General features: G+C 54.6%; 6 protein-coding genes and 1 non-coding gene across 20 annotated transcripts; 3 read left to right on the top strand and 4 right to left on the bottom strand.

Moving 5' to 3' along the window:
- The first annotated feature begins 30607 nt into the window (after nucleotides 1-30607).
- Nucleotides 30608-45949, top strand: UBE2I (ubiquitin conjugating enzyme E2 I). 3 transcript variants are annotated; one of them, XM_030872220.3, is made up of 7 exons: nucleotides 30608-30697; nucleotides 36559-36634; nucleotides 36806-36889; nucleotides 37830-37902; nucleotides 42521-42630; nucleotides 42755-42834; nucleotides 45320-45949. In XM_030872220.3, the coding sequence occupies exons 2-7, from the start codon at nucleotides 36569-36571 to the stop codon at nucleotides 45381-45383; spliced, it is 477 nt and encodes a 158-aa protein (XP_030728080.1). In that variant the 5' UTR covers nucleotides 30608-30697; nucleotides 36559-36568; the 3' UTR covers nucleotides 45384-45949. The 3 variants fall into 3 exon arrangements, with proteins under 3 accessions (XP_030728080.1, XP_060140436.1, XP_060140437.1); XM_060284453.2 differs by lacking the exon at nucleotides 30608-30697 and adding an exon at nucleotides 30969-31108; XM_060284454.2 differs by lacking the exon at nucleotides 30608-30697 and adding an exon at nucleotides 31491-33228.
- Nucleotides 45950-52119: 6170 nt separating this feature from the next.
- Nucleotides 52120-66318, top strand: BAIAP3 (BAI1 associated protein 3). 4 transcript variants are annotated; one of them, XM_030872203.2, is made up of 34 exons: nucleotides 52120-52251; nucleotides 56336-56476; nucleotides 56731-56818; nucleotides 56971-57051; nucleotides 57373-57480; nucleotides 57970-58029; nucleotides 58161-58227; nucleotides 58336-58531; nucleotides 58780-58824; nucleotides 58953-59030; nucleotides 59142-59244; nucleotides 59556-59663; nucleotides 59756-59851; nucleotides 59983-60086; nucleotides 60326-60446; nucleotides 60900-61024; nucleotides 61117-61207; nucleotides 61349-61405; nucleotides 61513-61610; nucleotides 61714-61765; nucleotides 61854-61984; nucleotides 62140-62263; nucleotides 62342-62485; nucleotides 62578-62670; nucleotides 62771-62962; nucleotides 63042-63110; nucleotides 63208-63287; nucleotides 63356-63464; nucleotides 63881-63952; nucleotides 64097-64177; nucleotides 64262-64382; nucleotides 64466-64589; nucleotides 64672-64877; nucleotides 64970-66318. In XM_030872203.2, the coding sequence occupies exons 2-34, from the start codon at nucleotides 56346-56348 to the stop codon at nucleotides 65071-65073; spliced, it is 3459 nt and encodes a 1152-aa protein (XP_030728063.1). In that variant the 5' UTR covers nucleotides 52120-52251; nucleotides 56336-56345; the 3' UTR covers nucleotides 65074-66318. The 4 variants fall into 4 exon arrangements, 3 of the variants coding, with proteins under 3 accessions (XP_030728063.1, XP_060141376.1, XP_060141375.1); XM_060285393.2 differs by lacking the exon at nucleotides 52120-52251 and adding an exon at nucleotides 52275-52482; XM_060285392.1 differs by lacking the exon at nucleotides 52120-52251 and adding an exon at nucleotides 52494-52626.
- TSR3 (TSR3 ribosome maturation factor) lies at nucleotides 66105-68725 on the bottom strand. 2 transcript variants are annotated; one of them, XM_070043702.1, is made up of 6 exons: nucleotides 68523-68725; nucleotides 68224-68422; nucleotides 67654-67847; nucleotides 66990-67169; nucleotides 66753-66816; nucleotides 66105-66475 (listed from the first exon to the last, which is right to left on the bottom strand). In XM_070043702.1, the coding sequence occupies exons 1-6, from the start codon at nucleotides 68632-68634 to the stop codon at nucleotides 66316-66318; spliced, it is 909 nt and encodes a 302-aa protein (XP_069899803.1). In that variant the 5' UTR covers nucleotides 68635-68725; the 3' UTR covers nucleotides 66105-66315. The 2 variants fall into 2 exon arrangements, with proteins under 2 accessions (XP_069899803.1, XP_030728078.1); XM_030872218.2 differs by having other exon boundaries at nucleotides 68203-68422; nucleotides 68523-68723.
- A 4-nt stretch (nucleotides 68726-68729) lies between these two features.
- Nucleotides 68730-86782, top strand: GNPTG (N-acetylglucosamine-1-phosphate transferase subunit gamma). Its single transcript, XM_030872217.2, has 11 exons — nucleotides 68730-68836; nucleotides 68965-69022; nucleotides 69107-69174; nucleotides 85366-85420; nucleotides 85487-85570; nucleotides 85652-85745; nucleotides 85813-85927; nucleotides 86012-86094; nucleotides 86174-86305; nucleotides 86382-86463; nucleotides 86558-86782. Exons 1-11 carry the CDS (start codon nucleotides 68785-68787, stop codon nucleotides 86653-86655), a joined length of 921 nt encoding a protein of 306 aa, XP_030728077.1. The 5' UTR covers nucleotides 68730-68784; the 3' UTR covers nucleotides 86656-86782.
- Nucleotides 80716-80788, bottom strand: TRNAR-CCU (transfer RNA arginine (anticodon CCU)). The gene has a single exon. It is a non-coding gene; the product is annotated as a tRNA-Arg (tRNA).
- UNKL (unk like zinc finger) lies at nucleotides 86760-131868 on the bottom strand. Of its 8 annotated transcripts, none has more exons than XM_060285400.1 (15): nucleotides 131742-131868; nucleotides 130243-130452; nucleotides 119483-119659; nucleotides 119002-119135; nucleotides 116054-116189; nucleotides 114484-114601; nucleotides 112999-113083; nucleotides 112369-112454; nucleotides 105775-105837; nucleotides 99407-99584; nucleotides 92055-92147; nucleotides 91011-91238; nucleotides 90210-90412; nucleotides 89863-90124; nucleotides 86760-89192 (listed from the first exon to the last, which is right to left on the bottom strand). In XM_060285400.1, the coding sequence occupies exons 1-15, from the start codon at nucleotides 131816-131818 to the stop codon at nucleotides 88909-88911; spliced, it is 2334 nt and encodes a 777-aa protein (XP_060141383.1). In that variant the 5' UTR covers nucleotides 131819-131868; the 3' UTR covers nucleotides 86760-88908. The 8 variants fall into 8 exon arrangements, with proteins under 8 accessions (XP_060141383.1, XP_030728068.1, XP_060141380.1 ...); XM_030872208.2 differs by having other exon boundaries at nucleotides 89867-90124; XM_060285397.1 differs by having other exon boundaries at nucleotides 89867-90124; nucleotides 130243-130349; nucleotides 131742-131818.
- Nucleotides 131869-134995: 3127 nt separating this feature from the next.
- UQCC4 (ubiquinol-cytochrome c reductase complex assembly factor 4) lies at nucleotides 134996-136069 on the bottom strand. Its single transcript, XM_030872201.3, has 2 exons — nucleotides 135919-136069; nucleotides 134996-135842 (listed from the first exon to the last, which is right to left on the bottom strand). Exons 1-2 carry the CDS (start codon nucleotides 135948-135950, stop codon nucleotides 135467-135469), a joined length of 408 nt encoding a protein of 135 aa, XP_030728061.1. The 5' UTR covers nucleotides 135951-136069; the 3' UTR covers nucleotides 134996-135466.
- Between the last annotated feature and the right edge of the window lie 1738 nt (nucleotides 136070-137807).

Genomic DNA, 137807 nt, shown 5'->3' with positions numbered 1-137807 from the left:
CCACAGGGAGGGAACAATACACTGGATACCACAGTGTCCACCAGGAGCTGAGGAAATCTTGTCTTGCTGTGATGGCTCTTTACTTTGTTGTTTTGGGTTTTTTTAAATTTTTTAATTGAAGTAGAGTTGATTTACAATGTTGTGTTAGTTTCAGGTGTACAGCACAGTGATCCAGTTACATATATGTATGTATTCTTTTTCATGTTCTTTCCATTATAGGTTATTAAAAGATATTGAATCTGGTTCCCTGTGCTCTACAGTGGATCCCTGTTGGTTGTCTATTTTATATATGGTAGTGTGTGTCTGTTAATCCCAAACTCCTAATTTATCCCTTCTCCTCCCCTTTCCCCTTTGGTCACCATAAGTTTGTTTTCTAAGTCTGTGAGTCTGTTTCTGTTTTTTAAATAAGTTCATTTGTATCATATTTTAGATTTCACATATAAGTGATATATGAAATTTGTCTTTCTCCCACTGACTTCACTTAGTATGATCATCTTAGTATGATAATCATGTTGCTGCAAATGACATTATTTCATTCTTTTTTATGACTGAGTAGTATTCTGTTGTATATATACCACGTCTTCTTTATCCATTCATCTGTCGATGGACATTTAGGTACAATTCCATGTCTTGGCAATTGTAAGTAGTGCTGCTATGAACACTGGGGTGCATGTATCTTTTCCAATTAGAGTTTTATCTGGATATATGCCCAGGAGTGGGATTGCTGGATCATATGGCAACTCTATTTTTAGGTTTTTAAGGAAACTCCATACTGTTCTCCACAGTGGCTGCACCAGTTTACATTCCCACCAACAGGGTGGCAGGGTTCCCTTTTCTCCACACCCTCTCCTGTGTTTGTCGTTTGTAGACTTTGTGGTGATGGCCATCTGACAGGGCAACTCTGCCTTGAATATGCTGCAGAGGAGCCGGGTGGCGCTCTCACTGTAGGGCGCGCTGCTTCACTCGCTTGGTGTTTTCAGTGGGTGATGCCTCGGCATCCGCGTGCCCAACCCTGTCCCCGTTCACGCACGTCTGCATCTGCAGTGACACCAGCATCGCCTCTTTCCGCGTCTGCCTGCAGTAGCCTGGACGGTAACAGGGCCACCCCCAACTCAGTCATTCATCTCAAACCTCAAGTTTGAGGTTGTGTCCTGATTCTGCTACCACAAACATGCACAGGGTGTTTCTGTTTGAATCAAGTGCTGACAGGGCCGATCTCCCACCTCACACCCCCGAGGGCCGGCGGCCTGGCTCTGGAGCCTCACGGCCTCCAGCACCCGCCCTGCAGAGTGGTGGCACCTGTCATTGGCCTGAGAACGTCTGTATCCCTCGTTCTCCCATCTCTGGGTACCATCCTCTCAATCTTTACCCATCTGGGCTGCAAAATGGTACCTTCTGGATGCTTTAAAGAGCACTTCCTAGGGACGGGGCTGGGGGACCAGTTTTCTAATGCTCACATTCTGTCCCGTATTCTGAGAAGCCCCCTCAGTGTTTGTGGTCTGTCTCTGGGGCTGAGACTTGTGGCCTGTTCATGGCAGCACATGGCACCACGTGGCACCACGTAGCCTGGGCTTGGAGCCCCCATCACTCCCTGTCCTCACCCTGCCCTCAGCCTGAAAGGACCTCAGATCCCTGTTCTCCCGCATAAATCCCATCCAGATGACAGGAACCAGCTCAAAACTCGGCTCTCATCAAACGTGCCTGGTGAGAGCAGGGGCACGTGACCCACCTTCTTCTCCATCGTCAGGATGGAGCCCCATGTCAGCCACGCAGTCTACAGGTGAAGACTCATCCCAGCAAAGACTCTCACACCCTGGCCCTGCTGTCGGTGCAGCTGGCTCACCTTCCAGAACCTGCACAGCAAGACGGGATATCGGGCAGTTCCACCCACTGATGGGCTGGCTCCCTGGTCCCTCGGAAGGAATAACTCGGAGCCATATGTTCTCCTGGCTCCCGAAGAGCCTCGGTTACCCATAGTGGGAACACTCTCCACACACGTGTCACCAGCCATTGTCTCTTCCCCGCCACAGTTCCCTTCCTTTCCACATGGTGCCTCCCCTGAATCTTCCTCTCAGGGCAGAACTGAAAAAAAAGGCAGCGTGCAGCACCCTCCAGGGGCAGGGCTGGGCCGGGTGAGTCAGGCAGTTGGGGGATCCCGACTATGCCTAACATTTTGAGAAGTCATAGATCATTTAAAAGAACACAAACCAGATGTTGTATCAGATCATTTGACAGCAAGTGGTGAAGAAAACAATTTAGAAGCAATTGAATGGCTATTTGAGGATGAGGGCAACATAAGCATATTCTCAGAAACCTTTGAACCAGTTTCAGTAAAGCTCTCATAAAAGGAAAATGTCCCAAGAGATATATTCGGCAAAGGAAATCAAATCTCATCATCAAGCCTACTGTTATCTTTCTAAAATAGATCATGTCAGAGAGAAAGAGAAGAGAGAACCACAGTAACCCAGAATTAACAGTCTAAATGATATCAAGATGTCAGATTCGAGGGGATGTGAGACCAGGAGATGTGAGCAGCTGATAAATGTCTTCTCTTATTGAGATTACATACAGACGTCTGTTCTAGAAGAAAGGGGAGAAGGAGGAAAAGACACAGAAATATTGGAACAGTATAAATGAGTAAATTAAGGTGGGAGAAACCAGTCTGACCATATCAGTGATTATATAAATGCAACAACAGTGAAGTCAACAATTAAAACATCACTGTTGAAGGTGGGTATCAGAAACACATCCGGATGCACACTGTTTACAAGAGAGAAGCAAATGTGGAAAGTAAAAGGATGCAAAAAGATATTACAAGCAAATACTAGCCAAAGGATAGCATGATTCATAAAAAGAAAATTTGGGATAAATTGATTTCACCACAATTTAGAACCTATGTTCCTCAAAAATCACTCCTAAGAAAATGGGAGGAGGAGTCACAGGGAGAAAATAATTGCAAAGCATAAAATACTTGTAACCAGAACATATAAAGAATTCCCCAAATACCATTGTGAGAAAACAAAAACCCAATTAGAGAAATTGTTCAAAAGATGTAAACAGTTTGCAAGAGAAGCTATGAGGATGGCAAATAAGCACATGAAAATGCTCAGTGGCCTTAGTCATTAGGAAAATGCAAATTAAAATAAAAGCAAACCAGTTAAAATGGCATTTTAATGCCATTGACAAAGCCAAGGGCTAGTGAGGATGAAGCAAAACACAGGCTTTCCGTGAACAAGGGAAATGGAAGCACATTCCCATGAAAACCTATAGAAAAGGTTCAGGTTGGCCTTATGCATAATCACCAAAAACCTGAAACAATACCAATGTCCTAAACTGGTAAATTCAGGTGAAAAAAAAAAGAAAGCAAGAAACTTCAAGTAAAAATAAATGAGAGGTCTTCCCTGGTGGCACAGTGGTTGGGAGTCCGCCTGCCGATGCAGGGGACACGGGTTCGTGCCCCAATCCGGGAAGATTCCACATGCCGTAGAGCAGCTGGGCCCGTGAGCCATGGCCGCTGAGCCTGCACGTCCGGAGCCTGTGCTCCGCAACGGGAGAGGCCGCAGCAGTGAGAGGCCCGCGTACCGCAAAGAAAAAAAAAAAAGAGAGGTAAGCAAACAGCAGTGTATGCATGCAGGGGACAATGGATGCAGCCCAGAGGCCAGAGGCTGGGGCTGGGAGCGTGGCCCACGGGGATTTTTTGGAGTGAGGTCATTGTTCTACACCTACAGTACAGTGGTGCATCTGTCAGAGCCCATAGATCTGTATCCTAAAGTTGACAAATTTTACTGGATGTCCCTTACACCTCAATAAACCAGACCCTACAGAGAGATCATGGAAACAACAATTTGTGAAAATAATCATGAAACTGGGTCCATACAAAAAATCTTAAGGGAAAAATAAAAGCTCCAGGCATGGATATTTTAAAAATGAGCTCTACCAAAATTTCAAGCAATTGATCAGCCCAATTTTACACAAAGTCTTCCCCAAAGAGAGGGAAAGAGGGAGCCTTACACATCCTATTCTAAAATATCACCATAAGACTGATGTTGACACCAGATCAAAATCATAATAAGAAAGGAAAATGTAAACATCAACAGGGTTCTAAAAATTAATAAGTTGTACCCACCTGGGAACACAAGATGACATGACCAGGCTGGGTGTGTGCAGGAATTCAAGTTTGGCTTATTAATAATAGTCCATGAATGTAATCCACCACGTGGACAGACTAAAACAGAGAAATCATATGATCATCTCAATAAGCACAAAAAAAAAATCATTCAATTCATTAGGTAGAAGAATAAATCTCTTAGTCACAAGTGTTAGAAGGAAATGCCTTTACCTAGTAAAGCACATCTATAAAAATAAAAACCTAGAGGAAACATTACCCTAAGTGGATAATGATTAGAAGTTTCTTCTATAAAACAAACCAAAAAATAAGCCAAGGAATACTAGCCCCACTTTTATTTACCATATGGTACTGGAAGTCCTAACAAGTGTAATGAAAAGAGGGGAAAAAAGTGTCGCCTTTTTATATACCGTCAGCAAACAGCTAGAAAGTCTAATGAGAGTACACCATTTTCAGAGTCTCTAGGAATAAATCTGTTAAAAGGGGTGCAAGAACTCTAAAAAGAGAAACTGTAATACATTATTAAGATTTTTCCAAGTTTTTATTGTCGTAAAATACACATAACATTTATCATCTTAAACACTTTTAGCGGACAGTTCAGTGGTATTAAATACATTCGTATTGTTGTACAACCATCCCCACCATCCTCTCCAGAACTCTATTCATTTTGTAAAACTGAAACTGTTTCCATTAAACACTAACTCCTTATCCCCCTCCCCCAGACGCTGGTGACCACTATTCTACTTTTTGTCTCTGTGGATTTGACTCCTCTAGGGACCTCATAGAAGTAAGATCATAGAGTGTTTGTCCTTTTATGACTGGCTTATTTCACTCAGCATAATGTCCTCAAGGTTCACCCATGTTGTAGCCTGTGTCCCAATTTCCTTCCTTTTTAACCTGAATAATGTTCCACTGTACATATGGACCACGTTTTGCTTATCCATTCATCTGTCAATGGACACTTGGGTCGCTTCCACCTTTGAGCTATTGTGAATAGTGCTGCTATGAACATGGATGTACTATTCGGATGCGTTTCTGAAGAGACCTAAATTGATGGAGAGATAGATCTTCGTCTTGGATAGGACAACATATCATGGAGATAGATGTTAATCTTTCTCCAAGTGACCTGCAGATTCAATGTGATTCCAGTATAAATCCCAGCTGGATTTTTTCATTGACTTTAATGAGATTTTCTGAAAGTAATACAAAATTCCTTTGGGCCAGCGATAGCACAGACAATTCCAAAGAACAGGGAGGGAGGACTTCCTCTATTAGCATCAGGACCTATTACCGACTGTTCTGGGGTCGTGCTTTCTCCCACTTCAGGTCAGATTGACTCTGGGCAGCCTGCCCCTCCCCCTTCCTCCTGGAGGGTGAGTGCTTGGCTGCCCCGTGTGGCCCCAGGTGGAACTGCAGGTCATTTGGCTCATCTGTCAGGCCTGTCCAGGAAGGTCCTTTGGGGGACAGGGGCAGGGGGGGTGGGGTGCGCCCAGGGGCAGGCAGGCAGCAGGTGACTTCTGCCTCGGTAAATGCAGCGAAGCTCCTGGAGCAGTGCCCAGTGCTGGGATAGTCAAGGGTGGCCCCGCTCAACCTTAGGCCGCCAGTCCCAGCCAGGCCCGCCCCAGGGACCAGACCCCCAGGAGTGCTATATCAGAGGGGGTTCAGCTCCCGGCCTTGGGGGCCCAGCACCCCAGTGCCTTTTCCCTCTGGGAACAGCCTGCTTCCGACGGTGGTGGTCTCCACCCACTGTCCCGCCACGTCCGAGGCTGCCGCCATGGGTACAGGCCCTCCACAGTCTTGTGGGGTCGTTCCCTGTGGTTTGAAGGTGCCCACGGGGGCCCTCCAGGATGGGGAGAGCCTCCTCTGCCCATTTGAGGAAATGTGCTCCCGTTTCATGGAGGGGGCGGCTCGCTACCCCAGGGCTGTCCCCCTCCCCGTCACAGTCCGATTGCAGGTGTGTTCATCTACAGGAGGACAGTCAAGGTCCAAACACCTCCCAGCGGTTGCGGTGAGGACCACGTGAGAACCACGGGAGTGCCTATCGTGGCCTGGCAGAGAATAAAGGCCCCAAATCCCCACGAACCTGCCCATCCGAGACCCCGGCCCTGTGCACATTCAGGTTCAAAGCAGAATTCCCCTCAAAAGATCAAACATAGAATTAGCATATGGCCCAGAAATTCTGTGCCTAGTATAGACCCAGAATAATTGAAAACAGCTGCTCTAACAGGTGCTGGTAGCCTCAGGCTCACAGCAGTGTGATTCTCAGGAGCCAAAAAATGGAAAACACTCAGGTGTCCATCAACGGAATGTGGTCCATCCACACTGTGGAATATTACTCGGCCATAAAAAAGGTCCATCCACACTGTGGAATATTACTCGGCCATAAAAAAGGAATGAAGCACTGACACTCACTACAACGTGGACGAGCCTTGAAAACATGTTCAGTGAGAGAAGTCAGACACAAAAGACCACACAATGTATGATTCCATTTATATGAAGCATCCAGAACAGGAAAATCCACAGAGATAGAAAGTAGACGGCGGTCGCCAGAGGCTGGGGAGGGGGAGTGAGTGCTTAATGGGGACGGAGCTTCTCTTTGGGAGGATGTTCTGGTGACGGATGGTGGTGATGGTCATACAACCATGTGAACGTACTTCATGCCCCTGAATTGTACAGTTAAAAATCATCAGAATGGTAACATTTTGTTGGGTATATTTTACCACAGTAAACAAGGAGAGGATTCGCCCAAATCACAGAGAATAAAGCATTTTCAGCAAAGCCACAAGCACCTGTATTCAGCTAACATGACCCCTGTACCTCCTGGTCAGACTGGAGTAGGTGGCCACTCGATCCAGTGGTCGATGTCCTTGTAAGAAGAGGTGGAGATACTGGGAGATACACAGAGAGGACGGCCATGTGACCACGGAGGCAGAGGTTGGAGTGACGCAGCCGCCAGCCCAGGATGCCGGCATCACTGTAAGCTGGAGGCATCCTCCCCGGAGCCGCCCGGACACCTTGGTTTGGACTCCTGGCCTGCAGACTGTGAGGGTGCCTTCCTGCTGTTTTAAGCACTCCCCCAACTTCCCTAACCTTGATGCCCTCACCAGGAAGATCCCACCCACCAGCTGCCTTGGCCACACCCACAGGTAAGGACACAGCCCAGAGCCTGCTTTTCATGAGCTACAGAGGGAGGCAGGGGTCCTGGATACTCCCCCGACCCAAGCCCCATTTTAGGGCACAGTCTGGCCTCTACTTCTCAGCTGAGGGCAGGGCCAGGTGGGAGAGTCTCAGGGCAGGGGGACGGTGGAGGACGCCAGGTGAGGTGAAGAGCTGGCATCAGGGGCCCCGAACACGCTGGAGGGTCTGCCTTCAGCTCGTGCCGGCAGCCCCCTGCTTCCCGCCCAGGGCTGAGGGGGTGAGCGGCCGCAGCGGTGGCCCCAGCACAGGTAGGTGGTCACTCCAGGAAAGCTGGGGCGACTGCAGCCCTCCGACAGCTCACCACCCCTATCTGGAGCCAGGTTCCCTTCCAGGTACAGCACTGCACCGAGGCGAGGCCAAGTCTCCAGAGACCCTCACTCCCTCTTAGGGCCAGAGTCACTATCATCCTTGCCAAGATCCTGGTTACTCCAGGGGGGCCCAGAATCCCAGGAAATACTCAGGAAACAACCATGATCCAAAATGGCTGGGGGGGCCAGCAGGGAGGGGGAGTCCGCGTGCAGGAGGGTGGGGCCCCGGGGCACAACCTCTGGGTGTGTGAGGGGCTTCCTCCCCTCGTCCTCTGCTCACCGGCTGTGGTAGATGTGAGTTTGGGGCCTGTTCCCAGGGTCCAGCTGACAGGACAAGTCACAGAGGTGACAGCAAGAAGCCACAGGCCCTCGGGCCAAGCCTGATGCTGGAGCCAGACTTCCCGTCCCCCAGGGCCGGTGACCACAGCTTCTGAGAGGAGCCCCTGAGAGGTCCCTGGGGGCAAAGACAGCATCTGAACGTGACCCTCGGATAAGCCAGAACCAGAAATAAGAGGTTTGAGGGTTGTGGGAAAAATGTCTCACGACTATTATTGGCAAGTAATATGATTTTCTTCCCGGAAAACCCAAAAGCCTCAACTGAAGAGGTTTTTAAATTAAGTTTCTTAAAGTGTCGAGAAGGAAGATAAATGTTTTAAACACAAATAAGTAGAGAAAGAAGAAACTCATTCTTGTTTCCCAGTAATAACTGGGAGGGGCCGTAATGGTAAGGACTCGGTTTACAGCAGCACCCGCAGCACTGCACCCCCCATAATAGCTTTACGAGAAACGTTCAGAGTCCGTGATGACTACAAAACTCTCCTGAAAAGGAAAACAAAATGTCATGCAAGGTTACTGTCATCAAATGTCAACTCTTCAAAACTCCAAAGTGACATGAACTGCAGGAGAATCCGGTCGTTTTCATGAATGTTGAAGTGATTACCAAGTTTGTCTTGAGGGAAACACAGGGGAGGACGTCCACGGAGGCCACAAAGCAGAGCACGGGGCAGCCGGTGTCACAACGTTGTCACGGTGAAGACCAGGGCCTTCCAAACACACAGCAGTGGACGCGCTGGCTCTCGAGCTCACCCCCTAAACCCCAGCCACAGAGACGGCAAAGTGGCTGCAGATAAATGGCAGCGAGGGACTTTCCTGGTGGCACAGTGGTTAAGGCTCCACGGTCCCAAAGCAGAGGGCCCGGGTTCGATCCCTGGTCAGGGAACTAGATTCCCACATGCTGTAACTAAGAGTTCACATGCCACAACTAAGGTGCCCACCTGCCACAACTAAGAGCGGCACAACCAAATAAATAAATATTTAAACAGCATCAACTCAGGGGGACGAAGACAGAGGCCACAGCATCGATGTTGGACAGGCAACAAGCGAGTGTCTGGACACCGGATGGAGGAGACAGAGAAGCGGGGCCAGGGGAGCACAGCCCACTTTGCTGGTGGATTGAAGCCCCCTCACTCTGCTAGGAGGACACCCGGTGAAGGAGCCGCCGTGTTCTAAGGGACCCAGGCGAGGGGGCTGGAAAGACAGTGTCCTCACAGGGTCTGTGAACAAGGAGGTTGTTTGAAACTCTGGTCACAGAGCTTCAGAGCCTCCTCGGGCGGGACGATGAGTTGCCCACCCGGGACACGGGCCCAGATTTACTCTTGGCAGAAAGTGAACAAGACTCAAGGCTTAGGACCACCCAGCACGGAGGAGGGTGGCAGAGGGGCATGAGGCTGAACACAGAAGGATTAGGAGGTCAGGGGAATTCCCTGGCCGTCCAGTGGTTAAGACTCCGAGCTTCCACTGCAGGGGGCACAGACGGGTTGTATCCCTGATTGGGGGACTAAGATCCCACATGCCGCATCGATTGGCCAAAAAAAAAAAAAAAAAGGATTAAGAGGTCAGGACCCCAGCCTCCTTCCCCCTCCTGCACCCAGGGTCATGCCCCGAGGAGGAGGCTGAAAGATCCAGCTCTAGGTGACTGTGGGTCCCAGAAAAGACCAACAAACATGGGAATGGCACCTGGGAAGCCCAGTTTCTTGCCCAGTCATCTTAGAATAAAACAAAATAGTCGACAAGCCCAATGAGGGTGACAGATTCAAATCATCACCTGAGAGCCTCACTCTTATTGAACTTTTGATAAACACAGTTGTTCTCGTCCATTAGGAAAATACCCTTGGCTATTCTGGGAGCTTTGGACATAAACCACCCTTAAAACCTAGGGATTTATTCTTTTTATCTTTTTTCTTTTTTTTTGGCTGGGCTGTGCAGCTTGTGGGATCTCAGTTCCCTGACCAGGGACTGAACCCAGGGTCATGGCAGTGAAAGCACCAAGTCCTAACCACTGGACCGCCAGGGAACCCCCTTACTCTTTTTCTTTTGTTTTGAAGTATAGTTGATTTACAAGGTTGTGTTAATTTCTGCTGTACAGCAAAGTGATTCATTTATATATACATACATTCTTTTTCATATTCTTTTCCATTATGGTTTATTACAGGATGTCGAATATAGTTCTCTGTGCTATACGGTAGGATCTTGTTGTTTATCCATTCTAAATATAATAGTTTGCATCTGCTAACCGCAAACTCCCACTCCATCCCTCTCCCACTCCCCCTTCCCCTTGGCAACCACAAGCCTGTTCTCTATATCTGTGAGTCTGTCTCCTAGATGAGTTCATTTGTGTCGTATTTTAGATTCCACATATAAGTGATATCATGTGGTGTTTGTCTTTCTCTTTCTGACTTACTTCACTTAGTATGAGAATCTCTAGGTCCAGCCATGTTGCTGCAAAGGGCATTATGTCATTCCTTTTTGTGGCCGAGTAGTATTCCACTGTATATTTATATACCACATCTTCTTTATTCATTCATTTGTTGATGGACATCCAGGTTGTTTCCATGTCTTGGCTACTGTAAATAGTGCTGGAATGAACATTGGGTTGCATGTATCTTTTCGAATTATAGTTTTGTCTGGGTATATGCCCAGGAGTAGGATTGCTGGATCATATGGTAACTCTATTTTTAGTTTTCTGAGGAACCTCCAAACTGTTTTCCATAGTGGTTGCACCAATTTACATTCCCACCAACAGTGTAGGAGGGTCTAGGGATTTATTCTTAAATAAGAAGGAAACAGTTGGGGGTCCCCGGAAAGTGGTGAATTAGAGAGTTAGAAACCAAAGTATAAAAACAAACCAAAACAAGTTATTCAAAGCTATTCAACTAACAATAGAGAGAATTAGAAGTTTAAGGAAACTCAGGGAGAAGATGCTGCTTTTATGAAACAAGAACTACATACTGTGTGTTTTTTTAATATAAACTTATTTATTTATTTATTTTTGGCTGTGTTGTGTCTTTGTTGCTGTGCACAGGCTTTCTCTAGTTGCGGTGAGCGGGGGCTACTCTTCGTTGCAATGCTCAAGCTCTAGGCATGTGGACTTCAGTAGTTGTGGCACACGGGCTCCGTAGTTGTGGCTCGCAGGCTCTTTAGGGCAGGCCCAGTAGTTGTGGCACACAGATTTAGCTGCTCCGCAGCATGTGGGATCTTCCCGGACCAGGGCTCGAACCCATGTCCCCTGCATTGGTAGGAGGATTCTTAACCACTGCGCCACCAGGGAAGTCCCACTGTGTTCTTTTAATATGAAATAGAGAACAACCAGGTGCCCTTGAAAATTAAAAATATAACAAATTAAACATTCCATAAAAGAGTTGGAAAATCAATTCAAGGAAACTTCTTAGAAAATGGAACAAAAAGACAAAGAAGGGGTCTTTCCTATTCTCTTGACAACCTGAAAAGAGAACTGAGCTCAAGGTGGCCCCGTCCTGGCTGCACCAAGGGCTGTGCCTGCCCCAGCTGCCTGCCCTTCCCCCGGGGCAAGCTCTCGGGAACAGCCAGACAGAAAAGCAAACAGCTGTGACTCAGGCATAAGCCGCCTCAGCTGGGGAGGCAGCTGTTACTGGAACTCCACGGAAGCCCAGCCGCCCGGAGCCCATGGGCTCCCAGGGAGCCATTGCATGAGAAGCCAAGCTCTGGAACAGCCCAGCATTTGGGAGAAGTTGCAAAGTTGCAACCGTGGAGCCATCAGACACGGCTAGCCATTCTGGGTCACTCCAAGAGAGTTCCTGGGGTCACACTCTGAAAAAGTCCTGCTTTCTCCACAAGAGTGATGTCACACATCTCAAGAGACTGGAAACGAGGGAGGGGGCTCAGAATCCTCTACCCCCAGGGTGCAGGCGGAGTGGAGGTGTACTTGGCATGCAGAGACTCAGAGCATGAACCCCAAGGTCCCTGCTGCAGGTAGAGGGCAGTGTGCAGGAGGTTTCTGGGGAGTCAGCCCCGGCGGGAGGCCCTGCTTCTTCCCAGCCAGGCCCTGGCCTTGGCAAGTAGACCCCGCTTTCTCTGCCCTGAGCCCCCGGCGGCCGGGCTGCGCTCATTCTCAGCCTTTAATTGCTCGTTAATCGCTCCCAGCTTCTTCTCTTTCAACGGGCACCTCCACCGGGTTTACAATCACTACTAAGCTCCTGGGACCCAAAGCCCCCATCCTCCCCAATTTCTCACACTGCCTGCTCCCCCGGCACAGCTGGACCCCACACTGCAGTCTCGTGCTACCCAGCGTCAGTGTGCGGGCCCAGCTCCAAGACCCCGCCCGGCTCCAGCTGCCATGGATCAGGCTCAGGAAGCCCACACTCAGGCGGGACTAGCACACAGGGAGTTTTATGAGGGTGGGGAGGAGGGCAGGACCGGGCAGAGGGAGAAGCTGGGCTGCCACGCAGTCAAGGGCTCAGCCGATGCCACATGGGGTTTGGGAGCAGGGCGGCCCCAGGCAGGAGGCTGGAGGGGGCCTATATAACCTCCTGTCGTCCATTCGGGATACGGACGCCCGGGAGGGGGCCTGGCCTTGGTGAGCGGCCCCCCAGCCGTCCCTTAGAGATGAAGCGTGAGGGGCCTGCCCGCAGCCCTCCCAGCAGCGGGGGCAGCCGGGTCTCCCCAAAGGGATGTGTGAAGGGCATTTCTGAAGGAGCCACCGCTGACCACACAGCGCGTTCCAGGGCTGCGGGAAGGTGAGTCGGCCTCTTGCTTCTGTTCCTGGACAGGCTGTGTGGCCAAGCCTGATTCCCACAGGCAGGGATGCATGACCCACTTTGGGGGGACAGTCACTACAGGGGCACAGACTAGGGTGGTCGGCTACACACCTCCCCATGTGCCAGGGAAGGAAGGAGAAATGGAGTTCCAGGAACAAGGGGAGCAGCACAGGGAAGGGCCTTCCATGCACCCTGGGATCCCGTGATGGAGGGAACCCGAGGAGGAGGGGTGCCGGGGCCCACAGGAGGCCGTGACACCCCTGTAGTGACGGTGGCTATGCAGTCAGTCATCCCTGGAGACCTGGGCGGGATGCCATGAACCAGGCCCCGGGTCACTCCCTCAACAGTTGCACCAACGTCCTGGCATGGCCCCACCTCCCCCCAGGCCCTAGAGGAAGTGGGGGCCGTGCAGATGGCCGGCCATTATGTCCTTCCTCCTGCTTCAGAGGGGGAGCCCCTAAATGCCCCAGAAGGAAGGGGAGGGAGCTCAGGACCCTCCGCTGCAGGGTAGTCAGCATCTCCCAGCACCTGTCACCATCCAGGTGTCACTGCTGAAATCTGCCCCCGTTTCCCACCCACCACAGCCCACCTGCAGGCGCGGCTCGGGGCTCAGGCCCCGGCGCCCTGGGAGGGGTCCCCACAGCTCAGCGCTGACCCCGGCCTGGGGAGGAGTCGGGGAACTGCACTTTCCTCCACTCCGACCCCTCTCCAGCCGTTTACTCCAAAGCACCAGCCTTCCCGGGAGCCCTTGAGGGCAAGGCCGGGTCTCCAGTTTGTCTCTGGCCCCCGGGGGCTGGGGGGCTGGGCACGGAGTGGACACGTCTGGCGTTTGCACCACCCAGACGCCAACAGAAAACTGCCCAGGGGAGGGCGTCCGGCAGGCTGCGGCCACCAGGGGGCGGCAAAGAGCAAAGGCAGCTGCTCCTGGGAGTCCTTAACCTCCCCCATCTCCTGCCCCACGTTTTGTCTTTAAATTTGTTCAAATGTTGAATGAAACCTGGAATTTAAAAATCACATTGCTGTCGGAAGTGGAAAGCCAATATCACATTTCATGAGCAGAAAACCGACATTAAAGTGTGGAAAGTGGAAACAAAACATCTCTCGGCTCTGGGAGATGGGGGAACTGCCTGGCTCTCCAGCCCAGGGTGTGTCTGATGTGGGGGAGGGGAGAGAAACTGCCACTGTTCGGGGGGAAACCCCATCCCCTCTGGGCTCCAGCCTCCTGGCTGCAGATGCAGGGCAGGCAGGTCACGGGAGCCTCAGAAACTGGGTGCTGTGGGCCCTCAGCAAGGCTCTTGACCTCTCTGAGCCTGGGCTTTTCTGTCTCAAAATGAGGGGCGTTGTCTGCCCCTGGGGCATGGGAGGTGCAGGAGAGCTCAGGTCCTGCCTGGCCAGGCAGGCAGGAGGAAGACCAGGCTGTCGTGCTCGGAGAGTGAGGGGCCTCCATGTTCAGCAGGGTGATGTCTGCACCCCGCCAAGGCCAACAGGCTTTGGTTTAACTCGGGGTGCTGGGTAATATGGGTCATCTTCGTCGGCTGGCTGTGGTGGTAACATTTCAGCTGCCCAACAGGGACCCCATGTTTTGCAGTTATATAAGAAAGTGGGGGTGGGGAGTTCTGAATGTTGGCTGTGCCCCTTCTGGAGCGTTCTGCAGGGAGTTCATCTGGTCTCTTCTTGGGGAGGGGCTGGACATCCCCCCACAAAACTTTTTAAACAAGATGCTCTTCTGTAATTGTCAGGTTGGAACTTGATGCAGGAAAAGCATCCCCAGGGGCTGACAGGGTCAGAGGAGACCCAGCTTGGTGGGGATCATCCAGGGAAGGTGTCGTGTAGGGAGGATACATACCTTTGTCGGACCGACAGAAGGCATGACATGGAACCAGCCTGGGGTAGACGGGGGTGGTGGTGGGGCTTCAGCCAGCAAGACTGTGTCCATATCAGATCATCAGTCCTAACATGGGCACCTCAGGATGAGGATGGCCACAGAAAACTGTGTGAGACCTGGACTTCCTGACACAGTTTTTCTCTAAATCTAAAAATGCTCTTGGGAATTCCCTGGAGGCCTAGTGGTTAGGATTCTGGGCTTTCACTGCTGAGGGCTCTAATTCAATCCCTGGTCGGGGAACTGATATCCTGCAAGCCACATGGCATGGCCAAAAGAAAAAAATATATATTCTTAAAGAATAAAGCCTAGGGACTTCCCTGGTGGTCCAGTGGGTAAGACTCCATATTCCCAGTGCAGGGGGCCTGGGTTCGATACCTGGTTGGGGAACTAGATCCCACATGCATACCGCAACTAAGAGTCCACATGCCACAACTAAGACCCAGTGCAACCTAATAAAATATATTTTTTAAAAAAGAATAAAGTCTAGTTTGTATATATATATATATATATATCTTTTTTTTTTTTTTGCCTATGTTGGGTCTTCGTTGCTGCGCGCGGTCTTTCTCTAGTTGCGGCAAGCAAGGGCTACTCTTCATTGCGGTGCACAGGCTTCTCATTGCTGTGGCTTCTCTTGTTGCGGAGCATGAGCTCTAGGCGCGTGGGCTTCAGTAGTTGTGGTGCACGGGCTTAGTTGCTCCGTGGCATGTGGGATCTCCCCGGACCTGGGATTGAATCCGTGTCCCCTGCATTGGCAGGCCGATTCTTAACCACGGTGCCAACCGGGAAGTCCCAAAGTCTATTTTAAATTGCTTGTAATTAACTAGGGGGAAGAAAAGAAAGTCTAAGACAGGCTCAAGGCATAGAGGGTGAGCTGGGGGAGGGGGGGCAGGTGTGGAGGTGACCAGTGGGGCCAGGCGGCCACAGAGCAGGATGCAGAGTGAAGGCACCACCAGATGGGCCGGCGTGAGATGTCACAGGAGACGCTGCATGTCCGGTCGCCAGGTAGAGTCCTCGGGGAGAAAGTGGCAGGAGCAACCCTCTCTATCCGCCCACCATGTCCACGGGAGAGAGGAGTGGTCCCTTCACTTGGCTAAGACACAGGACACCAGCGACCCCTGCCACCTGGGCCTGCAGGACCTTCTGTCACCCAGGGGCAGAGGAAGGAAGGTGAGAACATCTGGCATCTGTGAGGACACCCTGCAAGTCCTGGGGACACATCCACGAGTGACAACTGCTGCAGGTGTGGGCAGAGCAGGGTGGAGGGGATGAATTGGGGCGCACGACCCACTGACCATGCACCGGGGCTGCAGCCTTAGGAAGCCGTGTGTAGCTGCATGGCCGTGGGGTAGACGTGCAGGAACGTATGGGTTGGAAGTTACGTATCACCCAGTAAGCCGGGCAGACCTACAGGATCGGGGTGGGGGTCTCTTGCTGGCCCCTGCCTATGTGCCACCCTGCATCACACCGGTGGCGGTCCCCTGACCACACCTCTGGCTGACTCCTTGGTCAGTGACACCTGGGTGCCAGCCTCAGACACCGACTTCGCTGACTCAAGCAGAAGAGGGATTTCAGGAAAGGATGCTGGGAGTGCAGCTTCCACCTGGCGGGAAATAGGGCCCCATAGACTCCTGGCTGCCTTTCCCAGACTCAGTGGATTGGAATAGCATCCGCAAAAAATCCTGTCCACCCGGAACCTCAAAAGAGGACCTTATTCGAAAATACGGTCTTTGCAGGTGTAACAAGTCGAGGTCACACTGGATTAGGGCATCCTTAGGAGAGAAGACAGAGGCAGAGGGTGGAGTGATGTGTCCACAGGAAAGAGGATGACAAGGATGGCCAGGAGCTGGGAGAAGCCGGGGGGGCTAGAGCAGGTGCTCCCTCAGAGCCTCTGCAAAGAACCCACCTGCTGGCACCTCAATTGCAGACTTCTGGCCTCCAGAACCTTGAAAAAATTAATTTCTGTTGTTTTAAGTCATCCAGTTTGTGACACTTTGTTACAGCAGCCCCAGGAGAACAATATACCAGCCGAAACAAAATAATACCCTGGGAGTAGAAGGACGTGTGAGTTGGGGGCTGGGATCCCCGTGACAGAGGGCAGCCAAGGCCTGGCGTTGAGGGGAAATGGTTCAGGGCAGCAAGGACACCAGGACAGAGGGCTGAGCTGCTCACTAATTTCTCTGCCACATCAACCAGGCCGAACGTGAAGTCTTGCGTGATTGTGTACTTCTGTCAAAAACTCATCACATTGTATACTTAACGCTGATGAGTGTTATTAAATTACACCTCATTAAAGCTGCCTTTTTTAAAAGAGACTTTACAGGTACTGAAATAATGCACGCAGGACATTGATGCAGAATTCTAAAGATCAACCGTCAGAAAGGAAAAATTTAAAACCTAGGTAATAACAAAATTTGGGGGAAGGCAGAGAAACGGGCGCTCTCGGTTCCAAGGTGAGTGGACTTGTTTCCTATGGCTGCTGTAACAAGCACCAAACTGATAGCTGAAAACAGCAGAAATGTGTTAATTTTCTCTTTTTTTATTGGCGTGATGGCCACATCACTGCTGTCTCTGCCTCCATATCCACGTTGCCTCCGTGTCCCCTACGTGTGTCTATTATTAAGATGCATTCGGTTGCATTCAGGGCCCACACATGAAATCAAGACAGGCTCCTCCTCTCAGGAGCCGTCATCACATCGTTTGCCATATGATGTAACACCCACTGGTCCCAGAGGTGACGACACGGACAGATCTTTGGGGGTCAACATTCAACCCACTGCAGTGGAGTGGCGACAAGCACGGTCATCGGCCTGGTACTTAGTGAAGTGAGGCGTGCCTGTGCCCTGGCCTGACGTTTGCACCCCGGGCAGAGAGCCCAGAGAAGATTCCCTCACGGAGAATGAGATCACAAATCATCAAGATGCGAGCAGCATATGGAAGAAGAAGCAGCACATGAGAAGTTAACTCAGAGATGTGGCTGGACTCCCCAGGCTTCACGCTGAGTGAGAGGATGAATCCCGGACTTCAGCTCTGCTTGGAGGGAACCTGACCCCAGATGGGCCCAGAGCAAACACCTGGGGGCGGGCTGGCAGGGAGGCCCTCCTGCCCCAGCAAGTGTTGCAGCAGGGTTCCACCAGGGGGCGCAGCAAAGGCGGGTGGGAAGGACTGGGCGATTTCACACCCCAGGAGTATAAATCCCAACCGCTCGAACCCAGCACAAAGAGCAGGGCCCTCGGTCTTTCCCTCTGGGTCCTGATTCACCTTCCCTGAGGCAGGCGGGGCTGAGATACGAGGAGACGCATCCTCTCTGCCCTCAGACCTTCTGTCTGTCCACCAGGCTTCCTCCCCTCCTCTCCACAGCCCCGGGGTCACTCCCACACCTGGCTCCGAGGGCAGGAAGAAAACTGCAATGCTAGAGGTCAAGGGTACAGACGGGGCCAGCAGCACACTTCACACTACAAGTGTCCACAAGAACCATGCGCGCGAAGGTGGAACTTTATAACCAAGATCTTTTTTCCCCTCTCAAGTCCCTGGTCTGTTTGAGTCAGCCAACTCAGTGCAGACGTTTCAGTTAGTGACCAGCGAGGGTTTGGCACGCAAATGTGAGCAGTTTCTGCAGCCCTAAAGCCCGTACCCGGAGCAAGAGTTTAAAAATCGGCGGTGGGTGGAGTTTACGGCGCCCGGCCGGCCGGCCCCCGGGGGGTGGGGGGCTGGGGCGTCCCAGCAGCGCCGCCCCCACCTGCAGAGCCGCCAGGTGTCAAGAGACTGGTCCCACCTGCGGCCCGACCTTGGCCACGCCCCTCCTCCCGGCCCGCGCGCTCCCGTGTGGCCTGGAGGGGTAACTGCAGGCCCCATCTTTTTTTTTTTTTAAGATTTTTTTTTTGCTGTGGACAATTTTTAAAGTCTTTGTTGAATTTGTTACAGTATTGCTTCTGTTTTATGTTTCGGTTTTTTGGCCGCGAGGCATGTGGGATCTCGGCTCCCCCAACGAGGGACTGAACCCGCACCCCTGCATTGGAAGGCGAAGTCCCAACCACTGGACCACCAGGGAAATCCCTGTTTTAAGCATCTTAACAGGCAGCGAGCAGTCAGTGCGCGGGCGGTCAGGGCCCCGCGGTCCTGCGGAAGCTTGTCCCCGTGTCCCACCCACCACAGCCCACTTGCAGGCGCTGCTCTGGGCTCAGGCCCCCGTGCCCTGGGAGGGGCCCCCACAGCTCAGCTCTGAGCCGGGCGGGGCGCACTTCCGTCCACTCCGGCCCATCCCTGGCCGTTTCCCCCAAAGCACCAGCCTTCCCGTGTCTGCGGTTTGTCTCTGGTCCCCGGGGGCGTGGGGGGAGGGTGCCGGGCACGGAGTGGACACTCCGTTTACACCACCCAGAGGCCAACAGAAAACTGCTCAGGGGAGGGCGTCCGGTAGGATGCGGCCACCAGGGGGGCGGCAAAGAGCAAAGGCAGCTGCTCCTGGGAGTCCTTACCCTCCCCTATCTCTGCCCCACGTTTTGTCTTTAAATGTGTTCAAATGTTTAGCTAAGATCTGGATTAAAAACAAAAACTATATAGCACAATCAGAAACGGAAGGCCAGTGTCACTTGTCATAAATAGAACTACAACACAATAGTTAAAACGGTGAAAAATAAACTCAAAATGGATTAGAGACCTAAATGTAAGACTGGACACTTAAAACTCTTAGAGGAAAACATAGGAAGAACACTCTTTGACATAAATCACAGCAAGATCTTTTTTGATCCACCTCCTAGGGTAATGGAAATAAAAACAAAAATAAACAAATGGGACCTAATGAAACTTAAAAGCTTTTGCACAGCAAAGGAAACTACAAACAAGACGAAAAGACAACCCTCAGAATGGGAGAAAATATTTGCAAACAAATCAACGGACAAAGGATTAATCTCCAAAATATATAAACAGCTCATGCAGCTCAATATTAAAAAAACAAACAACCCAATCAAAAAATGAGCAGAAGACCTAAATAGATATTTCTCTAAAGAAGACATACAGATGGCCAAGAAGCACGTGAAACTTCTGCTCAACATCACTAATTATTAGAGAAATGCAAATCAAAACTATAATGAGGGGCTTCCCTGGTGGCACAGTGATTGAGAGTCTGCCTGCCGATGCAGGGGACACGGGTTTGTGCCCCAGTCCGGGGAGATCCCACATGCCGCGGAGCGGCTGGGCCCGTGAGCCATGGCCGCTGAGCCTGCACGTCCGGAGCCTGTGATCTGCAACGGGAGAGGCCACAACAGTTAGAGGTCCGCGTACAGCAAAAAAAAAAAAAATGAGGTATCACCTCACAGCAGTTAGAATGGGCATCATCAGAAAATCTACAAACAACAAATGCTAGAGAGGGTATGGAGAAGAGGGACCCCTCTTGCACTGTTGGTGGGAATGTAAATTGATACAGCCACTATGGAGAACACTATGGAGGTTCCTTAAAAAACTAAAAATAGAACTACCACATGATGCAGCAGTCCCACTACTGGGCATATACCCAGAGAAAACCATAATTCAAAAAGACACATGCACCCCAATGTTCATCGCAGCACTATTTACAATAGCCAGGTCATGGAAGCAAGCTAAGTACCCATCGACAGATGAATGGATAAAGAAGATGTGGTACATATACACAATGGAATATTACTCAGCCATAAAAAGGAACGAAACTGGGTCATTTGTAGAGATGTGGATGATCTAGAGACTGTCATACAGAGTGAAGTAAGTCAGAAAGAGAAAAACAAATATCGTATATTAACGCATATATGTGGAATCTAGAAAAATGGTACAGATGAACCAGTTTGCAGGGCGGAAATACAGACACAGATGTAGAGAACAAACGTAGGGACACCAAGGGGGGAAAGTGGGGGGGGGGTGCGGGGGTTGGTGGTGTGATGAATTGGGGGATTGGGATTGACATATATACACTAATAGGTATAAAATGGATAACTAATAAGAACCTGCTGTATAAAAAAATAAATTAAATAAAATTCAAAAACAAAAACAAACAGTGAAAATGGGGACTTCCCTAGAGGTCCAGTGGTTAAGACTCCAAGTTCTCAATGCAGGCGGCACGGGTTCCATCCCCGGTCGGGGAACTAAGATCCCACATGCCGTGTGGTGTGGCCACAAAAAAAAAAAAGAAAAGAAAAGAAAACGGTGAAAATGAAGCATTGTTGCCAGATTCTGACTCTGTACTGCTGTCCATCAAGAGGTGCCACCTCCTCCATCCCAGGACTCAGGGGAAGGAGGACAGAGAGAAGTGAGCCCCGTTTTCCCAGAGGGAAGTCTCAGATCCGCTGTGGAGCCTTTATGGTGGGAAAGCCTTCTCCTCTCCCAGCCAAGTCTGTAAGTCAGATGCAACAGGACATCCAGCAGGACCAGCCAAGACCGGGCCACACTCAAGACTGCAGTGATGCAGGGTGGTCCTCATCACGTCCCCTGAACACACCACTACAGCCCTGCAAAAACCACACGGATCCTGGTGGATATTTGGTAACTTTGACTGTAGATGCTGGGCTGGAATCTTCACCAGGACAGATCAACAAGCCTATGGCACCTGGAATGTGGCTACGGATCTGGTGGGTGTGTTCTTTCCAATCCTCACCAGCAAGGAGGATGGAAGAGTTTACCTGGGGGGGACACCAGTGCATGCACGTGGTCTTGCCCTGGAGCATCCAGCCATCCCGTTGATGACATCATGATGATGGGACTTGGTAAGACACACACCTGCCAGGGGTGTGGTTCATTGATGAGTTTTTCAGGGTACAGTGCTTTGGGGGCATCCCTTCCAAGAAAAAGGACAACTTCCATGTTGCACCTCCTGCTGTCAACAAAGCAGCACAGCACTCAGCAGCACCTCTGGTTCTGGAGGTGTGTGGACCACACTGGGAATGCTGCACCAACACGTTATCAGGTGAGGACCAATTATCAACTGCCGATTCTGAGTGGAGCCCAGCAAGAAGGGGCCCCACAGCAGACTCAGTCTAGTCCAAGTGGCCCTGCTGCCTGGGCTGTACGACTTGGTGCTGTGAAGGCATGATCTTCCCAGGGTCTCACCGGGTAGAGCTGGCACTGGAATTCTGTGCCCCATGGCTTGTGGTCTATTCAGACCCCCTGAGCATTCAGCACACAGGACTGGGGCTGGGGCAACGGCTGGGCTTTCTCCCACCTCACAACGACCACCCCCACACTCCACACCCCCACTCCAGCCAGGAGATCCATCCCAGGTGTGAAGAGGCCCTCCCGCACGCTCTCTCTGCCTCAGGATCGGGCTGGTGTGAAACAGGCAGAACACTCCTGCCCTGTGCTCCCAGTTCCTCCCCGGATGCAGGAGTGCCATTCCCTCCTGCCGGGCCTTGGTAACACATCCTCCCACCCTCCCGCCTCTAGGACTTCTGAGCCCTCCTTTCTGAGAGCCCCACGCGATTCATTCATTTGTTCATTGATTCAACACGCCTCTCCCCAGGCTCTCTGCCTGCGCTGAGCACCATGAAAGTGGCCTGAATAAGACACTCCCCCGCCTCAGGGCTGCTGCACCGCTGACCTGGAGCTGCTCCAAGGATCCCTCAGGCCCCTCTGCACCCGCCTGCCACTTCTCCCCCTGAGCAGGCACCCCTGCTCAGCTCTCGGCTCTCTGCCCTCTGCAGACCACCAGGGGGCACCACTTAAATAGCAGGCCCCGTAGGTGGGCAGCCAAAGGGCCGGACACATGGAAGGACAGTGGACAGTCACCCAGGCCTCACAGCAGTGGATGGTGCCTCAGTCTGCTCGGCCCCGTAACAAACCACAGACATTTACTTCTCACAGCTCTGGAAGTGGGAGGTGCAGGACCAGTGTGGCTTTAACGTAACAGATTGGCAGGGTCACAATTCAGCCCAGAGCAGACAGTGTGAGCACCCAGTCCTGCCTCGCACCCTGAGTGATCTCGGAATCTGAGCGTCACCCCTCAACCCGGGCAGGAGGCGGTGTCCTGTGGGGTTCCCCCCACTCTTCTTCTCCAGCTTTGCTCCCCAAGCTCTCCTGCTCACACATCCTTCCTTGCAAGGCCGCGGAGAGGCTCAACATCGACCTCCACAAGTTCTCTGTCCCAGTCTGTATATGGTGGTGACCTGCCATCCTGACCTGTCCAGACTGAGGGGGCTCCCAGGAGGTGAGATTTCAGGACATTATTACAGTATTATTACCATTATTATTAGAAAACACACAACATAAAATTTGCCATTGTAGTCATTTACGGTGAAGGATCCAGTGGCATTTAGTGTATTTACAATGTTGTGCAACACCCACCTCTTTCTGGTTCCAGAACATTTCCAAGCCCCAAAAGGAACCCCATCCCCATGAATCCATTGCTCCCCATTCCTCCTCGCCCCCAGCCCCTGGTGACCACCGATCCGCTTCCTGTCTGTCTGTGGATTTCCCTGTTCTGAACACTTTGCCCGGGTGGAGACACACGCTCTGTGGTCTTTAGTGTCTGGCTTCCCTCGCTCAGCACGTTGCCGGGCGCGTCCACATGGTGCGGGGCGTGGGGCCTGACGATGCTCCACTGTCTGGATGGAGCAGTCTGCTGCTCCCTCTTCCGCTGACGAGCCTGTGAGTTGCTCCCGCTTTTTGCCTGTCATGAACAGCAATGCTGTGAACACGTGTGTACACATTTTAGTGTGAGTGACTGGTTTCAATTCTTTTGCATCTACGCCTAAGAGTGGGATTGCTGGGTCCTATGGGAAGGGACTTTCAGTGTTAAAACCAAACTGGGTGGTGGGCCACCCCCCGCCCCCATATTGCCTGACCTCCCAGCTGCCTTCACCCCACTCTTCTGGGCTCCTTGACAAGCTGCCTCCGCCATCCTGCTCCACATCCACTCCTCCGCAGGCTCCTCTGCCCGAGCCCTGTAAGTGGCATCACAGCCTGCCAGGTGGGGAGTGGTGGGCAAGGCCAGGGAGGTGGCAAAAGTGGCTGTCAGCCCCTGGGAGAGGCCCTGTCGGACAGGGGCCCTGGTGACAGGGAAGGTGGCAGGGGAGCCCATGACAAGGCTGGGCTGCCCTCCCTGGCTCAGGGCTCTGGGCCATGCATCTGCCGCCTGAGACTGTCCCCCTCCTCAAGGTCAGACTACCAGGGACAGAGACCCCGGTCAGCTTCAGGGACACACACGCTTGGTCCTGAGCATCACTGAGACCTGGAGACCAGGGTGTGGAGTCTGAGCACCAGGCAACTGGGAAGGGATGCATCAAAATGGCCTTGGAGCATGTTGGCTTTGACTCTACGCAAATCGTTCAGAGTGGGGACAAGGAGAACATGTGTCCACAGATGGTTCTGGGGGCTCAAGGAGCCTGTGTTTAAAAAAAACATTGAATTATAGAATGAAGGAGACATAACAGTTTCTTGTAGAATCCCTCAGATTAAAACAAAGAGAAAGGTTTCCCTTTGGGCCACTGTGGTTACTTTTTTTTTTTGGCCATGCAGCATGTGGGATCTTGGTTCCCCCACCAGGAGTTGAACCCGTACCCCCTGTGGTGGAAGCGAGAAGTCCTAACCACTGGACAGCCAGGGAAGTCCCTAGCCACTGTGGTTGCTCTAACACATCTCCAAGTCCTGGCGTCCTCGACCCCTCCCACCCCCCACCCCCACTTTAACAAGGACAGGTGCAGCCAAAATCTTGTCAGGTAACCTTATCAGGCTTCAAACTCAAAGTATGGTCAGGTTTGCACTGTATTTCTTTGGGTGCAAGGCATAGGGACCCAGCCCCTATTCAGCTGTGATGGGAAGCCTCCTTTCATCACGCTTACTTGCCAGCTGAGTGAGCAAACAAATGGCTAGCCTGCCGCCGCAGCACCTGGCACACAATGGGGCGGGCGGGGGTCGAACCTGCGTTACCTGCCGCTGCCTCCGTGGGGCGGGGGCGGAGAAGCGGCGCTTTGCTGCCACTTGGCGGCCGAGCGCAGGGCAGGGAGGCGCCGCTGCCGCATCGGAACAAGCCGAGCCAGGTAAGCGCTGTTTCCTGATTCTTCCGCCTGACACATTATAAACTCCTCCCACCACCTGGGCGCAGGTTGGGAGGGAGCCCCCCAAACCGAGGGTTGTAGCTCCAGCGAGCAAGGCCTTCCAGCGCTGGGAGAAGGCAGGGAGGGGCTGGGGTTTAGAGCAGGTAGGAGGGGAGGGGTGGAGGGAGCCACCTGGCTGCAGTGTTGGGGGAGAGGAAGGGAGGCCGGCGGAGGGGACAGCGAGCAGAGGCCTGGAGGCGGGAGCGATTTGGTGTCTCAGCCTCATCCTTTGAGGCAGAGTTGCTGCGGGGGGTGGGGGCGGAGGGGCGAGATTGGGGGATTTGACCTGCCCAGATGGGCGAGGAAGAATGCTGGCAGCGGCTCTGGGGTCCCCAGAATGCCTATTTAGATGTGGAGGACTGAGTCTGATAGGGGGAGATGCTGAAGCAAGGCTCAGGCTGGGCGGGGCGGGGGAGCTCTGGAAATGCCTCCAGGAGCGTGTGCACCTGCGGGGGGGGTGGAAGCCAGGTCCCTCCACTGTGTGCCCAGCTCCCGTGTGCTCTCGATCCATGCCTCTCTCTCTCTCCCTCTCTCTCTCGCACACACACTGTCTTGGGGTAGCAAACATATTCTCCAATCTTAAGATGAAATAAAAACCAACCAACCCTTCTTTGGCCCCACGCTCAATGACCAGGGAGAGAGGGAGTGAATGAATGTATGACCAGGTGGGAAGTCACCTGGAGAGAGAAGGAGGCCCCCCCCCACCCCATGTGTCCTCCATCTGTTTCATGGGGGTTGGGGCCCAAGCTCTGTTAGTGCCACATTCTTCCTACACAGCAGTGAAGAGGCTGTCCAGCTGCCCCAGGCAGCCTTATTCTCCACTCACGGAAATGCTCCTGACAATCAAAAACTATCTCTCATCCTGGTGGCTCATCTCTCTGCAGGCCAGGGGGAGTGGAAGTAGAGACTCGCCCTCTCTGAGTCCCACCACCTGGGCGCTGGGAGGGACGCACAGCAGGGGGTCCACCCTCCGCCAAGTTCTGAGCATCCAGCCTGATCCCAGCCTCTCTCTTCGGTGACAGTGGCAATTTAGCAGCCGGCAGTGATGGGCATCCAACGACCATCTTCCTTTCTCATTTGGGACACAGAAAAGCAATCACACCCACAGTTCACGGCACAGGCAATCAGAGACAGTCCCAGACTTTGCTCCTTCCTGTTCTAATGTACAAAACCATCCAGTGGATGAGACAAGCAAGCTCGGGGACCCTGACCAGGTTAACACGTGCACAGATGGGGGGGAGTGACACTTTCACACGGCCCCAGCATCCCAGCTTGGGCCTCTAGAAAGCGTCCTCTGGGCCCTGTGGGGCCAGGCCAGGGCCTGAGGAGCCATGCGGGGGTCTGAGAGGTGCCCCAGCCCTTTCAGGTCAGAGGGTTCCCTCGGGGAGCTTGCAAGGGGAGCCCCTTGAAAAGGGAACAGTAGAACCCATCACAGCTGAGTCACTGCTACTTAGGAACATCTTGCAAAGGGCTCAGCCTGGCTCAGCTGGACTGCAGCGGGGGAGTCTGTCAGAGGCTCAGGGGGTGTCCTCTATGGACCTGGAGAGCCTGAGGGCAGCACTGCCCACCAGAGCCTGGAGGACGAAGCAGAGGGCACTGGGGCTGGGCCTGAGGAGAGGGAGACTTTGGGGAGCAGATGTGGGCACCCATCCAGTGCCTCTCAGCACCCCCTGCAATCCACATGTACCCCCATAGCAGAAAGATGGGGCTCCTCATCCTCCAAGGACTGTTCCCAAGCTCAGGGAGACAGATGCAGCCCTTCCCAAGCCCCTGGCCTTCCCGCCTTCCAGATTTTTCCACAGCAACTGCATCATTTTACATAACCACCAGCAATGCTCAAGGCTTCCCGTTTCTCCACATTCTTGCCAATGCTCATTATTTCCTGTATTTATTTATTTATCTGCCACACCGCAGCAGCATGCAGAACTTCCCTGACCAGGGTTCAAACCCATGCCCCATGCAGTGAAAGCGCAGAGTCTTAATTAACCACCGGAGGCCAGGGAAGTCCAGTTTGTTTGTTTTTAAAATTACCATCCAATGGGTGTGAGGTAGTATTTTAGAGGGGTTTGATTTGCATTGTTCTAGTGACTAGTGGTGTTGAGCATCTTTTTTTTTTTTTTTGCGGATCACAGGCTCCGGACGCGCAGGCTCAGCGGCCATGGCTCACGGGCCCAGCCGCTCCACGGCATGAGGGATCTTCCTGGACTGGGGCACGAACCCGTATCCCCTGCATCGGCAGGCGGACTCTCAACCACTGCGCCACCAGGGAAGACCTGTTGAGCATCTTTTCACGTGCTTATTGGCCATTTGTATGTCTTCTTTGGAGAAATGTCTTTTCAGACACTTTGCCCATTTTTGAACTGGGTTTGTTTTGTTGATGTTGAGTTGTAGGAGTTCTTTATATATTCTAAATATTAACCCCTTATCAGGTATGTAATTTGCAAATATTTTCTCCTATTCTATGGGTTGCCTTTTTACTCTGTCAATAATGTCCTTTGATGCACAAAAGTTTTCAATCTTTTTTTTTTTAATACATTTATTTATTTATTTTTGGCTGCATTGGGTCTTCGTTGCTGTGTGCGGGCCTTCTCTAGTGTGGCAAGCAGGGGCTACTCTTCGTTGCGGTGTGCGGGCTTCTCATTGAGTTGGCTTCTCATTGCAGTGGCTTCTCTTGTTGCGGAGCACAAGTTCTAGGTGCGCAGGCTCAGTAGCTGTGGCACATGGGCTTAGTTGCTCCATGGCATGGGGGATCTTCCCAGACCAGGGCTCGAACCCTTGTCCCCTGCATTGGCAGGGGGATTCTCAATCACTGCGCCACCAGGGAATTCCCGAAAGTTTTAAATCTTGATGAAGTTGGATTCATCTAGTTTTTTCCTTTACCTGCCTGTGCTTTTGGTGTCACATCCAAGAAATAATTGCCAAATACAGTGTCATGAGGGTTTTCCCCTGTTTTCTTCTATGAGTTTTATAGTTTTAGCTCTTATGTTTAGGTCTTTGAGTTGGTTTTGTATGTGGTGTGAGGTAGGGATCCAACTTCATTCTTTTGCATGTGGACTTTCTTCCTTTTTAATCCAGCCCCTGGAGCAGCAGCCCCTGCACACAAACCTCCCAGATGCCCATGGCCTGACCCTCAGCAGGCACCCGGGGGAGCTGGGGGTGCTGCCCCTACTCTAGGCAGCTCCCAGTCACACTTACCCCCTCCCCACATGGTGGGCACATGACCTGGCTCAGTCAGCCAGAATCCTTCCCCAGGGCTTTATATTTACTGACATTGCACAAAGCTCCCCCCCCTGCAAGCCTCAGTTTTTCCGTTGTACCCAGGGAGCTGGACCCAATCAAATCCCCCCTCTCTCACGAGAACTGTTGCACTTTGGACACAGCAAACTCCCCAGCACAGTGGAAATGTCACTTGTGGTCTGGTCTCAACTGCCTATCCCACCCCACGCCTTCCCCTCCTCCCCTCCCCCTTGCTTGCTCTGCCCCATACACACTGGCCTTTCCCTACTCAGCCCACCTCCCTCTCCTTCTGCCGGGAAGGCTCTTCCCCCAGCCCTCCCCATAGGCCTGTTTGGAGGTCACCTCCTCGGAAACCTCCCTGTCTAAACCAGGTGCTTTAGTCAGTGCTTGCTGTGTAACAAGTCACCACAAACTCAGTGGCTTTAAAGAAGGCACCTCTTTTTTTAAAATCTTGGTTTCTGTGCATCAGAAGCCCTGGCTTAGTGGGGTCCCCTGCTCAGGGTCTCGGAAGACTGGGGTCACCTTCTCCAGTCCTCTTGGGGCTCAGGGTCTCCCGCAGACTCCACGATTGTTGGCAGCTGTCAGCTTCTTGCTATTGAAGGCTTGGGATCCCTGCTTTCTTGCTGGCTGTCAGTGGGGGGGCCATTCTCAGTTCCTGGATGTCACCCCCTGTTCCATGCCATGTGGCCCTCCCTACAACATGGCAGTGTGCTTCTTCATGGACTGTCAGTTCTGGATACACGTTTGTGAATGACTGATGAGGGGGATCACCGAGAGGCCACCATGGAGAACCTGTGTGCAGGGGTGCAGGCTGCTCACATAAGGCTTCTGAAGGTTGAGGATTCCAGAGCCTGCCCACTCCCTGCCCTCCTCCAACCCACCCTCCAGCTAAACGTCCCTCCTCTCTCCAACGATCCCAGCACCCTTTCTCCCCGCCAGCATGAGGACCCCACACCACCTTCCACTGGGATAGGAGTTCTCTTTGCTGGTTGGAACTCAGCCACCTGGGCTGAGGGCCACACCTCCGCCACCTCCGGGTGTCCCCTCACCAGGACTTTGTCTTGCATCTCCTGCTCCACAGCCTTCTATGGCTCCCCATGGCCCACAGAATCAGGCCCAGGCCCTCCACAACCACATGCCACATCCAGTCTGCCTCCTCACACTATACCCACCATTACCCCTCCAGCCCACCTGCCCCCACCTCACTGTGAGCCCTACCCTCTCTTTGCCCCCTTGGCTGTGCAGAGCCCATGTGGGCCCCTAGTTCTCCTCTCCTTCCTCCAGCAATGGCCACCACCTTTCACTGGCCACTGCTACTTGCTGGGTGCCTTCCTCATGCAGCCCTGTGCAAACCTCCTGGTATTCTCACAAGAAAGATGGCACTGGCACCTGAGACCTATGCTCCTGGGGTTTCTTAAAGTGTAGCTCTGCAGCCAGGTGCTGTGCAGCAGGCCCACCTGGGGCATTTGTTAAAATGCACACTTGCAGGACCACTCAGAGCCAGCGAACCAGGGCTGGGGACCCAGAGAACAGATGTCTCAGACAATCCCTGATCCTGGCATTTGCCTCAGTGGAGGGACAAAGGGAGGCAGCGCCTCAGGCCAGGCCCACGCTGGGTCACTGTGGGGACCTAGGAGTGGGCAGTCCCTTTGGACTTCAGAGCCTAGGAGAGACTTGGAATGCTCACATGCGGCTCAAGGGGGCTGGGCCCTCTGGCCTTTGTTACCTGGGACCCCAATCACTATAACCAGGCCCTCTCGCTGGGCCACTGCTGACCAGGAGGTACCCTAGACAGACCCCCTCTCCAGCCCAAGAGAGCCACCAGACCCAGCAGACTACCCCCGACACACACCGCTGCCCACCCCCCATCTCAGGGCTTGTGGCCTTCCTCACTGTACTCCTCCAGAATAACAGAACTGCTGGGAGCACACGCAATTCATCCACTGAACACCCGCTGAGAGCTTTGGGCCAAATGTGGGCCTTGGGACACCAGACCTAGGGTCCCTGCCCTGGAGGCCAACAGTCTCAGCACAGTGCCAACTAGGGGACTGGGGTGGGGAGGGGGAATGCAAGGAAATGGAGGGAGGAAGGAGGAAGGAGACAGAGGGAGACTGTGAAAGGGAAAGAAGCAGTGAATGAGAGCAAGCCCTCTCTGCTGTCCAGGGCCGCCAGGAGCCCTGCACCGGCCGCGCGGCCCGGGTCGGGGCCCGGGACAGGGCCCGGGACACCTCTCGCCACCTGATCCCAAAGCGCCCAAGGGCGAGGCGGCCTGACCTTGGAAAGCACCCTCTCCCACCGCGAGCGGGGGAGCGGGGTTCAGGGGCCGCCCGACGGGGAGGCGCCCAGCGTGGTCGGGAAGGACCCGCGTTTGCACACAGGTTCAGGGTGGACCCGAGACCGGGACGGCAGAGACTTGGCCGTGATTCGGCCAGCCTCCTTTCCCCTCCCCAACCTGCTCCCAGCCCCGACGCCCCTCCCCCCAGTGCCAGCCCCCGGGTTAGGGAGCGTCCGCACTTCTCCTTCCGTCGGTCGGGCCAGCACTCGGCCTTTTGTACGGGGTCTGCTCATTGGGCAGATTCGACAAACGCCCCGCCCAGAGCCCCGAACTGGCCAATTGCAAGGGGCTTCACAGTGTGCCGTACTCGAGGGATCGTCACCTTGCTGCGACGCTTTGGGGATCCCTAGGCCTCAGTAGTCTTTGCTCCCCTGCCCCGGATCCTAGCCTCAAGGAGACCTCTGGGAGCCGTGCCCGGGGAGGTGCCCGCGGGGCATCCGGGGAGCCCTTGGAGATCTCGGCCTCCCCGTTACCCCGCCGCTCGCCGGTGTGTCCTCGGGTGGACGCGTGCCCCGCGAAGGGGAGTTTGCAGACGCTCCCTCACATCGGGGACGCGGCTCCTTTAAGAGAGCAGGTGTCCAGGGCGCCGCCTGACTGGAAAGCCGCCCCCGGGCCGGGCTCCCGGGCCGGGCCCGGGGCGCGGGCGCGCGGCGGCGGAACGCGGGCGGTGGGCGGTGAACGGCCTAGCGGGCGGCGCGGGGCGGGCGGCGGCGGCGGCGGGTTGCGGGGCAGGCGCGCGGTGGGCAGGCCTCGCAGGCCCCGCCCCGCCCCGCCCGCTCCGGGGTCCTCGAGCGCTCTGGCTGCGCGCGGAGCGGGCTCGGGAGGGAAGTCCCGAGACAAAGGGAGCGCCGCCGCCGCCGCCTCGTCCGCCTCGCTCGCCGGGCCGCGGCCGCCCGAGGTGAGCGCGCGGGGCGGACGGGCCGGGGGCCAGGCCTCGGCGGGCCGCGGCCTCCGGCGCTGTCGGGCCCGGCCGGGCGGGCGCCCTACACCCGCGGCCCGGCCCGCTCCCGGGAACCGGCCCGCCCCGGGCTGCTGACGCCGTGGCGGGGGCCGACCCGCTGGGCTCACCGGCCCGCGGCCCGAGCCCCGGCCCGTCGCAGCCCGGGGGGGCGGGGGACGTTCGCTCGGGCGCGCGCTCGGGCGGTTCGCGGCGCGCGGGTCGCGTCCGGGGCAGACGGCGCCCGCCGCTCGGGCCGCGGTGACAGGAGCGCCGAGCCCTCCGCCAAGGCGGAGCGTTTCCGGGGTCAAGGTGTGCGCGCGAACCTGTGGCGCGTTCTAGCCCGGGAGAGGACGCACCGCACAAAGAGTGCAAAGCCGCGCGCTGCAGAAGCGCGGGCGCGTTTGGGGGGGTGGCGTGTGATGCCTAGAAATGAAAACAAGTCCGAGCTCTTGCGCCTCCGGAGCTCCGCTCCCAGTTGGTGGGACACTGAGTGTTAGCGCTCCCCTTAACGGGGAGATTTCCTCCCAAGACTGCTTTGTACCAATTGCATGGAGGCTGGAACTGGTAGTTAGGCGAGTAGGAGGAAGGCGAGGCGATGATTAGCTGGGATCATGGTAACAACGACAACACCTGCTCCTAAATCACGGAATTAACTGGTCTGGTTTGTATGATTTGGAAATAAGCTTAGTTCTTCAGTTAGCAAAGTTACTGTTCTGTGTTTGCGGAACTGGCTTTTGTTGGTCTCCTTTTAAAGCCTGTAGTCGTAAATGTTTCTTGTTCTTAAGGAAACCGTGCGTTTGGATAGAAAACCTACCCAACAGAAAAGAGAGATGGATCCCAAGTTTGTCCTGACTTGTTTATGGCCTTTCGGGTGGTTTAGGCGTGAATTTTGTATCTTGTTGCACCTTTGTCTGGTGAATCTTGCTGGGGGTTTGGGGCCTTGCTTCAGAAACGGCTTGGGGTCCTGGGAAGTAATGTCAGGAAAGAACAGGGAACTGCACCTGGTCTGGAGTGTCTCCTGAGTGCAGGGTGCCTACATCAGGTGAAGCCAGTGCCTTCCCCTGGGGAGTTTACTTTGGGTGAAAAAAACCCATCCGGGGCTGCTGATCCTTTATCAGTTTCATCCCCGGCCAACCTGTGGGGTCACAGTGCTATTGTCCATTTTACAGGTGAGAAGGTTGAGGGTGGTAGAATCCACTCGCCCACATATGCAGCCAGTAAGTGGCTCTGAAGTCTCCTGTCAACTAGAAGAGCGGGTTCAAGTACAGCCTGATCTGGAAGAAGGTGACGGCAGATTTCCAGGGTCTCCCTGGAGAACCCGGGTCCTCCCCTGCAGGCTGTGTTTAGCAGTTCATAGATATCTTATTTTCATATCTTATGATTTTGCTGTTTTAAAGTGTCTAGTAACACTTAACTGCTCCTTAAGTGCCTCTCTGTCATTTGGGGAAGGCAGATTCGATCCTAAGTGCGATTCTGAAGTAGTGGCTCCATGTTGTAATTAAAATGTACCAAATTGGCTGCTTTCTCCTGGGGAGCAGGAGGCCAGGTCTCTGCTTGGGACAGTGCAGGTGTGCACCTGTGGCTGTTTGCCCTGGTGGTGGAAGCGGTCTTTTTGGTTCCCACTCTGGTCCATTGGCACCCCTAAGGAAGGGGCTGCAGGAACTCCTGTGGGGACCCCCCCCCCCGTTACCTTTTGCACCTGAGACAACCACAGCTGGTGCTTGGACAGGGCCTGCAGAGGCAGCTTTGTCCGTTGTCAGCAGAAGAGGTGGCCTGTGGCAGGGTCCTGGCATGCGGTCAGTATACAGGCGGTGCTCAGGATTGCCCTGCTGGCCTCTCCTGCGTCCTGGCCCAGCCCTGCCCCTCCAGAGCCGCCCGAGTACTGGCTTGCCCATTCCGGAATCCACGGATCCTCGGTGTCCAGAGTGCTGCCCTGGGGCTCCAGAAACCAGTCTTGATGCCTGGCCGAGCGCAGACTCGGGAACCTCACGCCAGCTGCTTGTCTTCTGCTGCTGAACTTCTGCGTTCATTAGTTCAGAGGTGGCCGCCAGCCTATGCTGCGTGCTCTGCCCTGGCTGGTGAGGGGCTTGCTGTGGACATCCTCCACATCCCTCAAGCCCCGTGGGGGGGGGGGGTCGTTCCCACCAGCCCTGGGGATGAGGTGGGGTTGAGCCCTATTTAGAAGAGCCATTTGAAGGGTTTGAAAAAGTCTCAGGAATGAAGGTTTTACAGTTTTACAGACTTTGGGGTTACTGCTCTAGCCTCCGACAAGAGAGTCTTAAAGACAAAAGCGGCTGGCGCTCTCCTGTGCCCTGATCCGCTGCATCTCCCCGCCTCCCTCAAGCAATCCCAGGCCCTCAGGACCAGTGCCCACCCTTCCGGCTCTTTCTTATGTTCCTGCACTGAGCCCATTGCTGCAGGCTGTGTCCAGGCAGCCACCTGACCACCATTAGGACCCAGGTGCCGCCCGTCTCGTAGTCGTCCTGCTTTGTGTCTCCTGGCACCTAGCACTTCTCCCCATGTCAGCCGTCCGGGCAGCGACACTCATACCATTCCTCAATTTATGTTGCATGAATGAATGAAAATAGCAGATAGAGGTGTGCCATCCAGGGAAGGAGATCGTAGATGTGTTACTGACGGTCGGGTCCACGGATGGGGAGGAAGCGGGCAGACCAGAGCTCTGGGGTTGGGGGTGGCAAAGAGAAATTGTGTTTTGGGTGCAGGCCTGGTGTTACTTGTCTTGGACTTAATCTTGAGGTTGGGCAAGTTTATAGCCTTTTAGAAGGTGTGCTTGGGTCAGAGTGCTGCCAGGGCAACAGCTCCTGTCACCATGCCTGCTGAGTGGGGGCTTTGATTTTTTTATATATATAAATTTATTTATTTTTGTCTGTGTTGGGTCTTCGTTGCTGCACGCGGGCTTTCTCTAGTTGTGGCGAGCTGGGGCTACTCTTCGTTGCCGTGTGTGGGCTTTTCATTGTGGTGGCTTCTCTTGTGGAGCACGGTCTCTAGAGTGCAGGCTCAGTAGTTGTGGTGCAGGGGCTTAGTTGCTCCACAGCACGTGCTCGACCAGGGCTCGAACCCATGTCCCCTGCATTGGCAGGCGGATTCTTAACCACTGTGTCACCAGGGAAACCCGGGCTTTGATTTTTGACCCTCGCTTTTTTTCATGATGACATGAGTATATGTGTTTCTTGATGACACACCACATCCCGTTGCTCTGGTGTTTTGCAGTAACTCACCCCACTTCCTGAGACCTGGGCTCGTGGGTGATGCGGGAGGCTGCGGTGGCCATCCCAAACCCGCCCTCCCCCCCAGCTATGCTTACTTCTTGGGGAGTCGTCCAAGAGCCAGATCCCCGCAGAGTTCCTGGCTCCATGGGGCCACTGGGCCTGGGGACGTGCCCTTGTAACCAGCACCCAGTGAGGTAGCCGCCCAGGGCCCCACTGATCGGCTGGTCTGCTGTTGCATTGTTGACCTGACTCCACCTCTCCTGCAGGAACGTGGGCGTGTTTGTGTTGTCTGAGGCCTGGGGGCAGAGTGTCCCAGCAGATGCTGCAACAAGGTTTTGATTTGGATTGCTGGAGCACTTGGGGGTCAGCCTTAGCCAAGGGAGGGGGCTGCAGGAGTGAGTATGAGGCAGGGGCTGCAGAGAGGAGCAGCCCTCCTGCCGGAAGTGGGAAGACCCCCTGGGTTTGAGTTGAGGCTTCTCCCTCAGTGGGCAGGTTACTTCTGATCTTCCCTTCTCAGGTCTAAAACGGGCTTGGTGGTCCCCAACTCTGGGTCAGGGCCGGCACAGCTGGGAAGCACGGCTGGTTTCCAGTTCTGTCTTTGGCAGAAGTTTGTTCTTCTGTGCCTGGTTGAGAGCTGTGTTGTGGTTGCGGAGGGTGCCCCGTGTTGTCCTAGGGAACTCGAGGTGCTGGACCTCTTCCCTGCCAGAGGTGCAGAGGGGGCCTGTCCCCGGGCCCTCCAGTGCAAGCCTGCAGGGTGGGGACAAGCCACCGGCCATGCACGTGTAGGATACACTCTCTTCGGTCTTGTTAAAGTCTTGCTTAATGGAAATACTTGATTCAGGGTATCTTTAATGTTCCCATGGACTCTGAAGACCAGCAAACACACTTGGGATCAAATTCTTCAGCAAGTTTTTGGGTCTTAGTTGCGGCGTGTGGGCTTAGTTGCCCCGCGGCATGTGGGACCTTAGTTCCCCCATCAGGGATCGAACCTGCATCCTGTGCATTGGAAGGCAGATTCTTAACCACTGGATCATCAGGGAAGTCCCTAAGGGTCGCGTTCTTGTGGGCAGAAGGAGGCCGAGGGCAGCAGGGGTTACGATAGAGTGCCACATGCCTGGTCTGGTCTGGTCTGCGTGCTGCATTAGCAGCACCTGGGAGATGGGCTGACAGCTCCGGGCAATGAATCTGAGTGGCTGATGCCGCCAAGCCCTGAGGGTCTGTGGTCCAGAGGTGCAGGGGAGCCGATATTCAGGAGAGACCAGGAGTTTGCGTAGCTTGGCTGCAGGGCCTGCTCCCCCTTTTGTTGACTTTCCCAAAGTCACTGGGAGACAGGTCTTGGCCCACTCACAACAGGTGGAGTGGCAGCGGGTCCTAGGGTGGGGCTGTAGGATGAGAAAGTGGCAGGGGCCAGGGAAGGCCCGAGCCCCCAGGCCTGGTGACAGGTGGGTCTGTTGGATGCTGGTGGGAGGGGGGGTGCTGCCTCTGGACTTGTGCAGCCCCCACCCCTTGCATGGTTAAACTGCTCTCTGCCCAGGGCTGCCTTCCTCTTGGTTGCCTTCCAGGACCAGGGCTCTCCTCCTGGCCGGGCATGAGTCTAGATTCTGAGCCCCTGATTCTGGGCCGGAGGCCTGCCAGCACCCCCACGTCCCTGCACCGGGAAAGGGGAGTGCTCAGAGACTGCCCCTCCCAGGTCTCGGGCCTGCGCTCTGGACATCCCCATCTTGTCCCTGCCTCTGCTACGGAGTCTGGTGGAATTGGGGTCCCTGTCACTCCAGCAGGTGCACAGGAGAAAGAGGGCAGGGCTAGTGGGCAGGTGGCTGCTGCGAGTGCACGGCGCCCCTCCCCATGCAGCACCTGGCAGCTATGTGACCTGGGCCTGGGGCTTTGCTTCTCTGGAGCTCTGTGTCACCAGGAAATGCAGGTCACAGCGTATGCCATGGGGGCCTGGGGATGGGAGACCCGCTCCCTGTTCCCTGGTGAGCTGCCTGCACCAGGAGGCTGGGAGGCTGGGGTGGGGGGAGCCGTGACAGCTTGTCCAGAGCGGCGTGTGGGGCCGGGCGGGAACCTTGGTTTCCCTGCTTCTTGGAAGCGAGTCTGTTGGGCTGGGCTGGGCACGGGGTGAGGGGGCAGAGGGCCCACAGCTGCCGGTGCTCATCGCACACTGCCCATCTCTTCTAGGGACGCAAACATGTCGGGGATCGCTCTCAGCAGACTTGCCCAGGAGAGGAAAGCTTGGAGAAAAGACCACCCATTTGTAAGGAAAGCTTTACTTCTGCGTGTGGCAGGGTGATGGTTTCCCCTTGACAAGAACGTCAGGTCCCTGCGGGTCAGCCATTTGGCCTCTGGGCTGATGCTGGCGGGTTTATCCCGGGAGCAGGGAACTGGCTGCCACGGCGCTGATGTGCCCTGTGTTGTTTTCTCTCAGGGTTTTGTGGCCGTCCCAACAAAAAATCCCGACGGCACGATGAACCTCATGAACTGGGAGTGCGCCATTCCCGGGAAGAAGGGGGTAAGAGGGGCTGCCCCCCTTCAGAAGGACTCAGGTTCAAGTGTGTGTGATGATTGTGATGGTCACGCGGGCCGTGGTCCCATCCCCTGGCCAGGGGGACAAGGTTAGGGTGACATGTGGCCCTCCGGGCAGTCTTAATTCAGAAAGAAGCTGGGCTCTAGCAGATGGGGAGGGGTGGCGTCATGCAGCCCCCCTGCCACGTCCCAGGAGCAGGAGGAGCCCTGGAGGGGGTGGAGGGGGGCTGAGGTTGAAGCAGCCCGGACATGGTGGTGCTCTGGGGCACGGGGGGTGTGGGTCTTGAGCCTGGGACACCTGCAGATCCTTAGACACAGAGGCCCGGCATCAGCCACCTAAGACAGCCATGTGGGGCCCCACATGTCCTGCACTCATGGGCCACGGTGCTGCCTCCTCCGCTCACCTGAGTGTGCCTGGGTCCGTTAGGACTGGCACGTTGGAAGCATTTGGGAGGGAGGGTCTCTTCTTGGGTGAACTGGAAGGAAGGAGGAGACTCCTGAGGTGTCTGGGTGATGACAGGGCTTCATCGTCTCCATTTTCTCCTACCCATGGTTGGTTGTAAGCATACAGCAGTAGGCCTGGGGGTGGCGGGTGGGGAGGGGTGTTGGGCTGTGGAACTGGGAGGTTGCCCAGGGACCCATGGGACCTGAGGGAGGAGCCTCACAGAGCCGCCAAGTCTTCACTGTACCCACTCAGTGTCGGCGGGAGCCCCCAGGGCCTCCTGTCTCTCCAGGGAAGGCCCTTTCCAACTCGGGGGTCATGGAGGCCCCAACAGTCCTGCTAGTGGGCTGTGAGCCATTAGGAGCTGCCTCTGGGGGGCCCTCACCATCCTGGGGTGCAGCTGGAGCAAGCTCCTTGCCCTTCCTGGGCCCAGCCCGCCGCAGAGACCCGCAGCACACCTGATCACAGTTTTATTTCCCAACAGACTCCGTGGGAAGGAGGCTTGTTTAAACTACGGATGCTGTTCAAAGACGATTATCCATCCTCACCTCCGAAATGTAAGTAGAACGCAGTCCTCAGAAGTCGGTTGGCTTCTGCCTGTTCCTTCAGAGAGCTTGGGCCTGTGGAGCTTCAATTATGTCCTGCTCTGCTCCTGGGGTGGCTCCAGGGACTCTGATCCCTGGGGCTGGCTGTGGATTTGAGTCTGTACCCCCAGTGGCTAGAGGTGCACATAATAGGCCCAGTCTCAGACCCAGAATCCCAGCTCTCATCACTGAGAGGTGGGCCCTTAGTGCTACCAAGTTCCAGCCCTGGATGGGGTAGACATGCAGAAGGACAGCGGTCCAGAGCCTCACCCCACAGAGGGTTTTGTTGCCTGTTAGAATTTGATACTTATGTGGTGCAGCGTGTGCACCCTGGGTGGATAGCGTGCTGAAGTCTCCAGAGAAAGCGGCAGGAAGAAAGAGCCAGGGCTGCATCTGAGATAGTGCAGTGGCCAGACCATCAGAACACATTTCAGCAAAACTCAGAAGGGACCCCAGGTCCCTCCCCTTTTGTAGCTGGAAATGAGCAAATGCTATCTGTGTCTGGTTAATTGGGTGTTTTAACGCATGCCCCAGCATGTGAAGAGTGCCCCCAGCACCAAGACTGTCAGCGTTCACTCTGGTGGTCAGTAATTCAAGATGTCTGTTATAAAGACACAACCAGAAGAATTTCTAAAACTAACAGTTAACCACTGGGATGGAGACTTATTTCATTTGGGGTGGTTCTTTGCTGTTTGAATTTTTTTGCCACGTGCAGGTATTACCTTAAAGAATGTCTTTAATCAGGGACTTCCCTGGTGGCGCAGTGGTGAAGAACCACCTGCCAATGCAGGGGACATGGGTTTGATCCCTGGTCTGGGAAGATTCCACATGCTGTGGAGCATCTAAGCCCATGTGCCACAACTACTGAGCCTACACTCTGGAGCCCACGTGCCTGGAGCCCATGCTCCGCAACAAGAGAAGCCACCGCAATGAGAAGCCCGCACACTGCAATGAAAGAGTAGCCCCCTCTCGCCGCAACTAGAGAAAACCCATGCCAGCAACAAAGACCCAATGCTGCCCCCCAAAAATTTAAAAAGAATATCTTTAATCAAGAAATGAGACATTGTAGCTACGTTCATCACTTCTACATTGTATTGGAATTCCAAGAAGATAGAGCCCGACAAGAAAAAGAAATCCCAGCAGAAGAACTGGAAGACAAGACTGCAGACAATCTTTCCCTGAGTCTAAGATTGCTGAATAAAAGACTAATTCACAAAATTTTTTATTTAATTTAAAAGGGGGGGGGGCTTCCCTGGTGGCGCAGTGGTTGAGAGTCCACCTGCGGTTGCAGGGGACACAGGTTCGTGCCCCGGTCCGGGAAGATCCCACATGCCACGGAGCGGCTGGGCCCGTGAGCCATGGCCGCTGAGCCTGCGTGTCCAGAGCCTGTGCTCTGCAACGGGAGAGGCCACAGCAGTGAGAGGCCCACGTATAGAAAAGAAAAAAAATAAATAAAGGGGGGGACTTCCCTGGTGGTCCAGTGGTAAAGAATCCGCATTCCAATGCAGGGGACATGGGTTTGATCTCTGGTCAGGGAACTAAGATCCCACATGCCGTGGGGCAGCTAAGCCCGCGCACCACAACTACTGAGCCTGCGTGCCGCAAACTACAGAACCTACGCCCTCTGGAGCCCGCGTGCCACAGCTAGAGAGAGAAAACCTGCACACCACAACTAGAGAGAAGCCTGCACGCTGCAACGGAGTATCTTGCATGCCCAACAAAGATCCCACGTACTGCAACTAAGACCCAGTGTAGCCAAAAAAATAATAAATATAAATTTAAAAGGGAATTCTCTGGTCCAGCTTTCACTGCCAAGGGCGTGGGTTCAATCCCTAGTCGGGGAACTAAGATCCCACAAGCCCCAAGGCGTGGCCAAAAAAAAAAAGATCTCTCCGCTGAAAATGATCAGATGTTTCTGCAAGGATCAGGGGCAGCCTTGATCCCTGGCAGGGCAGGCCGTGTGCACAGCTCGGAAGACTGAGTGCATGTGCCTGTTCTCTCCCAGCTCTTCTGCAGGTTCAGTGTGATCCCAGTCACAACACAAGCAGACTTTTTTGGAAACTGTCACGCAGACTCTAAAATGCAGGAAATGCAGGGTGCTGAGAACAGCCATGCCCTTGGAGATCTGTGGGGGGAGATTGTGAGGCCTAGGCTGAGGCCGCTTGGGTGAGGAGAGCACCCAGACCTGTAGGACGGCAAGATGGAAAGCGGGCTGAGATCTGCTGCAGGGACACTGAGACACAGGCCTGCAAGGCAGAGTCCAGAGAGGCCAGCCGTATACAAGCTTGGCTGATGACAGAGGCAACTCTGGGAGGCATGGGGGGCCCAGTGGAAGGAGAGCTCGCTCTCCTGCGGATCTTGGTGCCCGGTGGGAAGTACAGCTGTGGAGGAGACGGGAGGACCTCTCCATCACGTGGGCAGGCTGAGAGCACTTTAACCATAAGGAGAGAAAGGATGAGCTGGACTGCATTTAAATCAAGACCATCTCCTCATCAGGAGACACCAATGAGAGTGAGGAGAGAGATGGGATGTGTTTGTCAGTTCTCGTTCCAAATACATCAAGAGCGTTTGCACTTCAGTGAGAAAGGGCAAACTGCCATTAGCTCAGGCCCTTCCCAAAAGAGGCTCTCCACCCAGCCAGTGGGCACAGGGGAAGGTGCCTGACCTCATCACCAGACACTGCAAGTGACAACCCAGCAGGAACAGGCAGGCAGTGGGGAGCGAGGGGCCCAGCTCTAGAGAGCACTTCCCTCGGAAAGCTCTCGGTTTGTCTACTGAGGCTACACTTAACACCTGCCCTGGGACCGGCTGTTCACTGAGGAGAGACCCAGTGCAAGTGTGCACACCGAAAGGCCTGGGCGGCATGTGTCTGGAAAAAGCTGGGGGCAGTGCAGGTGTCTGTTCACAGTAGAATGGACAGATGAACAGTGGGACAGTCTGCAGCAGAGAGAAGGAAGAGTCTGTGAGTGTTCATGACATGAGTGAGTCTCCCAGATGCCAAGGAGCTGGACCAGGTTCCGTTTGTGGAGGTCAGCAGTCCATGTGATGGCAGTGTTAGGAGTCAGGAGGGTGACCTGGTGCAGAGGGAAGGCAGCCAGTCACCTGAGATGGGGGTGAGGGGCTGAGGGGTGCTGGGAGACAAATAACAAAGGGCCTGTGTCCTGCGTATATAAAGAGCATCTGCAAGTCAACAAGAAAAGCGTGTGAGAGGTTTAAAGAAGAGCTTCTCCAAAGAAGCAGCAAGTGCGTCGCAGGGAGTGAAAGGAAAATGCAAATCAGAACCATGAGAGGCAGCCACTGTCATCAGGGTGGCTGAATTCCATGGCTGACACCACCAGGGGCTGGCAAAGTCACAAAGCGTGGGAACATGCAGACCCTGCTGGCGGCATGTAAGTTGATACAGCTGCTGTGGAAATGAGCAGTATCTACTCAAGTTCAACATGGACACCTTAAAACCCCGCATTTTCACATTGTGTGCACTAGAATTCACGTTCAGGAACGTTTGCAGCTTCAGTCGTAGTAGCTCAGATGTGCACCTACGGTGGGGTGGGCAAGTCCATGGGCAGCTTCTCCCAGCGAGGCCTGTGTGGCAGCAAGGTGCAAACTGACCCCTGGGTGTAGAGCCGCGAGTCCTGGTCTGGGGGCGGGGCGGGTGTACAAGTTGGGATAATGAGGCAGGTGAGGGAGGGAGTTTTCTGGAAGCTGTTGGTATGAGTGGGTGTGTTCATTTTTGGTAATTCATCAAGTGTACTAGCTGAACTTTTCTGGGTATAATTAAATAATGTTTTAAAAATCAAGAGAAAGGGGGAAAGCGCCCAGATGAGAGAAAAACACACGTTAGGTGAGTTAACGGACCCTGGGTGGGGCTCATAATGGCAATTTTTTCCTACCTTTTTTTTTTCCTTTATTATTTTTGTCCATGTCACAAGGCATGCAGGATCTTAGTTCCCCAACCAGGGATTGAACCTACGTCTCCTGCAGTGGAAGCGCAGAGTCCTAACCACTGGACCATCAGGGAAGTCCCTGCTGCTCTCTGCTCTTTTATGTTTTCAAATTTCCTACATGTATTCTTTCTTATTTTTATTTTTTAAAAAGAAAATTAACTTTTTTTGCTTTGTGTTATTTTATTTTTGAAGGAAGAATGTGGGGTCATAAAAGTCTCTGTTTTGAAGCAGGATGATCTGCTTTGAAAATGGCCACTTGTTTGGAAGGGCCTCTGAGTTTCTGCCCTTGGCCTTCCCGCAGGACCCTCCTCACCTGCTGCAGTGGCCCCTTCCCATTTTCCTGAGTCGGGCCGCAGCCCGGCTGGGAGGACATGGGGGCAGCCATCTGGGGCTCTGTGCTCTGAATGCCAGTACCCCGGGTGGCGTCCTGGGAGCACGTGGCTTCCCCTCTGAGTCTGTCAGGAAGGTGGCTGCTTACTCCTCCCACCTCAGGGCCAGTTTCGTTTTTCTAAGTAGTTCTTGGCCAGGTGCCTGGTGACCAGCCGGGTGCCCCAGTGTAGGGGGAGAGGCCCCGTCGGGGCAGGACATTACTTGGTAGGAAGATACCTGCCACCAGAAACATGTTTCTTTCATTCCCTTTGCTCCAGGCAAGTTTGAACCGCCGTTATTTCATCCGAACGTGTACCCCTCAGGCACAGTGTGCCTGTCCATCCTGGAGGAGGACAAGGACTGGAGGCCGGCCATCACGATTAAGCAGGTATGGAGTACGAGCTCCCTCCACCCTTCAGGGCCCGAGGGCCAGTGGTCCTCCATCCCGGGAAAGTTTGCCTTTCAGCCCGCTGGCCTCTCATCTTGCTCTGTTTGTTTTGTCTCTTACACAGATCTTATTAGGAATACAGGAACTTCTAAATGAACCAAATATCCAAGACCCAGCTCAAGCAGAGGCCTACACGATCTACTGGTTAGTAGCAATCCAGCGCCGTTTGCTGCAACTTCTTCTTGGCCTCCCTGAAGTCTGGTCTAGGCTGCCCCTGACAGCCTGGCTGGGAGGCAGCGGTAGGGGGGGTGAGACACGGCAGCCGGGCTGTCCTGCAGCCAAGGGAGCTGCGTGTGCAGAAACAGGTGACCCGCGGGGGGGTGGGTGTCAGGAAGCCAAGCTCAGGTGTTGGCCACTTTGTGTCTGAGCTGTGGCCGGGCCGGCCCTGGGACTCTGGTCCAGCTCAGAGGGAACATCCCCCTGAGTGGGGCCCTGAGGGAGGGATGTCCAACAACCCAGCTCAACCAGGGACCCCAGATCTTCCACCTTGGCCCTCCTGCTGCTCTCCCCATCTCCATCCCCTCTTCCTGGTCCTGCCTGGGTGTGGTGCCTCCAATGGGGGTGGTCAGTGGGGGCGTGATGATCAGGTTGCTCTTGGCCACCCAGCTGCTGTGATCCCTACCCCCCCCACCCCCCAGTGCCAGGCGTCCACTCCATGCCTGGCCCTTCCCCGCATGGCACGTGGGTCCTGCGTCCACTCTCCATGATGAGGGAGGAGGCCTGGTATGACGTAATTGGGGTGAGCAGTGGTTAAACGTGGCGTGTGAGCCTGTGGTCCTCCCCAGGCTGGTCTGGACGGGGCCTTAAGCTAGTCTGGGGCTCTGACGCCCATTGCTCCATCTGCCCATGTTCAGAAACCCAGGCCCACACCTGAGGGGAATTGGGGAACGGAGAGTAGCATTTTCTGAGAACAGTGCCCAGGTGCCCCAGTGGCCTGGGACCCAAGGGGCTGGCCCTCGGGAGAGGCCAGGCAGGAGCCAGTTCCTTCCTGGAGGGCATCTGGAGTGGGAGGTGGAGGGTAAAGCAGAGGCTGAGACTGTCCTGGGGCTGCTCTGAGCAGCCGGCACCCCAGCTGTTGCGAGTCCATCTGAGAGAAGCACCACGTTGCAGGAGAGGTATTTCTCTTCCCAAGATGGCTCAGGTCTCTGGGCCCAGCCCAGTGTTGTCTAAGGGCAGAAGAACCCCCCGGCAGGGCCAAGGTCCCAGAGCCCCCCGGCCCACCCCCTCCGGACTTCAATCTGGCCTTTTCCCTGGGGCTTCCCGCCAGGGGGCATTGCTCAGTGGCTCGAGTGGAGCGTCAGCGACTCCTGCCCTGACCTCAAGCTGGGCGCTGTGTGCTTTCACTGCCGCGCCCTGTTGGCCCTGCACCCTTTGTAAATAAGGCCACTGGGGTACTCGTTTGAGCTGAGTCCTTGCGACAGAGGCGTGTGGCCCTCAAGCCCGAGATGTCTCCTTGCTGCTCATAGAGCAGAGCCGGGGTTTCCTGGGTTCTCTGTGTTGGTGGCAGCGGCATGTGGCCAAGGTACCATGGGACACTGCTCTGCACCGTCAGGCACCGAGGCTCTTCTGGTTTTGTGGTCGGTGCTGGCCCAGGCTGGTGGGGTCTGCCTGTATTCCCACCTTGCTCCCAAAAGGTCACAGGGCACATCCTACACTGGCAGGTGCCTGCAGCCCCGTCCCGGCCTTCACTTGGTCAGTGGCGGAGCTGGACTTGGCTGTTCCGCCCACTCCTTCCAAAGCTCCCCGGCCACTGCCTCCGCCCTGGGGCTGTGGTGGCCTGGGCTTGACACAACACTGGGAGCCAGGGTCGAAGGTTAGGGGCCGGGGGTGGGTGTGCTCAGACCACTGTAGGCGCTGGTCCCGTGACCTCACTCTCCAGCTCTCAGGGCCACACCAGCCTCCTTGGCGCTGGGCCAGCACAGGGCCGCACCAGCAGCTCTGCCTCTCCTGCTGCTGGCACTGCAGCCGTTCCCCAGGGAGGCCACAGGCAGGGTCCTGGGCACTGGAGCCGTCGGTGCCATGGTGCAGCTGAGGAGCTTCTGCCACCCCGTGCCTGGGCTGTGGTTACAGCTGGGCCTCAGGCCGTGGGCTGCGCTCTGAGGGGCCTCGCTGGTTGCACAGCACAGCTTGGAAAGACCCCTGACTTTCTTAGCGGGGGCTTTGCACACCTTCGTGAGGGTCACTGACCAGCCCCAGCACTGGGTGTCCAGGAACCCTGTCTGCAAATATCTCCTCTCGGGGCGATGCACATTGGCCCCTTTTATCAGCGGTGGTTCTCACCCTAGAGCCCCAGCTGGGGTCCTGCCTGGCTGCCGTAAGCTGCTCGCACCTTCTCCCATGGTACTGAGAGCTGAGGGCAAACCCCCCAGAGGTTTGTGTCTGGTTTTGAAGCAGATGGTACTGGGAGATCTGTTTTCTCCAGTGACGGGTATGATGGATGCTGCCTCAGAGGTGGGGAAAGAAGCTGCTGGTCGCTGGCTAGACCGGCAAACCCACAGGGCTCACCCTTCTCCCAGTTTGGCCCAGGACCGGTGCCCCCGAGACCTCCTCGCTCATGCGCTCCAGGCTTCCTGGGCGCCCTCGGGCAGCGGCCGCACATTCTAACATGTCTCTCTTTTGACCTCCTCAGCCAAAACAGAGTGGAATACGAGAAAAGGGTTCGAGCACAAGCCAAGAAGTTTGCTCCCTCATAAGCAGCGACCTGTGGCATCATAAAAAGGAAGGGATTGGTGTGGCAAGAACTTGTTTACAACATTTTTGCAAATCTAACGTTGCTCTCTACAATTACTGGTCACCTGGGGAGGGTTGGGCGGGCGCCATTTTCCATTTCCGCCACTGGTACAGTCTCGGCTCGCTGAATCGCCCAGTTTTTCATACAGGGTCTCTTCCTTCAGTCTTTTGTATTTTTGATTGTTATGTAAAACTTGCTTTTATTTTAATATTGATGTCAGTATTTCAACTGCTGTAAAATTATAAACTTTTATACTTCAATGAGTCCCAAGGAGCTAGTTCCTTTGCTCGCGGATGCAGGCATGCTTCACGCCGTCTAGAGCTGCACTTAGCCTTCAGCTGGCTGCACGAAACAGAAAATCAGACCTGCCCCGCCCCACCGCCTCCTCTCCCAGAGCCCGGCTTGTGTTGCTTACGAGCCTCAGATCCACAGTCAGCCAGCGTTGCGTTTCCGCATCACTTCCTTTGTGTTTATATGGCGTTTGTCTGTGTTGCTGTTTAGAGTAAATAAACTGTTTATATAAAGGTTTTTGTTGCATTATCATCATTAAAAGTGAGGAGGTGACCTCTGTGTGCCCAGCACCCCCCACTCGGCCCCATCCTCTGTAAATAGTGTTGTGTATTCTGTCCCCCCGATGCCAGTGCTCTGGGTTGCAGAGTGCTAGAGAGTTCTGGTCTGGTCAGGTTGGAACTGGCATCGAGACATTTGTAAAGCTCGCACCGCCTGGGCCATCAGGAGGACAAGATGCCTAACCCAGGCCAGGCGGGCCCGGGGAGGACTGCCGTTCAAGCAGCTCACCCCCTCAGTGCCATTGCAGGCGGCTGAGGGTGGCGGGGCCCTGACAATGGAGCCCAACCTGCGGGTGAGGCGTGTGGCCTCCTCTTGCCCAGCAGCGCCCTGGCCTCAGCAGCTGCCCCAGCCTCTACGTGTAGCACCTGCGCCATCCCTCCCCGCAACTCCCACCAACCCCCACTCCTGTGCTCGCGCATCAGCGTCCCCGTGTCCCCGCCAGACGCAGGTGGTCCTGGCACCAGGACACCCTGAAAGAGCAGCAACCGGCCACCGCCTGCCCCTCAGGCTCTTCCCTTTTCCTGAAGCATCTGATCCTACTCTGCCTGGAGGCTGCTCTCCTCAAAGCACCGCGGATGAGGCCGCTGAAGCTGCAGAACTTCCTTGACATCCTCGACACTGTCAGAGTGGGCCTGGGTCCCGGCTCAGCAGGAGGTGCCGAAGATGGAGCCGGGAAGTGGCAGAGGGGGCCGGGCCCGTGTCCTGCACCCCGGCACTGCCAAGGCGGGTACTTGGCCTCCGGGTCCCAACGAAGCCTGGAGCCGGCCTGCCCTCCCACCCTGAAAACCCTTGCTGGGGGACCCCTGCACCTGTGGCTCCGGCCCACAGACCCAGGGGCAGGATGATCCCCATAGGAGCTCGAGGAGGACTGGTCACCCGGGCCCCTGGTCAGGAAGGGCCAAGGCGCGCCTTGAGAAACATGTGGCCTGGCAACAGGATCGTGGTGGAAGTTGGGGGCCCCTGAGCCCACAGCACCTGTGGCTCAAGGCCCCAGTGCCTTCCCAGCTCACTGAGCTGGATGTGTCGAGCTGCTGAGCTCCCAGTTTGATGTCCACAATGTGTTGGGCACAGAGGGCCTTCGGGGGATCCAACGGGTTGTGTATTTGTAGCCTCTCCCAGAATGTCTTATTTTGTAATGACCGAACTACTCTTAGTAATAGTTATACATGTATATGGTTAATATATATGGAAATTCAATATATTTTCTAGTTAAAGCATTCTAAAGTAATCAGTGTTTCTAGCAAATTGTCGTGACTTCGGCTAATGAAATGTCCTTTTGTGCCACAGTCCTTGGCTTAACAAAGATGTGAATCTTGTAACACAAGAACTATGAAATGCGATGATTCTGTTTCTACTGTAAGGGAAGAGCGTGTGTTCCCAGCATGAGGCGCCTAATAATTAGTAAGGAATTGTGGGCTATAGATTAACCACTGTATCTAAAAATCCTCTAATTAAAATATTTCCACTAACTGCCGCCTGCAGGGTATCCTTTTCCTGCTCCGTCTGCACAGGCTGCTTCATGCTCGGTGTCAGGGGGGCCACGCTGGCCAATTCCAGGGTCCTGTGCTGCTGGCCCAGGAGCTGCTGGAGCCGCCTCCTCCCTCGGCTTCCAGCATCAGATGCTCAGTGACCCGCAAGTGGCAGAGGGTGACATTCCCTAGAGCCAAGGTTGAATCCCCCGGTCTGTGCCTCTGAGGCTGGGGCGTGGGCAGCCAAGGCTGGGCCCACATCCTGCACTGACCCCTGGCCCTGTCCCCTGAGTCTCGCCTGTACCTCCCTGGCCTACTGGAGCAGGTTCCCCCCACGGGGACCTCCTTCTCACCGCCAGGGTGGACCTCCCTGGGGCACCAGGATGCCGTCCTCATGGTGCCAAGGTGCCTGTGAGCCCTTGGCTCAGACCCTGACCAGGCCCCTGGGACACTGTGTCCAGGACTGGCTCGGGCCAGGCTGTTACATGGGTGCAGAGCAAGGAACCCAGCGTTGGGGCTTCTAGGAGAACTTGACCACAGGTAGGACAAGCTGGGAGCCTATCTCCCCAGGAACCACTCTGCCTGGAGCCCAGATAGGCTCCTGGATGGGCTCTGGGTCCCTGGGGGTCCCCCCCGGCCTCCCTGGACTGTCCTGGCCGAGTCAGCACCGTGTCCTCACACCTGCCCGCCCCCATGAGGCCACCTTGCTCCCTGACCAGGCAGCCCAAAGCCCTCCTACAATACATCAGGCCCTGCCTCCAGTTTGAGCTTGCCATGGCGACGTGTTGCCAGGTTGGAGGGCCCCCGAGCACTGACTTGGGCCGGCTCCAACTGGTCTAAGTCAACTCCAGCAGGGAGGGGCCCAAGGAGTGCTGGTCCAGATCTGCCCCCAGCCGACCCTGGTGCTGAGCCTGGGGGTGTCCTGCCTCAGTGGTCAGGAGGCTCATCTGGAGGCCTCCAGACTACTGTGACCCCATCTGCAGAGGCCATGGGCCTGGCAGAGGAGCTAGAGCACTGGGTCCCATCCACCCTTAGTTCCTCAGACCCTACGGACTTTGCCACTTGCCCAAAGCCTCAGGCCTCAGTCAGGAAGCTGTTTTATCTGAGCTTTTAGAAGAAAATAATGAGGGAGCAGCAAAAGAAAGTTACAGGGCCCCAGCCTGGGTTCTTCCCTCCCAGCCTCTGCTCTTACAGGTGACCCATCCCAAGGGGTTTTTTCTTGCCTTGAGGAAGGAATCAGGGGCCCCAGAGCCAGGACAAGTGCCTCGGCCTCCTGTGTGCAGAGGGATGTGCGTGGAGGAGCCAGGCACCTGACCCATTCCCAGCTCTGCCGCCAGTCGCCTGGGCCTCACGCAGACCTGCAGAGCCCTGGCTGGGCTGCTGCTCTGTCCCCACCCCCAGCCCCACGAAAACCTCGGGCCTGAGGCCCCAGAGCACCCAGCCTGGCACAGGCTCCACCCGCACAGATGCTGGCAGCAGGACCCCCACTGGGCTTCTGGTTAAGTGCCCCAGGCAAGGGGTCACATGTGGGCCAGACCCCCTCTCAACTGGAGCCACCACTTCTGCTGGCAGAACCACCCAGGACAGCACAGGTAATGGGACAGATTCCTGCAGTCCCTCAGGGTCCTCCAGCCCAGGGCAGGCAGGGACGCTGACCCGAATTCCCGGGCTATGTGCCTGTGGGTTCCCTGTGATCCACCTCCCTTCCCGCTTTTCCTGCCATTGTCCTCCGACAGGTGCTATGGGGGTCAGAGAGCTGTGGGAGAAGCCTGACTGCTAGGAGGCTGTGCCTGCAATTCCAAGGGCTGCCACCATAGGGCGTGATTTCATGCATTATTAAAAGTGATGGCAGTGCCCTGGACTTACCAGGATGCCTCTCACCTCTGAGGCCCCTTCTCCCTGCCCGTCAGCAGCCATCAGAATGTTTGCCCAGAGCCTGGTGCTTTTCTCCTGGCCCTAAGAAGGAAAAGCCACTCACCCTGTCTTCCAGACCCTTTCCAGCTGGAAGCTCCACGAGTAAACCCACCTCCCCACAAGACCCACCGAGCCCTGATCCCCATAGGCAGGGTGTCTTGTGCCCTAACTCCTGTGCATGCCCCGAGCTGCCCCCTCACAGCCCGTCAAGCTCAGAACCGCTGTGGGGGGCCTGGGGCAAGGGGGCCAACGTAAATCCTTCAGCTCAAGGCCTGGGGCACAGGCACAGGGCAAGGGGCGTCCCTCCCTGTCCTCTACTGGCTGTGGGATCGCACAAGGATGAGCTTAAACCTCCAACCTGCGGAGGCCAAAACTAAGTCCCTGAAGGAAAGAGACCCTCCCAAGGCCACTGGAGGGTCCTGGGCAATGGTGGCTCCAGTTCCCATCCCCCGTGGACTGGAGGAGCTGCAGCTGACTCTAACCAGCACTTGCTCCGCGGTAAGGCCATCCCCTCCCCCTGCTGAGAGGTGGGCTCTGCTGCTGCTATCTCCGTTTTACTAATGAGGGAAACTGAGGCCCAAGGCAGTGGAGGAGTGTGGCAGGGCAGGAGTCTGACCCAGGAGGTTGGGGGACAATGAAGGGGTCGGCACGAACGGGACCATCATTCCCTCCCCAGGAAATGTTTGTGGAGGGAAGGACCCTGAAGATTATGCTTTCCTGGGGAAACAGAGGCCCAGAGTTGGCTTTGGGACCCAGCCTGTTGCTGTGTAGCCCTGGACAAGCCCTTTCCCCTCTCTGGGCCTCTCTGGGCGTCAGTTTCCCTACCTGCAAAAGAGAGTGGTGAGGCCTCCAGGCGCCCTCTGCCCCGACAGGCTGCGTGGTGTTAGTCTTAGCGGCTGGTGCATCTTCGTGACGTCGCTGGCCCCCAGCCCCTTAGCTCCCCTCAGAGCTTGGGATGGGGGTGTGAGTAGGGGCCCCCTCCACTGGCAGCTGCCCCTCCTAACTTCCTGTTTACAGCAGCTGCAGGCTCTCCTAGGCTCTCGTCTCTTCACCCCAAAGCCATTAGGATCACCATGGCAACCAGGCGGTGTTTGTTCCAACAGGTTGGCAGAACCTGATGCAAGACTGCAGAGGTGGGGGGCATCAGCTACAAGACCCTGGCTCAGGACCTGCCAAATCCCCAGGGAAGGACATTAGCTGCCCCCAAACCATTCCCACCCCCTGCAGAAGGAAGCCAAGGGGCAGCTGGTGGCATGGGATCCAGGCCCCTCCCCTGCTCACCTGACTCATCTGTCCCAAGCCATTGTGCATTTCCTGAGCACCCCCTCCCCCATCTGCCTGGCTGTGCTGGGTCAGGATGGAAGCAGGGCCTAGGGCCAGAACTTCCAGAAGGAGAACCCACCCTTCAGTGCTGTCTCCCACTCTGCAGGGCTGTCTTCCCCGAACAAGGTGGTTCTGTGTCTTATCCTGCACAGACAGGCACGCATGGCATGGCTGTGAGTCTGGGTCTAGAAATTGAGACAGGTGGTGGCCGCATCCTGGGGCGAGGGGAAGCACCTGGTCTCCTCTGGACTGGGGAGTGAAGAAAGCACAGGTGGGCTGCCTCCCAGCATGCAGCTCTGTTCTGGAACCCTGCTCCTCCAGACTCTGGCCCTCTCCTAAGTTCAGCTGACCCCTGGCCTCCCCAGCGCCAACTGTCTTTTGCCTCTGGGTCTGAGCTGAAGTGGGTTCCAGGTCTGTCTGTTCCCCATCTGGCCTGGAGTACCTCCATTAGAGACGAAGTCTCTGGGGTGAAAACTTATCCAAACCACAGTCTTGATCCCCAAGTAAAAGGTGCTCTGAGGGTCCAGCAGGATCCGCCAAATGCAGGGAAGGCGCTCTGAGGGTCCAGCAGGATCCGCCAAAGGCAGGGCTGGGATACAGGGACCCTGTGCGTCTCTGACAAGTTCAGAACCTCTGAGCAGCCCCCAGGGTTCTCCAAGTGTGGTGGGAGGAGCCTCAGATGATGGGGCCCCAGCCCAGACTTTGGGAATCAGCAGGTCCCGGGTGGGCCGAGCAATCTGTTTTTACAAGCTCTCCAGGTGACCACGGTGCGGTGGAGGGGCACCGAGGATGGGCTGGGAATGGCGCTAGAGGGGGTCCAGCGCATGACGGCGGTTCCAGCCAGAGGGGCAACCCAGCAAGCGACCCAGGATGGGCCATGGGGTTCGGTCACCCCAACAGGTGATCAGGATTGTTGTGGGCATCCCGGGTTGGTGCCTGCAGCACCCCCTTGCCCCGGGTGCGGACTGTCCCTTCTGAGAAAAGCGATTAGGCCCGCGGTGGAGGAGTCCCCAGACCAAGGTCCGCTCCATGTTTGTGTTTGGGACAGCTCTGGGCTGGTAGGGCGACTTCGGAGATGACTGCGCAGGCTTTCCAGAAAAGTCTGCGCTGCGGACCCGGGCATATCTTGTTCCGTTTCGGCGACTCTGGCTTCCCTGGGGCCCCCAGGAGGGGGTCCTGACGCAGAGCAGATCCTGCTCCCGCGCTGCACCCACCTGTGGGTTGACTGACAGCCCCGAACCCCGCCCCTTGGGGGAGGGGGTGCCCGGCAGAGCACGGGGGTCGCGGGGATCCTCGCCCGGCGCTCCTTGCGGCGGGGGCGCGGTGGTGGGACTCAAGGGAGGCGGGGGCGGGGCGGAAGCGAGCCCGGAGCGGCGGGGCGGGGCGGGGCGAGCAGACCCGGCCCCGCCCCCGGACCCTGCAGCCGCTGCGCCCGCGCTGTGCTGTCTGCTCTGGCAGCTGCGAGCGGTTGCGCAGCCAAAGCCTCCCCGGAGCCGGTGCCGAGCGCGGCGCTCGCAGGAGCACTGTCCCCACTTCTCAGCCACCCGGCCCACGGTGAGTGCCGCGGGCTCCCGCCCGGCCGTCGAAGCTCGGCCCGGCGCCCCACCGACGTACAGGAGAGCCGCCGGTCCAGCTCCCGCGCCGGGCTCGTCGCCACCCCGGGCCCCGGGAGGTCGAGAAGACAAGCCGTCTGCCCCGGGGAGACGGAGGCCGGCGTGCGCTTGGAGGAGCGGCCCTCGCTGTTGCGGCCCTCGGAGCGCGGAAGCAGGACCCGGCGGGAGCGGGGTGCGCACTGCGCAGGGGCGGGGTGACCAGACCTCCCTGCCGCGGGGGGCGCGGGACTCCAGGACCACCGTCTGCCGGCGGCCCCCGGGATGCGCAGGGTGACCCCGCTCCTACCCGGCGCGCCAACCCCGGGGGAAGCCGCAGGTGGGCCGGGGCCGAGGACCTCCCCGCCCTGCTCCGAGACGCTCCGCGGGGGTTTCCCAGCCAACCCTCCAGGGAGGAAGACGCCCCTAGAGCCCAGTTCCGTCCCCCTCCTGCCGATCCTGGCAGGACCCCTTGCTTTCCCCAAATCCCTCCAGACGTCTGGGTGGGTCCAAAAAAAATACACCCTCACCAGGTTTCCAAACTGCCCCAGAACCGAGCGCCCACCAACGAGAGAAGCACCCCGACAGAACTGGGGGGCCTGAGGTTCTCACGGGGAGCTTCGGGAAGAGGGGGGACGGGAGGAAGGGGCGAGAGGGGATGTCACTGAGAGAAGTGGGAGGGAGGAACGCCGCGTGAACAGGTGAGGGAAGACAGGTAAGAGGGGGCCGGCCTGGCCAAGTGGGAGGGGACCTCGGAGGATTTCATTTTAAATGCGTTCATTCTAGAAGCATCTAGCTCGCCTCAAGCTTCAGAGCTCTAGGTCCACCTACAGAGTTGGTTACAATACAGATTCCCAGGTCCCTCCCTGGGGATTAAGTGGGGATGAGACCCTAATATTTGTAATGGGCACGCCAGGTGATTTGCAGTGAGGCACTGCAGCTGTGCTGTGTGCAGGGGAGCACTGTGTGCAGAGTCAATGAGGACAGGGAGAGGTGGGAGCCGGAAATCCTACAGGAAGAGTGAGGGGGGTCAGGTGGGGGCTGGGCTGGGAAGAGAAGACCAACAGGGCAGCAGGGACAGCTAGCTGGTGGGGCCAGACATCCTGCCACCCCCTTACACATGCCCACGGCGGCATCAGTGGACCCCCGACCCCCAAGTCTCCAGGGACTGATTTCAGTAAGAAGGCCCCAGCGCCCTGAAAGTGTTTATTCACTCCAAGGGTGGCCAGCTAGCCACTGAGGACTCTGACTAGAGAGAGAGCTGGCCCTCCAGTTCAGCTCAGCTGCCCCAGACCTACCTGCTTCAGTGCCACCCCGGCTCCCCAGTGGGCTAGCAGGAGACAGCTTGGCTTTGAGCCCTGGGCTCGAGGCCTGGCTCAGGGCAGCTCACCCCAGCCCTGGGATGTGAAATGGGACAGTGACATCCACTTTGCAAATTATCATTTCCCATTCAACCCTGGGCCTTGGGCACAGCCCGGGAACACGGCGGGCCTGTCACTTTCAGCTGGGCCCGGTGCCTGTGTGGCGTTCAGCTCCTTGGCCCGCGTCACTTTGTTCGTTGGATAAATGGGAACTGGTGGCCAGGCATACGCAGGGGTATAGGCATGTCCTGCTCTGAGCTGCCGGCCAGACCTGGGACCGAGAAATGGAGAGCTCAGGAAGGAGTCCCATGGGGCCCATCAGACAGATGGGGGGGGTCCCCTGCAGCCCTGTACCCAGCTCACTATGCCCTGTACAGGCTGAGGGCCCCTGCAGCCAGTGACTGCTTCCTGGGGGTCGGCCACATGCCCACTGTCAAAGGCAGCTCTGGGGGAGGTGCTGGCTGGCTCCCAGGCTGTTGGGTGCAGTGAGGTCATCACTGCTCAGGCGGCCCAGGGTTTCCAGGGGAACAAAGGGAATTTCTGGGCTCTCAGGATGAGCCATGTCTCCTGGACCCCTGCACCCAGACGCCACTATTGCCCCATCCTGGCAATGGGCTGAGGAAGGGAGCAGGGAGGGGCCGCACAGCACAGGGGAAGGCCACCCCATCTGGATGGACCCCAAGACTCAAGCCGAGCCAAGAGCTTAGCGCTCGGACACCAGAGCTGGGGAGACCTCGACTCCATTCCGGGCCTCCTGCTGGCTCTGTGGCCTTGGGTGGGTTCCTAACCCCGGGACCTCAGTTTCCTCATCTAGGTGGGGGAGCAGAGTGGCACCCCCTCTCCAGGGCTGGTCTGAGGATTATCAGGGGAGGTGGCCTGCCTTGCCTTGAACATTTCGTTCTCACAGAGAAAGCCCCCAACCCTGCAGCTCAGGCCACTTGGCTCCTGCGTCATCTTCATCTCTGGGAATGTGAGCCCTGGAGCCCCTGTCACATGCAGACGCAGCTGGCGGTTGCCGTGGCAACAGCTAAAGCAGTGGCTGCTCCCTGGCTTTGGGGGTCTGTGGGGGGAGCAGCCTCTTCCACTCAGCTAGAGAGGAAAAGGGGGCCTGTGACGCCTAGCCCCCTCGGGACCTCACTGCCAGCTGTAGGGTGACAGCTTCGGGAAGTGCGTGCAGAGGCTGCGGAGCCCCCATCTTGGGTAGAGGCCCCCAGGGGCAGGCGCTGACAGGTATGGTGGGGGGAGCTCGTGGGGGCTGAGCCACCTGCCTTCCCTGTCCCAGCTCTCGTGTCTGGCCAGATGAGACCCTCTGAGCCCAGTGTCCCCTGGGCCCCACAGGTCCGGGGTTGGAGGATCAGGGAGCAGGACGAAGAGCTAAGAGCTGGTGGGGGTCGCAGACCAGGGATGGCAGCCTGGGCCCACCCAGAGACAGACCTGGTTTGCTCAAAAAGTCTGTTTAGGACCCACGAGGTGGCAGGCGTGCCTGGCCCTGGCTCTCCCAGCAGAGCATAAGAGTCCAGGAAGGGGCAGCGCTGGTAAACGGAGACTTGCACAAGCACAGGCCCAGCCCCTGAGCAGCGGGCGCACAGGGCAGGGGCGGGTCTCACCTGGCTCTCACATTGCTAAGTGCCTGTGAGATCAGGGCAAGTAGAGTTGGATCTGGCTGGGTCCCCATTTCCTATTTTGTCAAATGAAAATGGCAGGCTCAGGCTGATGTGCCTGGCCCTGTGGGGGCGGGGGAGTGCTCAAGAGTGGACAATGAGGGGACCCAGACAGTGGGAAGGCCCCCAGGTGGGCCGAGGGGAGCACGGTGTGTCCTGCACAAGAGGCTGGCAAGCTTGGGGCAGGGAGCCCGAGTGGTGGCACCGAGTGGCAGAGGTGGCCCGGGAAAGGGTCTTCACTTTGCCCTGATGGTTTTCAACGGGGGAACAGAAGACCACCCTGGGGATCCAGGGGGCCCAGGGCTGGAGGTTGTTGCCTGACCCAGGGGAGAGGTGGGTGCCTGGGCCAGGCCATGGGGTGGAAGAGGCAGGCTCAGGGGCCCTTGGTGGCTTAGCTATCATCTTGCCCTTCCCAGCGGGGTCTGCAGGGGACACTGAGACCCCTGGAGGACGTGTGTGGGTGTAACAGCAAAGGCTGGTCAGGCCGGGGGAACTGGAGTTGGCAGTGAGAGCCGCTTGCCCCTCAGGGGCATCCCAGGGCCTAGCCACCTGGACAGGAAGGTGTCCCCAGAGCAGGGCCTACTCCTCTTTTGGCAAGTGTGGGTTGTGGGGCCACAGCTCCCGCTCACTCTCCTGTCCGGCTCCAGTTGCCCATGTTGCCATGGCAGCTGAGCCACCATGTAGCATCCTGCCTGGAGCAGCCCAGATACCACACTGGGACGGAGAGGGATCCTCTGTGTTGAGTGAGGAATGGGCCCCGGGCATCCCCTGAAGCCAGCTCAGTACTTGTCATTCTGGTCTGGGTGGCCAGAATCTGTGGGAAGGGATAGGGCTTGGACTGAGCAAGTCTGCAGCCCTGTGAGGGGCTGGAGCCCATGACCCCAGCAGTGGGCACCTCTGAGCAACGGGGGACACCTCAGTCATTGCTCAGGGTGGCATCTGATTTGATCATTGGGGACAGTATGGCAACACCAGCGAATGAGCAAGTGGCCCGACCGGAGGTTGTGGCTGTGCTCTCTGCCCGCAGGCCACCCACCATGTCCACCTTGCTGGAGATCAAGAGCAGCGTGCTCAGGCAGGTGCAGGTGTGCCCGTCCTTCCGCCGGAGGACTGAGGAGGAGCCGGCGAGCAGCAGCACCGAAGTGCAGGAGCCCGCGGCTGGGGCCTGGTGGGTACCCCACAGCCTGCTCCGCATGGTCATGGTCACCTGCACCGGGCCCCCCTTCCTTCGCTGACCTCACACACCAGCTGCCCAGCATGGCCCCTGGGGGAAGCCCAGGAGGCTCTGAACCCAAGGCCGTGGGAGGCATCATACCTCACCCCCAGACATGCAGAGACCCTTGAGTCGTGTGGGCCGGCACGTGCCGTGAGCTGTAGCTTCGGGGAGGGTCTGCTGACCCCGAGTCTGGGCTTTCTTGGCAGGAAACCCGGAGATGGTGTGGAGTTCTTTGCCCAGATGCGCCTCATCCTGAAGAAGGGGGAAAGCAGACAGGGCCTGCCGTGCCCCGAGGTGCGGATAGCACGGGCACTGCTGCCTGGCATGGGGTGCTGGGCCAGGCCTCCCCACCTGCCCCTCTGCCCTCCACTCCCTCCCTCCCTGGAGCACTCTGCGCCCCACTGGCCCCGGGAGCCACAGAGGCCCTCACCCGGTGCCCTTCACAGGTCCTCCTGCGCAGTAGCTCCCCAGCCCCCACAGAGCCCGTGGACCCCAGCCGTGGCCTTAGAGCCCTGACCCAAGAGGAGGTAAGGGGGAAGGGGGCCTGGCCCCAGGAGGGGCTGTAAGTACCTCTGTGTGCCAGACTTAGGGTCTGGGGTGGGTGGGCCAGGCCTCCCCATGGAAGCGAACAGAGATCAAGGGTGAGGAGGGACCCCCAATGGAGGGCCTGCTAGGTGCAAAGGCACAGAGGCAGGGATTGGGCTCTGCCAGTGGGAGGAGCTGCTGGGGGCTGGGCACACAGGGTGGACTCGAGGAGCCTGAGACCCCCTGTGTCCAGAGCCCGGGGCTGAGGAGAGACAGGGACAGGGTGGCCGGGACTCAGCATGTGCTCCCCTCCCCACCTGCAGGTGGAGATGCTCTATGAGGAAGCCTTGTACACAGTCCTTTACCGCGCAGGGACCATGGGCCCCGACCAGGTGGATGACCAGGGGGCCCTACTGAGCTACCTGCAGCAGGTGAGCCCCATTGGCCCCACCCACCCTCCTGGCCTGGCCCCTCCCCATCTCTGGGGAGGACTGAGACACTTTCCCCCACGTGCTTATGTCACTATCACCTGAAGAACACACACAGATTTGCCCCATGTACACAAGACACACACACACACATGCACAGGCAGACACAAATGGGCTGATAGGCATGCCCAGAAAGATGGAGTGATGGACGGACACACAGACACATTCAAACAGAAGAACACAAAAACAGACAGATGAACACAGAGACAAATATAAACAACACAGGAAAGGACAGGTAGACAGATATAGAACATACAAAGAAAGATGGACAGACAGACACACAGAAAAAAAGTAGAAAGGACAAACCAACAGATGGACAGACACCTTTATTCCTCACTTGTGTGTGCTCCCCCAACCCCGTGAGGCCCCCAGGACAATAGCCAGCCCTGCTTCAGCGGTACCTGGGCCCTCACACCTGCCTGCCCTGTGCAGGTGTTCGGCACCAGCCCCGAGCAACATGCTGAGGCCATGGAGCGTGTGAAGAAGGCCAAGGTGAGGCTGCTGCCCACCTGGGCAGACGCTGACCAGCGCAGTGCTCGTGTGCAGGGGCTCAGGGTGGAGGGGGCACAGGGCTGGGTACACGCTGAGCCCCGAGAGGCCCTCACACCCCCACCCACCCACAGGCTCCCACATATGCCCTGAAAGTCTCCGTCATGCGTGCCAAGAACTTGCTGGCCAAAGACCCCAACGGTGAGTGGGGTTGGCTAGCTCAGCCGGGACGTTGGCTAGCTCAGGTCTGGGGGTCACGGGAGGGCCTGGAGTCAGGGGTCGGGGGCTGAGACACCTGCCATGTCCCAGGTTTCAGTGACCCGTACTGCATGTTGGGCATCCTGCCGGCCTCAGGCACCCTGAGGGAGCCGGGCCCACACAAGGAGCAGCGCTTCAGCTTCCGCAAGGGCAGCAAGCGTGGTGGCCCACTGCCGGCCAAGTGCATCCAGGTCACTGAGGTCAAGAGCAGCACCCTGAACCCTGTGTGGAAGGAGCACTTCCTCTTGTAAGGCCCCTTGTCCAGCTGGATGGCAGGGTGGTTGGGCAGGGTCTGCTGCGGTGCCAGGCTGGTCCTGGGGTTGTATGTGGCAGCTGTGCCTGTATGCGGTCTCAGTGCCTGCCCCAGGGAACTGAGGGACTGGTCCTATGCCCATTTTTCAGAGGAGGAGACTGAGGCTCAGAAATGGTCCCTGCCCCAGCTCTGGGCAGAGGATCACCTGGACCCTAAAGGGTATCTCTCTGTTCTCCTTATAGTGAGATTGAGGATGTCAGCACCGACCAGCTGCACCTGGACATCTGGTATAGGCCCCTGTGCCCTGCAGGGCAGGGGATGTGGGCGCCTCTGGTCTGGGGAGAGCGGGAGGGGGCAGTCAGGGCCAGGCTGGGCTCCAGACCAGCCAGGTACCCCCACCTCGCCCCACCCTTAGGGATCATGATGATGATGTGTCCCTGGTGGAAGCATGCAGGAAGCTGAATGAAGTCATTGGCCTAAAAGGCATGAGCAGGTATGGCAGGTGGGACCCTTGTGCTCCTGACACTCACAGCTCGGCCACGGGGGCCAGCAGGTGGTGGCTCCTCAGGGACCTCAGGTGTGACGCCCACCCTACCGCCCCCAGGTATTTCAAACAGATTGTCAAGTCTGCCCGCACAAATGGGACAGCAGGGCCCACGGAGGACCACACCGATGACTTCCTGGGGTGCCTCAACATACCCATCAGGGTGAGTGGCTGTCGGGGCGTCACTCATGGAACACCTGCTCATGGGTGCCCCGCCTTCCTGCGATACCACTGCTGGCTATGTCCTGTGATTCCCCCAACAGTCTCCCATCTTTCTGGGGCTGGGGGGGCACCATGCTGGGAGGAGTGGGGGAGGGACAGCCTCCAGGGGTCCAGGCGCCCCTAAGCGCTCCCTGTGCTGGTTACCCGTGTTCAGTGGGAAGCGGAGGCCTGTTTTCTCCCCACGGTCCTGCAGACAGTCTGTGCGGGAGGAAGAGGGAGGCAGAATCGCCAATCTGAACCCCCTTTCCCCAGGAGGTGCCCGTGGCTGGTGAGGACCGCTGGTTCAAACTGGAACCGCGCTCCAGCGCCTCCCGCGTGCAGGGGGACTGCCAGCTGGTCCTCAAGCTGATCACCACACAGGTGGGAAGCCAAGGGGGACCCCCGGCCTGCGGCCCTGCGCCCCAGCCCATGGGCTTGGGCAGGGCTGGTGACCGGCGGGCCCTGCGTTCCAGAGGGACACGAGCATGAGCCAGCGCGGGCGCTCGGGCTTCCTGTCCTACCTGCTGCTGCTCAGCCGTCTGCTGCAGTTCGAGCACCAAGCCGAGGAGGTAGCGCCGCCCTCGGGCCCCCGGGGCAGCCAAGCGCGGCGTGGGGAGGGTGAGAGGGGGAGGCCGGGGACCTGGGGGACGAGAGGGGATGGGGGTCTCCCGCCTCCACCCACACCCGGCCCGTCCCCCAGCCCAACTCGAGCAGCTGGCGCGGTGAGCTTAGCGGGCCTGCGGCCACCGTGCTCTGCCTGCACGGCGCCCAGAGCAACCTGTCGGCGCTGCAGCTGGCTGTGCTGTGAGTGGGCGAGGCCGCGACGCAAGAGGGCAGGGCCCCGACGGGGCGGAAGGGCGGTGGGAGGGGCGGAGCCTCAGCGAGCGAAACTGCAAGTACATGGGCGGGGCCGTGTCCCGAGGGGCGGGACACTGGAGGGGCGGGTCTCGGAAAGGGGCTGTGCTGTGAGTTGGAGGGGCGCCGGTTTCCTCCTGGTCCCGGCCCCAAGGCCGCTGCCCTGAGCCTGGGCTGGGGCCCCGCAGGCACTGGCAGGTCAGCAGCCGCCACCATCAGACGCGCACCCTGGACTACGGCTACCTTCTGGGGCTGCTGGAAGATATGCAGGCACACTGGGAAGAGGCGGCCTCGCTGCCCCAGGAGCAGGTGGGCTCGGCTGAAAATGCTGTTTCTGGGGGGTGTGCTGTGGAGCTGCTCGGGCTGGGGCAGGCAGGGACGGCCAGAGTCCTGCCCTGGTGGGATGCACAGCCTGCGGGTGCGGTAGGTGGTTAAAAACAAACGGACAAACTGCGGGACCTAGGAGAGGGCACGTGCTGTGCGGTCCCAGGATCGGGTGTGCGATACCTTGATGGAGTCCCGAGCAACAGAGGGAGTGGGCCAGCTCGCAGGAGGCACAGCTGGTGGTGCAAAGGCCCTGAGGGCGTCTGTGCCTCCAGGGGGAGCTGCGGAGGCAGGGGCTGGAGAGGTCATCACTGCAAGGCCAGTGGGGTTGGAGGTGGTGGTAGGGAGGGTGCTCCTCAGGGCAGAGCCTTGTAGACTGGCTGGTTCTGCCGTGGAGCGGGCACTCAGGAGTCAGTTCTTAAGGGCCCTGTCCCCCAGGAGGAGGGACTGGCAGACAGCTTCTCCGCCTTCTCTGAGTTTGGGCTTCGGTTGCTGCGCCAGCTCCGAGACTACTTCCCTGCCACCAACAGCACAGCCGTCTACCGCCTGGAGCTGCTGTTGAAGTGGGTGCAGCCGCTGGCACGAGGGGTGGGGGTGGGGTAGGGGTAGGGGACTGGGTGGGGCACCCCCAGTCAGTGGGTGACCGGTCGCCCAGGTGTCTTGGCAAGCTGCAGCTCTTCCAGCCTTCCTTTGAGATCTGCCCCTTCGAGACGGAGCTAAACATGGACATTGCTGCTGCCCTGAAGGTGTGTCTGGTAGCTTGGTCTGGGCTAACTGCTCCGGCCCTGCCCGTGCCCCTGCCCCCGCCTGGACCTGCTGTACCACACACACTTTATTGTCCTTCTTCCCTCCCACCCACCACGCTGCTTTGGCGGCTTCCCTTGCAGAGAGGGAACCGTGAATGGTTCGACAAGCTCCTGAACTCCCAGAGTCCTCGTGAGCAGGTGTGACTCAGGGGGGGCATGGGTCAGGGGGAGCAGGTGTGGCTCAGGGGAGGGGGGGCAGCATGTGGGTGCAGGCCAGAAGGTCAGTGTGCTGGGCTTCCTTGCAGCCGGGGCCACAGCGCCTTGCAGGGCTGGTCAAGCTGGCTGACACTGTCTACGAGGATCTGCAGTCCTGCTATGGCATCTATGCCAGCCTCTTCCACAGGTGGGGCCAGCGCTCTCCCTGCTGCCCCTGCATCCAGCCCCTCAAGTTCTGCCGCTGGACTGGGGAGCAGGGAGGGCAGATGTCTGAGGTGTGTCCTTTGCAGCATCATCAAGATCGACTTCTTCACCCTCACCTTTCGGCAGCTGGAGCGTCTGGTGAGGAGGTCGCCTGGGGAGAGCCCCCTGGCTGGGAAGGGACCTGGGTTTCCTGTTGTTGGCAGTCTGACTCCACCCTCCTGGGCAGGTGGCTGAAGAGGTGTGGGTGCTGACGGAGGAGCTGAGCCCGAAGATGACCCTCGAGGTGGCCTCAGGGCTTTTTGAGCTCTACCTGACCCTGGCAGACATCCAGTGCTTCTGGAGCAGCATCCCGGGCCGGTGGGTGTCCTGCCCCCCACCTGTCCTCCAGTCTGCTCTAGGAGGACTCTGTGCAAGAGACTCTCCTCGGGGCCTCCTTAGGCTAGGAACCTGGGACATGTTGGCTCAAGGTGTCTGAGTTGGGGTGAGCTCTGACTGCTGGCCTCCCGCTGCAGGGACAGCCGCTCCCTTGCCCTGGCTGGCATCCATGCCCCATTCCTGCCTGCTGTGAAGCTTTGGCTGCAGGTGCTGCGGGACCAAGCCAGGTGGAGGCTTCAGGGAGCCGTGGATGTGGACACGGTGAGTAAGCACCTAGACCTGAGGGTGCTGGGCTCATCCAGGGCAACCTCACAACCAAGGCTTCCCCCTGCTTCCTAGCTGGAGCCCATGGATTCCTCCTCCAAGCACAGCAGCTCCGCAGCCACTGCAAGCCTCTGCTTCAGCCACATCCAGGAGCTGTGGGCCCGCCTGGCATGGCCAGACCCTGCCCAGGCCCAGGGGCTGGGCACCCAGCTCAGCCAGGTGGGGACTCCCGAGAGGAGATCGGGGTCTAGAGGGGCAACAGGGCCAGGGGACATGTCCCACAACTCCTGAGCCCCCATCTTCCACCCCAGGACCTGTGTGAAGCCGCCCTCTTCTACACAGAGCTGCTGCGGAAGAAGGTGGACACTCAGCCTGGGGCAGCAGGCGAGGCAGTGAGCGAGCCAGTGAGCCGACGGGCGGGGAGGGGCCAGTTGCGGGGAGGAGGAGGCACGGTGGGGCCACCACCTGACTGCCAACCCACACATGTCCGGCACACCTCCCCAGCTCTGCGTGGTCCTCAACAACGTGGAGCTCCTGCGCAAGGCTGCTGGCCAGGCGCTACGTGGCCTGGCGTGGCCGGAGGGGGTTCCAGGGCTCGAGGGTGTGCTCCCGCGCCCCCTGCTTAGCTGCATGCAGGCCCTGGATGAGGACCTGCAGCGGGAGGCCCGAACCGTGACAGCACACCTGACCTCCAAGGTGGGCAGGGATGGTGGGGCGGGACCTGGCTGCCCCCTCCCTTTACCCCAACTTGGTGCTGAACGCCGTCCTCCCACAGATGGTGGGTGACATCAGGAAGTACGTGCAGCACATCAGCCTCTCGCCTGACTCCATCCAGAACGAGGAGGTGAGTGCCTAGCCAGGTGAGGGCTTGGGCATGGTGGGGAATGCGTGTGTGGGGTGGGGGTCCAGGCTCAGTCCCAGCCTGAGGACCCTGCCTGCAGGCCATGGCCCCGCTCCTGAAGTACCTGGACGAGAAGCTGGCTCTGCTGAACGCCTCGCTGGTGAAGGAGAACCTGAGCAGGTATGGTCCCGGGCAGGTGGAGCAGGGCTGGCCCAGTGTCCAGTCACAGATGCCGAGTGTCCCTACAGGGTGCTGGAGGCCCTCTGGGAGCTGCTGCTACAGGCTATTCTGCAGGCTCTGGGCGCAAACCGTGACGTGTCTGCTGACTTCTATGGGCGCTTCCACTTCACGCTGGAGGTAGGGCCATGTGGAAGAGCCCTTCCTGCTGCAGCTCCCAGTTCCTGGCTCCCCCCAACCCCAGGCCCAGGGCAACAAGGCTGCTGACCCTTCCCAGCTGCCCTGCTGCACCGTGCTGGGATGCCAGGCCCTCCCTGGACACCCCTCCTCTGGGAACCCACCAGGGCAGCATCTCCTTCCCCCAGCCCACCTGTGTCAGAAGCACCTGGGCCACCTGTTAAGACAGCTATCTGGCCTCAGGCACCGACATTTTCCCAAGCTTCCTGGGGGCTTCTGATGCGCCCCAGGTGTGAGTGGCTCTGCCCTGGGCTCCCGAGAGCCCGAGCTGGGTGCTGCTCAAGTCTCCATTTGTCTCCACTCTCGGTCCCCAGCACCCACCTCGCCCCTGATATCTCTCCCTTCTTGCCCCGCCGCAGGCCCTGGTCAATTTTTTCCACGCTGAGGGCCAGGGTTTGCCCCTGGAGAGCCTGAGGGATGGAAGCTACAAGGTGAAGTTTGGCCCTGGGGCCTCTGACAGAGGAAGGGGGAGGGGTGGACACCAGAGACCCAAGTTTGAGTTCATCCATGCCCCACACGTGAAATGGGGCCGTGAGGAGCTGCCGGCATCACCAGGGGCCGCCTCCTTCCTGCAGAGGCTGGAGGAGGAGCTGCGCCTGCATCAGTGCTCCACCCGGGAGTGCATCGAGCAGTACTACTTGGACAAGCTCAAGCAGGTAGTGCGGCCCAAGTGTGGGCACGAGGCCCCGCCTCCGGGAGTCCCCGGGCTCCAGCTCACCGGCCCCCTGGCTTTTCCACAGAGGTCCCTGGAGCACAACCGGTTTGGGCGCCTGAGCGTCCGCTGCCACTACGAGGCGGCCGAACAGCGGCTGGTGGTGGAGGTGCTGCACGCCGCCGACCTGCTCCCCCTGGACGCCAACGGTGCGGGGGAGGGGTGCGGCGGGGCGGGGCGAGGCGGGGCTGGCGGGGACGGCGGCGTGGTCCGCTCACAGCCGTGTCCCTAGGCCTGAGCGACCCCTTTGTGATCGTGGAGCTGGGCCCGCCGCACCTTTTCCCTCTGGTCCGCAGTCAGAGGACCCAGGTCAAGAGCCGGACGCTGCACCCCGTGTACGACGAGCTCTTCTACTTGTGAGTGTCCCTCCCTGCCCTGCCTGTCCGGAGCCAGGAGCAGGGTTCCAGGTGACCACCGCCCGCCTCCCCCCGCCCCCAGCTCCGTGCCCGCAGAGGCCTGCCGCCGCCGGGGTGCCTGCGTGCTGTTCACCGTCATGGACCACGACTGGCTGTCCACCAACGACTTCGCAGGGGAGGCAGCCCTGGGCCTGGGCAGCATTGGTGGCGTCGCGAGGCCCCAGGTGGGAGGGAGCGCGAGGGCCGGGCAGCCGGTCACCCTGCACCTGCGCCGGCCCAGAGCCCAGGGTGAGTGAGGGGCGGGGCAGGGGCAAGGCTAAGGGCGGGGCCAGCCGGGGCTGACACTGGCCCCGTCCCGTCACCCCACCACCCGCCCGCAGTGAGATCAGCGCTTAGGATGCTGGAGGGCCGCAACAACAAGGAGGCGCAGGAGTTTGTCAAGAGACTCAAGGAGCTGGAGAAGTACATGGAGGCGGACCCCTGAGGCCCTGCGGCCGCCAGCCAGGCCCTCCCCAAGTCCCCGTGTTGTTCTCTCGCCGTGGTCAGCTTTGTGCAGCCGGGCTCGTGGTGCCCCTTCCCCTGCTTCGTGGTGTGTATGCTGTGGCTGGACTCCCTGGGCTCCCTTTTGCCCTGGTCATGTCTCTCTGGTGTGTGCTGTGAACCTTCTGTGCCCAGTAAGCCCCACCCCACTGGATCAGGACGGCCGACTGGGCAAGGTCTGGCCAGCAGCTACCCCCCCCACCCCGGAGCAGAGAGAGCAGGCCTGGCCGCCAGGTGAGCTTCCCACCTTCCCTCAGGTTCCACAGCCACAGGGCAGGAGGGTGCTGGTCTTAAAGCAGGGCTCTCGTGGGGCAGCCTTGCCCCCCAGGGGACATTAGGTGCTGCCTGGAGACATTTTTGGTAGTCAGTCACAACTGGGGAGTGGGTGAAGGCTGTGCTATTAGCACCAGTGGGTAGAGACTAGGCTTGACATCCTGCCATGAACCCTCCCCCCCCAACAAAGAATGGTTCACCCCTAAATGTCACCAGTGCTACAGAGGACAGCCCTGTCCTAAAGGAAGTTCTGTCCTCGTCTCTCCAGGGCTGAGGCAAGGCCTCACTAGCTGGAGAGGCAGGAAGGTGCGTTTTGAGTCTGGACAATCCAGGCTTTGGAGGGCGAGGGTGAACATGTGCAGTGTCCCCACCCTTCTCCAGGGACCCTCCATCCCAGAGGGCATGTGGAAGGTGGTTTGCCTGAGAGCTGCACAGGTCTCCAGTCCCCACCCAGCTGACAGGCCCAGGGTCTCTGGCTGAGGATGTCATTCAAGGCTGGTCAGTGTAAGGGGCTCCATGCCAACTGGCCAGCTATCTGGCATTTCTTTTCACAAATGCATGGGTGCCCACACAAGACCTACCCTGCAGCCCCATCCCCACACCCCAGACCCCTCTAGGCAGGGTCTGCCTCACTAGAGGCTGAGGGTCCCCCCAAACCCCCAGGCCAAGCGCAGAGAAGCAGAGGCTCACACAGGGTACTCCTTGGCTTGCAGCTTCATTGGGAGGGCTCTGAGGCAGGACCCAGAGCAAGGCCGGGTTAGAAGCACAGGGAGAAAACCCAGACAGAGTCCAGTCCTGCTGGCAGCTGCAGGGGCTGAGGCCACCAGGCCTGTGTGTGTGTTCCCGCAAGTTCCACTGCCATCTCTAGATGTCCTCGTCACTCTGCCTCGGAAAATATACATGTCTGCAGCTTTCAGTCTCTCTGCCGTTTCTTGATTCCTTTCCAAATCTCTGTGGGGACCCTGGTCTCTGTCTCTTCAGGGCTGCTGCTGCTGCCTCCCCCGTCCTTGGAGTCAGGCCCAAGTTCCTCAGACTCCTCCTCGGTGTCACTGTCAGCCCTGTCTCTGGGCAGCCTGGGAGGGAGGGGTGCATTCACTGGCCAGTCTGAGTTAACATCCCTCCCCACTCATTCACCAAAGCCCCTAAGCTGAGGACAGATTCCTATTCCCTGTCCTCTCAAAACTGAAATCCCTCCATTAGGACCTCCACCTTCCCTTCTCCACACTCAGAAAGGCATCCTGGTGTTGTTTAGGACACCACCCCACCCTGCAGCAGGAGTGGCTGAGGCCAGAGGCGGAGGGGAGCCCTGGGTCTGAGCTGTCATGAAACTTGGGAAGCCCGAGGACCTACCGGGGGCCAGACACAGGCCTGTTGGGGTTTGCAAACTCTCGCCCTGAATCCACATCAAAGGGATCTGAATCGAGGAATCAAAGAGGAAAGCGACCTGTAGGTGAGCCTGGAGCAGAACCAAGCATCCCACAGCTGTGGCAGGAAGGCTCCCCCCAACCCCCAGGCTTCTCAAAGAAGGTGGTAGGCCTGAGGGTGCTGGCTCCCACCCAGGGGGCTTGTGTCTGTGCCAGGCCTCACCGATTTCCTCCTCTTCCTCGGGGTGCTCCTTGGTGTGGGCCAGGAACTCCTGCTCTGCCTGCAGCACCTCCTCTGGGCCACTGCAGGCTGCATACTTGTCCAGGAGCTGGCGGTTCAGGTCTAGGAAGCCCTTGCCCCACTTGAACTTCCGTAGCAAAATGACAGCAAGGTCTGAAAAACCTGTTGGTGCAGGAAACAGGAATTCCAAGGATGTGGACAATCCCTCTCCTGTCACCCTTGCCGCTGGTTCCTTCTGTCCCAGGAACTAAAAGTCCCGCTGACACTTTCCCACGGTCCAGAGAGCCCATGCCCACTCACGAGCCTCTGCCTCAGTAGCCCATTAAGTCCCTCTCCCCACAGGGAGTCTCACAGGGCCACCCACCTGGGCCTCCATGTGGACCATAAGGTCTCTGGGGGTGAGCTTTGGTAACAAAGGACTCTCAGGGCGGTGGTGCCCTGACAACGAGGGCCAAATACGGGTGCATGTAGGCCAGCGAAGTGTTCTGCCTCCACCTCAACCCCACGTGGCGAGGACTTAAGTGGGAGTTAGGACGAAACCTTGGCCACCTCCCCGTACATGGTCATGCTCCTCCTGGGACTTGCAGCAGAAAACACACTGCTGGGAGCACAGCCAGACTCCAGGCTGCCAGGCCCTGACACTCACCCAGGATGCAGAAGGTGGCAGCAAAGGCCTCCACGCAGGAGAGCCTGCAAGGCCGGCCATAGTTCACAGGGTTGGCAGCCACCAGGTGGGGCAGGATCCGCAAGTGACTCCCTCTCATCTTCCCAAACGGAGTCTCATCCAGTCTGGCCCAGGAGCAGTCGATGACAGCGACCCCGGACTGTGCCACCAACTGTCTGCCAGGAGCAGCGTAGGGCTTGGTTCTGGGGTCAACTTGGTGCTGGCCCCACTGGGGATTCAGCGGCATCATTTCCCCATCCCAATGACCCCCAGGGACTCTCATGGGCCAAGCTTTTGAGGCAGCTGGGAGGGAGGTGTTCCTCGACAAAGCTCATTTATTCACTCAACAAACGTTTATTGAAACCTGCGGCATCCTGAACTTTGCCCTAGGTAATCGGGGCAAACTAGACAGATCAGTGCAAATAGGTGAGCCCTGAAAAGAAGGATGCGCCAGAGTAGGGGACTCATTAAGAAAAGACCCAGGAGGCACCCCACCCTCCCCGCCTCCACACCCTGTCCTCTCCCGCCTACCTGTCTGCGGGGGACACGTACTGGGAGCCCACGGGGCTGAGCACGAGGCCGCCGAACCTGTGGCCCAGACGTAGGCAGCGCACCAGTCCCAGGCGCGCCAGCTTGCGGCCGGTGCAGCGCCGGGGGTCGCAGTGGCCCAGCTCCCACATGGCCAGAGCGCAGGGCAGGTGCGCAGGGCCCGGGGCGCCCTCGTCCTCGGCCGCCTCTGACTCCACGGACGCTACACCGGGCACAGAAGGGGACCCGGCCTCAGCCGCGGCTCCGCGACCCGACCCTGGGCCTCCGGCCCCCGCCCCCGCTCCGGATCACGCCCCACTCACCGCGTAGCGCGGCGCCCACCTCCTCCGCGAAAGCCTCCAGAGAGCGGCCCGCGGGGCGCCGAGTGCGGCCACCTTCGGCCCCCGGCCCACAGGCTGCCCTGCGGCGGCCCATGGCTAGGAGCAGGGCCCGGGAATCCCGCCCGCTCGCAACTTCTCAGGCAGCCGAGGCGCGCCTCTGCGCAGGAGCCGGACGCCACATCCGGTTCCGGCGTTCATGTGATAAGTGCGCTCACGTGACCACGCGCGGCGGCGGCGGCGCGAGATGGTGGCGAGGTTGGCGCGTTTCGTGCTGCTGCTGGGGCTCGCAGCGCGCGGTTAGTGTCCGGGCTGCCGACGCCCGCGCCCCTCCACCCATGCCCAGGCCCCTGCGTCCCGGATCCCCCTCCTCCCCGTCCCCGCACCCCTGCCGCACGCCCGCCTCCTCACTGCGTGTTCCCCGTAGGGCCCGCGCCCGCAGGTGCCGCCAAGATGAAGGTGGTGGAGGAGCCCAACACGTTCGGGTGAGCGGCGTCGCGGGGAGCGGCGGCGGGGGGTTCCCGCGGCGGTCCGTGCCCGGTTCCCCCTGACTGTGTCGCTTGTCTCAGGCTCAACAACCCGTTCCTGCCCCAGACCAGTCGCCTCCAGCCCAGGAGGGATCCTTCTCCCGTGTCTGGTGAGTTCGGGGCCCTGGCCGCGGGCGTGCTGGGGGCCTGGGAGGGAGCAGGGAGCTGGCCTGGCTTCCCGACCGGTGGTGCGCGTCAGCTCTCGGGAGCCTGCTCCAGGGGGGCAGGGAGGGAGGGAGGCCACGGATGAGGGGCCCTGAAAGTTAGGGCCTGGAGGGTCATGTTGTCGTTTGTCAATAATTCTAAAATTATTTTTAAGTGCGCGGTAACATTCCAGACTGTGATTGTACCAAGTTGAGTAGTTATCCCGGATATAGTCCTTAATTTTTTTCGCTAGAGTTGATTTTTGTTACAGTTCGGTGTTTGTTTTTCCAAACGTTTTTTATGCTTTTACAAGAAAAAACGTGTAGTTTTGTGTGTGTGTTTGTGTAAATTATTTTTGTGATGTTTGCCTTTTTTTGAGCAGTACTACTATACAGGTGTGCTCATTTGCTGTTGTTGCTCACGGTGTTTCTTCACGGTGGATGTGGGTCTTCACTGTTTTCACTTGGTGTTTGGTATTCCATAGGATGGCTCTGCATTCTTTTGTTGTCCAGCAAAGTGTTGTTTATGGTTTTTGGTCACTAGAAACATTGCTGAGGAGAACATCCCTCCAGGGACTGCCGCCTTCTACTCTTCTGTGAGTGGTTTCCTGAGACAGGATCTAAGAAGTGGAACTGCTGGGTTGTTAAATGAGTATTAAATATAACAAACAAAAATCCAAGAATTTTTTTTTGGCTGTGTTGGGTCTTCGTTGCTGTGTGCGGACTTTCTTTAGTTGTGGCAATTGGGGTCTACTCTTAGTTGTGGTGTGCAGGCTTCTCATTGCAGTGGCTTCTCTTGTTGCGGAGCACAGGCTCTAGGAGCGCGGGCTTCAGTTAGTTGTGGCACGCGGGCTCAGTAGTTGTGGCACACAGGCTTAGTTGCTCCACGGCATGTGGGGTCTTCCCGGACAAGGGCTCGAACCTGTGTCCCCTGCATCGGCAGGCAGATTCTTAACCACTGCACCACAAGGGAAGTCCCAAGATCTTTTTTTCTTGAATACTACCACATGTCAGGGTGTGTCTGTGCTGGGGATGTAGAAATGAAAAAAACATACAGTGTGCTCATGGAGTTGACAGTTTAAGTGGGGGGGTAGATAGGCCATAAACAAAAAAGTAGGTAAAATGTGAAATGCTTGATGGTGAAAAACACTCTGTAGGTATGGAAAGCATTGAAGAGTGAGTGTTTGGGGGGGTTGTTTTGAGGACTGCTGTTTTAAATGGGTTCAGGAAAAGACTGAGAAGTGAAATTTTGTTCAAAAGTTGAAGGGGAACAGGAGTAAGGGATGTGAATATCTGGGGAAGAGTGGTCTAGCAAAAGGAGTGGCCAAATAAAGGCTTTGAGCAAGGATGCCAGGGCCAGAGGCATTGGCCGCAGGGGTACGGTGAGATCAGAGATAGAGGGTACAGCTGTGAGCTTTCACACTAAACAAATCGATTCCAGCTTTTTACTGTGAAAATATTGAATAGAAAAATGGAGGAATGTGGCTGTGCACAGCAGCATACTCTCCACCTCAGTACAAGAGTTGACATTTTGCCATGCTTGCTTTATCTTCTCGTTTTCACTTTGAAAAAAGTGAACTTTCATTTTGCTGAACCATTTGAAAGTCAGCTACAGACATCATGACGTTCTATTCCTAAATATTCACAGTATGGATCTCTCACTCCCCAAGTTAGCAGAAATTCTATAATATAACCAATTCACATCCACATTTCCCTGTTGTCTCAGGAATGCCTTCTACAGCTGTCCCAGGACCCACCCCACACGGGAATCAGTCAAGGGGTTGTGTGCCGGGCCAGTTGTCTTACAGGATGTTTGACCAGATCTGTCTGGTTTGTGAGGTCATTAGCTTGTTCTGCTTTCCCCAGTATATTCTGTAAATGGCCTGGAAGCTTGATTACAGTCAGGTTAAGCAGTTTGGGCACAAATACTTTGTAGGTAGGCATCATGTCAGAGGGCTGCAGTCGACTGCGGCTGAGTGCTGCCAGGGTCTAGCGGTGGGAGGCAGGTTTCTCTGCCCTCAGCGTGCCGTCCGTGAGCACTCCTTTGGTGCTGAGTGGACATGCTGCCCCCGGTGGCCTCCTGCTTCAGTCTGATGGGGTAGAGGAGTGCAGAACTCTGCTTCTCTCATGCCTTCTGCATTTATTGTTGGCTGGTGGTCTCTGGTAAAGAGGAGTGTTCCTTTTCCCCCGCTTTCTTTCTCTCTCCTTTTTGAACATCATTATTGGCTCAGATTTAAACCCTATTTTTATTGAGGTATAATTGACATGTTCAGTTTGATAAAGTTTGTAAATTGAGCACATGAATGTAATCACCACCCCCAAACAAGACTGAGAACATTTCCACCACCCAGAAGATGCCTACGTGTCCCTTTTAAATCCCCCCACCCATCACTTTCTGGCTCAGATTCAAACCCTATTTTTTTATTTTTTTAAATTTATTTTTGGCTGCGATGGGTCTTCGTTGCTCTGCATGGGCTTTCTCTAGTTGTGGTGAGCGGGGGCTACTCTTTGTTGCAGTGTGTGGGCTTCTCACTGCGGTGGCTTCTCTTGTTGCGGAGCACGGGCTCTAGGTGCACGGGCTTCAGTAGTTGTGGCTCGTGGGCTCTAGAGTGAAGGCGCAGGCTCGGTAGTTATGGCGCACGGGCTTAGTTGCTTTGCGACATGTGGGATCTTCCTGGACCAGGGATTGAACCTGTGTCCCCTGCATTGACAGGCGGATTCTTAACCACTGCACCACCAGGGAAGTCCCTCAAACCCTATTTTTATTGAGGTAAAATTGATATGTTCAGTTTGATAAAGTTTGTAAATTGAGCACATGCATGTAATCACCACCCTCAAACAAAACTGAGAACATTTCCATCACCCAGAAGATTCCTATGTGTCCCTTTTAAATACCCCACCCCATCACTCTCTGGCTTCTATTGCTTTAGAATAGTGTCATCCGTGCTTGGATTTCAGCTGAGCAAGTCAGCATACACTTCCATGTCTGGAGTCTTCCTCAGCATCATGTTTTTGGGATTCATCTGTGTTGTTGCATGTATCAGTAGCTTTTTCTTATTGCTGAACACATACAAAAACTGAAATCCGAGTACGGTTTGTAGTCTAGTTAGTTGTATTGTGCCAACGCCAGTTTCCTAGTTTTCGTGATGTACTGCGGTTGTAAGTTTATGATTATTTCAAGGTAAAAAGCATGCACACACATACACACACATAGATGTATTTGTGCTGGAAGAATAGATGAAACCTATGTGATTTTAAGTTTCAAATTGAAATGCAGTATTACAGGGTTTTTATTTTCCCCATTCTTTTTTTTTTTTACTTTTTTAAATACTTTATTTATTTTGGCTGCATTGGGTCTTCATTGCTGTGCGTGGGCTTTCTCTAGTTGTGGCGAGCTACTCTTCGTTGCGATGCGCAGGCTTCTCATTGCGGTGGCTTCTCTTGTTGCGGAGCATGGGCTCTAGGCACATGGGCTTCAGTAGTTGTGGCATGCGGGCTCAATAGTTGTGGCTCACGGGCTTAGTTGCTCGGCAGCATGTGGGATCTTCCCAGAACAGGGCTTGAACCCATGTCCCCTGCATTGGCAGGCGGATTCTTAACCACTGCGCCACCAGGGAAGCCCTCCCCTTTATTTTCTGCTCCTGTCTTTTCCCCTAACACTAAAAAGCTGGGTTCTTTAGTCACATAAATATATTTACTGGGTTTTCCCTATAATTTACATAAAATAGTTTCAGATTTAAAATAGCAATATTACTACTAACCATGAAACGAGTGAGGTTTTCTTGCAGTTTATTTTTTTATTTATTTTTTTATTTTTATTTTTTTTTGCGGTACGCGGGCCTCTCACTGTTGTGGCCTCTCCCGTTGCGGAGCACAGGCTCCGGACGCGCAGGCTCAGCGGCCATGGCTCACGGGCCCAGCCGCTCCGCGGCATGTGGGATCTTCCCGGACCAGGGCACGAACCCATGTCCCCTGCATCGGCAGGCGGACTCTCAACCACTTGCAGTTTATTTTGGAGTGTATCCAGCCAAAGATGGACAGCAGGGCACTGTGGTCCAGCCTTCACCAGGTCATTGTTTTCTCTGTCATCAATTTGACTTGCAGTTGGATCCATAACGTTTCTGCTTATGTTCAGTTTTAGTGCTTGCCATACATATTTTTACTTTTGTTTTTTCCTTAACTTAAAAAAAAATAGTGTGTTACAATTTCAAGCACATGCATAAGTGGAGAAAGGGTATGTGAGGCACCAGGCAGCCTCACCCAGCCCCGACCCTCACCCTGCCACTGCAGTTACTTTGAAACAAATTTCCCACAACTTATTTCATTTGTAAATATTTTGGTATGTGTCTCTTCAAGGGCATAGCCACAGTATCAAGCAACAAAAATCCCCTCTGTGCTTCTGTATGTTGCTAATACTGTCTCATAATTTTTTAATATAAATTTATTTATTTTATTTATTTATTTTTGGCTGTGTTGGGTCTTCATTGCTGTGCGCGGGCTTTCTCTAGTTGCGGCGAGCAGGGGCTACTCTTCTTTGCGGTGCGCGGGCTTCTCATTGCAGTGGCTTTTCTCGTTGTGGAGCACGGGCTCTAGGCGTGTGGGCTTCAGTAGTTGCGGCATGCAGGCTCAGTATTTGTGGCTCACGGGCTCTAGAGCACAGGCTTATTAGTTGTGGCACACGAGCTTAGTTGCTCCGTGGCATGTGGGATCTTCCCGGACCAGGGATTGAACCCATGTCCCCTGCATTGGCAGGCGGATTCTCAACCACTGCGCCACCGGGCAAGCCCCAGTCTCATAATTTTTAATAGGTGGTTGGTTTGTCTGAGTCAGTATGAAAGGTCTGTGTGTTGTGTGTGCTTGACACGTGTGCTTCAGTTTCCTTGAATCTATAGATGCCCTCCATTTTCTTGCAATTTATTGAGGAAACTGGGTCTCTTGTTTCCCACATTCTGGATTTTGTTCATTGCATTACCGTGGTGTTTAACGTTTCTTCATCTATTAGCTGAAGTGCAGTTGTGTGCCTTCACCCTGGCTGGGCCTCCAATTTCGGGAGAGCAGTGGGGAGAGGCTTCCCCCCACCTGGCCTCGGTCTCCCACCTTCAGTTCAGGGTCTGCAGAGGGGCATTTGTAGCCCTTTCTCAGGTGGAGGACCTTCCCTGCTGTTCCTGGTCGCTGAGTTTTTACCACGAATGGGTATTGGGTTCTGTCAAATGCTTTTTTTAAACCTATCAAGAGGATGATGGGTTTTCTCATTTAGGCTGTTTACATAGTGGGTAGCATTGGTTTTTGAATGTTGAGCCAACACTGTGTTCTTGGAGTAAGCTCCACTTGGGCACAGTGAATACATATGTTTTATATATTGCTGGATTTAAATTGCTAATTATTTCTGACTTTTTTAATTTCTAGACTTTCTGTTCTTTTTCTAATTTCTATTTATCTGCTGAGATTCCCTATCTCTTTATTACCATGTTTTACTTTACACCCTGGAACATAGTTACAATAGCTGCTTTAAAATCCTCTTCTACTTCCAACATCATCTGTGTTTGTTGGGGTCAGTCTCCCATGTTTGCCTGTTCTCTCGGGGGTGGGTCGCATTTGCCTGCTTTTATGTCTAATACTTTTGGATACACCCTTGGCCCGGCTCTCCCTTGGGAGAATGTGGTGTGCTGAGGCAGCTGGCTGGGCAGAGCTCACCCAGGACCGACCTCCCTGCTTGGTGGTTCATGCATGCAGGGTTCAGCCAGAGAGCTGGGCAGGCTTCCCTCCCTCCACCCCCGCTGTCCTTTTTGATACCACCCCACGCCTTCCAGCTGCTGGGTAGGCTCCCTCTGTCCCAGATCCTATGGCCAGAGACTGGGGCGGGTTATGCCATTGCCTGCCCCAGGTGGGAACCCACAGGAATCAGTGCCCTCTTCTTCCAAGCCGGCCCCGCCGCACCACGCCGCCACCCCCCCCCCCCGCCCCTCAGTCCCCTCCACAGCCTCAGGCCTTAAGACATTCTCTACAGGGGGATCTGTAGGAGACTTGGTCCCATGTTAGTGGCTGTGGCTTCTGATACCTGGTATCGTCACATGGTCATTTGCTCTATTCTACAACACATATATAATGGCCTGAAAACTAATATGGCATTACTGCTGTTAACTCATTAACAGTACTTGTTCTTAAGTCACTGAGAGTGATTCTTCTTCTGGTGAAGTGACGTTACTAACTGTGTATAGTTCGGTTCGTTTGCTTTGATTTCAGCTGTAGGGTCTTTAATGTCATCCTTTTATTTTACCTTTGAGCACATTAGCATGCCTACGTGGTTCACATGTAAACCTTAGGACAGATACGCCCTGAGCTCTCCTTCCTGCCTTGTGCTCCCTGTCCAGGGCCATTTGCTGTTTTGTTTGTTTGTTTGTTTGTTTTAAGGGATAATTGACATATTAGTTTCAGGTATACAACATAATGATTCACTATTTGTATATTTTGCAAAATGATGGGAATAAGTCTAGTTATTCTCTGACACCACACAGTTACCAAAACCTTTTTTTCTTCTTGTGATGAAGACGTTTAAGATTTAAAAAAAAATTTTTTTATACAGCAGGTTTTTATTACTTATTTTATACATATTAGTGTATACATGTCAATCCCAATCTCCCACTTCATCCCACCACCACCGCCCACACCCCAACCCCGCTTTCCCCCCTTGGTGTCCATATGTTCTCTACATCTGTGTCTCTCTCTTTTTTTTTAAATTTATTTATTTTCGGCTGTGTTGGGTCTTCGTTGCTGTGTGTGGGCCCTCTCCAGCTGCGGCGAGCGGGGGCCACTCCTCGTTGTGGTGCATGGGCCCCTCATTGCGGTGGCCTCTCCCGTTGCAGAGCTCTAGACATGCAGGCTTCAGTAGCTGTGGCTCACGGGCTCCAGAGTGCAGGCTCAGCAGTCATGGTGCACAGGCCTAGTTGCTCTGTGGCATGTGGGATCCTCCCGGACCAGGGATCGAACCTGTGTCCCCTGCACTGGCAGGCAGATTCCTATCCACTGCGCCACCAGGGAAGCTGTGTGCCTCTATTTTTGCCTTGCAAACCAGTTAATCTGTAACCATTTTTCTAGATTCCACATATATGCGTTAATATACGATATTTGTTTTTTTGACTTGTTTCACCCTATGATTGTCTCTAGGTCCATCCACGCCTCTACAAATGACCCAATTTCGTTCCTTTTTATGGCTGAGTAATGTTCCATTGTATGTATGCACCACATCTTCTTTATCCATTCGTCTGTCGATGGAACATTTAGGTTGCTTCCATGACCTGGCTATTGTAAACAGTGCTGCAGTGAACATTGGGGTGCATGTGCCTTTTTGAATTATGGTTTTCTCTGGGTATATGCCCAGTAGTAAGATTGCTGGGTCATATGGTAATTCTATTTTTAGTTTTTTAAGAAATCTCCATACTGTTCTCCATAGCGGCTGTATCAGTTTACATTCCCACCAACGGTGCAAGAGGGTTCCCTTTTCTCCACACCCTCTCCAGCATTTGTAGATTTTCTGATGATGCCCATTCTGACTGGTGTGAGGTGATATCTCATTGTAGTTTTGATTTGCATTTCTCTAATAATTAGTGATGTTGAGCAGCTTTTCATGTGCTTCTTGGCCATCTGTATGTCTTCTTTGGATAGGACGTTCAAGATTTACTTTCTTAAGATGTGGTACATATATACAATGGAATACTACTCAGCTATAAAAAAAAGAACGAAATAATGCCATTTGTAGCGACGTGGATGCAACTAGAGATTATCATACTAAGTGAAGTTAAGCCAGAAAGGGAAAGACAAATACCATATGATATCACTTATATGTGGAATCTAAATATGACACAAATGAACATATCTACACAAAAGAAACAGACTCAGACATAGAGAACAGAGTTGTGGTTGCTAAGGGGGGGGGGTGTTGGGGGAGAAATGGAGTGGGAGTTCGGGGTTAGCAGATGTAAGCTTTTATATATAGAACGGATAAACAACAGGGTCCTACTGTGTAGCACGGAGAACTATATTCAATATCCTATGATAAAGCATAATGGAAAAGAATATATATATGTATAAATGAATCACTTTGCTGTACAGCAGAAATTGAGCACAACATTGTAAATCGACTATACTTCAATTTAAAAAAAAGATATACTTTCTTAGCAACTTTCAGATACGCAATTCAATATTATTAACTGTAGTCACTGTGCTGTACATTATATCCTCAGGACTTATTTATTACTGGAAGTTTATATCTTTTGACCATTTCACTCACTTTGTGTCCCCCCCAATCCCCTGCTTCTGGCAAACACTGATCTGTTCTTTGTATCTATAAGCTTGGTGTTTTGTTTTCCACATAAGTGAGATCATAACGTATTTGTCTTTCTCTGACATATTTCACTTAGGATAATGCCCTAAAGGTCCATCCGTGTTGCAGATGGCAATTTCTTGTTTTACGGCTGAATAATACTCTGTTGTATATGTATACTCCACCTTCTTTATCCATCAGTGGACACTTAGGTAGTTTCCATATCTTGACTATTGTAAATAATGCTGCTGTGAACAGGGGGGTGGAGATATCTTTCCAAGTTAGTGATTTTGTTTTCTTTGGATAAATACCCAGAAGTGGAATTGCTGGATTATATGGTAGTTCTATATTTAATTTTGGTGGGAACCTCCATCCTGTTTTCCATAGTGGCCACACCAATTTCCATTCCTACCAACAGTGTGCAAGTTTTCCTTTTCTCCACATCCTTGCCAACACTTGTCTTTTTTATAGTGGCTGTTCCGATAGGTGTGAGGTGATATCTCATTGTGGTTTTGATTTGCATTTCCCTGATGATTAATGACGTTGAGCATCTTTTCATGTGCCTGTTGGTCATTTGTCTTCTTTGGAAAAATGTCTATTCAGACGCTCTGCCCATTTTTTAACTGGATTGTTTGTTTTTTTGCTATTGTGTGAGTTCTTTATACATTTTGGATATTAGCCCCTTATGTATATGATTTGCTAGATGTTTTATCCCATTCAGTAGGTTGCCTTTCATTTTGTTGATGGTTTCCTTGGCTGTGCAGACCTTTGTAGTAAGATATTGTCCCATTTGTTTATTTTTGCTTTTGTTTGTGGAGTCAGATTTTGAAAATCATCACTGAGACTGATGTCAAAGAGCTTATCACCTATGTTTTCTTCTAGGAGTTTCATAGTTTCTGGTCTTACATTCAACTTAAATTTTTGTGTATGGTGTAAGATAGTGGTCCAGTTTAACCAGCACCGTTTATTGAAGAGATTATACTTTCCTCATTGTATATCCTTGGCTCCTTTGTTGTAAATTAATTGACTGTATATGTGTGGCTTTATTTCTGGACTCCCTGTTTTTATGCCAGTGCCATACTGCCTTGATTCTTTGTATGTATGTATGTATTTATTTACCTGGCTGCATTGGGTCTTCGTTGCTGCACGTGGGCGTTCTCTAGTTGCAGCGAGCGAGGGCTACTCTTTGTTGCGGTGCGCGGGCTTCTCATGGCAGTGGCTTCTCTTGTTGCGGAGCATGGGCTCTAGGCATGCAGGCTCAGTAGTTGTGGTGCATGGGCTTAGTTGCTCCGAGGCATGTGGGATCTTCCCAGACCAGGGATCGAACCTGTGGCCCCTGCACTGGCAGGTGGATTCTTAACTACTGTACCACCAGGGAAGTCCCATACTGCCTTGATTCTGTTTGTTGTTATTTTATGTTTAGTCTTCTGGTGTTTCTTTTTGCTAGTATAAGAAAATATGAATTACCCTCTTTTTACTGTGGTAAAATATACATAAAAATTACCATTTTAACCATTATTAGATGTTCAGTTATTAAGCACATCCATATTGTTGGGCAAACATCACCTCTATCATCCCCAGAACTTTTTCATCTTCCCAAACTGAACCTCTGTCCCCATTAAACAACTCCCCACCCCTCCCAGCCTCTGGCCCCCGACATTCTACTTTCTGTCTCTATGAATTTAATGACTCTAGATCCCTGCTGTGGTCACTGTGTGTACACAGGTTGAAATTCACAGGTTGAAATCGTAACTGAAAAAGATGATGGTGTTAGGAGTTGAGGTCTTTGGAAGGTGCTTAAGTCATGAGAGTGGAGCCCTCAATAATGGGATTGATGCCCTTATAATAGAAAGAGGCTCCAGAGATCCCTAGTCCCTTCTACCATGTGAAGACACAGTGAGAAGGCACCCTCTGTGAACTAGAACACGACTGTGCTGGTGCCCTGATCTTGGGCTTCAAACCCCCACAGAACTGTGAAAAATAAACTTCTGTAGTTGTAAAATTACCCAGTGGTATTTTGTTATAGCAGCTCGAATGAACTAAGTACCTCATGTAAGTGGAATCATATAATTCTTGTCTTTTTGTGACTGGCGTGTTTCACTTAGCATAATATCTTGAAGGTTCATTTATGTGGCAGGATTTCCTTCCTTTTTAAGGCTGAATAATATTCCATTGCACATATATACTACATTCTGCTTATTCATCTATCAGTGTACACTTGGGTTGTTTTTACTTTTTGGTTACTGTGAATAATGCTGATCTGAACATGGGTGTGCAGCATCTGAGTTCCTGCTTTCAGCTCACATACCCAGGAGTCGATTTGCTGTATCATATAAATCTACGTTTAAGCTTTATGAGGAACCACCAAACTGTTTTCAACAGCGCTGCACCGTTTTACATTCCCGCCAGCAGTGCACAAAGGTTTCAATTTCTCCACATCCTAACCAACATTTATTCTTTTCTGTGTTGTTGTTGTTGTTGGATAGTAGCCATCCTAATGGATGTGAGGTGATATCTCATTGTGGATTTTATTTGTATTTACTTATTTTTCACTTCTTCAGGAAAATGCCTAGTAATCCTTGGCCCATTTTTTAATTGGGTTGTTTGGGGCGTTGCTGTTGTTGTTAATAGGAGTTCTTTATATGTTTTGGATATTACCCTTGTTAGAAATGTGATTTGCAAATACTTTCTCACTTTCTGTATTTCAACACTTCCTTGCAAAGTTTTAAATTCTGAAGTCCCATTTATCTAGTTTTCCTTTTGGTGCCTTTGCCTTTGATGTTGTATCCAAGAAATCATTTCCAAAGCACAAAGCCAATGTCAAAGATTCCCCTTATGTTTTGTAGTTTCAGTCTCAGATCCATTTTAAGTTAATTTCTGTACACGGTGTGAGGTAAGGGTCCACTTTCATTCCTGTGCATATGAACATCCAGCTTCCCGACTCCATTTGTTGAAAAGTCTGTCCTTTCCCCCACTGAATGGTCTCAGCACCTGACAGATCCTTTGAGCATATATTCAAGGGTTTGTTTCTGGGCTCTCTGTTCTGTTTCGTTGGTCTACATGTCTGTCTTTATACTGATGCTGCACTGGTTTAATTACTGTAGCATTGAAGTAAGCTTTGTGGGGTTTTTTGGTGTTTTTTTTTTTTTTTTTTTTTTGACGGTGTTGCGTGTCTTGTGGGATCTTAGTTCCTCAACCAGGGATCAAACCTGGGTCCCTGGCAGTAGGAGCACCAAGTCCTAACCACTAGACCACCAGGGAATTCCCCTTGAAGTAAGCTTTGAAATCAGTAATTGTGAGTCATTCAACTTTTCTATTTCAATATAGTTTTGACTATTTGGGGTCCTTTGGGAATCCAGCTTTGTTGCTGCGTGTGGGATCTTCATTGTGGCATGTGGGATCTAGTTCCTCCTGACCAGGGATTGAACCCAGGCCCCCTGCCTTAGGAGCGCAGAGTCTTAACCACGGGACCACCAGGGAAATCCCTGGAATTGTTTCATTGAATTTCCTTTTTGGGTTGTCTGTTGGGTTGTCGTATAGAAACACAACTGGTTTTTAGTGTCACTTCTGTATCCTACAACTTTGCTGAATTTAGTAGCTCTAATATATTTCTGTGGACTCTTTAGGGTTTTCTATATATATGATCATGTCATCTGCAAACACCGCATTGTAATTTTATTTCTTCCTTCCTAATTAGGATGCCTTTCCTTTTTTTTGCCTAATTGCTCTGGCTAGAACCTCCAGTACAGTGTGGAATAGTGAATAGTGCTGAGAGCTTCCTTGTGTTCCTGCTTTTGGGAGGAAAGCTTTTTCAGTCTTTCACCGTTCAGTAAGATACTCACTGTGGGTTTTGCATATATGGCCTTTATTGCGTTGAGGAAGTTTCCTCCTAATCCTCCTTTGTTGAGTGTTTTCATCATGAAAGAGTGTTGAATTTTGATAGGTGCTTTTTTCTGCAACAATTCAGATGATAATTCCCCCCCTTTATTCTGTTAATGGGGTGTATTACATTAAAAAAATTTTTTTTTTTAAATTTTGAACCATCCTTACATTCCAGGAACAAACCCCACTTTTTCACACTGTAGAATCCTTTTAATGTGCTGCTGATTTCAGTTTGCCAGTATTTTGTTCAGGATTTTTGCACTGATGTTCACAAGGGATGTTGACGTCTGTAGTTTTCCTTTCTTGTCAGGTATCTTTTTGGCCTTGATATCAGGGGAATGCTGGCCTCATAGAATTGAGTCAGGAGGTGTTCCCCCTTCTTCAATTTTCATAGTATTTTCTTGTAATCCTTTTTATTTCTGTAAAATTGGTAGTAATGTCCCCTCCTTTTGTTTATGATTTTAGTAATTTGAATCTTTTTTTTTAATTAATTATTTTGGGCCATGTTGGGTCTTTGTTGCTGCACACGGGCTTTCTCTAGTTGCGGCAAGTGGGGCTACTCTTCGTTGTGGTGTGTGGGCTTCTTATTGCAGTGGCTTCTCTTGTTGCAGAGCATGGGCTCTAGGTGCGCAGGCTTGCTTCAGTAGTTGTGGCTCATGGGCTCTAGAGCATAGGCTCAGTAGTTGTGGCGCACGGGCTTAGGTGCTCCGCAGATGGAATCTGGAAGATTCCATCTTCCCAGACCAGGGCTCAAACCCGTGTCTCTTGCATTGGGAGGCAGATTTTTAACCACTGCCCCACCAGGGAAGCCCATCTTCTTTTTTGTTACAGTAAAACTAGTTTAAAGGTTTGTCGATTTTGTTGATCTTTTCAAAGAACCAACTATTGGTTTTACTGATTTTTCTTTGTTTTATTTATCTCTGCTCTAATCTTTATTTTCTTCCTTTTGCTTGCTAGTTTTGTTTGTTTGTTTGTTTGTTTTTTGCTGTGCCATGCAGGATGTGGGATCTTAGTTCCCCAACCAGGGACTGGACCCACACCCCCTGCATTGGAAGTGTGGAGTCTTAACCACTGGACCACCAGGGAAGTCCAGCTTGCTAGCTTTCTTTTTCTAGTTTCTTAAAGTGTAAAAGTTAGGTTATTGATTTGAGATCTTATTTTGAATATGTTTACAGCTGTTAATTTCCCTCTTAGCATTGCTTTCACTGTATCTGATAATTTTTGGTACCTTGTATTTAGAAAATATTTTGAAACAAAAACAAGTTTCCCTTGTGAATTCTGTGAGCCATTGGTTCTTTAAGATTGTGTTAATTTCCATATGTTTGTGGATTTCCCACATTGCTTTTGCTATTGATTTCTGGTTTCCATTGTGTTCAGAAAAGAAACTATGATTTCAGTCTTCTTAAGTTTGTTAAGTGGCCTAACATATGGTGTGTCCTGGAGAATGTTCCACGTACACTTAAAAAATGTAATTTCTGCTGTTGTTGGGTGGGATATTCTGTATATGTTGATTAGGTCTGGTGGTTTTAGTGTTGTTCAGGTCCTCTGTGTCCCTAGAACTGGGGTGTCGAATGTCCAAGGATTGTGGAACTGCCTGTTTCTCCCTTCAGTTGTCAATGCTTGCTTTGTTTTCGAGCTCTGGTGTTTGGTGCCCATATGTTTGTAATTGTTATAATCTTGGTGAATGGACCTTTTTTATCAATGAATAATGTCTTCTTTTATCTCCTTTAACAGTGTTTGAATGATAGTCTTTTTTTTTTTTTTTGGCTGTATCGGGTCTGTCAGGCCACAGTTGCGGCAGGGATCTTCATTTTGGCATGTGGCATCTTCTGTTGCAGCGAGTGGGCTCTTCGTTGCAGCGCAGGCCCCTCTTTAGTTGTGGCACGTGGGCTATCTAGTTGTGGTGCGCAGGCTCAGTAGTTGTGGCACGCAGGCTTAGTTGCCCTGAGGCATGTGGGATCTTAGTTCCCTGACCAGGGATCGAACCTGAATCCCCTGCATTGGAAGGCGGATTCCTAACCACTGGACCAGCAAGGGAAGTCCCTGATAGTCTATTTTGTCTGATGTTAGTGTGGCCATTCCTGCTTTCTCTCATTATTTGCGTATCTTTTTCCATCCTTTCACTTTCAGCCTGCTTGTGTCTTTGATCTTAAATGCGTCTCTTACAAACAGTATATATAGTTGGATCACATTTTTTTTACCCATTTGGCCAATCTGTGCCTTTTGAATGGGAGAGTTTAACCTGTTTACATTTAAAGTAGTCATTGATAAGGAAGGATTTAGAGGAAACAAAACAGCAAAATTTGTCTTATAGTTTTTTTGTCTCATTCCCTCCATTCCTTTTTGTTGACTTACTTCTAAGTGACATGTTTTGACGTCCTTTTTACTTTTGTGTATTAGTCTGTGTAGCTATTTCCTCTACGGTTGCCAGGGGATTACATACGATCATAAAGCTGTTAAGTCTAATTTGTACATGATTGAAATTGGTATAAATTCAAAGACTTCTCCTGTACAGCTCTGTCCCTCCCCCAACTTTGTTATTGATTTCAGAAATTACCTCTTTAAATGTAGATTTGTAATTATTTTTATGCATCTTTTTAAACCCTGTAGTTTGCAGATCAGAATCACATACTGCTTTGGGTTTGCCAGTGTATTTGCCTTTACTGGAAGGACTCTCTCCAGGGCAGGCCTCGTGGTAATGAAATCCCTCAGCTTTTGTTTATCTGGGAGTGTCTTGATTTTGCCCTCATTTTTGGAGGATAGTTTCCTGGATGTAGACTCCTCAGTCGACAGTTTTTTCTGCCATCCCACAGCTTTCTGGCCTCTGAAGTGTGGCAGAGAAATGGGCGGGTAGTCTTATTAAGGATCCCTTGATGTGATGAGTCACTCCTTGCTGCTCTGGACTTGGTTTTTGACAGTTTTCTTCTGTCTTGGTGTGGGTCTGTCTGAGTTTATTGTACTTGGAGTTCAGTGAGCTGCTTGGATGTGTAGATTCATGTGTTTTGTCAAGTTGGGAGAGTCATTTCCTCAGATACTCTCTCTGCCCCTCTCTTCCTTCAGGGACTCCCACTGTGTGTCCTGCCATCTCTTCACTGGTTCTTTTCTCTGCTCAAAATCTGTTAACCCCTTTTGTGGATTTATTTCAGTTGTATTTTTCAGCTCCAGATTTTTTTGGTTCCTTTCGATACTGTTCGTCTCTCTGCCTACATGTCATTTGCCTGATAGACTTTAGTTCTTTGTGTTTCCCTCCAGGTCCTTAAGCATATTTCAGACATTTGTTTAACTGAAGTCTTCTATCAGTCCAGTGTCTGGGCTTCTCCCAGGTGGTTCTGTTGGGTTTTCCTTTGAAGAGGCTGCAGTTCTTTTGCAGCCTGGCCCCATGCTGGGGCAGCCTTCACCACCAGGCTGGGTGTGTTCGGAGTCTAGGGGCAGCTGCGTGCATGCTGCTCCTGGTTGTCTTTGGTTCTCCAAGAGTCTCACCCCAGCTCCTCCTCAGGTCCTGGATGGCCTGTTGTGTGTGTCCAGCCATAACCCCTTGCCCTGCTGCAGCCCTCGTGAGCAGCTCCCTTTCCTTCCTGGTGATCTGAGTTGGGCAAAACAGAGATCAGTCCTCCCGGCAGCCCCCAGCTAGGCTGGGATGTTGCAGATGAGGTCAGCCTGCTCCTCACAACCACGCTGGGGTGGTGGCTTTGCTGCGTTGTGCTCACTTGGTTGCTGTAGACCTGATTTGCAGAACTGGGTTAGCTCAGCTGGTTTGTAGTGGTTCACTTGCTGTTTTCACAGGGATATGAGCTTGGAGCTTCCTAGTCTGGTACTTTGCTGATGTTGCCCCAACTCTTTTGCTCCAGTTTTAAAGTTTAAACTACTGGATCTTTTCCTAAATGGCCCTGGTTCTGTGGCTTTCTGCACGCCTGCTCTTTGCACTGCACTCAGCGGGCCGTGCTCTCCCCTTCCAGGGCCCGTGCATCTCTCCAGACTTTCTGGCAAGTGCTTCAGCCTGGTGGAGTCCACGTGAGTGAGGGCAGGGGCAGGCGTGGCCAGGGCCTGGGACGCCCCCTGACAGCGCTGTGCCCCCAGGTACAAGTACGAGCTCTGCCCGTTCCATAACGTGACGCAGCACGAGCAGACCTTCCGCTGGAACGCCTACAGTGGGATCCTCGGGTGAGCAGCGCTGGGGGTGGCTGCGGCTCCACCTGCCCATTGTCCACCCCACCCAGCCTCACCCACTCTGCTCCTCCCCAGCATCTGGCACGAGTGGGAAATCGCCAACAACACCTTCAGGGGCATGTGGATGAGGGACGGTGACTCCTGCCACTCCCGGAGCCGGCAGAGCAAGGTGGGCTGGGCGGGAGGGTGGGATTGGGGCCTGCTCCCCCCACCCGCTCACCAAGGTTTCCCACCAGGTGGAGCTCACCTGTGGCAAAACCAACCGGTTGGCCCACGTGTCTGAGCCAAGCACCTGTGTCTACGCACTGACGTTCGAGACGCCCCTCGTCTGCCACCCCCACTCCTTGTTAGGTGGGCGCCGGGGCCGGCAGGGGGCACTGGGGGACGTGGGGGGCAGAGGGGCTCTGCTTAGTCTGGTTTCTGTTGGATTCTCAGTGTACCCGGCCCTGCCCACGGCCCTGCAGCTGAGGTGGGATCGGCTGGAGCAGGAACTGGCGGATGAGCTGATCACATCCCAGGTGAGCGACAGGGCGGGCACCGCCTGGGCAGGGAGCAGTGCAGCTGCAGTAGTGCTCCCTCCTCGTCCTCCACCTGCAGGGCTACGAGAAGTCACTCAGGGCGATTTTTGAGGATGCTGGTTATTTAAAGACCCCAAAACAAAGTGAATCGGTGCAGCAGGAAGGAGGTGCCAAGGGCCTGGTGTTTCAGACGCTGGAGAGCTGTAACGAGGTACAGACGGCGCTCCCAGGCCTGGGACCGGCCTCCCACCAAGGGCCTGACTGCTCCATTTCAACTTCTGTTCTAGGCTCATAAAGCCCTGTCAAAGGAGATGAAAAGACTTAAAAGCATACTGACCCAGCACGGCCTCCCCTACGTGAAGCCTGCAGGTCAGTTGTGCCCAGGGGTTGGGGCTAAGCCCACCTTGGGACCTGCCGCCCTGTAGGTCAGGTCCTGACCTCCTGCCGCCTGGTGTTTTGGCAGAAACTTCCAGCTCTGAGCACTTGGGTCCCAGGACACCCACGGACAAGACAGCAGAGCTGCTACGAGGCGACCCTGGACTGCGTGGGAACACCCTGTGATCTGGGGCAGGAGGCGCAGGGTGACAGGTCACAGCCAGAGGACACCTTCCTGTTCCTTCTGTGCCAGCAGGCTCTCGGGGTTGTGTGCAAAGATGCAGACAAAATAAAGATTCAAAGTTTTAATTAATTTCCCTACTGATAAAAATAATTCCATGAATTCTGTAAACCATTGCATAAATGCTATAGTGTAAAAAAATTTGAACAAGTGTTAACTTTAAACAATTCACTACAAGTAAATGATTATGCATTATAAATACTACCTTCTGGGTTAAGAAAATTCCATTCCAATAACATTCTCCTCTAAATACTCAAAACAGACATACAGATTGGGGCTTCCATAAATTAATCCACATGAAGCATCCACACTGAGTCGTGGTCTTCTGCTGACCACAGTTACACAAATGGTGTGACAATGTAACATCACCGCTAATACTGAACACTCAGGAGCTGACAGATTCGGCAACAAGAACGGCCTCGCCGAGCACCACGCAGCTTCAGCTGCTACACCCAGCGCCCCCCTTCATCACCTGACTGCGGGGCGGTGACACCCTGAGACGCCGAGCCTGGCTGAGCCCAGCATGGGTGGCCCCTCAGAACACCAGGGCCACCGCAGACAGGCAGCAGGGGTGGGAGGGCCCCGAGGTAGCCCCAGGAGCTCCACTCTGGGTGGTTCTTTGGTCTTCCCACCACACACCTGTCCTCAGAGCCAGCGAGTGCCTGGGAGGGGGCGCCTCCAACCCCCACCCCGAACCCCACAGAAAGAACTGACCGGAATAGCTTATAAATACACCTAAAGCTTAATTGTTCTTGCTTATAATTTGAAAATATCTAGGCTAGATGTCAATAACAAACGTCCTATTTTCCCCCCAAAAGACCAAAGGCCTGAAATGGGAAACAAGTGCATAAATATTAATAAAATAAAGAATTTTAAACAGTGATAACAGTAGCACAAAATATACGTAATTTCTAAGAGCTACTAAATCATTATCAGTATAATTAGAAACAAAGTAGATTCACTACAACCAAGTCATATAGTTACCTTTAGCAGCGGGCGAGCTGCACGATGCCATGGACCCACCTTAAAAAATGACAGCTTTCCTATCAGTTTGTCTTATGTTAAAAAAAAAAAAAAGGTCTTAAACTTCTCACTATAGTAAATACATTCTAATTTGGTCACTGATAAAAATTTTTACCTAGTCACCTTGCACTTAAAAAATGCTATATAAAGTCTTTGGCACAGCCCCAAGCAGGGGGCATCCTGTCCCTTCCGGGCCAGGGCCCAGCCCCTGCTCCGCACCTGGCGGCAGACTCTGGGAAGATTCTCAAGCCAATCTGGATCTGCCACGAGCAAAGTCTGGGTCAACTACAGACAGGTTTTACTTCCTCCCAGATTCCTAGGGAAAGTGACCCAATGCAGACAGAAAAGACTGAAGCCGGCACTAAAATCTGACCCGTTCCCAGCAGCCTTTCTGCCACCCTGCCCCCGCACGGCGGCCGGGTCCTCCCCAACCCCATGGTCCCTCGAACATAACACCTGCACAAACAGATCCAGTGCAGTGTCGCCCTGGAGGCTGGCTAGGGTCTCCCACATGGGTGGAGAGAGGCTCCAGCCAGGATGCCTGCCAGCAAGCTCTGGGAAGGGGGAGCACCACATGGCTCTGCACAGTCAGTATGACGCCCGCCCCGTCGGGTCCCCCACCCCACTGCCCTGCTCACTGTCACCGCGCTGACCAAGTCCAGGGGAGAAAGGACAGCACGCAGCTCCTTGGCTTTCCTAGGCGCAGGCACTTGAGCGGGAGGCCGCAGGCGCAGGGCGCTGTCACTGACGCTCCAGTTAATGTGCACGTGTTCAGGAAATGAGTTCCCTTCATAAAATTAAAAACATCTACATGTATATGTGTCTCTCAATAATCACTCTGCTATAAATACTATTAGTTTGCACTTAATTTGGAAACTGTAAAAATCCTAGGCATTTCTCACTACTAGATAAATGCTCACTTCATAAGTACTAATTTCAGATATGAAACCTAATGTGTTTACCGTACTATGGATTAACAATAGACCGATAGGAAATACTCTGTTCACAGTACACATATAAAGCTTCATATTATCGCATATTAAAAACATGAACCTCAAAGCAGCTTATAGCAACTTGGAACGTCTGCCTAAACTCTTCCGTCTACAAAGTGCTTCTCGGGATGTGAACTCCCAGGATCCGGTCACAGTGGCGTCAGGACCACAAACCCCGCAGAGTCACCCTGCCCGCCGAGCCCCCCACACGGCCTTCAGGGTCTGTGAGGAGAGTACGAGACCGTGGGTGGTCTGTTTGGGGCTGGGGTCCCGACGTCGGTGGCACCAGGAGGCGGGCGACAAGGCGGCCGTCACCAGGGCAGGGGCTGGCCCGCGCAGTAGGGGCACTCGGGTGCGCTGGCTGCGCACGGCTCGCAGAGCACACGATGCTGGCAGGGCCGCAGGACAGCGCTGTGGGCCCGCTCCCCGCACACCCCGCACTGCTTCGCTTGCAGCTGGAAGATCACCTGCGGGGGAGACGCAGTCAGGGGGTACCCCGCCCCCACCCAGGCCGGGCCCAGGGTCAGGGTGGGGTGGACTCCCCTGCTGGGGGCCACCCAGGAACAAAAAGATGGGGTGGGAGAGGCTTCACCAGAAGACCCTTGGGTGGGGACGGGCTCCCGGGGCCAGAGCCACCACGTGGTGTGGAAAGAGTAGCCAGGCAGGTGGCCACACGGAGGGGCCAGGTCAGGATGGACCCCAACTTGGGACCCAGCCTCCGGCCGACAGCAGCCAAAACCTGGATGATGGCGCCTTGGAGATGGATGCGAGGTGTGCATCCCAACGGCCTGGGCCGTGAGCCAGGGAGGGGACAGTGTTTGAGAGGCAGAGCTGTGGAGCCTTCCCAATGCCCCAAGTTCTAACAAAATGCCCGGGTGTGGAAGGATTTTCCAACTAAGCTGAGGGCAGCGGCTTTCACGCTACACCAGGCAAGGGGGTGACCAGGGACCCTGGAGGGTGACCCAGGGAGGTGCCCCAAACACCACCAGACCTCCAGCCGTGTGAGGCGACATGGCCCCTGTCCACGAGGGCATGGCCTCCAAGAGGAGGCGAAGGTGGGAGTGGACGGAAGCTGCTCGGCCGGCTCCCCACCACCTCCATGCACCCCCTCCAGTGCCTTGAAAACGAGACCCGGACTCACCCCATCCACTGCTTCCAAATCGAGGCGCAGCTGACTCTGCAGCGAATGCAGCTTCGGCAGGGGGATGGCGCTGATGTCACCACAGCCGCGCAGCCCGGGGAGCATGGAGGCCAAGCCCCGGCCCTCCAGCTCCTCCTGCAGCCGTCGGAACTGGGCCTCCACCTCATCCTTCTTCTGCAGCGCCAGCTGCCGGGCGCTGTCGGCTGCGAGCGCCCGCTCCTTGGCCTCCTTGGCCTCCCGCTGCCACGCGTCACAGGCCTGAAACCCAGGGGCTGCAGTGACGGGGCCGGCAGCCGCCACACACGCCTGTCTCACCTGCGCGGCGGCCCCTTCCCAGGCTCACCTGCTTCACCTGTTGCCAGGACTCCTCCCACTGCCGGATCTTCCTCTTGGCCTCCTCCAGCTGCCGCCTGACCCGCGCCAGCTCGGCACTGTTTGGACTCGCGCCTGAAGGGGCCGTGGGGCCAGCATTCAGGATGGGTGACGGGCTGGGAGAGAAGCTGCCAGAGACAAAGTCCCAGATGCTGCCGGGGACGCCATTCAAGCCTGAGTGTGGAGGAGCCGGATGTCAGCCTGCTTTTGTGCTGGGACCTCACAAGCATCTCCCCAGCAAGCTCTGGGGACCCCAATCTCTCCACCAGAAAAGGAAACAAATCCGTTTCTGTGGCTGCATCCTGGAGGCAGCAGTGCTCAGACTCTTGTCCCAGAACCCTTTACGCACTTAGAATCTGGAGGACCCCAAAGGGTTTTTGTTTGCATGGGCGACATCCATTGACATCCATGTTTCATTAGAAATTAAAACAGATACTTTAAAATATCAACTCTTTTAAAACAAAACAGATCGCATAACATTTCTCAAGGAAAGAAATTTAAATCAAGTTTCCTGTTTTTGCAAATCTGTCTGGTTCTGCGCTTGGTCTCTGGCGACATCACACCCCCGCAGCCTGCAGGTGAGACAGGTCTCGCCGTGGTGGTGTCACGAGAGCGGCTCGGGGTCCCAGGCACAATGACACCCCCACAGAGGTTCAGGTGCAAACCCCAGGCCCCCTGCCCAGGGCACCTTGCGCCGAGCAGCAGACACGGGGATGGGATGGGCCACACTGTGGCCGCCTCCCGCACCTGGAGCCCCAAGAGCCCCGCTCACCGAAGGAGTTGTAGGACGGGGCTGGGGGGCCCAGCGCTCGGGGCTCCGACTTGAGGGCTTGAGGCTGCTGGGGGGGCGTCATGGCTGAGGAGACGAGCGGCCCCGACAGGGACTGGGAGAAGGAGCCGAGTGGGGAGGCGGACAGGGACGACGAGGACTGCAGGGACGGGGAGCGGGGCAGGCAGCCTGGGATGGCCACGGGCGCCGAGCCCCCCAGCGACCGCTGACCTGCGTGGGGCGGAGGGGCCGGGTTAGCGAGGGGTGGAGCAAGATCCTCTGCCCCAGGAATCCCCCAGCACCGCTCCGAGCTGATGGAGCGGGTGGACACCGGGGGTGGGGGTGCTGGGGGGACCCCCACCCAGAGAGGCGTGGCTGCACCCCTCACTGCTCAGACACTAGGCCCTGCCCGGCCGACTTGTCCATGGGCATGGTGGTCCCAGTACTTTTTGGGCCCCCCAGAAATGGTTTCTTTTAATAATAGAAGAGGGATTTCCTTGGTGGTCCAGTGGTAAAGAATCTACCTTACAATGCAGGAGACGAGGGTTGGATCCCTGGTCAGGGTACTAAGATCCCACATGCCTCAGGGCAACTAAGCCCTCGCGCCACAATTACTGAGCCCGGGCACCTCAATTAGAGAGCCTCCATGCCGCAAACTACAGAGCCCATGCACCACAACTAGAGAGGGAAAACCCACATGCCACAACTAGAGAGAAGCCTGTGCGCCGCAACGAAATATCCCGCATGCCTCAACTAACACCTGACACAGCCAAAAATAAATTAATTGAATAAATAATAAATAAATCTTTAAAAAAGTAACAGAAGAAGAAAGATAAACTTTTAGGTCAAACAGAATGATTCAGTATCTAATGTTAACACATTTGTCTTCATGCCAATGCAGTGGTTAAACATCTCAGAAGGGCCACAAAGCCCTGACCCCCACCTCTGCAGGGACCTCAGGGTGGGGGGTGCAGGGATGGAGACAGGACCCCTCCCACCTTAGAGCCACAACAGAAGGCCCTGGAAAGCACCGGGTGCAGGCACTACCTGTGGGTCCGAGGTCACGGCTGTCGTGCTCCTCCAGGTCCTTATCTGGGGGCACGAGGCTGATGTCACCGAGGTGAAGGTCTAAGGAGGATCCTGCAGGACAGAACCGGCGTCATCACAGGGGAAAGCCAGGCTCTCGTGGCGGAGGGGACCCGTCTGGGCTTGGGGCCAATCTACTAGCCTCAGCAACACAGCCCTCATCTCACTGACTCAACTTCTAATCATTTGGTAAAATCTAACCAAATAAACATGCTTGACTAGTAAAGAAAATTCCAGGACGGCCACGTCCAGGGGAAAGCGGCTCACGGACGACTCAGGTGGCACCTGCGCTGACCTCCTCAGCCAGGTCACAGCAGAGACCCACATCCATTCTCCCCTGGGGCACTGAGCTGGGTGTTCTGCTGCAGCCCTCGGTGCCCCCCAGGCCTGTCTGTTAAAGGGACAGGGGAATGGAACACGGCCCCCTCGGCGCTGAGCCCACCTGACACTCCCTCCTGGGGTCCTGTACCCTGGGGACCTGACACCAAGCAGGAAGCTGTCTTGGGGTGGCCAAGATCAGGCCTGCCAACCCCCGAAGTTCCCACAGCCCCACAGGGTCGACTCAGGGAAGTTGTGGACTGGGAACCGAGGGGAGGGGCTGCAGGAGCTCCTGGGACACAGCATGGGGCCAGAGAGACCTCCCCAGCACAAAGTCACAGGCAGGTCCGCAGCAAACCATGGTGACATCGAAGGCACAGCACACAAGGAGCTCTGCCACCTCAGAACCTTTCTCCCCAACCCCCCTCTGGGGTCTGCTCTCCCAAAGCACCCCTTCCAGGAGGCAGGTGAGCCTCTCCTGTGTGGCTCAGTCCCATGCCCCCTGCTGGCCGCAGGGCCCCTCAGTGCCCCATGACGCCTGGTCAGATGCACCAAGTCCCATTTCAAGAGGCCACAAAGGCACTCAACGCCCCCAGCCCAGGGGTGGACCATGGGGACCCTCGTCAGAACTGCCTGCTCTGGGTCAGCCTCCCACCTCTGCCCCTCCCCCAGCTGCCTGGTGCCAAGTGTCAGAGTCCCTGGACAGTGTCCAACCCAATGAGCAGCATCAAGTCAGACCCACCCCAGAGAGGAGGAAGCTCAGCTCTGACTACGCCCCCCCACCCCCTGGGGCTCAGCCAGACCCCCAGGAGCAGAGGAAGGAGGAGCCGGGAGGCTGGGGTGGCCGCATTTGATCCAAGAGTCAAGAGGGCAAGGTGGGGACTTCCCTGGCGGCACAGTGGTTAAGAATCCGCCTGCAAATGCAGGGGACACGGGTTCAATCCCTGGTCTGGGAAGATCCCACATGCCGCGGAGCAACTAAGCCTGTGCACCACAACTACTGAGCCTGCACTCTAGAGCCCGCGAGCCACAACTACTGAAGGCCACACGCCACGACTACTGAAGCCCATGCACCTAGAGCCCATGCTCCGCAACAAGAGAAGCCACCGCAATGAGAAGCCCCCACTCGCCACAACTAGAGAAAGGCCACGGCAGCAACGAAGACCCAACACAGCCAAAAATAAATAGATAAACAGATAAATTTATTAAAAAAAAAAAAAAGAGGGCAAGGGGATGAGACTGTGGCTCTGGAACAGAGAGACCCACGCCCAGGGAGGGGGCTGCTGCCTTTCAAATGAAAGACCCTCTACCACACTCAGGGGGGAAAAACGGGGCAGGAGACGTGTGACTTCTGAGGAGTCAGGAGCCAGACACATGCAGAGCAGACTTGGGGTCCAGCCTAATGGGCAGCCCCATCCCTTCCCTGCCTGGCCCCCATGGGGACCACTGAGCCAACCACGGGGAGGGCTCCCACCCGATGCCAGCGCTTAGCGGCCCACTGGGGTCCCAGCGCAGCTTCTGCCCCAGGGCGAGGCTACCATGCGCACCCGGGAAGGCGGACGAGGGGGCCCCGCGTCTGTTTCCTTCCCTGTTTCATCCCCGCCACCTGCAGACACGACCTGGTCCTGGCCCCACTGGCAACGACAGCCAGGAGCACGGAATGGGGCACAGGCTCCCTCGGCCCAGAGGGATCCCCCGACTGTACGGCACTGCAGGAAGAACTATTTGAAGGGCTGGTGAACACAGGGTGGCAACCGGGCCAGGGCCCCTGGAGTTTCCACCTCTGCTCTGGGGTGTGAGGAGGCCAAAGGAGCTGAGCCTGTGACACCGGACGCTGTGGACATCAATGCAGGCCCTGGGCTGGCAGCACCCCAAGCTCCTCAGTCCTGGGGCAGCTGCAGGAAGACGTGAAGCGCTGCTCACAGCGCTGTCCCAACTGTGACAATAGCGCCTGCACAGCTGGACCAGCCCCGCCAACAGTTTCATGTGACGCACCCGATGCCCACATCCAAGGATGGAGGCGACTAGAAGGTGGCCTGATGCAAGAGTGGTGACAGGAAGAAAAGACCAACCCGAGCCCCTCAGGGAGACAGCGGGGCTGGGACCGTGGGGGCAGCACCCGCCTCTGGCCTGCACAGTCCCCCTTTCCTCCTGGGGGCTCCACTCCCCTCTGTGGGTGCCCCCTCCAGGCCCTGCTTCTCAACGCTTCTTTGCAGCAAGTGCCTCCTGCTCCCCAGGATGCCTCCCGACATCTAGAAGCACGCAGGGCCATTCGTGTCCGGGAGCCGCCAAAACCAAGCACCACATACCAGGTGGCCTCCAGCAACACAATTCTACTCATGCAAATCCACTCTGGGGCCAGAGGCTGAGGTCAAGGTGCACAGGGCTGGGCTCCCTCTGAGGCTCCAGGGACTCTCCCTCCTGCCTCTTCTGCTGGCAATCCTTGGCATTCCTTGGCTTGTGGACACACCAGCCCTACCTCTGCCTCTGTCCTCATGTGGTCTTCCCTCCCCTGTGTTTGTGTGTCCAAATTTCCTTCTTATAAGAACACCAGTCATATCAAATTAGGGCCCATCCTAATGGCCTCATTTTACCTTAATTACATCTGCAGAGACTTGTTTCTTTTTTTTGGCAGCACCGCACAGCTTGCAGGATCTTAGTTCCCCAACCAGGGATTTAACCCAGGCCCGTGGCAGTGAAAGCGTGGAGTCCTAACCACTGGACCACCAGGGAATTCCCTGCAAAGACTTGTTTCTAAATAAGGTCACACTCCCAAGTACAGGGGCGGAGAGTTTACAGCGGAGGCATATCTTTTGGGGAGCACATAATTTAACTCACAACAATCGAGACCACCTGGAAACACCCCCACACACACACACCGACCTGTCCTCTCCAGGCTGTGCTGTGGTGCTCGAACGGGTGCCTCCCGCAGACCTAGGGGCCCAGACCTGTCAGGACTCCTCCACAGACAGACCTGTCTCCTGTTAATGTGAACTCCACACAGAGGGTACAGCCTCTGGCTCCCACCTGCTCCCCAGGACATGACCACAGGCCCTGTAGCCCCTCACCCAACTCTGCCCCTAGTCGGGTGACCCCCTCCTTCTTGCTGTCCCCAGTTTCCAGCTCACTCTTTAAACTGTCACCCCAGCCTTGCCTTCCAGCCCTGCACTGTACCCCCAAACCCCTCCGGTCAAAGGTGGCCCTGTCCCTCTTTCCTCCCCTGCCTGGGGCCACATCCTGGCCCTGCCACCCTCCATGGGAGCCCGGCAGCCCCTCCTGTGCCTGGTCCACACCCGGACACAGGTGACTTCTGCAGTGCTCATCTGCAGACGCCCCAGCCGTCCCCCAGCATGGCCACACTGCCTCCTCCTAGCAGGAGTGGCCCCACTGCAGCATTGGCTCCTTATCAAACCGCACACAGGTGCCTCCTTTGAGCTGGTGCACCTGGGCCCACATGCTGAGCAGAAGCCCAGAGGAGCCCTCAACTCCTCCTCCCCTGACCCACACCAGTTAGGGCTCCCAGCTCCAGCCATCTCTGCAGGCTGCCCCTTCACCCCGACCTGCTCTGTCCCAGGAGTAACCTTTCTGTGATGACAACCTCTTCATGTCCTGAGTTCTGCCTCCCAGAAAGGATGTACCCCTTGGCGAGCCAGTCCACACTCCCCCAGCAGGACCCTTTCCCACCCTGCCCCTCCCCACCCCAGCAATGGCTCCTCCTTTGTCTTTTAAGCCATGACACTGCTGTGGGCTACAGCCTGCCACAGCTTCCATTAGCCCCACTAGTCCTGAGAAAACTCCTGCCCAGACTCCAAAACCCTTCTCAGAATCACCCCCTGCTCCATCCCTGCATGTCACCTGGACTGTGCGGTCCAGCCCAGGCCTGGACCACTGCTGGCTGATGTGCAGACTCACCCGCTGACAGCAAGCACCCTGACCCACCCACTACACGCCTGACCTGCCACCACCACCCACGCTCCCTGTGCTGGCCTGGCACATCTGCTCTGCCTGGGGTCCTGAGCTCCTGTCCTGGACATGCTGGTCAGGAGGACCTGACAACATGGACTTAGCCCTTCACACCTGGAGTGGTGGGATCAGGTTAGGGGTGGTCTGCTTCAAAGCTGGCAGAGTTCCAGAAACATTTTTTTAATAACAAAGGCACATAAAATGAAGGAAGGGATGGACGGATGGATGGAAATAAACTGTGTGCAGGAGCCTTTTCTTACCTTGAAGTGATTTATCTCATCCCACTCCCCCACCCCCACCCAATGACTCAGCATAAAGGGGCACCTCTGTCACCCTGCCCCGCTCAGGTGCAGGCAGGGCACAATAGGGGCCAAATCTCACCCGACAAACCACAGCCTGTGTTGCGGAGGCGGGGGTTGGGGGGTGGCGGCGGTTACTGGCGTTCCCAGGAGGTGTCCTGGCCCACTTTTTCACCAGCACTATGTCTCTTATCCTATTACACACCCCACTGTTCCCTAAGATCAGACCCAGGTCTTCTGAGATGTTCTCTTAAAGGAAGAACTGACAACACTCAAAATCTATGTGAACCCAGTTAGGTAAACTGTGCCATGTGACCCGGAGCCCGCCTTGCCAAAGTACCAGTAACCGCCCAGATGTTAACAAGCAATTAGCTGAAAGCTGCTGAGTAATGGCCCTGGCAAAGCTCGGTTCCCGACGTGACACAGCACATTCAAGAGGTGCCCAGGTCCCCAGGACCATGGGACACACGGGAACAATGCACACAGTCAGTGCTCGAATTAGAGGCCAGAATGGGGAACCCCTGACGTGGGGGTGCTCCCCTGCACCCACGGGGAGGGGGCAGGATGCCCCCTGGCGGTCTGTCCTTCCCCTAACTAGAGGATGGAGAAGCACCTGGCAAACCCGCTCACTGCTGGTCTGAGTTTCCGACAGTGCAGGCGGCGATTCGATTCGCAGCAGGACAAGGCAGGAACCCCGTCCTCCTCGGGGAGCGAGAGACCCCCTTCCGTCCTCGGGGAGCGAGAGACCCCCTTCCGCTAGGCGATGCAGGCTTCCCTGGAGAAGCCCGCGGCTGGCGCCCACGCAGGGAAGCAGCGGGCGCCTCTGCAGAGCAGGTTCCTAAAGGGGGGATGTTTGTATTCGCCTCATTCCGCAACCCCGAAGACCTTGGTACCAACCCCTGGCTGTCACACCTGGCCCGGGGCGCGGGTACCGCAGACCGGTAAGAGGAGCACCGGGAGGGGAGGGGAAAGATCTGGGGGAGGGGAGGAGGGGGAGACGCACCTCACATGGGAGCGGATTTGGCCCACCTGGAGAGACGGGAGTTGGCCCACCTGGGGAGAAGGGAAGGCGCACCTAGCACAGGGAGTTGGCGCACCGCTCTATCTGAAGCTCCGGGTAACGACGACCCGCACCCTGACGGCGCGGGACTGACGATGCTGACTCACCGTCCCGGCGTCCGGCGCCCCGCGCTGCTGCTGCTGCTGCTGCCGCCGCCGCCGCTGCCGATTCAAACACGGCCCTCGCCCCGCCCGGCCCGCGCCGGCCCCGCCCCTGGTGACGCAAATGTTAGATCGCCCCGCCCCCGACTTGCCCCGCCCCGGTGACGCAAACCTCGGGATGCCCCCGCTCCCGACATACTCCGTCCCACCCTGGTGACGCAAGCCTTAGGCTGCCCCGCCCCTCACCTCCTCTTACCAGCACCTGACCCTCCCGGCGCTGCGAGGCGGCGTGCCGGGACCCCAGACCCAGGTTGTGCGAAAACCATCGCGGGGCCGGGCTGCTTTGTTCGGATTAAAGTGGGGTCTCCGCGGCAAGTCCCGAGCCCTGCCGCCTGCCGGTTGCTCCTACCCTGCCCGCCTGCCGCGGCTCAGGCTGGACCCCACTCAGGTAAAACATGCTCAACCCAACGCCATGTGGTTCAGGATGAACAGGCCGTGACCCTGCCCTCGGAGGTCACTTAGAGTCAGCTGCCCACAGCCCTGAGGTCCCTCCACAGTCGATCTAGTCTTTCCACCCTTTGCCAGCCACCCGGCAATGAACTCCGGAGGTTCCCGCCTGTTCATATGAAGTGGAAGGCAAAAGAAAGGAACCTGCCCAGTGGCCCTGAAATGATTCCACTGAATCCATTAAACACAGAAAATCTGGAACCAGCACCTGTTTATTTCAGAGTTTACCCCTTCTATTCATGCAGTGCATTAGTAAGGATACAACCTGAATGAAACTACATGGGAAAACAATCCAGTCTACACCTGTTAGCCCCAAAGCGGGTGGGGTGTGCACTCTGGGTCCTGGGTCCCAACTGCAGAAAGGCCAGCAAGGGCCCTCCTCCTGGGGCCAGAGGGCAGTTCTGAGGATTCCGTTACTTCCCAAAACTGGCTAGTATTATTGGTGCAGCCAGGTGCACCCAGACGTGGCCTGAGAGGGCCAGGTGACCCGTATGGCCCTGACAGGCACCATCTCACCCACCAGCTCCACTCTTCCCTTAGCTTTCACGACAGCCCCAACCTGGGCTCTGCGCCTCCATCCAGCTGCCAGACAGGTCCCCCGGGTCCAATCACACCAGTCATCAGTCCACAAACCCTCAAGGACTCCCAGCGGCCAAGAACCCCTCTGCAGCCGGTAGCCGTGCCCATGCCTTGTGACCTCATCCCCGCTCCTCACTCTTGTCACCGTCCCCCGTCTTCAGGTGCCCTCACCACCCCTCACAGCCCCCATTTCATTTCTCTGAAGCCTCCTGTTGTTGGTGGTCTCAGGCTGGGTGGCACTGCCCGCTCTGCCTTGCCCTGTGGGGCCTGTCCAGCTGCCCCACCTGAGGGCTCCTCATCCCCTCTGCAGCCCAAGGCCCCCAGCGAGGCAGGCATTTCCTAGACCACGGGCAACACAGCCAAAGTGGCAGGTGACCGAAAATGCTCTTCTACAAACTGAGCATGAGCATACACCATGCATACTGGAAGGCGTCAAGGGAAGTGCAAAGAGGCGTCGGGGAGATGGGAGCAGAGCCCCAGACTTACCTGGGACCGCCTCGACGGCACTGCCAGTGGGGTCAAGAGGGTGGGCACGAGCTGAGACAGTGGGCAGAGCGGTGGGCGAGGAGCCGCCTGAGCCAGTGCTGGATGCCAGGCTGGATGCGAGGCTGGAACTCACGCTGGGAGCGAGGGGGTGACCCACTGCCAACACTGCCAGGTGGCTCTGTGCAAAGACATAACAAGATGAGCCAGCGCCCTGCTCAGGGACAGCAATGTGATGGCAGCACAGTGACAGAGAATGACAGAATCGAGACGGATGGGCTGGCCCACTTTTATCCCCAAAACAAAATAAAGAAAGTCGACTACTTTTCCAGAGATTCTAGAGAGGCTTTAAACATCTGGTTAGTTACAATAACTATGACAGCAGAATCACGAGCTGTCGATCACCCAGGGACGGGAACAAATGTATCCAGGGAGTGTCCCATCTAATGATGATAATAAGAATCATGATAATAAAGATTCAGAGAAGGACGTTCACAAGCAGATGAGGCAGCCTAAGAACAACCCACCACAGACGTGAGCAGACAGCCAGCACTGCTTCTGAAGACGTCGATAAAATAATCCTGTGAGGGGCTTCCCTGGTGGCGCAGTGGTTAAGAATCTGCCTGCCAATGCAGGGGACACAGGTTGGAGCCCTGGTCCGGGAAGATCCCACATGCCGCAGAGCAACTAAGCCCGTGCGCCACAACTACTGAGCCTGTGCTCTAGAGCCCACATGCCACAACTACTAAAGCCGCGTGCCTAGAGCCCGTGCTCTGCAACAAGAGAAGCCACCACAGTGAGAAGCCTGTGCACCGCAACGAAGAGTAGCCCCCGCTCACCGCAACTAGAGAAAGCCCGCGTGCAGCAACGAAGACCCAAAGCAGCCAAAAATAAATTTATTTAAAAAAATAATCCTATGACCTCATTACCCAACAAAAGAAAAAGATTGGGGCAATTCACATTATCTTTGATAGATTAAAAGAATTGGCACAATTTTGGATGAATAGCCAGTAATGTGGAGGGCACTGTGCACAGAAAAGGATGTGATAAAAATGAACCAGGACAGACCTACGAAGTCAGACCTCAGGGCTTTCCACACTGTACACAGTCATGTCTGGGTGCACACTCAGAGGCTGCTAGGAAATCAAGAGTCAGAAGCTATACTAAAGTGAAATGGTATGTCGTCTGGGTTTTGCCTCAAAATAATATAGGAGAAGTTAACCGTGGTGGGGGGGGAGGGAAGGGGTGCTATAAGACCAAGTGCAAGGAGACGGGGTTCCTAGTGAAATTCTCATAATAAAAAGGAAATTCACTGAACAGTGTGTAAGAGACCAATCTGGCACAGAATACCTTCTCCGAGCAAGTGTTCCCAGCCCTGAGGCCTCCTTCTCGGCGTTCACGGTCTACCCCCAGCAACTGGCTTTGCTCAAGAGAGGCCCCAGGTGACAACCCATTGCTCCATGACTGCAGAGACCCTGGGACTGATCGCCATTGTATGCTTGAGACTAAAACTTAAAAATAGTAACTCGGGGGCTTCCCTGGTGGCACAGTGGTTGAGAGTCCGCCTGCCGATGCAGGGGACACGGGTTCGTGCCCCGGTCCGGGAAGATCCCACATGCCACGGAGCGGCTGGGCCCGTGAGCCATGGCCGCTGAGCCTGCGCGTCCGGAGCCTGTGCTCCGCAACGGGAGAGGCCACAACAGTAAATGGGCCGGGGAACGGAAAAAAAAAAAAAAGTAGTAACTCAAACTACAGAGGTCTGGAGAGCAACGTCCCCCAGCTCTCCCTGGGCTTCAGCTCAGAGGTGGGCCCACCTGCCCATCCACAACCTGGCTTTCCATCCCTCCAGCCGTGGGAGGTGTGACCACAGGCCTTCTTCCTCTCTCCCGCCGCAGCCAGTGCCCCGTCCCCGGGCGAGGCAGGAATGGCAGGAACCTACCCATGGCACTGCAGACACCCCATGTTAAACCCCACGCATGGAGCCTAGCTGGGAGCTGCCGTGACTTCACCCACCCAAAAAATTCATACTGCAGGAGCACGTGCCCCCTTGAAGACATCAGGTGACACTTTGTCCTGAAAATCGATGACAACATCCTGGTTGGTCCTTTCCCTGAGGCCACCCACGGTGATTACAGATGTAGCAGGATGGGTGGAGAGTGGGGTCTCTGTCACCAGGAGAGCCAGACGTGACACAGCAAAATGGGGGAGGCGTGCCCCTCCTTACGCCAGCTTTGTCTGCACGGTTTCTCTTTTTCGTGGTAAAATACACATAACATAGCATTGACCATCTTACCACTGTTAAGCATACAATCCAGCAGTATTAAATACATTGACAGCTATGCAGCCATCACTACCATCATCTCCAGAACTTTCTCATCTTCCCAAACTGAAACTCTGTCCTATTAAACACTAACTCCCCACCCTCCCCGAGTCCCTGACACCCACCCTTCCATTCTCTGTCTCTATGAATTTGACAGCTGCAGGGACCTCATATAAGCAGGATCAAACAGGATCCCACTGTATGGGGTGGGGGGCATCCCACTGTATGGCTGCTCATCGCAGCATGTAGAATCTTGGTTCCCCAACCAGGGATCAAACCCTCACCCCCTGCAGTGGAAGTGAGGAGTCTTAACCACTGGACTGCCAGGGAAGTCCCAGGATTTGTCCTTTGTGTCTAGCTTATTTCACTGAGCATAATGTCTTTGCTGTGGACTGTGTGTCCCCCCAAAATCCGAATGTTCAAGCCCTAACCTCCAATGTGACTGTATCTAGAGAGCGGGCCTTTAAGGTGACAGTTAAATGAGGTCATAAGAGGGGGTTCTGATCCGATAGGTCTGGTGTCCTTATAAGAGGAAGGGACTCCAGGGATGCACAGGCACAGAGGAAAGGATGTGCAGGCACATAGCAAGACGCCAGCCACTGGCACCACACCTGCCTACACTTTGATCTTGGATGTCCAGCCTCCAGAACAGTGAGAAAATAAATTTCCAGTATGTTAGCCAGCCAGTCTAGTGTTTTGTTATGGCAGCCTGAGCTAACACAGTCTTCAGGGTTGATCCATGTTGTAGCATGTGATGGAATTTCCTTCCTTTTTATGGCTGAATAATATTCCACTGTATGGATGGACCACATTATGCTCATCCATTCATCCGCCAATGGGCACTTGGGTTGCTCACACCTTCTGGCTTCATGAATAATGCTGCTGTGAAAATGGGTGTACAAATACCTCTTCGAGATACTGCTTGCAATTCATTTGGGTATATACCCAGAAATGGGATTGCTGGATCATAAGGTAATTCTATTTTTAATTTTTCAAGGAAACACCATACTGTTTTCCACAGCGGCTGCACCATTTTACATTCTTACCAGCAATGCAAAAAAGCTTCAATTTCTCTACATCATTGCCAACACCTGTTATTCTTTGTTTTGTTTTTTTAATAGCAGCTGTCCCCTAATGGGCATGAAGTGGTACCTCATGGTGGTTTTGGTTTGCATGTTCCTAGAGACCACTGGTATTGAGCATCTTTTCATGTGCTTGTGGGCTATTTGTGTATCTTCTTTGGAGAAATGTCTACTCAAGTCCTTGGCCCATTTTTTTTTTTTTTTTTTTTTTTGCGGTACGCGGGCCTCTCACTGTTGCGGCCTCTCCTGTTGAGGAGCACAGGCTCCGGATGCGCAGGCTCAACGGCCATGGCTCATGGGCCCAGCCGCTCCGCGGCATGTGGGATCTTCCCGGACCGGGGCACGAACCCGTGTCCCCTGCATCAGCAGGCGGACTCTCAACCCCGGCGCCACCAGGGAAGCCCCCTTTGCCCATTTTTTAATCAGGTTGCTTGTTTTGTTGATGTTGAGTTGTAGGAGTTCTTTCTATGTTCTGAATATTAACCCCTTATCAGATAAATAATTTGCAGATATTTTTCCCATTCCATGAGCTGTCTTTTCACTCTGTTTGTTGACAGTGTCCTTTGATGCACGAAAGTTTTTAATTTCAATGAAGTCTCATTTATCTATTTTCTCTTCTGTTGCCTATGCTTTTGGTGTCACATCCATGAAATTGTTGCCAATCCCAAAGTCAGGAAGCTTTCCCATCTGCCTGTCTTTGAGTAGCAGAGACACACTCGTGTGCTAGGGTAAGCTTGGGGTGACCTGGGGACTCATCAGACTGACAACTTGGAAAGCCCGCCTGTTCGCTGAGAACTGAGTCCCCCAATTGCTCTGCTCTCACGGGGTGACACCACTGGCTGCCTCTCAGAGCGGGACAGAGCGAGTCCTGGAGGGCTGGGGTCTGCGCACCGCGGACACTGTCTCCATGGTCTCGGAGCCTGGACTCTGCAGCGATGGGCGGCTACAGCACGGAGCTGCTTTCCTCGGCAGGAACCACCGAGTGCCGCCCAGCAAGCAGGGGGTGTCTAAGAAAGGGGCCCCCTGGGAAGGAAGACGGACACTGGGGAGTGGGCTGGGCTAACCAGCGAACTGAACCGCCTCAGTTTATCAAGGAAAACACCACACGCCCTGTGTTCCCCACTCTGACCCAATGATCGAAGGCCCAGAAACAAGAGCTGCTGCTGAGGCCCAGGGACATGGGGTCCTGCGGCCGCCTCAGAGGAGATGGGAGGTCCCAGGGACAGGTGGCCAGAATTCTCCTCCAGCCAGAGCGGACGGCGCCCACATGCAGGGAAGGGGTGCCTGGAGCAGCATCTGAGCACCATTCACCCGAGAGAGCCACCAGGCTGGCCTCATAGCCACGGCGTCCACTGGGCATTCCAGCCGACCCTTCAAACAGAGCGGGAACTTCAGGGGTCCCAGGGGAAATGCTGGGACCAGTGAACCTGGCCTAGGGGCCCTCTGGCTTTCCAACCGGGCCTGGCTTTGGGACAGGATGGAGGGGGTCTCTGAGTGCAGGTGAGTGCTGGCTGGTAGATGAACTTGGCCAGTCTACTCACAGCGCCCAAGGGGGAGGGCAGCTCGCACACTGGGAACCTCCCAGCCATCTTGGGCTCCCCCGCCGTGAGCCCCACTCCTTTCCAGGCCCTTCCTCCTCAGCCCTGAGACTGCGGTCACGTACCCTGTTGGTTACACTACTGTTAACATTTCATGTTTCAGATTCTTAATGAACAACTTCTCGATTTCAATCTCTTTAAAAAAAAAAAAAAAGACAAGATAACTGGGTTGTATTTTTACTTTCAACCACCCTGCTGATTTCAAAAATGTGCTTCAGAAGCTTCTAATGGAAAAATAGTGCCTGAACATCTTGCCCTGAAAAATCCCCCAGGAGGTACCTTCAGGGCACTAAGAAAACCAGAAGAAAAGGAACTGTGAGGGCCTGTCCACTTGGGAATTTAAAATAAAGCTCAGAGCAGAGACAGGTGACAAGCCTCCAGAGAGAGTGAGTGCTCGCTGCGCATCCTGCCAAGCCCAGGCCTTCCGGAGCATGTAAAGCTCCCTCTGCCTTTTACAGTGATAGGAAAACAAGCATCCTTGTGTCCAGAGAAAAAAACCTGTTTCTCAAACAACTTGGTTTACCGAGCGTACAGGAAGCTATGTCGCACAGAACAGAGAGAAAGGGCCTGACTTAGCAGAAGCCTGGGGGCGGGGGCGGGGGGGGGCACGGCAGGAAGCCCCCATGTAGCCTCCCTTGGAGGAGAAAGAATGCATTGATCACTAGTTTCTGATCACTAGTTCTCTCAGAGGTGAAAACAACTCCAGACTGTGACCCGAGAGAGGGAGACCAAGCCAGGCTCACCCTGGATGCTGCCATGGGCTCAACTGTGCCCCCAAAACTCAGATGTTGGGGTCCTGACCCCCAGCACCTCTGAACGGGACCTGCTTAGAGTCAGGGTCTTTACTGAGGGAATCAAGTTAAGACAAGGTTGATGGGGGGGGTCCTGATCAATAGCACTGATGTCCTGATGGAAAAGGGACCACTGGAGACAGACACAGACACAGAGGGAAGACGGCGCCTGCAGGCCAAGAACGGAGGTCCCCAAAAGGAACCAACCTTGCTGACACCCTTGTCTCCGACTTCGGGCTCCAGACGGAATCACTGCGTGTTGTTTAAGCCTCGGTCTGTGGAGCTTTGTCACGGCTGCCCCGGGGACGCTCACACAGAAGGGCCACGAAGGGCACCTCTTATTTCCCCGTGGGGGAAACTTTAAGAGGTTTTGGTTCTGTTGTTTCCAAGGTACGGCACACTTTTTAAAACATTAAAACAAAGGACACATGGAACAGATGACTTTAAGAAGAATATAAGAATGTAGCTGTTTTATAAATGGATGTTAACCAGGTCACGGCGTGAGTCAGGGGTAAGTGACGGGCTACACAGGCAGCAGTCTAGTCGCAAAGAGAACGTGAAATCTCGCCTCGGGTAGTACCTGCTTACTGTCCTGCTCGCTGGCCTTCTGGCTGCCTTCAGCAGGTGAATCTCTCCGCTTTGCCTGCAACAGAAAAAGCACTGGCTGTTGGAAGAAAAAGCAGCTGATTAAAAACACACAGAGACCTAAGCTTTGCTCGGAAGGCAGAAAAGGCTGAGGACTAGGACTTTCCTGGTGGCGCAGTGGTTAAGAATCCACCTGCCAATGCAGGGGACACGGGTTCGAGCCCTGGTCCAGGAAGATCCCACGTGCCGCGGAGCAACTAAGCCCGTGTGCCACAACTACTGAGTCTGCTCTCTAGAAGCCTGTGCACCTAGAGCCTGTGCTCCTCAACAAGAAAAGCCACCATAGTGAGAAGCCTGCGCACCGCAACAAAGACCCAACATAGCCCAAAATAAACAAACAAATAAAGGGGGGAAAAGAAAAAGAAAAGGCCAAGGACTGAAGTCCATGAAACAGAAAGGCTTTCAAATCTGCTGCCTCTGCATCAGTTTTCTTGGATTCCAGTTCCTACACCTGATGTGGATCTCTGCGCTCCTTGCCGGTCCATGTGAAGGCAGGTGAGAGCTCCCTGAACCCACAACGGCGAACCCCAAAGAAAGCCTCCCAGGCAGGGCTGCATCTCCAGAGCCGGGCAAGTCGTGGGAAGTCCAACACCTGAGACAAATGATTTCCTGGAAGGCTATTCTCTGCCCTCACCCTTTCTGCCTGGAGACAGCCTATAAATTTCCCTTCATAAAGGTGATCCCTTCCCTCCCAAGAGGAAGGGAACAGCTTAACCACCTGAGAACGCTAATCACCCAAAGGACTGCAGGAGGCTGAGCCTCACAACAAACTCACTAAAATAACCCTCATCCTCCCTTACTTCCCCCATATCTTTACCTTCCCAAATTTAGTTCCCTGTAAGCAGAAACCCTTTTTGTCTTGTCACTTCTCCACAATTTATTGCTCTTTGTTAAAAGGGTAGATAAGCCCCCAGGTCTAGCCTCCAAATGAATAAGAAATAAACATTTTCTCCAGTTAATTTGCCTTTGGTCAGTTTAATTTGTGGGACCCCAGACACTAAACCTAAATGGATAGAGGGAACAGTTTTGGTTTTTTTTTAAAATTTATTTATTTATTTTTGGCTGTGTTGGGTCTTCGTTGCTGCGCACAGGCTTTTCTCTACTTGCGGCGAGCATGGGCTCCTCTTCGTTGCAGTGCGCGGGCTTCGCACTGCGGTGGCTTCTCTTGTTGCAGAGCACGGGCTCTAGGCGCTCGGGGTTCAGTAGTTGTGGCTCGTGGGCTCTGGAGCGCAGGCTCAGTAGTTGTGGCGCACAGGCTTAGTTGCTCCGCAGCATGTGGGATCTTCCCAGACCAAGGCTCAAATCCGTGTCCCCTGCATTGGCAGGCGAATTCTTAACCACTGCGCCACCAGGGAAGCCCGAGGGAATAGTTTTTTCCTCTCTCTCGCATGTAAAAATCCTGACTCCCATGAGCCACCTTCTGGGGAAACTGCACGAGGATGGCTTTGCATGCAGAGCTCAGGACCTGTACTCTCAGGTCAAACATAAGCATGAAAACTGCACCAAGGGACTTTCCTGGTGGTGCAGTGGTTAAGAATCTGTCTGCCAATGCAGGGGACATGGGTTCAATCCATGGTCCAGGAAGATCCCATATGCCACAGAGCAATTAAGCCCGTGTGCCATGACTACTGAGCCTGCACTCTAGAGCCCGCGAGCCACAACTACTGAGCCCACGCGCCACAACCACTGAAGCCCATGCACCCTAGAGCCCACGTGATGCAACTACTGAAGCCCACGCGCTCTAGGGCCTGCATGCCACAACTACCGAAGCCCATATGCCTAGAGCCCGTGCTCCACAAGAGAAGCTACCTCAATGAGAAGCCTGCGCACCACAATGAAAAGTGCCCCCCCTCACCACAACTAGAGAAAGCCCACGCACAGCAACGAAGACCCAACACAGCCAAAAACAAAAACAAAAAACAAAACAAAAAAACGTTCTTTAGATCTGAGTGTTATTCTGATTTTTGTGCCTAATCTTATGTTAAGTGAACTTGAACTTGTGGCGGTGGCTTAGGTCATCCCTTCCTTCCTTGTTTGATTTCTGGATTTGTAGAAGGACCCAGAAGATTCACAGAAGGCAGAGAAGAAGCCACAGGCCCTGACTGGGGCCCCTTCCTCCTGCCTGATGCCCAACACCCAGCTCAACTCTGAGCCCGTCCTGGTTTCTCTGGTTTCCTTGCATTCTTTCCACCCAGAAGTGACCCCCCTACACACCCCAATTTGGTTGTTGGCCTCCGAAGGCCTTGACCAGAGACCTGAGACCCTCGCTCTAAGGAGAAGCTACATTGTGAAGAAACCAGGTTGCCCTGAAACAGCTCTGCTCGCCTTCAGGATAAAGTCCCAGAGCTCCTGCGTGGGGCCTTGTCCCCGTCCAGGGGCCCTCCGACTCTTCCCTGGGCCTGCACCTGTGCTGGGCGGGGAGGGGAGCTCATGCTCTGCAATGTCAGCAACCCACCATCACACAGGAGCTTTCAGGTGTGCTGAGCAGGCACCTAGCTGTGCGTGACTGTTCTGGAACGGGGCAAGAGGGAGGCCGGTGAGAGCAGCTTGCCCCGGATAGAGCACAGAGTTCTTTCACTTACGTTCAGTTCTGCTGTCAAAGTTGACTGAGATTCAGGAAAATGGGGAAGGGAAGCTGTCCTCTATTCCTCACCCCCAATTTAAACGAAAATGGTTCGTTTGGGACAGTGAGACCCATGCTGAGGTCCGAGCTTCTCCAAACACCCCAATCGACGTATTCCCTTAAGGTCACGACCAAACCACATGCCCCTGAACCCATGCCCAGAGGCGGCCCGAGTTGACCCCAGCGCCTCAGATTCCCACATGATTCTTGGATGCTCAAAATCTATTTGAGCATGTGCTGAAAATGTCAGACAGGAGGACGAGCCAGTTCCCAGTTCCAATGTTGTGGTCCTCCAGGGGAAGACTGGATGTTTCACATTGAAACACTTTGCTTGAATCTTTTTAACGGAAACTTTGTAATAGGGAAGAACAAATCTGACTCCATATTGGATTATTTCTTTTGCTTTAACCTTTGTATTCTATTGCTTTTGCTACAAGTTAATCACTAAAAGAATGTTGCCTATAGCCTGAAATACACAGGATAGCCCATTCTCAAAGTTCTGACCTTTAAAGGTTTATCACTTTTCCATTCATATAGAGATAAAAAGTTGCAAAACAGAGCATAACATTTATCTTGTTGGAGGTTTATAGGAACGTGACCAGACCTATGCAGACAGCTTTGAGAACAAAGGATTCCAAGAAGTTCGCAACAACTAACCATACGCCCTCTCCTTTTAGTACAAAAGAAGCCTAAATTCTAACTGGGTTCTTTGGGACACTAGTCCACTGTCCTCCTGGTCTGCTGGCTTTCCGGATAAAGTTGCTATTCCTTGCCCCAACAACTCATCTTTCGACTTACTGGCCTGTCATGCGGTGAGCAGTACAACGGACTCGGTAACTTCTTGGAGGATTTTAACTTCTCCCTCAATTTCCAGTCCTGGCCTTAGGCCCACCTGAATGAGTTCTGTCTCACATAAGGACGAGCAGAGGTGGTGGCCACACGAGGCGCTGCTGTTCATTCTGAAACGGTTACACTGACACACTCGAGTCCCACCTCAGGGTAACTGAGGACCTGTGAGGTGGGCGAATCCAGGTGCACCCTGCCTAAAGCAGCTGTGGGGCTGGAAGCCTGACCCGGGGAGCAGGGTGGGCATCACCCAGGAGAGCAGCCCAGCTCCCTGCCTCACCAAAGGAACTCAGCTGCGTCTGCAGCCAGACATGAGACGCAGCACGCAGAAAGGTTGTGCTAAAGTCACAGCTGGTGAAGAGGAAACACTCCTCTGTGACACTCGCTACCTGGAGACAGCACAGACCCCCACAGACTGAGGGCTGTTCCACGAGACACAGCTGCACCTCAGACGCCAATCCAAGTCCCAAGTTGTCACCTGTGCGCCTGACCAACCAGCTGTAAACCAGGGTTTCCATGACCCCCTCCTTGGGTTCCATCTACAATGGAACCCAAGCCATTGTACTATAGCTCACAGAACTCCAGGAAACATGTAACTATGTTTACTGGCTCATTATGTAATAGAGGATGTGATAAAGGACACAGATGCACAGCCAGGTGAAGACGCACTCCGGGCAAGGTCCGGAGGGGTCCCAAGTGCAGGAGCTTCTGTCCCCGTGGAGCTGGGGTGCACCACCCTCCCGCACATGGATGTGTTCCCCAACCTGGATGCTCTCCAAACCTCATACTTTAGAGATTTTTATGGAGGGTCATCACGTGGGCACGATCCACTATTGACTCAATCTCCAGCCCCTTCCCCCTCCCCAGAGGATGGGGGTAGGGCTGAAAGTTCCAGGCTTCTAATCACACCTGGTCTTTCTTGTGACCAGCCCCATCCAGGAGCCCACCAAGAGTCACCTCACTGGAACAAAAGAATTATGAGGGTCTTGGAGTCCTGTGTGAGGAGCCAGGGGGAGAAGAGACCAATATACATATTTTCTATTATTTCACAATGTGTTTCTGTTGAGAGATGCCAGCAGGTCACATGATGTGGCCAGTTCTGGACACAGTGAGGAGAGGGTGCCGGCAGCGGGAGCCGACGCACAGCTACGTGGGCCCCACAGCCGGAAGCAAGCAGTGGGGAAGCCGCTTCCCTCTCCCCGGTCGTAGAGGAGGGATTCAAACCCAAGACAGACTCCTCAAACCCAGGACCACATCTACAGGTGATGAGACTCCAGGCATCTCTCCCCCACCAGGGTGAAGTATGCATACTGAGGTTCATGGTTTGTCTGTTCACCCAGACTCTCTCTACACTGAAAAGGAAGCAGCGGGAACACCCACTGTGCACAAGGCTGGATTCGGGACTTGTGACAATCCTCACAAACAAATATACTCAGGATGGAGGGGGCAACCAGTAGAGAATGAGAACCTCGCCCCCCCAACCCCACCCCCCGCCACCTGCCCCAAGCACAATGCCCTCCCCTGCACGATCTTCCCGTTCAGACCTGGCAGGGCTGCCGGGCGCTCCCTGCGGGGCTGCTGCAACAGGAGACCTGAGAGAGACAAAACCAGGGCTCCTGCTCAGCCAAAGTCGCCCAACACACAGCTGGAGCCCAGCACCATGCAGGAAGATGGTGTTGCCAGGCCTGCCCTGAGGCTGTCTACGTCCTGGGCCCGAAAGTCAGAGCCAGCCCCAAACAGGATGCTTCATTACTTTTTTTAGTTTTTTAAAAAATCGCGGCAAAATTCACACAAGAGTAATTTTTAAAAAGTGAAGGATTCAGTGGCATTTGGCACATTTACGATGTTGTGCGAACCCCACCTTTATCCAGTTCCACATTTCCATCTGCAAAGGAACCCTCCCCACTGAGCCCTCACTGCCATCCCTTCCCCAGCCCTGGCACCCACTATATGTTCTAGCACGGTGACTTTTAAGTTGCAAAATAATTAACAAAAGACAAAGGATGCCCTGAGAGTCTGTCTGCAGGGGTGGGCGCACTGTTCTGGCACCGCCCAGCAGCCGGAGGCGCCTCCTGCAGGGTCCCAGCTTCCCCGTCCAAACACCCTGGTTGTTGCTTCTTCAGGTACAAGCCACACCGAGGATCCATCCACCCTGGCCCTCAGTGGGAGCCAAGCCAGTGGCCCTCTGACCGCCACCTGAAACCATGACTGTCACACCCCCTGGGAGCCACCAAGAAGGTGAGGAGGGGACTAGCTTCTGCCTCTGCCAAGCGCCGGCTCTGCTACTGGAAGAGAGTGGCAGTCCCGAATGCTCCTCCGTGCTGAAGGAGCAGTGATGAACTGTGTGCCTGGCAGGGCTCCTCTAAGCAAACCCCACCTCAGCTGTCCTCACCTTTCCTGTCCTTCTGTTTTTTTCAGAAAAGCACCAAGTGGAAAGAAAGACAGGATGGGGAAACACCTGAGTTTTCTTCAGTTTCCTTCCTAGAACCAATCCCAGGCGGCCACCTCCTCAGTGACACCAACACGACAGATAAAAACGCGTGCGAGGAAGAGGATCATCCTCAGAGACGTAAGGCAGAGCCAAGGAGCCCACAACCATGCCCACGACCATGCCACAGTGACGGACGGGACGCAGGATGGAGCCCCCCATTGTCCCCTCCACCTGCACGGGCACAAGGGTCCTAACCCACAAGGCCCCCCATCTCTCACTGCACAACTCTCACTGAGACGCCTGGGTCTGCCCTCACACCTCGTTGGGGACCCGCCTCTCCTGCCCTTCAGGGATCCCCATGGACTCGGGGCCCCTCTTCACACTCAGCCAGAGACCGCGCCTCGCACATGGCCAATATGTGCGTGTCTGGCAAAAGGCAAGGCCAGGCAAGTACACCCGGGCCAGGACTCAGCCAGGATTCTTCTAGACTCTTCTATAAGGAGCCGCCAACCCTGCAGGCAGGCCGCCTCCAACCATGTCACCCAGAGATCACATCCATCCGTGTACCTAATGCTGGATTCAAACCAAACAGCAGAGCGGGCACCCTCCTCGGGACGCCGTCCACTTACGTGTCCGGGCTGCCCGCTGGGGGCCACGGGGCCGCTGGTGGAGGTGAGGTCTCGGCAGCCCCAGTCGCTGGCCATTCCAAGACTCTCTGCCGAGAAAGGGGGTGGCAGGCTTTGAGTGGCTGCTGGCTGAGACTTTGGTTAAAAAGACCCCACAGATCAGGGAGAGCAAGCGTGCGCTAGTCTCTAACGGGTCGGCCAGAGCCGCTGTGAGCCGAGCCGACCGCATGGGACCCTGGCGTCTTCCAGAGCAAATCATGAACAACTCCAACAGCAGAAAGTAATGGAAAATTTCAACAGGAAAAGCCACCCTCCCCATTAAAATAAAAAATAGTAAAAGCAGAATTTGCAACTATGCTCATAAGAACAGGAATCCCAAATCAAAAAGCTTTAAGAGGAAGCTCTCGGGAACCCCGGGGAAGGGCCGTGTCTATGCATTTCCCGTCACCGACATGGTTTCTGCCTTTGGGGACTTTATGGGCTCACCTGGCCAAAATTACTACACTCATGGCCCTGGGGTGTCCAGAGGCAGGGCCATGCTGAACCCCATGAAGCCCAGAGCCCCGCCGACCCTCCCAGCCGCCCCCGACCGAGGCTGAGCCCTGCCTGCTCTGGGTGCACCAAGGTACTCACTCTCCACGTGCGCAAAAGCACAGAAGGGGCCCCGAGGGCAGTGCCCAGTCTGTCGCATGTCGTTGCACTTGGTAGACTTGTAGATCTAGGAAATGAAAATAAAACAGCAAATAGAGAGGCTGGACTGGAAACCTGTTTCCGTGGGAGGCCCAGAGCTGGCTGGGCCTGGCCTCCTCCTTCCAGCTGGAGGCCCAGAGCTGGTAATCACAAGGGGGTATCCTGAAAAAGAAGGATGTGGACACCGCACCCCTCGTCCCCACTCCTCCCAGCAGTCCCAGGACGCCCTGTCTGCGCAGGGCCAGTCAGCCTGGGAAACCGTGTGGGCCTGAGGCTGCTCCTGCAGCACCTGTCCTTGAAATCACATATCAGGTCAGCTTGTCCACTTGGCACTTCCTGAAAGATACACCTGGTTCAGTGCCTGGTATACAGCAGGTGGGCAAGAAATGCCTGTTAAGTGACCACGTGCGTCCACTCCATGGCCAGACCCAAGGCTGCTTCACTTGGGTGTGGCCCCGCAGCACAGCCTGCCCAGAAGGGACAGCGGCCTCTAGGCCCCAGACACCCTCATGGGTGCTGCCACCCGCCCCCTTCCCTGCCCGAAACACTGCTCGTTCCCTGTGGCTCTTTGACCATCCCCTGAGCACCTGCACTGAAATTTTAAGGGTCACCAACAGAAGCAATTTCAAAAGGTCTCCAATTCAGAACTCCAAATATCAGGAATCTAAGTGTTGTTTTATGCACGCTTTGAAGCACTGAATCTCTAGACAGAAGAAACTTTTAAGAAATGAAACACCACAGCCTTTCAGACCAGGAGCCCACCCCTCCCTGGAGCCCAGGTGCCCCAGTGGGCACAGCTGGGCGCTCCTTCACCGCAGAGCCTGCTCCCAGACTGGCCCTGATCCTCCTGGTCCCAGTGCTCTGATGCTCTCCCATTGGTCCAGGGGCTTTGTGTGCTTGTTCGTTTTTAACACAAATCCGAGTGTGCAGCAAAGGGTTAACTCCATGGCTTCCCTGTCCATACCCGCATGCCCCAAAGGAAGGACTGGCTTTGATGGGCTCAGGGAGGTGATGTCTGAGTCCCTGGAATGTCCTGCCTGGTCGGGTCTCTGTTTACCTAGGGCCCTGGGCCATGCCACATGGTGACTTAAGGTGGGCCTGGGCCACGCAGCATTGGCTCAGCCTCTGCAGGGGCCAGAGACTGAGGTTAGCCACGTCTGCTGACCGACCCCCAGTAAAAACCCTAGATGCCAAGGCTTGGGTGACTTCCCAGCTGGCAGTACTGTGAGTATGGCCACAAATACGGCCACACACGGTGGCTAGGAGAAGGACACACCGTCCACAGTGCGTGCCTGGTCTCCCCAGGACCCGCCCCTGTGGCCTTGATCCTTTGCTGATTTTAATCGCATTCTTTCCGTGTAAAGAACCATAGGTGCTCAGCCCTGCGAGTCCTTTGAGCCCGTCCCTGGACCGAGGGTGCTCCCGTACCTCGGGGTGGAACTGCTGCTCTGTGCGCGAGTGGCAGTACTGACAGCTGTCCCCGCTCTCGCACCTGGAGGGCTCGCCCCACTCGTCACCGTGCTTCACGCTGGGGCAGGGGGTGGACCTGGGGGACAAGGAGGAGTCAGCGGAGGATGGATGTCCTCCCCACATGCCCTGGGGCGTCAGGCTGTCCGCACAGTGCTGAGCACACGTGCACCACCAGGGGACATGGGTGCCAGCCCCGGAAGCACTGGCCCCTTCCTCACCAGGACAGGCAAAAAAAAAAAGCAGGGCAGGGATTTCCCTGGCCGTCCAGTGGTTAGGACTCTGCACTTCCACTGCAGGGGGCGTGGGTTCGATCCCTGGTCAGGGAACTAAGATTCCACATGCCGCAGAGGGCGGCCAAAAAATAAATAAATAAATAAATAAAAAGGAGTGCAGGTGCCTGGTGGAACCCAGAAGGCATTCAGGAGCCCGTTTTCATTTTCCACAAAATGTGAAGTGAGTGAGTCAGAGCCACCGATGCCACTGTGACAAGCACCTCGGAGACGCAGCCAGGCCTCCTGTAGCAGGAGGAGACCAGGCCCAGCCCCCGCCCAGCCCACCAGGGGACCACACTCTGTCTCCCCGTGAAACTATTTCAAAATTGAACCTGAGACTTTGGTCCTACAATATGAAAACCCTACCCAATACCCTCTATTCTTCAGGTACTTCCTGACAGCTTTATTGTATTGGATTTATTTAAAAAATTATCATCTGTGGGAAATAAAACTTTTATTTTTTACGATTTTCCATCCCTTTGATACACAGTAAATTCACTTCACCTTCTCAAGATGACATCGGGTGACTAAAAGCCAAAGGTTCTCTGTCCCTCAACTGAAACTACTCAGAACAGTGACTGTCATAAAAACAACTTTATCTGAAAGTGAGGGCTCTCGGGCAGGTGAGGTGGCATCCAATTATTAGAGAGAGGCTCTTTGCTCCAAGAACAAGCTCTACACAGAGCTCGGGACCCAAGGGAGGAGCGAGGTGAGGGCCAAGGTGCCCAGGCACCGCTGGGGTTCTGTGTCCCCAGTCCACCATCCCGCTCAGTGCCAGGTCCATCCAACAAGTTGGCAAACCCAAGGCTAAGCTGGGCACCAAGGTGAGGGCAGCTGGAGTGAGGAGGAGACGGCCTAGGAAGAGACCAGGACTGCCAGGTGCATGAAACCAGATGAGGCCCAAACCCACCACCCCGAGGACATCAGTCCCCCGGAGAGGGTGAAGTTAGGCTGTGGGCACTGGGACTCTCAGCCTCGCAAGGGCCAGTTCCTTGCCAGTAGGTGCTATTGCTGGCAGGGACACACAGGTCACAGGAGGGAGGCCGGGGGAGGGGGGGAAATGGAGGAGCCACGCCCTGACCGCACCTGCCGGCTGGCTGGACACCAGAGCCTCTGGGGAGAGTGAAGGGAGCAGAGGGGTGGCTGCCTAAACTAGAGCCTCGAGCCAACGTGAGTGTGAACAGAGGGGACCACCGGGCTGGGCCCACACCAGAGAAGTCGGCCAGGGCCCTGCGGCGCCCGTGGCCCAGGCTCACCTGTACTGGAACCTCCGGGGGTCCCGCCGCCGGTCCCTGCTATTGTGGAAGTGCGGGCATGCGTAGCCCTGGCGGCACAGGCGCGGCGGCTTGGGGCACTGCTCTGTCTTGTAGCTGCCTAGCACGAAGTTGGTATCTGAAAAACAGGGGTCCACACGGAAACGTGCACACGTGTGCTCACGGCAGCCACACAGCCAAAAGGTGTCCATCAGCAGATGATGGGTAAACGCCATGTGGCCCAGCCATGTGGTGGAGCATCACTCGGCCATGAAGAGGAGTGAAGCACTGACACGTGCTACAACGTGGATGAGACTTTAACAATCTGAACACACAATGCTCAGTGAGAGAAGCAGACACAGAAGGCACATGTTGTATGATTCTACTTATAGGAAACATCCAAAACAGGCAAATCCATAGACAGAAAGTAGATTAGTGGGTATCAGGGGCTGGGGCTTCCTTGGGGAGACTAGATAGAGTTTTAGAACCAGATAAAAGTGATGGGTGCACAACACTGTGAACATACTAAAAACCTCTGAAATACACTTTAAAATGGCTCATTTTACACCCAATAAAGTACCATACAAATTTAAAAAATAAATAAATAAAAATAAATTAAATGGCTCATTTTAACCCCAAGGTAAATGATGGGCGCTGGGTGATGCTGACATGTCAATGCAGGCTCTCAGCTGTGACAAACATCCCACTGCAGGGGGGCTGCCGTGTGTACGGAGGTACCAGGTATGTGAGGACTCCCTGAACTTTCCACAATGTGGAACCTAAAACTGCTCTAAAAAAAATAAAGTCTATTTTTTAAGTAGTTAATTTCATGTTACCTGAATTTTATCTCAAAGCAAAAATAAACACAAAAACCACCAGGGGTCATTTAAAAGCAGTAATGGATGAAAGGAGATTCTTGAAAATCATACCCATTCTTGGGTTGGTTAATAACTGACCCTCCCCATTTTTTTTTTTTTTTTAAACAAAGGACATTGTTTTTAATTACACTTGCCCAGGGGGGCTGACCCTCAAGGCATGGAGGGGAAGACAGTGGAGGGAGGCTGTGTTGCCGGGCCAACCCCGGGAGCCACACCCAGGACACGCTTCCACACCCACATTTAATGGCACCACCCCCCACACACCAAACTCAGTTCCAAATAACTGATAAAATGACAAGGGACGTGAACCACACAGCAGGGCACAGAGAGGACAAAAGGAGTTTAAACAGAAAAGACGATTTTAAGAAAATAAAAATTGTAAGACATTTGTTCACAAGCATTGACAGAGGACCTCCAACAGACATGAGGTCCTGCGCTGAGTGGCATGAACCACAAAGAAGTGAGAGGCGTGGCAGTGCCTATGAGTCACAAGGGCTCCGGGACGCCCTTTAGTGGGTGACGGATGAGCGGTCCACCCAGATGTGGAGAATTATTCAGCAATAAGAAGAAAGGTGCTAAGATAATATGAGAAAAAAAAAGAAGAAAGGTGCTACCAAGCCCCAAAGAGACACAGGGAGCCCTGAATGCACAGCACTAAGTGCAAAGGCTACACACTGTGTGATCCCAACTGTAAGACAAAACAATGGGCGAAAGATCAGTGGCCACCAGCAGTGGAGCAGAGAGGACCTTAGGGCAGTGACACTACCTGCATGACATCATAATGGAGGATCCGTGTCTTTACACATTTGCCCAAACCCGGAGAATGCACAATGCAGGGGTAAACTGTGCTGTTAATTAATAATCATGTATCAATATTGGTTGTCAATTCTAACAAATGTTACCTCATCAACACAAGACATTCATGATGTGTAATTTTTTTGTTAACCGAAAACTTCCCTAAAAAATAAAATCTACTAATTAAAAATCCAAACCATGGGCGCTGAGGGTTAGTTACCCGGCCAGACCCGACCCAGCGCCTCCTCCCACCTTCCCTTCCTCAAGCTCAGCCCACCTGACAGTGACAAGAGAGGACCTGTACCCCCACCTGCACCACAAGCCAGAGCTCACAGGTGGAGCCTGTGGTCCAGGACCAGGGAGACCGAGGGGCTGCAACAAGAGAAGGACAAGCCCCGAGGCAGGGAGCTGTGGGCGCAGCCCTCCCTCTGTGCAATCCTCTCCCCAGAGGGACATGGCGATGCTGGGACCCCCATATATGCTGTGGGTCCAGGCCCCCCACACCACAGGCGCGATGGAAGGCTAGGATCCTCAGCGCTCCTGCAGGGCCCGGCCTGAGGCCTGGGCATCAGGAAGGCCTGGGCAGTCACCTTTGTTAATTCGTCCCTGGGCCCAGGGTGGCATAGGATTCGGCGGGTGGGGGAAAGACCCTTGTAGGGAATTCATCACTGAAGTAAGCGCAGCCTTGAAGCGTTTACGTGCGTGAGAGCAAAGCCAGTCCAAGGAGACATGGCATTACTGAGGGGGTTTCTCTTAAAACCGCACCACCCTCGGGAAACATCCAAACAGGCAGCTCCACGGAGACACAGCCAGGCTAGTGGGTGCCAGGGCTGGGAAGGGGAGACCACTGATGGGCACGGGTTTCTGTCCGAGGTGATGGAAATGTTCTGGAACCAGACAGAGTTGATGGTTGCCCAACACTGTGGTGCACCAAATGCCACAGACCTGTGACTTTCAGATGGTTAAAATGGCACATTTACATGATGGGTATTTTACAATTAAGCAAACCTCACTGCCCATAGCCATCATCTGTGGAGGCTGCTGGGGACCAGGCTGGCTCTGGGACCAGACACCTAGCAGGAGCTGTGCCAGCCGTGCAGGCCCCTCCCCCCAGAGCAGCCTGGGGACCAGATGGGCTGCTGGAGGGGCTGAGGGTAATGTGCTCGAATGGAACCTTGGTCTCCCCTCCTGACCTGTAAAGGGGGCGACGAGGTCCACCATGCAGGCATTTTACAGACAGAGGTGAGCCCCCCGCCCCAGCAGCGGCTGCAGGGTTACCTTGCCACCGGGGGTCCTCGCCCAGGATCTTCTCCATCAGGGCCTGGCTGGCCAAGACCCCAGGCTGCAGGTCAGGGACGCCATCCCCAGCACTGAGCTGGCCGTTCTGCAGGGCTTCCTGGGCCTGCAGCTCCCTGCAACCAAACGGCACGTGGTCACGGTGCTGCAGCCTGTCCGAAGCCTCCAACAGTGAGATAGCCACCGGCTTCTGTCACTTTATGAAGCCGCCTACGTGAGGGTTCAGGACGTGCAGCCCACAGCCTTGGGGCCCCCGTTCCAGGATGACAGTCTTGGCCCAAATCCCAAGAGCCTCAGAGCCGAGCGTGCGAGACGCCACAAGCTCCCTCGGGTCCGGGTCAGGAGGGAGGAGAAGGGTCACTTTCTCATTAGCAGTAAAATCAAGGCTCAGAAAGAGCTGCTTGAGGCAAGCAATGCCCGAAACACAGGGAGGAGAGTGGCTCCCGGCAGGACGGCCACTCACCTGATGTCACACACGGGCGGCCGCAGGTCCAGGGGGCCGTGCGCGAAGGCGCAGTGCAGCCCGTTCTTCACACAGTGGCCCCGGGCATCTGTCTCATGGATGCATGTGCCCGTCTTATAGTAGCGCAGGTGATACTTGCGCTCCGTGTCCCCGGTCGTCCGGTGCAGGTACGGACATCTGGGAAGCAGAAGACGACATGCACCGTCTGGGCCCTGGGGCCACCACGGTGTCAACCTGCTCCCAGCAACTGGTTCTTGTCTCCTTTTCCCAAACACCTGCTCTAGTCGGAGGATGAACAGCACTGGACAGAGCACCCGTCCCTGCTCCAGACCCTCCCCCACGGCACTCAGACCCCCACAAATCCCTCAATTACACATGGGAGAAAAATACAACACCCAAGTTACCCGAAAATCACCCTTCATAATTTTTTGAATAAAGTGGAAAACAAAGTTCCCCCATCAAGTAAGGGGCTGGCGGCCTCTCCCATCCCCCGTCCAGGTCCTTTCAGGGACCGCTCGAGGGAGGTGGAGGAGCCTGGAAGGGCTGGAGAAGGACGCTGCGGGGAGACAGGCTGGGGAGAAGCAGCTGGGGGGAGGCACGGATGGGGCAGCATCCCACAGGCCACACAAAGGCCCAGAGCCACGCACTTCCAGGGAGAGCCACACGCGGCTCCCTGAGCAGCAAGGGTTAGGGTTAGGGTAAGGGCTCCTGCTGCAGGGATGTGGCAGCGGCAGAGGTGGCAGTGGCAGAGGTGGCATGGACGGTTCCAGAAGACATGGGGCAGGGCACTGAGCCCGCCTCAAGGTCAGTCCCTCCAGACAAGAGCCAGAGACCCAGAAGAAAGAGAGGGGATACGCAGAGAACTCTGAGCAGCCCCGGAGTGGCCCAAGGCCAAGGCAGAGCCATGGCTGCAAGTCCCCAGATCTAAAAACAAGGGCATCACCCCCAGAGATGGCTGGGGAGCACTGTGTGGGGCTTGGGAAAGGTCCACTCCCACCTCGCTGCCTTGCAGGCTGTGGACCTGGGTGCTGGGAGCACCTGTGGGGGTGGGGGGCTCCCCATGCAGAGCACAGATGGATGGACAAGACCAAAAGTAAAAGAAAAAACGACTTAGGGACCAACCAGTTTAAACCCCCATCTGGTAAGATGAAGAAACAGAGGCTCAGAGTTCGGACAGCTCACCCCAGACCTTAAGGAACACCTTGGGTGTGCAGGCCATGAGAGCAGGACAGAGAGGACGCCATGCCCCGGCAAGTCCCCGGGTCCCCTGGAGCCAACCAAGCAAAAGGCAAATGCTGTGGGCCCAGAAGATCCAGATGCACTCCCGGAAGAGCTGGGGTCTCGAAGATACATGTGCCCCCACGATCACAGCAGCACGAGTCACAAGAGCTTAAAGCTGGAAATAACCCGAGTGTCCACCAGCTGATGGATGGATGAACAAAAACATGGTCCATCCAGACAGTGGAATGAGCACTGGTACAGGCTACAACAGGGATGAACCTTGAAAACATTCTGTTAAGTGAAAGAAGCCAGACACAAAAGGACAAATACTGTGTGGGTCCATTCCCATGAGGTCCCTAAAGCAGTCAAATTCATAGCAACAGAAAGTAGAGAGTGGGGGTAGGATAGGGAGGGTGGGAGGGAGGGAGATGCAAGAGGGAAGAGATATGGGGACATATGTATATGTATAACTGATCCACTTTGTTATAAAGCAGAAACTGACACACCATTGTAAAGCAATTATCCTCTAATAAAGATGTTTTAAAAAAAAGAAAGAAAAAAAGAAAGAAAAAAAATATATATCATGTACTACCTAAATCTTTTTATAGCATGCTGATGAAACAGAGAATAATATATTACTGTTTCAAAGAACGTGTTTGAAAACAATTATACTAAGCATTTTCTCATTTTTATTAAGTCAATAAATATGTATTAAATATGTGAGTATAATAAACAGAATAAAGAAAACAAACAAACAAAAAAAGAAAGTAGAGGGTGGGTGCCAGGGGCTGGGGGAGGGAGAGGGGGAGTGAGTGTGTAATGGGACAAAATTTCTGTCTGGAAGGAAGAATCTGGAAATAGATGGAGGTCATGGTTGTACAACTTTGTGAATGTAATTAATGCCACTGAATTGCACATTTAAAAATGGTTAAGTGCACCACAACTACTGAGCCTGCGCTCTAGAGCCTGTGAGCCACAACTACTGAGCCCATGTGCCACAACTACTGAAGCCTGCATGCCTAGAGCCCATGCTCCGCAACAAGAGAAGTCACCGCAGTGAGAAGCCCCCGCTCGCCAGAACTAGTGAAAGCCTGCACGCAGCAACGAAGACGCAACGCAGCCAAAAATAAATAAATTAATTAATTTAAAAGATGGTTAAAATGGCAAACTTTATGAATGTTATCACAACTTTAAACAAAGCCCATTGGAGACAGAGAAGAGAGAGATGGTCTCTATGTTTGTGTTGAAATACACCACACTTACAGGGAAGTGTGTCACAGGTCATACCTGGATGGCCTGTGGCATTTCACAAACTGACACCTGAGTGACAGCACCCAGTTCAAGAGGACAGAACACAGCCAGCCCCTCGGGCCCCTCACATGGGCACAAGGTGGAGGTGATGACCACACTCTCTTGTGAGTGGCAGGAACTGAAAATGAGGCAATTCCTCCAATTAACTCTGCACAAACACTTCTGGGGCAATCCCAGCTGTCGTTGCCAATCACCAAAGATCCGTGAGAAAAAGGAAAAGCAGAAGATGGAGAAAGCAGTTTAGGAGACTAGCTGGTCCCCACCTTGTGAAAAGAGAAAAGAAAAAACTTAAAGAATTATGACTGCATTACATACAGACAAGAAAAAGGAAACACTGCCTGTGCAGACAGTGCTCTCTGTGCCCAAATAGGAGCTGTCTCCTTCGTGTGCTTAAAGATAAGTTCCAAGGAACATTTTCAGGACGTGTGAGTGAAATGGTCAAATATCTGCTTAGGATTTTTACTCTATTAGGTACTGACGCAGCCTTGATTAAAATCCCTCACTGTAGAGTTACATCTTACATTTTGAGCTCCTCCAAGAGCTCCTGTGCATCTCCTCACAAGCACTGGTGTGTAACTCAGTCTCTGGGTCCCCAGAGAGGTGAGGCTGTCATGGAGCAGTCTCTGCCACACCAAGGAACCTGTTCTAGAACAAGGAACCCCCTCCCACTTTTCACATTAATATATAGACTAATATCACTAACAAAGAATGTGTAGAAATAGAGACGCCAGGAACTCACAGAACAATGGGCTAGAGAAATAAACAAGGAACTTATAAAAGAGAAAATGCAAAGGGTCTCGACCACTGAGAGGCACTCATCTTGCTTCTGATAAGAGAAATACACCTGGAGGCCCACCTGTTCCCGGGCAAAACCCCAGGAGCAGGGCTATAGTAAACCAACACTGCTGCTGGCAAGAACGCCAAGTGAAAGGCATCAAGAGGATAGGTGCCATTACCCTCTGTCCCAGCAATCCCCAAAGACAGACTGGCACACAGAGGTAAAAAGAAGTTTTGTTCGTAATCACCAAAGGCTGGAGACAACCGAGTTGTGGGATAAACTTCAAGGGAGCTCAGCGTGGCTTGGAGGAATGGGCAGTCTGTGTGGACGGCTTTGGAGGGGGCACCAGGTGGTACCGTGAGGGAAAAGCACTAAGAAGAGGGAGTGCAGGACTTCCCTCGTGGCACAGTGGTTAAGAATCCGCCTGCCAATGTAGGGGACATGGGTTTGAGCCCTGGTCTGGGAATATCCCACATGCTGTGGAGCAACTAAGTCCATGTGCCACAACTACTGAGCCTGCGCTCTAGAGCCCGTGAGCCACAACTACTGAGCCCACATGGCATAACTACTGAAGCCCACGCGCCTAGAGCCCGTGCTCCGCAACAAGAGAAGCCACCGCAATGAGAAGCCCGCACACCACAACGAAGAGTAGTCTTCGCTCGCCGCAACTGGAGAAAGCCCGCGTGCAGCAACAAAGACCCAACACAGCCAAAAATAAAATAAATAAATAAATAAATAAATTTATTAAAAAAATAAAGAAAAGGGAGTGTCGCACCCTGTGGTTTACATCGGAAGGTGGGGGAGGGGAACAAGAATACAGATACGTCTGCTTATATCAAAAATTATGGAAGGAGGAGCTATTGTTTCATGGGGACAGAGTTTCAGTTTGAAGATGGAAAAGTTCTGGAGGTGGATGATGGTGATGGCTGCACAACACTGCAAATAAACTTAACTCCACTAAACTGTACAATTAAAAAAGCTAAGATGATAAATTTAATGTTATGTATGTTTTACTACAATAAAAAATAAAATAAAATGACTTTAATAGGAAAATGGCCATTTTGCAAAAACAGTTCCAATCTTCAGAAACACTCACAATCTACTATAAGTTAAAGCAAAAGAATTCCAGAGTCTGGGGAGAAGGGGACCAGCACATCAGAGCTGAGGCACTGCCTGTTGGTTTATCTACAGAACCCAGTCCGCATAGCCATGCTGAAGCAGGACCACACGGACCACAGGCATCGCCAATGCGCTAACTGCAGGGTGTGGCAAAGGCTGCGTGCACCCCCACAGCTCAGGGGAGTGAATGTGGTGGGTGACACCTCCCCCATTTCCTCATGTTCCCTAATGGTCCCTCAGGTCAGCTCTAAGCATCATTTTGTTTCCTTGCCAGTACCATCACTGGGGCAACCAGAGCCCGGCCAAGGTTCCCCCTCTCGCCAGCACTGAGCACCGAACAGGCAGTATTATTTCACTAGGGGCATGTCACCTCTGCGTATTACATGACTTCAAAGCATAAGCTAAGATTAAAATATTGGAGGACATTTAATGAAAAGAAAATGGCTTCACCTAAGAACATCTAAGAGGCAAAAGGGAAAACCTTAGAGAAAACACAATGGCAGAACGTAGACCCTCACTGAAGCGGGGAAGAGGCTGGTGGGAACCCCAGGGGTCAGCCCAATACCACGTGCAGATGCTTCCTCACCACAGGAGTTCACTCATCCATCCGGGGGGGCCACTGACAGCCCTGTAGCACCTGTAATGTGATTCAGTTCCACAGCCCGCCAAATTCAGGGTGGCACCTGTGGTTCTCAAAACCATCCATGACAATTAGTGACCCAATCAGTGTAAATAAAACAAGGCTCCATGGATGGTGTGATGCAGCAGTACATGCCAGACACAGGTCTGCCATGATGCTCTGGAACCACTGAAACTAGGAGGGAGGGGTAAAGAGGAACATGGCAGGGGCTTGAGGCTGCTGTCTGTGGTTCCAGGAGAGCCAGAAATCATCCCCTTCCTTCCTGAAACTCACCCAAAACAAAGGTGGACCCACAAACTCAGTTCCACTATACATCAACATCGGTCAGCAAGCCAGGCTGGAGCGCATCACAACCACCTGGATGGTCTGCTAACCCCAGACCATCTGATCTCGGCGGAAACCTTGGGTAGAAACTGCTGGCAAGTTCCCAGGTGATGCTGCTGCTGCTGATCTGGGGGCCGCACTGGGAGAACCACTGGGCTGAGACGGACACTCAAGCACAACATGATGCTCTCCTAGTCCTCAGGGAGCTCAGGCATAGGTGGGGACCAGAATACAGCACAGAAAAAACTGAGGTGTGAACTGGACCAGAACCGAGCAGCGGATATGGAAAATGAGTGGCAGCAGAAAAATGGGAAAAGGAAGACCTGTGTGCCACAGACAACTGGGGATGGCGAAAAGGTGGGGCTTGTGGGGAGAAGCTTGAGTGTCCCTCTCTTCTGTGACACTAGGGGTGGGGGGTTGCCAGTTAACCCCATGTGGACCACACACCCATCCATTCAGCCCGGCACCCCCAGCCTCTGGCTTCCAAGGGCTGCCCTGGACTCTCGAGCCAGGCCAGCGACCCCTCATTAATCCCTAACATGGACCATCAGCTCGGCAACAAGTCCACCTCCCTCCTCTGTGCCCAAAAAGCTGCCACCCTCTCCGAGGAACCTGTCTCTGCTGAGGCCGTCTCCCCACTAGCCTCCAAGGAGCACCAGAGCTCCCTGTGCCAGTCGCTCCCTCCCAGTCACCTCCTCATCCCTGGCCCTTCAATCAAAGCAGGAGGGCCTGAAATGCTACAATCACTCTCACATTCTTCTGCTTCTTCTACATACTGGTCTCTGACAGGTCCAACTCAGTCACCTAATTGTAATTTCTTTCCTTAAGTTGGCTGATTTGTAAAGCCTGTGTCTTCCTCTAGACTGTTAAGTAGCTCCCTGACTCCTAAATATTATGTTCTAACGTGGCCTGCCCTTGGCTTTCACCTCACCCCGAATGCCCAAGCAGAGTTCACTTATATGGTCAGTTTAAACAGCAACAGCTTATAACCATACTGAAGTGAACGGACTTTCACCTAAGCCTTAGGTCCTAGGATACCTGACTTTTTAAAATTAAACATTGCAGGAGCATCTCTCAACAGACAAGTCAGACTAAGGACAAGTATGACACAGCAGGCACACCAAGACTTGGGCATATAGAAAAGTTTCTGTACATCAGCAAGCTCCCACAGTGCCCAAATTCACGGCTGGGAGGTCCCAGGCAACGTGCAGAGAGGAGGGAGGGAGCTGTGGGGAAAAATGCTGGGCCTGCCAGGTGAAAACATGGTAGGGAGCCCTACCAACAACAAGGCAGATCTCTAGAGCCAATCTGGAAAGTTATAGCACAGTAATGGGGCAGGCTCACTTCTTATTAAAACCAAGAAAACCTATAAAATGTGGGGTCTGGAGGGCCGCCTCCAGGGACTGCCTGCTTGTGGGAGAAGGAGGGTTATCAGAAAAGAGGATGGTCACTTTGTACTCTGTATAGTTGGGGACTGCTTGTATTGTCTGCCAATGAAAATGTTCCCCTGGAGGGGCCCCTCAGACCCCTGGAAGGGCCTTTGCTTTTTATGCGTCAGAACCTACCTCTGTAAACGCACCTGACATGCATTTACAAGCACAAAACGGACACATGGTCTCCTGGGAGCGGAAGCACACCTAGGTTACAGGTGGGAAGACCCGCCCTGACGGTCTATGGTCCAGCGCAGCAAACAGGACTAGCTGGGGGCTGGGTCTGTCCCCACCCACTGCCTCTCTCAGAGTAGATTTCAGGATGTGGCTGGACCGCGACAAACCTCCGGCCAAGCTTCGCTCCGGCAAGCAAGCGTCGTTTTCTTCAAAATCCCAGCCTGAGAAATACCTGCGACGGATCCGCACGGGTGGGAACAGCGACCCTGTGGGGTGGGCCGGCCCTCAAGCTCGGAGGCAGCGCCCGCTCAGCCGACTCGCTCTTGGCCGACTACAGAGGGCGCGTAGCAAGCTGCAGACCCAGGCGGTCCAGCCGCGCCGCGGGGAGGCCAGTTCCCACGGGGGCGGGGCGGGGCTCACGTGACCTGGACGGCCAATCGAGGCCCGCGCCGGGGAAGGGGCGTGCCCGCCAGAACAAAGGGCGCCGCGAGAGGGAGGACCTGGGGCGCTAGCACTGAGGGGCCTTCCCGGCCACAGGGTGCCCGCTGGCGGAGGGTGACAGCGGGGTGGGGTGGTGGGGGGATGTGGCGGACGGGGAGGGGCCACGGAAGGAGGGGTGACAGAGAGAGGGGGAGGGTGACTGCGCACGGAGTAAAAGGGGTGACAGGGGGTGCCCATGGGGAGGAGATGAGGGGGCTACCCAGAGATGACAGCTGGAGTACTCACAGGGGGTGGAGGTGACAGATGGGGAGGGGTCACTGGGAGGAGGATGACAGTGAGAGGGGAAGGGTGACGGACTACCCGCTAATGAAAAGGGGTGACAGCGGGGGTGTGACAGCGGGGGAGGAGTGCCTGCAAATGAAAAGGGGTGACAGAAGGGGAGGGGGCCCCAGGAGGAGAGGTGACAGCAAGGGGGGAGAATGACCACCTGCCTAGGACAGGAGTTGACATCACAGGGGTGCCAACCCTCTTGGGGGTCCCACCCTCCTGGCCACGGCTCAGCCCCACAGCGCCCCCATCAAGCTCCAAGAACTTGTGCTTATGTCACCTGATATTGGCTGAAGGGTCTTTGGTCTCTGATACATATTCATGATTTACAATAACAGGTTGGTAGTACATATGCCCAAAATAGACATTTCAAGAACCAATGAACTGAAATAAAAGGAAAGCCCTTTCCTTGCTCTGAAAAGTAGTATCTATTTACAGATTCCATGGCAACGCTGCACGAGCTAGAATATGTAATTCAACAGGACAAACTCTGGGAAAGTCTATCTCCCGTGGAATGAGTGGTAATTACTAAGGAGAGATTCTCAGGGGAGATGTCTGGCCTGTCAAACACTTCCTATGGGACTGAAGCAAGTCATGTCTTGTGCTCACTAAAAGTCACAAACAAAATCTTTAATAAGACACATGTACTTTCATACTGTGTGTACATGTACACAGGATGCACCCAAAACAGTATCAAACAACCATCTTAGTCCCATTCTTCTTCTCAATGATAACCTGCTAACCTGCATGCTATCTGGACTATATGTTAATTTTTTTTTTTTTGGCTGCACCATGCGGCTTGTGGGATCTTAGCTCCCTTACCAGGGACTGAACCTGGGCCCTCGGCAGTGAAAGCCCGGAGTCGTAACCACTGGACCGCCAGGGAATTCCCCATGTTAATGTTTTTGCAATAAATAATTGTAATATTTAACTAATATTTGAGTCCAGCTTAAAATGACCATCCACAGGTAGGTGTCCACTGCAGCACTCTTCATTCCGTAGGAACTGGACCCCACCCTGGATATCCAGCAATGGGGCCAAATCCATACCAGGACATTCAGACTCCGGAACCCAAAACAGCTGTTAAAATATGCTTTCTTTCTGGCACAGTGGTTAAGAATATGCCTGCCAATGCAAAGGACGCGGGTTCAAGCCCTGGTCTGGGAAGATCCCATATGCTGGGGAGCAACTAAGCCCGTGCACCACAACTACTGAGCCTGCACTCTAGAGCCCACGAGCCACAACTACTGAGCCTGCATGCCACAACTACTGAAGCCCGCGCGTCTAGAGCCCATGCTCCACAACAAGAGAAGCCACCACAATGAGAAGCCCGCGCACCACAACGAAGAGTAGCCCCCGCTCTCTGCAACTAAAGAAAGCCCTCACGGAACAACGAAGACCGAACACAGCCAAAAAATAAAATTAATTAATTAATTTAAAAAATATATATGCTTTCTTTTCATGCATTAAAAGCATCACCAGTTAAAAAAAAAAAAAAAAAGCATCACCAGTGAGGGGACTTCCCTGGCAGCCCAGAGGTTAAGAATCTATGCTTCTGCTGCAGGGGGTGCAGGTTCGATCCCTCATGGGGGAAACTAAGATCCCACATGCCATGCGGTGCAGCCAAAAAAAAAAAAAAAGCTTCACCAGTGAATACTGCCAAATAGTCCAAATAGTCCCCCATCCTGGACTCTGGAATGGGGTCAGACATGCTAGGTGACTGGATCCCTGCATCAGGGTCTCAGCAGTGGCCCCTGGGGGCAACTCAGGACTTAAGGTCCAGAGAGGTGACTGACGTGGCCAAGGGATATGAGGGACCAGAGGCCAGGCCTTAGCTAGACAAAAATATCTCTCTTCTGTAGACCCATTTGCAGAAAACAGCAGCTCAAGATGCAATTAAATAATGCATTTTTAAAACTTCACAGAAGTATAATACCATCTTAACCAAAGTGGAGCTGGCTACATTATTTCCACAGGCTCCAGGCTGCCTTAACAACAACCCTATGTAACTATCTGGTGTTCAATTAAAAACCTTTCAAGAAATATATAAAGCTTTTAAGATGATCACCATAGGTCAAAAGTTTACTCCCTGACCTAAGCATTTTTGAAAATGAAGAACAGATTCACATGGGTCTCCCTGTGCAGCAGCGTGAAAGTTGTCTTTAAAAGGGACCATACCTGGAGAACCACCTCCCTTCAGAGGGTCAGGGGAGGAAGCCTACAGCGCCTCCCCCAGATCAGACCAGGATCCAACAGAAGCTGAACAAGCTGCTCTTTCCAAGAGGCCCTGGGGCACAGCGCCACCACCTCACCTCCAGGTGGGGATGGATAGGCTCTTCTCAAACGGCCCACAGGAAAAAAGCAAGACCTCCCTCTACCAATCTCTGCCAGTTATATGAATGTACAATCTGACTTGTACTTTCCGTGTTTTCCTATTCTACATATTTCAAAATGAAGACATCTGTTCACAACACCATTAGAAAACTTGTGAAAAAAAAAAGGCAACCAAAACAAAACCTTGATTTCCTAAACTTTAAAAGTGCTACACAAATAACTTTCCTATCAATTTTTTAAAAAATAAACATATAAACAGAAAGAAAGGAACCATTCCAGAAACATTTGCACAATGTGAGCAAACCTTCTAACAAGCTCTCTGACCAAAAGGCAACTGACAACTACAAAATGGTTCTAAACTCAAAAGGTTTACCTCATAAGGGTTGGTTCTAATGCAGGGAATTTACAGAACTGGGTGGCAATCAAAAGTGGGAAGTGCAGCAAAATCGGTTTGTCCCGTACAGGGTTATCCCCCAGCCAGATGTGGTTCTTCCCACACTGGCCAAGAAATAGGGAAATGTCCCCACCAAGACCAGCGGTCACGGGAAAACTTCATAGTGAAGACTGGGCCCTGCAGGTGCCAGGTGCTGGAAAGCCCAGGTCCGCCACCCACTCAGGTGTGGGGGCCATGCTGCCCCGCGCAGCCGCGCACACTCACTCGTCGCCGTCGGGGCACAAGCCGCTGGCCTCGTCGTACTTGGAGCAGTACACGTCCGGGCTGTAGTTAAAAGTGCCGTCGCGCCTGCGGAGCGGTCTGCGCCGACGCTGATTTAGGAAATGCCAATGGAAACAGGTAAATGGCCTGTGCTGGGTGCACTTGTGCTGCACAAACAGGGAGCACTGCTCTGTCCTAAACTCCTTTAGATACCTAAAAAGACAAACAGCGTTGGGGTCGCTTCCGTCGCCACCGCCGCCGGCGGGCGGCCCGAGAACTCGTGGGCAGGGGTCAGATCCCGTGCGCCCGAGGGCCCCGACCCCAGGCGCGATCCCCCACTCTGCCGACCCCCTTCCCGCCTCTCCCCACCCAGGTGCGTTTCTCAGACCCCAGGCACGATCCCACATCCCCGACCCCAGATGCGACCTTCGACCCCAGGTGCAAACCCCCATCCTCTATCCCAGGCATGGTCCCAGATTCCAGGTGCGACCCCAGACCCCAGGTGCAGCCCCCCATCTCCAATCGCAGGCACAATCCCCTAACCCAGGTGAAACTCCCCATCCCCGACCCCAAGTGCGACCCCCGACCCCAGGCGCCGCTATCCATCCCAGACCCCAGGTGTGATCCCCAAGCTCAGGTGCAACCTCTCACTCCGAGTTCAGACACCCTACCCACCCCACCCGCCCCCGCAAGCCCAGTCGCGTTCCTCGGGTCCCAGGAATGGTTTGCCAATCCCAGACACGGTCCCCGACCCCAGGCGCGACCCCGCAGAATCCAGGCGCGGACTCCTGGCCCAAGGCGCAGCGTCCCCCATCTCCGATCTCAGGCGTAACACCCACTCCGACTCCAGACGATCCCTGACGGCCTCCCCCCCGCGGAGCCCGGGCGAGTTCCCGGACCTCAGGCGCGATCCCTCAGACCCCATGCACAGCCTCCTCATGCAAAACACAGACGCGGCCCCCAATTTCAGGTGCGATACCCCGACTCCAGGAACGCCCGGGTCCCCAAGCCCCGGAACCATCCCTGACCCCAGGAGGAGGCAGCCGGAGCCCAGATGGCCGCCCTCCGCCCGAGCCCAGACGCGGTCCCCAATCCCCGACTACAGGCGCGTTCTCGGCGGCCCCCGACCCACGACCCCAGGCGCTGTTCCCCGATCCCCAACCCAGGCGCGTGGACCCCCGACCTCGTCCTCCAGCCCCCAAGCCCAGGTGCCACCCCAGACCCTGGGCGCCGCCTCCTGAGCTCAGGCGGCGGTAGCTGAGTAGGATGGTGGTCCACCAGCCCAGAGTCCAGGCGCGGCGCGGAGGCTGGAGGGCCGGCTGGCCAGGGGGCTGCAAGGGAGAGGCAGGGGGCGGGGGGAACGGGGAGAGGGGCGGCGCGGGGCCCCAGGCCGCACCCGGAGGCAGCTCCCAGGCCCAGGGGCGCGGGGGCGCGGGCCGGGGGCGCGCGGGGCCGCCCCCTGCCCCGCCCCCGCTCCCGCCGCGGCCGGCCCGGGCACTGACCTGTAGTGGGTCGGCTTCTCGGTCTGCGGGGGGGACCCGCTCAACGCCGCCGCCGCCGCTTTCGAAACCGACGGCATTTTCAGTCAAAACAATGCAGCGCGCATGCGCCGCGCGGGCCCGCCCCCGCCCCTCCGGATCTCCCCCCTCGCGGAGCCCACCCGCGCCCCCCGCCGGGACGGCCACGCCCCCGCCACGCCCCCATCCGGCGCCCAGCGCAGTGCCGGAGACCCAGTGAACTTCCCAGCACCAGGCGCCAAGCGGGGACCCGCGCGCACCCCAAACCACGCCATGCCCCGAGCCCGCCGCCTCGGCCGGACGCCTCCACCCACCGTGCCCCCCCGGCCTCCACGTTCACAGCCCATCTTGCACTTGCTTGGTCCCGTTCCCGCTGCCGCCTTCAACGCACCACGGCTGCCCCACGCGCCCTGAACGCCCTGACAGCGCCCTGAGCAGCTCCAGGCTCCGAGACGGAGCCAACAGGTCCCGAGGAGACAGCGCGCCCAGGCTGCTCACACTCGCCTTCATTCGTTCTATGACCCCCGGGTTGGGTGCTGACACCGCAAAGAGTGGCTACAGTTGCTTAGGGCTTGGTGTGGGGGAGAGAGGGGGAAAGGAGGCCTGACTGCTCATGGGTAGCGAGTTTCTTTTAGGAGTACGCACAGGCCCTAAAATTACATCGTGGTAATGGTTGCCGCTACGAATACACTAAAAAATCAATTGTATACTTTAAATGGGTGAATTGAATAATATGTGAACTACATTATCAATAGAGCTGATTTTTAAAAAAGAATCCAAAGGCTCGAGGTCAAGGGGGAGACAGACCGACAGACAGACACACACAAACACACACACACAAACACACACACACACGCGCGCGCGCGCGCGCGCCCTCTTCATCAACAGGGTGGGCGGGGATGCACAGAGGGTGGGAACTCTGGGAGGCAGGCACCAGCTGCCACCCCCGGTAAGCCCTACCACTCAGGGCCCCAGCTCATCTGACCCTGGAGGAGGAAGCAGGGTGTGTATTTCGGGAGGGAGAACCCAGACCCAGAGTACATTGTTTTGTAAATATATAGCATGAAACACTTTTTTTTTTTTTGGCCGGGCTGCACGGTTTGAGATCTCAGAGTTCTAACCACTGGACCGCCAGGGAATTACTGAGACATTATTTAAAATTTTCAACCTCGCTAGTAATTTTTTTTAATGCAAATTAAAACAAGGAAGAGCCCATGGAGCAGGCAGACTTTTTGTTGTTCTTAACAGCAACCCACAATGCTGGTGACCTGCAGCAAGAAAAGCCCTTAAAGGAAGTGTGGCTGGGAGGACGAATGGGTACTGACCTTTACAGAAAATAATCTGTTCCATTTCTAGAAACTCCAACCTAAAAAAGAATGAGATTCAGACAAAGATGTACAAAGATAATTATCAAAGTTATTTGGCAAAAACTTAAAGAGCACCTCACAGAGAATGACAATGCTTCCTGAGAATTGTTAATGACAAGAAAACTGCTCCTACTTAAGTAACAAAACGAAGCAAGATACTGCAGTTCCATACGTTTGTTCCCAAGCATGTAAGTTTCTGTTTTTGTTTTTTTTTTAACACAAGTAATACAGTAAAATAAGCCATCACTTGCTGGTGGGATGAATGACTACTTTCTTTATATGTTCACATTGTCTAAAGGAATTACTACCTCTACAAACATTACATTTAAACCTGGAAATTAAAATGGCAAAAAATCAACATGATACTTTTGAAGAAAATCAAGCAGAAGAATGAAACAAGGCCCATGAATTCTTTGGAGGAGGACTAAACAGATCTTGAAGACTGCCAGGATGCAGGGAATGAGAAAGAAGTTTAGGATATTTCCGAAGTCCCGAGCTGGGAAGGATATAGAGCAAAGAAACAGGTTTGGGGAGAGCTTAACTCTGTTTTGGACCTAAGGAGCTTGAGGAACCTGTAAAGTCCAGTAGAGAAGTATAGAGAGCCACCTCGAGCTTAAAAAAGGAAGTTGGGGGCTCAAGATAAAGAAATTTGGGGATCTTTGCTGTAGAGGTGGGAGAAAAGATGCCTACCCAAGAGGCACCTTCCTTGAAGAGAGCAAAGAGAACTGTGACAGGCTGTAAAGATTGTCATTTTTCATGCTTTTGAAGAATGTTCTTAAAAGGCTGGAGTAGTACCCAGACGTTAAAATTTTGAAAAATCCAAGGAAAAGAGGTTACCTAAGTCGATGGCCTCATATCTTCCAAGCCTCAGCAGCTTGGAAGATATGAGGCCATCGACTTAGGTAACCTCTTTTCCTTGGATTTTTTAAAATACAATCTTCTCCATCTTCTGCCCAACAGTGCTCACAGCAGTTACCTCTAGGTGGTGGGATTATTACTGTTTCTGATTCTCTACCTTTTGCTTATTACACTGTTTAACTTTTCCAGATAAATCATATTGCTTTGGTCATATGAAAATTATTTTTAATTAAAACAAAATTTCTTCTTGTTAGTTCTGACTGTTTTTCCTGCAGAAGCTAGTGAGAGTAAAGTCAGGGTTCAGGTTTGAATGACTGTTGCTCAAATAAAATGGTTCACAACCAAATAGGTCACAACCACACCAGGTCAGAGAAAGGACATCTTAGTTCTTTGCTCCCAGTGGAACTAATGATGTAGCCTGAGCCATGATTAGGTCAATCCTTCTGAATCTTGGTCTCTTCATCTTTAAAAAAAATATATACTTGTCTTAGCACCACCTCCCTGACAAGCATAATTTACCAAGGCGGGCCAGACCTTGGCCAAGGCCTTGTGAGAAGCCAGTACACTGCCATACAGTCAGTGGTCTTCAACCATCCGAGTGAGAGAAATTTCCAGTTAACTTTGGCACCAAAGATATGCCATGATAAAACGTTCCACTAGAACCTTAAGTAAATAAAATCTTCCCTTTTATGCATCTTGTATTTAATCCAGAATTAAGAAAGTTTCCTACTAAGCAGTACTTGAAAACATATCATTTACATACCCCAAATATTGCCTCCAAATTGTCCATAAAAATATTTATCAATGTTATTCCACTCAGAAAGTTGTTGCCTTGCTAAAATTAAAAACTGGAAGAGAGGTGAGAAAGTGTTCCACAATTAACGTTTAGGTTTCTTTCCTCAGTTCCTATTCTGGAAAAAACAAACAAACAAACAAAGGAACTGAAAAGACTAGAAGGCTCCCTTTTTAAAATGAAATGCAAAAAAAAAAAAAACCAAAAAACCAAACATTGGCTTAATTCCACATTACCAAATTAATATTTATTGTTAGTCTGTTAAACTAACATCAATTTATACACATCATGGTACACTGTAAAACAAAACGTTTAACTCTTGTGCCAGTTATTCTGTCTCAGAAAGCAAATGACCTGCAAAGTGGATCACACTGGATTACAAGTGTCACCAGCATCCCTTTGGAAACGTGATAATGTTGTACAAAGACATCCCAAATCCAACAGCACACGCTGCAGCCAAAACCCTTTCTATAGACCTGAAAAGTCTTTTGGACGTATTCGATGGCAACAAGTATCAGGCAAAGAGCCGGTTCCGATTTGCTGACATTCTGCTGTGCCTTCAACGAGTCAGCTTTGCCAGGCGCGCCATCCAAGTCCTTCAGTCTGGGGACGCGCATAACCAGGACAGAAACGGTCAAACGCGATGTCAAAGCCTAAAGACTGAGGTCTGTTCCCTCGCTGCTGGCACCCCGTTAAGTTCTCGCCCCATGGGCCACCGGACTTCCAGGCTCTTCAGAACGATCGCTGGGCTCCGGTACCTCTTCTTCCAACATCCGTCCCAACCACCGGTCCGCGCTGGTCTCCTGTCTAAAAAAGCACCAGATGACCAGAACCATGAGGCACAAGCTGAAGGGCAGCACCCTCCACCAGGGCCGCTGCTGCTCCCTTCCTAGGGAGTGCTTCACTGTCCAGCGGAACGGGATGGCTTTGCTGGAGGAAAACTGAAGGGGGCGGTCAGGGTCAACCTCTTCCTCACCCTCGGCCGCGGGCTGGGCACCAGCCCGGCCACCGGGCGGAGGATGCAGACTTCGAAAAGGCCAGCGCACGAGCCTCAGTACCCGGAGGGCCCTGGAAGAGAGAGAACAGTGAGCGCACCCGCCCGCCGTTCTCACCCTAGGTCCCGCCGAGACCGCGCGGACCTCACCCAGCAGCCGGCGCCCGCAGCACGCAGCTCATCGCGACCCCGGCTCCGCACTCGGCGCTGCCGCGCGCAGCGTCGCGTCACTTCCGTCGCGCGAAGCCGGAAGCCGCGCGCTGTTCCTGGCCTCCGCTCACGACTACAGAACGTGGACCCACTCGCGCAACGGAAATGACTCACGGCCTCAGGCGGCCTCTTCCGTCGTAGACCCGCCCCCGGCCGGCCGCGCTGGCATGCCGGGAAATGTAGTTCGCCGCCGGTCCTAAGAGGAACTAGCGGGCAGGTTCCTAGGCTTCCGCGCCGGGCTTGAGGCCGGCCGACGTGGACGGGATGCTGGCGTCGTCCTCCGACGAGCTCGCATCAGCGCGGGTCTCACCGTCGGCCGGGCTCGCCTGAGATCGGGGCCCTGAGCCCACCCTCCACACCCTTCCCGCCAGGCAGGCGCAGCCCCTGGACGCCTCCGCCCCGGGGCCTGGCGACGCCGTTTTGCTCTTTTCATTGGACTTTCAGCCACGGAGTCATCTTGTCCCCTCGACTAGTGTCCGCCGCCCCATGGCCGCGGACCCTCACCCAGCCCTGGCGCTTTGCGTTGCTCTGTGCTGCGCACGAATAGCCGCGTCTACACCACCCGCCCTGCGGGACAGGCATTTCTGCGCACTGCTCAGCCGCAGGGCCGCCATCTCTCACCCACCGCAGCAGAGCACGCCCACGGCTGTCACCGGGAAGCCAGCAGGCACTCGGACAAGTCTCTCTCTCCAGGCCAGCGGAACCACCAGTGCAGAGCCTAGCGCGCCATCATCTTTGTGGATGGAGGCTGCAGCCTGCTCGGGGGGAACCTTCCCATCCACCTTAGGAGTCAGGCCGGGAGGGTCACCCTCGGGCTGTCCTGGGACTTCCTGTCTACCCGGTTCCCCAGTTGACTTCATAGGGAAGCTGCTGGAGCCTTCTGCCTTCAAGGCAAACTAGCCCTGGCTCTGCTGAGCCGTCCTGTCTGGAGACCACATAGGAGCACCCAGGCGTCATCGCAGACTATGTGGAGACGTGGAGATGTGCTGGGGGTTGGGGGTGGGGGTTGACGGTGACAAAATCAGGTTACGAGGCCACCTTGTGAACTGTGACGACTGAAAAAAAAAAAAAAAAAGCACAACGTGTGAGTTTTTCTGCCAGTTTTTGCCAGAGCACAGAGGGCCTCATTCCTGATCTCTGCCCTGAACTCCTTTAAGGGTGTGTTGAAGGTCAGTGACTGCAGTGTCAGGTGACTTCATTCTTGTAGAACCGGGTGACAAGCAACAATTTTCAGTTGGCAGCTGTAATGTGCTGCCTCCTGGTTCAGAATCTTTGCCTCTGGAGCATCTCCTGCACCTGCTTTCTAGCAGGAGAAGCACCAGCCTCGGGGACCAGTTCTTCACCTCTCAGGAAGTCTAGAGACACTTAAGCAAGGGTGGCGGGCTGGAGGTGTTCCTAGCTCAGCAGCATCTGGGAGATCTCCCCACCCTGGGAAGACCAAACCTGGACGCCTGGTGGCAGCTCAGCTGCAAAGCCAGGACTGTGTTCAGAGCTGCTGTGTCAACAGAGGCACCTGTGTGCCCACATCCTCCTCACTGGGCCCCACCCCACCTGTTCCACCCCAGAACCCCACCCAGAATCACTGCCAAACCAGTTCGACCACAGGGAACCCCAGGAGCACCTACTGTGGGCGGGAGGATGGACCAGAATCATTCTGGTGTGCAGCCTGTAGGGCTTCCTGGAGGAGGTGGAGATCAAAGAGGCCTGAGGTTGGGGTGGAGCTGCTGACTGCAGCTTATGCAGCCACCTGATTGGTATGCTGATTTAGGGCATCTGGGTAAAAGCTGCCCTGGGACAGCAGAGGGGGTGCAGAGCTGGGGGTCAACGGC

The sequence above is a fragment of the Globicephala melas genome, chromosome 15 (genome assembly GCF_963455315.2).
Source record: "Globicephala melas chromosome 15, mGloMel1.2, whole genome shotgun sequence".
Lineage (NCBI taxonomy): Eukaryota > Metazoa > Chordata > Mammalia > Artiodactyla > Delphinidae > Globicephala > Globicephala melas.
This window is presented reverse-complemented; position numbering and strand designations above follow the sequence as displayed.

Coding starts and splice junctions, on each gene's coding strand:
- UNKL (XM_060285400.1), bottom strand. CDS start 131,818: ATGCCGTCGGTTTCGAAAGCGGCGGCGGCGGCGTTGAGCGGGTCCCCC. Junction 130,453..131,741: donor GAGAAGCCGACCCACTACAG/GTCAGTGCCCGG, acceptor TTGTCTTTTTAG/GTATCTAAAGGAGTTTAGGA. Junction 112,455..112,998: donor TGCTTTTGCGCACGTGGAGA/GTGAGTACCTTG, acceptor CTTTCTCGGCAG/AGAGTCTTGGAATGGCCAGC.
- BAIAP3 (XM_030872203.2), top strand. CDS start 56,346: ATGTCCACCTTGCTGGAGATCAAGAGCAGCGTGCTCAGGCAGGTGCAG. Junction 58,825..58,952: donor CAGCTGCACCTGGACATCTG/GTATAGGCCCCT, acceptor CCCCACCCTTAG/GGATCATGATGATGATGTGT. Junction 59,031..59,141: donor GGCCTAAAAGGCATGAGCAG/GTATGGCAGGTG, acceptor TACCGCCCCCAG/GTATTTCAAACAGATTGTCA.
- TSR3 (XM_030872218.2), bottom strand. CDS start 68,634: ATGGGCCGCCGCAGGGCAGCCTGTGGGCCGGGGGCCGAAGGTGGCCGC. Junction 67,170..67,653: donor TGCCACCTTCTGCATCCTGG/GTGAGTGTCAGG, acceptor CTGCACCAACAG/GTTTTTCAGACCTTGCTGTC. Junction 66,476..66,752: donor AGGCCTGTGTCTGGCCCCCG/GTAGGTCCTCGG, acceptor CCTCCCTCCCAG/GCTGCCCAGAGACAGGGCTG.
- UBE2I (XM_030872220.3), top strand. CDS start 36,569: ATGTCGGGGATCGCTCTCAGCAGACTTGCCCAGGAGAGGAAAGCTTGG. Junction 36,890..37,829: donor CCATTCCCGGGAAGAAGGGG/GTAAGAGGGGCT, acceptor ATTTCCCAACAG/ACTCCGTGGGAAGGAGGCTT. Junction 42,631..42,754: donor CGGCCATCACGATTAAGCAG/GTATGGAGTACG, acceptor TCTCTTACACAG/ATCTTATTAGGAATACAGGA.
- GNPTG (XM_030872217.2), top strand. CDS start 68,785: ATGGTGGCGAGGTTGGCGCGTTTCGTGCTGCTGCTGGGGCTCGCAGCG. Junction 68,837..68,964: donor GCTGGGGCTCGCAGCGCGCG/GTTAGTGTCCGG, acceptor TGTTCCCCGTAG/GGCCCGCGCCCGCAGGTGCC. Junction 69,023..69,106: donor GAGGAGCCCAACACGTTCGG/GTGAGCGGCGTC, acceptor CGCTTGTCTCAG/GCTCAACAACCCGTTCCTGC.
- UQCC4 (XM_030872201.3), bottom strand. CDS start 135,950: ATGAGCTGCGTGCTGCGGGCGCCGGCTGCTGG. Junction 135,843..135,918: donor CTGCGGGCGCCGGCTGCTGG/GTGAGGTCCGCG, acceptor TCTCTCTTCCAG/GGCCCTCCGGGTACTGAGGC.